Source organism: Pseudonaja textilis, chromosome 2, assembly GCF_049901715.1.
Source record: "Pseudonaja textilis isolate UNSWEBS1 chromosome 2, rPseTex1.2, whole genome shotgun sequence".
NCBI classification, from domain to species: domain Eukaryota; kingdom Metazoa; phylum Chordata; class Lepidosauria; order Squamata; family Elapidae; genus Pseudonaja; species Pseudonaja textilis.
In genome coordinates this window covers 22,924,481-23,034,029 of record NC_141991.1, presented here as the reverse complement: position 1 = coordinate 23,034,029, position 109,549 = coordinate 22,924,481, and the positions used below count along the sequence as shown (strand labels likewise).

At 40.3% G+C, this 109,549-nt stretch overlaps 5 protein-coding genes and 1 long non-coding RNA gene across 24 annotated transcripts in view; 2 read left to right on the top strand and 4 right to left on the bottom strand.

Annotated features, from left to right (window-relative positions):
• Positions 1–5,983, top strand: part of WDR6 (WD repeat domain 6) — a 9,462-nt gene extending 3,479 nt beyond the window's left edge. The window contains exons 3-6 of the mRNA XM_026717959.2: positions 1,059–1,154; positions 3,132–3,248; positions 3,382–3,500; positions 4,107–5,983. Coding sequence (XP_026573744.2) covers positions 1,059–1,154; positions 3,132–3,248; positions 3,382–3,500; positions 4,107–4,594 — 820 coding nt within the window. The 3' untranslated portion in view covers positions 4,595–5,983. The remainder of the gene's footprint in view (positions 1–1,058; positions 1,155–3,131; positions 3,249–3,381; positions 3,501–4,106) is intronic.
• DALRD3 (DALR anticodon binding domain containing 3) lies at positions 5,531–19,024 on the bottom strand. Of its 2 annotated transcripts, XM_026717922.2 has the most exons (13): positions 18,746–19,024; positions 15,103–15,401; positions 14,557–14,822; positions 13,749–13,807; positions 13,531–13,656; positions 12,916–12,986; positions 11,782–11,840; positions 10,840–10,922; positions 9,488–9,611; positions 9,013–9,071; positions 8,250–8,363; positions 7,803–7,871; positions 5,531–6,365 (listed from the first exon to the last, which is right to left on the bottom strand). In XM_026717922.2, exons 1-13 carry the CDS (start codon positions 18,932–18,934, stop codon positions 6,246–6,248), a joined length of 1,638 nt encoding a protein of 545 aa, XP_026573707.2. In that variant the 5' UTR covers positions 18,935–19,024; the 3' UTR covers positions 5,531–6,245. The 2 variants fall into 2 exon arrangements, 1 of the variants encoding a protein (XP_026573707.2); XR_015741584.1 differs by lacking the exon at positions 9,013–9,071.
• A 6,780-nt stretch (positions 19,025–25,804) lies between these two features.
• Positions 25,805–33,983, bottom strand: LOC113447629 (uncharacterized). The gene is made up of 2 exons (XR_003375639.2): positions 33,278–33,983; positions 25,805–26,515 (listed from the first exon to the last, which is right to left on the bottom strand). It is a non-coding gene; the product is annotated as an uncharacterized LOC113447629 (long non-coding RNA).
• A 12,498-nt stretch (positions 33,984–46,481) lies between these two features.
• On the top strand, positions 46,482–51,930 carry NDUFAF3 (NADH:ubiquinone oxidoreductase complex assembly factor 3). Its single transcript, XM_026717971.2, has 5 exons — positions 46,482–46,602; positions 48,529–48,727; positions 50,059–50,125; positions 50,243–50,343; positions 51,463–51,930. Exons 1-5 carry the CDS (start codon positions 46,538–46,540, stop codon positions 51,556–51,558), a joined length of 528 nt encoding a protein of 175 aa, XP_026573756.1. The 5' UTR covers positions 46,482–46,537; the 3' UTR covers positions 51,559–51,930.
• A 3,929-nt stretch (positions 51,931–55,859) lies between these two features.
• Positions 55,860–75,561, bottom strand: IMPDH2 (inosine monophosphate dehydrogenase 2). 2 transcript variants are annotated; one of them, XM_026717969.2, is made up of 15 exons: positions 75,382–75,561; positions 70,758–70,806; positions 70,424–70,525; positions 70,038–70,112; positions 68,927–69,133; positions 67,266–67,353; positions 66,101–66,300; positions 65,675–65,765; positions 64,367–64,462; positions 63,880–63,951; positions 59,035–59,178; positions 58,256–58,400; positions 57,826–57,969; positions 57,495–57,578; positions 55,860–56,166 (listed from the first exon to the last, which is right to left on the bottom strand). In XM_026717969.2, exons 1-15 carry the CDS (start codon positions 75,477–75,479, stop codon positions 56,145–56,147), a joined length of 1,617 nt encoding a protein of 538 aa, XP_026573754.1. In that variant the 5' UTR covers positions 75,480–75,561; the 3' UTR covers positions 55,860–56,144. The 2 variants fall into 2 exon arrangements, with proteins under 2 accessions (XP_026573754.1, XP_026573755.1); XM_026717970.2 differs by lacking the exon at positions 63,880–63,951.
• Positions 75,562–82,546: 6,985 nt separating this feature from the next.
• On the bottom strand, positions 82,547–107,828 carry QRICH1 (glutamine rich 1). 17 transcript variants are annotated; one of them, XM_087923527.1, is made up of 11 exons: positions 107,771–107,804; positions 102,050–102,162; positions 100,304–100,636; positions 97,130–98,161; positions 90,116–90,293; positions 89,047–89,201; positions 87,723–87,837; positions 87,412–87,520; positions 86,393–86,544; positions 85,853–85,943; positions 82,547–83,484 (listed from the first exon to the last, which is right to left on the bottom strand). In XM_087923527.1, the coding sequence occupies exons 3-11, from the start codon at positions 100,613–100,615 to the stop codon at positions 83,292–83,294; spliced, it is 2,337 nt and encodes a 778-aa protein (XP_087779653.1). In that variant the 5' UTR covers positions 100,616–100,636; positions 102,050–102,162; positions 107,771–107,804; the 3' UTR covers positions 82,547–83,291. The 17 variants fall into 17 exon arrangements, with proteins under 17 accessions (XP_087779653.1, XP_087779652.1, XP_087779655.1 ...); XM_087923526.1 differs by having other exon boundaries at positions 107,579–107,792; XM_087923529.1 differs by having other exon boundaries at positions 107,583–107,792.
• Between the last annotated feature and the right edge of the window lie 1,721 nt (positions 107,829–109,549).

Here is a 109,549-nt window from a genome sequence, read left to right as displayed (position 1 = left end):
TGACCCAATTTCAAAGTTCCAACAGCCACACACAGGCACACACACCCACACACATCCACATGATTTCATGTTGGGCGCTTGGAAACCGGCTTGCATTTTTTTGGCCATTTGCTGTTCACAGGATCACAATTTTTGGTGTTTTTGCCAATTTCGTCCAGTTTCTGGCATAAATTCAGTGGATAAAATGGACTGACTTAAATGACTGCCACAAAAAGGTTATAAAATGGAGCGTGGTCATGTAAACGACCTGCTTAATGACCGTAACAATTTAAGACTATAATCTAGACTCATTTACAGTCGTGAGTCAAGAACTACCTGTATTCATTTCCAGTTGCCCTCCAGTGTAATTTTTATGATATTTGGGTTCTTGCTTTTTTCACAACTCAATCAGGTATTGCCTATAGTAGTAGCTGGTCTATAGAAGCTTTACCACTAAACATCAAAACTACTGTGAGGTTTTCAATCTGCTTTGTGGTTTGGCTAAAATCTTGCACATTCCCAAACATTGATTAAATTGTCAGCAGAATTCTGCAAAGTTGGATTTTGTCAGCAAACTTCTGCAAGGTTGAAGGGGAGAGGTACCTGCAGAACACACACACACACACACACACACACACACACACACACACAAACACACAGATAATGAACATAGGGGAGACATGAGGCTTTCATGAATAATCTTAAAACTGGATTGAAAGGATATGAAAAGGGTCATTATATGATTTTTTTAACCAAAATATCTGAACATAAATCTCCAAATTTAAATCTTTGAAGGATGTAATATTCATGTATTCTGTGGAAGTAGTGATATTTAACAGAGAAATGTGTGCGTGCCTTCATTTTTCAGTTCCCTCCTAGAACTTTTATGGTTCCAATTATGGTGTAGTGTTTTTAGCATTTGTGTCCAGTAAAGAGAACTGGTGAATCTATGATAGATACCAGATAGCAAACCGCGTGCCATTTTTTTAGTTTGCCTATGGCTGCTTCTGTTCTGGAACGAAAAGATGGCAGCAAATGAAAACCCTCTCTGGAAGAAGTGACCGGCTTGTGTGTTCCAGGTACATGTCTGTGGTGGTGCTTGCCAGGATAGAAGAGGTGGAATTGCCCAGTCCCTTGTGCTTCCTAGCTGCTGCTTGTAGTGATGGATCTGTCCGGTAAGGAAAATAATTCTGCTCCTTTTGTTGGGGATTGGGATGGCTGGAATGGGCTTTGCTTGTCAGAGCAAATATATCTAGAGGTGGGAGAAGAAGGGCAAAAAAAGAGAAGGGTGGGCAGATGCTGTTTACTTCTGTGAAACATTTCCCCCACACTCAAGCAAGGAATAGGAACATCTTAGTTTTTAAAGAACTTATACAACAGCCCATGTCACAGCAATGATTCTAGGTCCGTGATGATGAACCTATGGCACGTGTGCTGGAAGTGGCACGCAGAGTCATTTCTCTGAGCACGCCAGCCACCGCCTGTTGTTTTTCTGGGTTCCGGCATGCGCATGCGCACCGGCCATCTGGCCTTCTGGTTTCCAACACGCATGCACGTGCGAAGACCAGCTGGCCGGCGTGCGCATGGGCATTAGAAACCGCCAGCCACCTGGTCTTATGATTTCTAAGGTGCATGCGTGTGCAAAGACCAGCTGGCTGGCATGCATGCATGCATGAAGACCAGCTGGCTGGCGTGTGCATGCACCTTAGAAACCGGATGGCCAGTTGGTCTTCATGTGCACATGTACGTTAGAAGTCGGAAGACCAGGTGGCTGGCATGCATGCGTATTCTGGGAGAAGCTCTTCCGTTTTCCACCATGTGTGCACACATGCATTTTGACACTTGGTGCCTTTTCGGGGGGGGGGGGCATGCTCCTGTTTTGGCACGCAATGCCCAAAAGATTAACTACCACTGCTCTAGGCAATGTGCAAAGATTAAGACATCATGATGGTATAAAGGCACGACACCTTAGGTAAATAGCAACCTCCCGAATAAAAACCACATCGCCAACCAAATTCATCTCTCTCTCCCAAAAGCCTGGACGAACAGCCACTCTTCACAGCTTTAGAAAACCTAACAGGAGCAAGGCCATCTGGATCTAAGATGGTTAAGGCTAAAATGCAACGAACGGTTGCAGGGACTGGGTATGTCTAGTTTAACAAAGAGAAAGACTAGGGGGCAGCATGACAGCAGTCTTCTAATATTTTGGGGGGGGGGCTGTCAGAAAGAAGGGGAGGAGAACCTATCCCCCAAAGCCCCTGAGGCCAAGACAAGAAGTAATGGATGGAAAATGATCAAAGAGAGATCCGATCTAGAACTAAGGAAATTTCCTGACAGAACCATTAATCAGTTGAAGGACTTGCCTTCAGGAGCTGTGGGTGCTTCATCACAAGTTTTTAGGAAAAGGTCAGACAGCCGTTTGTTTGGAATAGTATAGGGTTTCCTGCTTGGCTTGGGCCGGGGATTGGACTACAGCACCTCCAAGGTCCGTCCAAATTCTATTATTTTGTACTCTGTATCTCTCGGGGAGGGAGGTTGCTGTTCCAGATCTGTTGAGAAAGCCTGGCTCTGGAATCCCAACAAGATGGCGTCTTATAATGAAAGAGACCTGGGACATGCCCTTCCGGACAGACCTGGCGGAGCAGGCAGAAACAATGAGAGCCCACAAGTCGCCTGGTCCCATCCCATGTAAGGCTGTATAAATGGCAACCTTGAATTGGATTGGAGTCCATGTAGCTCACAGCAGCAGTCTTTGTATCAGCATATCAAAAAGTCTGTCGAGATTCTCAAGTCATCCAGGTCATCATTGTCCCAAAGGTGCTTTTTTTCAAGAGGCAACTGGACTTTCTTGTTTGTTCTTTGAAGACGTTTCACTTCTCATCCAAGAAGCTTCTCCAGCTCGGGCTGGATGGTGGGGAACGGAAGGATTCAAGGAATCAAGAATGCAAGGAATATAAATCCCACCATTCCCCATCATCCAGTCAGAGCTGGAGAAGTTTCTTGAACGAGGAGGGAAATGTCTTCAAAGAGAAAACAAGAAAGTCCAGCTGCCTCCTGAAAAAGCACCTTTGGGACAGCGTATCAAGAGAGGCCCTGAAGAAAATGTGAGCTCTGAATCCATTTAAGTGCCCCCTTTCTCTTTTTTGGGGTAGACTGTTCCTGCTGCTTGAGAACGCCAAGAAGTTCTGTCTTGTAGCAGAATCCTTTCACCATCAGCACTGTGTCCTGAAGGTCGAGGCGTTTGCCTACAAGGCGGCTGGTGGGAGAAGGTAGGAAGAGCGGAGCAACGGCGTGCGAGTGCCATCTCCCCGGGCCAGGAGATGCTTGAATGAGGTTTGGAGCAGAGACTCAGACTGGAGGACTGCCAAGAACTAATTTTAGAAATACCTCTTTCTTTTACAGGAGACACTTTATGGGCAGTGCGGCCACCGATGGGAGCATTGCATTTTGGGACGTTACTGCTGCCCTCGGCCATATTGCAGCAACTGTAAAGACAGGAGACATTCCGGTGAAGCCTCTAGGTAGGTGTTGGCTGTCCTGATGACACTGCCTAAAAAAAAAAGCCAGTGCGTCCCCTTTCTTGTAAAGCTGGAGTTTCTGTTCATCTGAAGGTACAGCTGAGCCTTTGCATTGGGTTCAACTATTACTCTCCAATCTTGGATCCTTTCAGTGTATCAACTGTTTCTCGTAGTTCTACCTATCAGGGAATTGCACAGCTGGCGTCCAAATGGAATCGGAGATGCTGGCACGAATTTGTAGTTTTATACACATAAATGTCTTTTACATTTAGTTTTACAGCAAGCAAGATAGTCAGGCACATCAGTACATCATCAGATAAATCACAGAATAGAATACAGAGCACACAGAAGAAAAAGGACCAGAAAAAGGGAAATTCCCATTTCTTACCTGGCAACCAATCATAACATAGATTGCCTCGTGCACGAGCCCACACTCTCCAACAATCAACTAAAAACTCTGCCTTCTGGCCCATTAAACACTTTACTGTTCCAGCTATTAACTTAAATATCTTAACACTACCCCATCTTTCCAATTAAAAAAAAAAAACTGCCCAAGGAGCCAGCAGTAAATTGCAGAAAAAAATAACCAGCACCTCTGTTCTTTTCCAGCCCTGGAATCTCCAGTCCTAACCATTCAGGCTCACAGCTGCGGTGTGAACAGCCTCCACATCCAGAAAACAGCCGAGAGGCACTTTGTAGTGGCCAGTGGCAGTGATGACGGGTCAATCTCTGTCCACATTATTGAGGCGAAGGCTGAAAGCGCTGTGGGCCAGGAGACCCCAGCCGGCGCTGGCATCCAAGTGATCAGAAAAGCATCGAGGCTTTGCGCTCATGCAGCTCACGTGACAGGAGTGAGGCTCCTCCAGCTGAACTTCCTCCTTTCCGTGTCGGTGGACCAACGCTTGACACTCTGGAGTCTCTGTGAGGACAGCTTGTCTTTCGTGTGGAGCAAATTCTGCCACGTGGCTGATGTGGCTGCTCTGGAGTGTTGGGAAACGGAAAGACACGGCTATCACGGTGTGATATGTGGGCAGGGGTTACAAGTCCTCTCCTGGGGACTGGCTGTGCAAGGCAGAGAAATAAATGAGGGGGTCTAAACAGCTTTATTCCATTGAAATTCAGAAGACAAAGGAGAACAGCAGCAGCTATCAAAAGGAATTTGTAGCAAAGTGAAAGGCGTTGGTATCCTAATTTCACAAACCAACTTAGAAGGCTTGGATCTCAGGTCCCACATCACGAGGTGGTGGTTGTCGGGAAAATAGGAGGAAGGTGTGTTGGATTTGTTCACTGCCTTGAGTAAAAATAATACAGGCGGAATATAGATGATAGATAGATAGATAGATGATAGATAGATGATAGAATAATAGATGATAGATGATAAAGATACAGATTGGATAGATATAGATAGATGGATATAAGATAGATGATGGGGAGAGAGAGAGAGAGAGAAATGGGATGATATATAGATGGAGATGAATGGATGGATGGATGGATGATAGGAGAGAAAGAGGGGGAGGAAGAGAGGGAGAGGGATAGATGATATCCATTCCAGGGCAGCAGGGCTTCCAGGGGCAGGAGAGATGAGTACCATGTGTGGGATGTACTCCCCCCCCAACTCCAGTTTAGAAAAAGTGGCTCCCAGTACTGAGAACCTTTGCCCTTCCCCATATATGCTAGCCTTTCTCCACTAAGCCCAGTACTCCGAGTTAGGATTCGTCTTTCAGCCGTTTCTTTAGACCCGATACTTGCTCCAAGAAGACCGTTGCAGGGTAGCGCCCTGTAATTGATAATCTTGCCCTTTAAGTTGCCACCCCATTGTGACCATCAAGATTGGCTACAATGTGAATCACTCATTGGTCTGATGAAACAGTGGCAATAATCACTGTCCATCATTGACCACATTTCCCCAAAGGAGATGCTGAACTCAACGCGCTGCGCAAAGAACTGTGATATCCATTACATCAACACTATCTGATGGGCACATAAAAATGCCATGTGACGGGCACATGAGGATAAAAAGTATGAAACAAAAGTGGACAGAGCACGTTTTATTGCATTACTTCGTTCTCCATACAATGTTACGGTTCATGAGAGCGGATGCTGAGCAGACTGCTGATATAATCTCAACCTTCTTTCCCTTGTCTTTTCATGAGCCACAGAGCAACAGTATGACTCTGCGCCTTTGTTCACCTTCTGTTTAGATAAAATTAGTACGACAGAGACAAGCTTGTACAGAGAGTTGCAGTCACAGGTCTCCATGTGTCTGCTTTATTTTATTTACACACTCTTGCCCTGCTACTGGTATCAACTTTTTTAAAAAAATGCATGAAAATAAATGTTTCCAACTTTAGAACAGAATTTAAAAACAAGTAAACAGTCATTTGCATCCACCAGCTTTATATTCATTTGGCTTCAGGAGTCTTAACACTGCTTATACCCAGTGCGATCTGAAACAAGGCAATTATAATACAGAATATGTGCCTCTTTCTCTGTTTCATGACTGGAATTTAATATCTCCAAGAATTTCAGAATCATTTCAGAAGAAATTTACATGTCCTGTTGTTCTTTTTATCAATTCAGGGCATTAGCAAAAGGTGTCCTGAAGGATATACTGAGTAGCTGTCCATTATTCAGTACAGTATAACATCCCACACTCCATTCTCCCTCTCAGAGGAATGAGTTCTCCATTTTTCCTTCACCAAAGGGAGGCGGAGGCGGCTCCCGAGCCCAGGTATGAGACCATTCTGATCAGATCTGACTCAGAGGAGGTAGGTGGAAGGTGGCCAGGGCGCTGTGGAACACTTCCCTCACAGCTCTCATCAGCTGCAGCCGGGCAAACATCTGGCTGAATAAATGGGGACGTGGTTCCTGTTGGGAGACAGAGGTAATGATCAAGATGGGATGGAGAGGAACAGAGAGGGCTTTCTTGTGGGTGAAGTTGGGTGGGGGAAGAAAAAGGGATCGAAATCCTTTCATGGTCTCCCTTTTTTGTGTGTGTGGCTGTGCTTAGAAAAGACGCATTCCACTGTCTAGATACGAGCTGGATTCACACAAAAAACAGCCATAATGTCAGAATTTTAATTTTAGTAACCAGTAAGAAGAAATTTTCTGTGCTGTGGGGTTTTCCCATGTTATGGCCCTCAGAGAGGGAAAACACGGAGTATAAAATTGGTACTGATATCATTATCACATGAAAGAAGAGGATTCCCACATGTAACAATTCCTTTGGAAAAGTGGTAAAGGCAGCCAAAATCTTACTATTGCTCTAAAAAAGCTGATAGTTTGCAAATGATGTGCGGACAATGTCAAGAAAAAAATCTAAGCCTTTTGTCCTCAAAATTCCTTCAGCTTCATTAGAACATTTGTAAAAAATCTATTAACATAGTTGTTAGTAAAATTGGCAGCTTAAATCCCCCCCAGACCAACTCTCACACTGGGTACTGGAGGGCTCTTCCTCATAACCATGTTAATATCTATTCCTTCAATCCTTGAATCAGCAAAAAAATGCAGTCATAATTTGCAGTGCCCCAATAACTGAGCTCTAATTGCCTCCAAAAAGTAGTAAAAACACATGGCCATACAATACTCCTTTTGACAAAAGAATAATGTTTAATACAGTAATCAGCAATAAATCTCTTTCCCGTGTTGTATTGGGTCAGCATTTCTCCTCTATTTTTTTAAAAATAAAGGTTTACTATTCTTTTGAAAATGCATTCTGTGCCTGTTGAAGAACAGGTTTAAGTCTTCCAAAAGATGGAATAACGCGACAATAAGGACTCACTAAGCCCACCAGAATATAGCTTTACAAAGAGCAGATGATGCATTTCGTGGGCAAATGCTTTCAGTTGTCTATTTTTTTTCCAGCAATGAAGTGAAAATCTCAATGAAGGATAACATCCAGGAGAGGATGTGTCCATAGTTTGTAGATGCTGAGGAGATGACATCACCCAGATTGTGCATGAGGTGTCATAAATCATTTGCACGCCAAGACATGTATTGGGGTGGGGGGGGGAACTCTACTTTAAATTGGAAGAGCTAAGGATGAATTCATCCTTCCTGGTGGGTTGGGAATGAAGTAAAAGGAGTTTATAGCATAAACAGTTTGTAGGAGGCTTCCAAGCTATAGTTAACAGGAGAGGCAGACAAGCCAGGTTAAATTATTCATAGTGCTTTAAGTCTCTCATTGGGGCAAAGTAAGCCCACCATTTTATTTTTCTATTTTCTATAATGAGAGACATTAAAGGATGCATTTTGAGCTGACATTCTGAATTTCATCTATCTTCATATCCTTTCCAGAGCACTTACCCCCAGAATGTGCACTCGGTTGTAGTAGGAACTGAAATCCATGCTTAGCTGAATCAGAAACTTACAAATCTATAAAATGACAAAAACAGTACAGTTTCATTTCTCTTAGTACAAATACCTTGGGAGCATGAGGGTTGCTGACAGTTGGTGTCTAGGAGTTGATGAAACATTTATTCAGAAACGTTATCTGAATGTCTTTTTTAACTGGAAATCACAGAGACTGAATCCGAAGCAATCGAATGCTTAAGAATGTATTAACTATCCCCGATCAAAGCAGCCTCGAGTGGAAAAAATTCTCCCTGATTTGGGGTTTGAACTTCAACAGGAATTAGTGTTTGGGTTTTGGAACGACATGCTAAAACCGATCTCCAATACATGATGAAAATCAGACAAGATGAGGGAAGGGAAAGGAGCCGTGACGTTCTGCCATGCAATATCCCAGCTTACCGCCTCCGTGCTGACTGTTATTCTGAGCCCACCAGTGGGGAGCAGGAGCTGCGTTACATGGGTCAAGACCTCCTGGAAAGGCAGGATGCTGTTGAATAACAAGAGCCATTCCCCCTAGAGAACACAAAGAGCGGAGGCCTGGGTTTGTCCAACAGAATCCACACTAATTGCTATTTCCTTATTGCACCTGGCAGGTAGAAGCATCAATCACAGCTTTATCAGGGTCGTTAGTGAATAGGATGGGGAAGAGGGGAAGCCATGATCCCCTCCCAAAACATTTGTTCTTCCCATTTCCATGCTATAAACACAGTACTGGATTAGCAATCTTTCCCTCGACACTCCGTTTAAGCAAAAGAATGGGGGGGGAAGAGTGGGGTGTCAGGAGGTGGTACTGTATATATGCTATGGAGAAGAAGGAAGGAAGGAAAGAAAGAAAAAGAAAAGTTTCTGTTCCAGACTACAAACCAGAAGGGAAATGTTCAACCAAGAAGATTCCTACTGCAACAAACACCAGACCACTTCAGCAGCCAATGTCTGTGCAATAGGTGTTCCCGCTTACTGTGTTATACACTGTATAACAAAGTGAAGTAGATGATATACACTGATTTGTGGAAGGCAGATTACTAAGAGCAATCTTTTATTGGGGAATTAGATAAAACAATCTTTTATCCAGAAAAATGAGGTTTTCATTTTCAATGCATTGGATTCTTCAGTTGAATCTAGAGAGGTCTCCAAGTTTGGGTCTTTGTAATCCTTTGCTCACCTCTTCCCTGAGAGAGGAGTAGTTCAGTTCAGAAGACGGGGGAAAGACTGGATACAGACCTGAATTGGATGGCAGATATTAGTTAACATGGTAAGCAAGAAGTGTAAGAGGATTAGTCAGAGTTGGAAACAAAATTAAGTTAATGCACTGTAGCGGCACAATGGAAGATTGGTGAGGACCTGGTATTGTGATCCACTATTTCCTTTTGTATCAATAAGATAAATACTCTTAACAAGCCAATGCAAACTGTGTGCAACTTAATAAGCTTTCTATTATACGTTCCTCTACTTACACACTTAAAATTACTTAACAAGCTTAGCAGTTTGCTTTACTGTATTGCAAACCACTGTATGTAAACCATTAAGATAAACAGGAGACGGGGGGGGGGGGGTCTTTCAAAATAATGCAAAGACTGCCAATTCAGCCAAGCAGAAACAGGGATGAATCCCAGCATACATGCCAAAAAGACTTTCACCTTGCTCTACTGATCTCTGGTATGTTTCAAAGAGCGTGGCAAGTCGAGCACAATTATACATCACAAAAGCTCCGCCTTTGGTCCCCTTCATTGAGATATTGCTTTCTTCTACATCCAAGAAAACCTGAGGGAGCAAAAATAAATTCTGTTGGCAAGAAAGTAAGTAAGGCTCTAGTCCTATTCCCAATGAGTTCCTGAACTCTGCCCCCGTAATCTTGCCCATAGATTAACCTAAGTCAAGGTGCCACTGTGAGAAATGAATTAAAACAGATAATCGGAGTTGGAAGGGACCTTGTAGTCCAACCCCCTGCCCAAGCAGGAGACCCTGCACCATTTCTGACGAACGACAGTCCAAAAGAAAATACCACAGCCATGGTTCTCAGTTGATGAAGATTATTACGTTCTCATCAGACTGAAGAAGTTTATCTTCTTTTGCTGAAGAAGATAAGCAGCGAAGGATTTCAAACTAACAAGAAAATAAGTCCAACTGTCACGGCTCAGCTTCCAGACGTGGTTTTCAGTATTTTCTATTTTAGGCCCAGATTGCCAGTGAATGTAGATCTCACTAAGGAAGACTTGAAGTTTCAGTGACTTAACATCAATCCCACCTTACGGTATGCAAACTACTAGTTGGATTCTGCTGCCTTAAGGCACCAATCAGTCTATATAAAAGGCTGTTTTTTTTCACTCTTTTCCCTTCTGGTGACTGAAACTCCCAGGTTTCAGGCCTAGTCAGGTTAGGGAAGGCCAATTCAGTGCCTAACACATTCCAGCAGCCTGAAGTAATTGCTAAAATTGCCCTTTGCCAAAAAGTGACATTGCCTTGATTCACTTGCTTTTTCCTCTCCCCAAATGCATCAACGTGATATCAATCTCTGTTCGGTGTCCTATATACCATTGCCTTCCTCCTTGTGGGTCTCCTAAATCAGGGGTGTCAAATTGGCAGCCTGTGAGCCGGATGCGTCACATGCAGACCACGTCCAGCTCCGTGAAGGGAAAAAATGTTGCAAAAGTAACGTAAGGCTATGAGTTTGAAAAAATTTACTAGAGTAGATATCATTCCTTTTCCTCATAATTCATGTTCAGCTTCACCTAGAATACAGGAGTAGGAACAAGTCCACTAATAATTCATTCCCATGCCAGCAAATTCTGTATTCAACATAATTATGCAAATTTAGCTAAGTTTATGGTCATATGTTGTGTTTATCATACAGCACTCTTTCCTTATGCTGGATTAGCATAAACTCTTGATACTAAATATAAATGTGTGTGTTTTCAAAATTATTCCACATTTCGGTTGCACAGAAGGCAGTCTTACTATTTCTACTCAGAGGCTGAACTTCACTGCTTACCTGATTTTGATGAACTATACTCAGCATTTCAAATCGGATAGCAGCTGATGTCAGTACGCTGATTACTTTCATCCACGAGGCATCTGATAAAAAGGACATCAGGGAAGAAAAGAGCTATTCATCACAAATGAAAAAAAATTTCTATAGAACTTATCCCTCAATAATCTATTTTACTAATTAATCAAAATTGATATACTACGCATCTCACCAAAGCCAACCGAGAATCCAGAAGGGGAAGCCTTTGATTTCCTTCTGAAGTTGAATGTAAAAACTAGAAAACTCAACAAGACTCATAAAGTATTTCAAGCAGTTGAACAATTAAACTGAAAGTATGACTGGCAAGGCAACATACAGTCATTGGAGAGTTAACAGAACTAAAATATTATAATGTAAAAACATAAAATATTGGACGTGGCAAACTGAACAGAATAATCAAAATTTAGAAAAAGAATGCATATGTGTAGAATTCAACAAGGTAAAAAGGCAGGGAAGTCAACCCTGAGACCAAAAGTTCACCAAATGTACCAACTGACCCAGCATCCTACCATGTTTCCCCGAAAATAAGACCCAGTGTTCTTTTCTTTTCAGCCCCCAAATAAGCATCAGGTCTTATTTTGGGGGGATGTCTTACCCGCTTACCTTAGGACCACTGCAACCACACCCCCTACGCCCTGACACCTGTGGCTCTGCTGCCCTAGATAGCTCTGGGCCCAAAAAACATTCTCTCAGAAAACAGCAATTCCTCATAGAATTGCTCTGAGAATAGTATACAAGTGTCAATTTTCTCCTGCAGAAAAGCTGAGACATAAAGCTAACATGTCAAATAAATAATATAATACACATTCACCATTATTCTCATGAGTGAAACATCTTGATTTCCAAAAAGGAGCACAACAAAATGAGAGGGAAATGATGATTAGATATAGCAGGATGGACAATTACCTTTAGAGAGATCTCCATATTTCAGCACTGAAGCTTTATACATCTGGGAGTGACGTAGTCTACAAGTTAGAAACAGCAAGATCTCAGCTAAAAAACATGTATGCTTGCGCATTTGGCTTATTGCCTACATTATCACTGCTGCTATTTTCAAAACAGTAAATTTATCATGAAATACCCTTCTGTTCATTGAAAGATGGAAAAGGTTAATTATTCTTCTTCTGTAATAGTTATAAAACAGAGCTTAAGAATCCTTCCAAGAAAAACCCCCCTTCCTTTAAGTATTCTTTTCATAATGGTCCAACTCTTCCTTTATTGTATATTCTACTGTAATAACCTATAGCTGTTTAGAGACATGGAAATGGAAAAACAGGTGCAATCACAGTAATGTAATGCACCTCAGTCCTGGACCAGCATGGGTGCGTCTGTTGGCCTATCTTCTGCTAGCCATGAAGCCCCCCCACCTACTTGTCTGATAGTGTTTTCCAGACCAGTGATCTCCAGCTGGCTCTGCCACAGGCAGGCTCAAAGCTGATGCTGCCATTCACTTTGTCTAAGTTCCGTGATCCAACAGGAGCCTTCCCAAGATGTCCCTACCACTGCCCCTTAAAATATTTTCTCAGAAGCCACATGCTTCTCTTTTACCAAAATACTGAACATTTATGTCAAGGGGAAAGAGTATTTTTCTTTTCTTTATTCTCTCTTTTTATTATTGGTTGCCAAAGTTGATCTGATGGAAAACCATTATTTCCTCAGGAAGAAGTCTGCCCTTTTTGTCAGCTCTGCCTCTAATACTGAAATTGAGAGTTTCCATGTGAAATGAGGAAAAGACAGAATTCTACCCACCAACAGGACTGTCCTGCTAGCTCAAGACTATTAAACCTGTCTTTCCATTTCTTGGAGCTTTCTCAGGGACTCTACAAGAATAATGATACAGATTTTCACAAATCAGACAAGTTCAACCGATAGTAAAACAGGGGTTGCTCTACTTGCTGAGCTGCCGTGCCATAACTTACTTTCTGGAGTATCCAAGTAAGAGTGTTATCAGCAACTTGTTCAAGAAGGAAGAGGGGTCTGCTGATATAAGTGGGATTCAATGATACTGTGCCAAAATCATGAGAGAGAATGGGGACTTACTGATAGTACTGAAAAGCATTCATGCAAGAATCAGTGCAGGTAATTTTTACAGGCCCACAGACAAGGTGTTTCTAAGAAATAAAAAAAATGCCAACCATTAATCACAAGCAATCATTAAGTTGCTTTTCACTTTTTATAAAATGATGTTAGCGTGTAACAGAGGAATAAGTGTTTTGGGGGTGGGTTTAACAAAAGTTCCAAAGCAGGGTTGCTGAAATGGGCTGAGCATGAGATATGAGACAGGCTAACTTTAGTGATGACACAAAGTATGTCATCCTTTCTTAAGACAATCCAACCGAGTAGGAAAAGTTCGATTGTATTGCATATAATATATCCTTCCCAGAAGCCAGTATGGGATAGTGGCTAAGGCAACAGGCCAGAAACAGGGAGACTTGAGAGTTCTAGTTCCACTTTAGGCACAATGCCAATTGATGACTGGTCACTCTCTATCAGCCATAGGAAAGAGAAAGCAAAGGGAAACTGAAGTCTTGCCAAGGTAACTACCAGAACTTGTACAGGGAGTCACCAGGGGTCAATATTGATTTGAAAGCACCAAAAATAAATAATAGTAATAATAAAAAAAAACTTCTTCCCAGAAGACAGACCACTCCATACCTGGTGATTTATGAAAGATTGCGGCTGTGCTAATAATCTCCACAGTAGATCCACCTTCTGCTGCTGGAATGCCTCTTCATTGTTCACAATATGCACAGTACTACAGCAAACCCCTGGCGCATCCTCCTGGAGAAAAAGAGCAGTTCCCAGGAGAGTCATAGACAGGTAAGACTGTTATTTCCACCCACCATGAGCCAAGCCTTTGTCAAGCTACTCACTGTGCACTGCTGGGCCACACGCTGGAGTTCAGCCACATGGTGCAACTTCTCTTCTGTTACTAAAACCCAAAAGGAGATAACCAAAAGGACCCTCAGGCTGAAATCACTATATGTATACCATGAGGTCTTACTTCATGGACCATTTATCCCTAATCATATGGAGTTGAACTGCTCTGTATCTCTACCTATAACTCTTTCCCTTGTGTAACATACATCTGACCAATAAATAGTAGAGCAGGACTGGGTTTAGCTCACAAATAAGAAAGTCAAAAATAGGGCTTTCTCAGCCACCATGTTCCAATTGTGGAACTCAGACCCCAAAGAGAAATAACTTTACAATTTAAAATCTTTCCAATCATTCAACGTTTGAAAAATAGTAATTACTGCAGGACCACACTGTCTTTCAGATTGCCAGTGTGTCCCCCCTTTTTTAAAAAAAAAAACATTGTTTTTCTTACATTGTTTATTGTTTCTGAGCATTATTTTTTGTGGTGGTTTAACATTGTATGTATTGTTGTTTTGTAAACCTTCTGGAAGGAAGTGCAGCATGCAACTAAAATCAAATTGAATCAGTAATAGGCTTCTAAATCCCACAAATTATCATCTGAGCCTGAATGTCCCATCCATAAAATTAAAGTATTCACAGCAACCTATTTTGCAGGATTACTGCATGAGAATGGATATAATAATGCTATCTGTCCATATTCACCATTTTTATGGTTGCTAGGAATTAAAAAAAACCATCTTGATGGCATATAATCAGTCAATCAATCTGTCCAATATTATTCAAAGGAATGTCAGCACTTACCAAGAAAGACATCCAAGTTGGGGTCATAGCCTTCCAGTTCCTCCTGTTTCTCCAAGAACTCTTTCAAGTGCAGCTTACATACAATTTCATCCTGGTCTGCCTGGATAAATGTAGTATACTGACACTGGCAAAGGGTTTCCTTCAAGGTCAGAATGTCCTCAGGAACTTGAAAGGCTTCTGACCTAGAAGGCCAATCAACTTGTATCTGATGCAAGAACTGATGGATTTCCTCATTGACAAAAGCTGGAACCAGCTGCACGTTTATTCTGTTTGTGCAAAACAAACAAAGGAATTCTACAGCAAACAAACTCACAAACATTCCATTCATGCCACTGCTAATATAAACTGCAGAAAATCATCTGAAAAATGGCCTAATAGAATAATAGATTAAAGGGCTGTGAGCCAATGGAAGTGCATCCAATTTGCATCTCGTATATATTTTGACAACCCAAAATGAAAGGACTTTAAGGAATAGGAAAGTCATACATGTTTTTAGAACCTGAGCTGTAAAGTGATTGACAATAAAGGCTCATCCCATGCACTAACCCTTGAGCTTGGAGCAGGCCCGCCAAGTGGTCAGTGATGAGGATGGCCCTCAGATGACCCAGACTGAGTGACTTCAGGTCTTTCCGCCCATGCAGGGGCACACAGTTGAGGATGATGCAGTGTCCCTGGGATGTCAAAGGAGGCTTTGTGTATACAGGAAGAGCTGTCAGAATCTGCTCAAAGACAGTTGGTCTGTCCAACTGCACAATCAATCCAGCTGGAACATTTTGACAGTTGTGAATGGGAGGCACTCCTGGGCACTTCAATGAAAGTACACTCTCAACAATGTCTTTGGGAACCTATCACAATATAAAACACAAAAGACAAGCAGATTTGATATCCTTCTGGTGCTAGTTGTTCCAGAACAGAAACCAATCATGCCACACATTAAAAATAAAGATATTCTCATTTTAAAGCTCCAGAATAAACCACAACAATGACATTGTAGATGATGGGGTACCAGTTTCTCTTACGAATGCAGAAGAAAACATTAATTCTATATTTATTATACAAGCTATAACATATGTTAAGAAATACACTTGAATTTTGGACTTCCATTGGTTGGAAGAATTAAACGTCCAAAAAATGTGTGGATGGGAGATTACCCACACGTATTCCAGGTGTCTGCTCCTCATGAGGAGACCATAGGACAGCAGTGTCTGACTGATTTGAGTGCCAGGAGACAAAGGGATCAAGACATCACAACCACAGCAGAGCTTTTAAAAAGGATATTGGGTTAGCTAATCTCGCTTTCTAATCACTTTGAGAAATTGCCTATTTAATTACCTTAAAGCTACCAGAGATTTTCAGAATGACAAGTTTGAAAAGCCACTTGATGAAATTACTGTCTTTCTTTAACCAAAATAAATTAACCACAAGTTTAAGAATATAAAGAATTGGAAATAAATGGCAAAAAGCTAAACAAGACTTTGATCCAAGAAAGTTATAAATGAATTAAGACTACAGACAAATCTGGAATATTGATAATTTTACCAGTTTGGAGATTTTGGAAATAAATAAATAGGTTTTCATGAGAACCAAATTGATTTATCTATATTAAGTCATAACAGAGATTTGAGATCTTATGATTTCAAACATTGGACACTAGAGGGGATTAAAAAGTCCAGGAAGAAAAGGAAAAGGGAGAGGAGGGGAAAGTTGCCTTTGGTTTTTGATCACAGGGATTTTCAAAATCACACCAATATTCCAGATTTTTTTTTAAAGAATGGGACCAGAAATTCTATATCTTCTATATTCTATATCAGAAACATCAGCAATGTTGTCTACTTCTACGGATAGACTATGTTCAAAAGATGTTAATGAAGGAGTGACAGATATAAAATAAACTTCCCTGATGCAGAAATATTAGGACATTGGGTAATAAAAAAGTGAACGATGAGATAGAGAAGGAAACGAAAATGGAAACACAAATGACAAGCCAAGAGAATGACCTGAATAAGGACTTTCTATTCGATATACAAAAAGGAGGTGGTTAAAGCTTTGAAAACACCTTTTCTTTACATTTTAATTCTCTAGTTTCTGAGTTTAGTTTGTATTTGCTTTTATTATTGCATTAAATTTTGTGTATATATACTGCTGAATTTCTGTTTTCGTTATGTGACTCCATTCCTTCCATGTTCTCAAAGCTTCTATTCTGTAAACTTTTGAGACTATTGTAGAATGGGCTATTTTCACACAATGCAGTATGTTCCATCCGATCACTGAATTAATCCACTGTCTGGATTAATATTACATTGAACCATAACCTAACAAATCGGTACTTGCTAAACCATAATCAGAATCAGACTAACACTAAGCTGAGTATGTCATGGAAATGCAGCCCATTTGGATGGAGGATATGATTCAGTGTACTGTACGAGCCAAGAAAATGCTTAACAATTAAACGCATGAAGATTGGTAGATATATAATCAACTTGGTTAAGAGTTTTAAGTTTCATTAATAGCATTTTAAAAATTGATATTAATACTTTTAACATGGAAGTCTAGGCCTCTTTTCTAACTTCGGAGGTGGGGGGAAATTCTTCTTAGCTAAGGCCATTTGTTTCGATATTATGAGAACTTCTCAACACTAAATGGTATAATATATTCTGAAAATCCTTGAATAAATTTGTACATTTTAGGAAAGACACAAACCCAGCTGGGAAAGAGTAACATAAACCATACATTTGGCACTTCTGGAATGTCATCTAGAATAATTGTTTTTCTATTGTTCACATCTCACAATGTATTTCATTATCTGCCCCTTGCTTTCTGACATATTACATATACCAAATTATCATTTGTATCATTTGTTTCTGTATCCTTTAAAAAGACTTGACCCTCCCTTTAATAAATGTGTAGGGTTTTTTCTGCTGTGCCTGAATTACTTGATGATTCGTATTTTCAGGTGGGCAAAGGAACCCCTTTGCAAAGGTCTCTCAAACTGAGGGATCCATTTCTCATCAGTTCCACATCAAACTCAGATTGCCTGAGTTTTGAAGCAATTACTTTACAATATTACAATATACTTTACAATATCAAAACAATATTACTTTACAATAATACAGAACTAATTTATTTCTGTGTTCCTCAGGGATGACTTGTTTCAATTCCCAATCTAGCCTACAGCCCAGAGGTTTCCTGATGGCCTCTCATCCATGCATTTGGTCGCTTTATTTAGCCTCTGGATGGACCCAGCAAGATCAGGAAGGTGCAACTACATAATTCATTCACACGTTAACTAATAGCCCAAAGGTGCTTTTTGAGGAGGCAACTGGACTTTGTTTTTTCTCTGAAGACGTTTTGCTTCTCATCCAAGAAGCTTCTTCAGCTCTGACTGGATGGTGGGGAATGGAAGGATTTGTATTCCTTGCAGACAGCTGGTCCTTTCTGAGAGACACTGAAGCACTTGGAGGTTTATCTGTATCCTCAGGATCACCTGAGTAGTGCTAATAGTTCCTTTAGTCTGCAAGTTTTTTGGAAATCCATTCATACTCCCATACCATTTGAAGAGTGTTCATCCTAAATTGCATAATTAAAAGTCTATGGAGATTCTCAATCATCCAGGTCATGGTAGTCCCAAAGTGCTTTTCAGGAGGCAACTGGACTTTGTTTTTTTCTTGGAAGACATTTTGCTTCTCATCCAAGAAGTAGCTCTCACTGGATGGTGGTAATGGAAGGATTTGATAACCATGATCTAGATGACAGAGAATCTCTAGACTATGCTATTTGGGATGGACCCCCTTCGAATGGTGTGGGAGTATGAACAGATTTCCAGAAAAATTGCAGACTACAGGAAACATTAGCACTAAATCTCCAAGTGCTTCAAGGACCCTCAAAGAAGGATGCAGATGACCAGCTGTCTGCAAGGAATATAAATCCTTCCATTTCCCACCATCCAGTCAGAGCTGAAGAAGCTTCTTGGATGAGAAGCGAAAGGACTTCAAAAGAAAGAAAAAAACAAGGAAGTCCAGCCGCCTCCTGAAAAAACAAGCACCTTTGGGGCAACCATGATCTGGATGACCGAGAATCTCTTCGTTAACAGACAGTTAACTAGTAACGTTGCAGCGTTTTTCTCCTCACGGTCAGTCAGCCCGCCCTTTTCGTCTCAATGCCCCGTTCCTATTTTAGCCCCGCCTCCCACCTGTCCGTTCGCGAAGATGGCCCTCAGAGCGGCCCTGGGGGCCAGGAAGTCCCGGCTCCGCAAATTTCGGGCGCTGCTCTCTTTGAACCAAAGGGAGGCACGAGCTCCATCTCCGGCCTTTCCTTTCAGAACGGCGTTGAACGCCGCCAGGGTCTCTGACACGCGCAGCCGGCTGTCGGTTGTCTCCATAGCGACAGAGGGAGGGGCGGAGGGAAACGCTCTACGGTGCTCTTCGCGAGGGCAGGAACCGAGGGGGGGGTTTCCTTGCACGAGCTTGACGGAAGTGACGTTGGGAAAGAAAAGTCCCGGGGAAAAAGAAAAAAAAAAGATCTGTATAGAACGGCGTGTTTTGCTACTTCTCACTGGTCCAAAGTAGAATGGGAGTTACTCCGTTTACTTCTGCATTTAATTTTTAAATAAATTAACAAGGCGCACTTTCGTGCTGTTCTTCTTTCTCCTTGGAAGATACGAAGTCTCGTTGGGTCTTAGACTAATGCAGGGATCCGCAAACTTGGCAACTTTAAGACTTGTGGACTTCCACTCTCAGAATTCTCCAGTTGAAGTCCACAAGTCTTAAAGTTGCCAAGTTTGGGAACCTCTGGACTAATGCAATGTTTCTCAACCTTGGCGGCTTTCAGATGTGTGGCTAGGGAATTCTGGGAGCTGAAGTCCAAACATCTGAAAGCAGCCTGAGAAATACTGGACTAACCTGTATCTGAAACTCGTATATTATAATTTTGAGATTTGAAAATACAGGGTGTGTGTGTGTAGGTGTATCCGTCTAGCAAACCCAGGCTTTTATGGGCTTTGCTGCATTAACTTCAGTGTTGACAACTTTATGATGCCACATGAAGATAAAGCTGTTATTTGGATTGTAAGCATCCACATCTCTCTTTCTTTTCCCAGCAGAAAAAGAAGATGCAGATTGCATTTAATTTTTTTCTTAGTTACAGCTTATCAGCCACACACAGGGAAGAAAAATTGTACTTGCTGAGCTTCCTTGGTCTCAACAGCAATCTTACTTTGCTTTGTCTCTTCATGGCCTTGGCCATTTCCTTTTTAAAACCGTATGTGCAAAATAAATGTTTATATATAGTTGGCATTTTAGGCTGTTTTTTTAGGATTCCTTTTTGATTAAAATGGTCCTCTAAAAGCACTTTTCAACTATTGAGCCAAATTAAGAAATTCTGGGTCTAAGGGATCTAACCCTCTTCTCTCATTTTTTTACTTTTCTCCAGTGGCCTCAAATCCAAAAGCATAGTTTCAAACCCAGATATCAAATAAACCTCAAACTATCCTTTCTTGCACACTTTTCAAATTTCACCAAGTGAATTGTTGCTTTAGTAGCTTGTTCCTGAAAGCTAGACTTCCTTCTTTCTGACACAAGGCTGAGAAAATAGTTTTTCTCCACATGATCAGCTCTTCCCTGCCAATCGAAAGGATGTTCTGTATGTATTGCTAGATAGTTTAAACACCAAATTCACTGAATGTGTAAAGGGTTTTTGCCACATTTGAGTCTTTCTTGGCATTCAACTCTTCAGAGTAGGCAGAATTAGAATGATTAAGATAACTACATTTGGCTATTTAATGTATCCCAGGAATGCACACATAAAAGTAGGTAGGCCAAAAACAGAACCAACATTTGAACCAATAGGATTGCTTCTTATGTATTTAATCATTTTTCTTTCTCTTTGGTGCCTTTTTGTTGACTTCTAGCGATTGTCTGAGTAAGTCCCTGCAGGTTTTTTTTTAGCAAGATTTTAGAAATGGCTTGCCAATGCTTTCTTCCTGGGACTATGACATTACAAATTAGCAGAAACATTTGATCCAGTTTGCAGTCTGTAAGTTCGGCATTCTTCATCCTTTTTGCATTTTTAACTTTTAGGAATGCAGATAAATTTAAATTTTATGAGTTAACACCAGTAGGGAGAGTGTGTGTATGTGTGTGCGCGCGCGTATGTGTACATGTATGTGCAGTGCTGGGGAATGCAAGTCAACGAGGATGATGATTTTCCATTGTGGAAAATTCTGCGTGCTATTTTCCCTCCATAAATAGCAGAGAATTGTTATTACAAACCAGGAAGCAGAGTTCTGATTCAGTTGAAAAGAGATAGATCACAAATTTCAGGGGTTTATTTTGAGCAGCAATACATATTTTATTTATGTTTTAGCAGCAAGTTCACAGATAACCGCATTCTAGTTTTTCATTTCTCATTTCACTATTTTTCTTTCGGTTGTCAGAAAAGGGGAAGAAATTCCCCTACACCATCCACAGTCAAGAGATGATCTGAGATTTCCTGCTTACCCCAGACCAACTACTGACTGTCAGCAGTGATGGAAGATGTTGGGTGTTCAGTTCTTCTCTGCATGCTCATAATTTGCATCCTTTGGTGGCGGGGGGGTGTGACATGAGGACAGTTGCAGTAATAAAAACTATTGTGGGTCTAGTAGAACCGTTAGTCTACTGATATAATGCTGCCATCTGAGGCCTAGTACAGATATATTTGCATTGTTGTCACCTTTTAAAAATGCCAACTTTTGTATTACATTTTTAAAATGGATAATTGTGCATCTAAGATGCAATTAACAAAAAACTTTATTATTGTATTAACAATATTGCACTATTAGTCTATTACTGATGGTTGCTGTTCAAATCCCATTGCTGCTACAATCCTGTGTGATTTGTAAACTTAGTGGGACATGTCTGCTGCTGAATATAAATGCACAAATGAAATTGGCTCATCTCAGTCCAGAAACAGTAAAAATTAGTACCATCTTGAGTTCCTTTTGCTTCAACTGGAGAGGCAACATGAGGTACAGAATGGCCTTTTCCCATATATTTCTTAACTCATACAATCTGAACCATTTAACCATTTATCTTTGGATAGATAAAAACCACCACTAATGGAAGAGGGCAGCAGACTGACAAGTCAAAACTCTTTCACCATGACCTTGCTTCTCTCACCTCAGGAGCCTTAGCTACAGTGGAAGAGCTGACCTAGCAAACTGTTAACACCCTGGGCAAAAATGCAATTTGTTCATAGCCAAATCTGACCCCATAAAAATGGATTCTAAATCAAGTGTTTAAGATTGGAGGTACTAGTATAAATAGCTATTATGGGAATGTGGCAGCCAATAAGCATGCATATTATTTTATCCACAAAACTCACTGCCAATTTGTCCAGTTCAAAGACACGGCTGTATAATGGCCTCAAATTGGAATCCTGCCTGGGAAACCATCAAAGCAAATAATTTGGGGGTTAATTTTACCAGTACTCTAATTGGGTGAAAGACAACATTGCATGGTTACTTACCATTTGTTTGGCATGGTCAAAATACAAAAATGATCGATTCTGACATTTAGTGCATCTTGATGATAGTAGGGCAGGAATTTCTGTTTATAATGTATCTTTGTGATTTCAAAAACATGGAGGATCTGGACCATTTTTTTATTTACAGGTGTCCATCATTTGCCATTTAGAAAAATGTTTGATTCCCTACTCCCATATGCTAACCTAAAAAAAATCAATGCTTACCCTTTAAAACAAATATTTTATTAGCAAACAATAATGTTACAAGATAATTCCCATTTTGGCAGGTATATAAACAAATCAGAATAAGTTGGAAAACTTGGATATATTTGATCAAATATTTAACCACTTTATTCCCCCAACCATTTAATTGTTTATAATATTCAATGAAATATTGGGTAGACTGCAATTATATTTTCTGATGAAAAGAGCTAGAAATTTGTGTTGGGCCTAATATTCAAAGTGGTAAAACTCCAATTTTTTTGCTTCTCTTTTTCTTATGGTGTAACATTATGCAATTTGAGGCTCTTTCAAAGTAGTGATTTATGCTACTTTATAGCATCATTTAGTGCTATGATGTTGTATCAATTATTAAAAAAACAAGCATTATAATATTATGGTCAATTGCTAAGCAAGTCATAATATTACTATGCCTGATTTTACAACCATGCTTTATGGTAGTCATTACACCAATCATGTGGTTAAGTAAATCATATGGTCAAGCTGGAAGCAAATCCAGCTTCCTCCATGATCTTATTGGAAGTTGGTTGGGAAGATCACCATAGTATGACCACTGGACGCTGCATTTATCATGAAGGCACAGTGGTTACCAAGCACCCAAATTGCAATTGTAACCACAGGGGTGATATGATGGTTGTAACTTTGAGGATGGATTCTAAGTTATTTTTTTTCAACACCGTTTTAATTTCAAATGAATGTTCAATGAACGGACATAAGTCAAGGACTACCTGTAACACCGTAAGATTCTAAAAATCACCCATATGGAAATGACTGTACGGAAAATTGTATCTAGATGGTTAATGACTCTGTTCACACATTAGGCTAAAATGCAATTTATTGGTGTATGGTTCAGGGTAGTATACAAACAAGCAACTGGATTAACTAACTGAATATTGTCTGAACACAATCTCTTTCTTCCCAGTTATTCTACTGTAAATGAGAGACCAGACACAAATAGCATCACACAACTGCAGATGCTTCCAGCCCCTTTCATGTGCTCATCCGGGATCTTGGAAATAGCTCAGGACAGACACGACAGCCCCGTGGCTCTGTGTCCACTCGCTCAGCGGGAGTGATCGTGTCATTCCTTGGCAATTTCTCCTCCCGAAATCTTCCTCCAGACCTGAGCATCTAGGAATCTGATCCACGATGGAGGTGTTCCCACATGCATGCATATCCCACTTCCTGCTTTTTGCCTTGTCTACCTATTCCTAAGAAAAGAAGCAACACTAGTGAAATATGTCAAATAAAGAGGCAGATACTGAAAATAACATTCTGGATCCATTGCAATGACGTCTCTTGTAAATTGACTTGACAAGCCCAACAAATCATCCACTCAAAAAAAAAAAAAAGTGGGCTTTGAGGCTACTTACCCCAACTTAATATCCTCCAGAGGTATCAGACCTTATTTTACAGTCAGGAAGATAGCATTCAATCCATTTGGAGAACACCAAACTCAACAAGGCTAATCTGAAGCATGTACCTTGTCATTAATGTGATTTAATGACAATAAGTGTCTTAAGTCTGAAAAAAAAAACTTCTTTTGGTAAGAAGTCTCAGCTGTTCTCCTGCTGACTCTGTAAAAGGAGTAGAAAGATGTCAATCCTCACAGCAGCCTTAGCCTGCCTTATCAACCCTATGGGGAAGTGTCATTCAGCAAAATCTAGAAGCACCATGATCTTTTTTATCCCAGAACAAGAACCCATAACTATTTATGATGCAAGCTAGAGGGAGGAAATACAGGTAGAAAGAGGTACAAGGTAGCCCTGGACTTATGATTGTAACTGAACCCAGAATTACGATCATAACTCATGCTGGTAGTGGAGTCACCATGTGACTACACCTGATATTTATGACCTCTTTCGTGACAGTTGTTAAGTGAACCTGGGATTCATTAAGCAAATCCATTGCACTCAATGGACTTTTTTTTTTTTGCTGGAAAGCAGAAATAAAACACTAGTTCTTGCAAAAACACTGTAAACCATGATTACATAACAGGGTGCTGCAAACAGCTCTAAATTTCGCCCAGTTACCAAGCACACAAAATGTGATCATATGACTAGAAGTCAAAATTTTGAAATTGGGCTGTAAATAGCCCTGTGGAGGGCTATCATAACTTTGAATGGTCACGTGATATGAAGGGAGGCTATAGAAATTGGGCAAATAAATAAATACATGTTGAAGGAACTCCTCTGACCTCACCATGAGCATAGGGCATGTTCTGAGGTATCCAAATGCAGACTGACCCCTCCTGATGCAGCAAAAACCACCTTTCAAGATTATTCTTGAGATTACCTAGAAATTATTAATCAACCCCCCCAATCCCTTAATTATGCGATCACATTCACATTGTTTTCCTGGTAGCAATGAGGAGGATTTTTTCCTTCTTTGGAGATTTTTTTCCCCCCACTAGCCTTGTCAGCTATTTTTTAGAGTAACCAGATCTGATCTGGCTTCGTTTCTAAGGCCAAGAAAAGACAAAATAAATACTATCCTCCCAGGCACTAGGGTCCACTCAGCCAGGCCATTTCCAAACTCATTATTTTGCATTGTCTGAATTTGGGGAAATTCGTGCCTACTTCGGTATACATCCTGCTCATTTTGCCTTACCGTTCTGTAAAGGGAAACTCTGGGCCTACTGCAACATTTTCAGGCCCAGCTCTACTGACTTCTGTCCAGGAAGCAGTTTTTTTATCACCACCGCACAGAAAAGTATGAGGAAACCCAAAGGAGTTCCTCCTCCACAAACACACACAATGCTATAGCTCAAGTTATCAACAGTACCATACTCAGCCTGTTCCCTTTCACAAGTTCCCACCTTCAACAGAAAGGACGTTCTTTCACTAATACTCCATTGGAAGTACAAGTAGTCCTCATTGAATTATCCTAACTGGGGCCAGGATTGTAGTTGCTAAAAAAAGCAATCTTTAGACTAAATGTCACATGACCACCACACTTAGCAACAGACTGTGGTGTGCTCTCTGGAAGCCCACAAGGCCCTGTGCAACAGGATAGCCAACCCCAATCAAGCAAGGCCTTGCCTTTTAAATAAGTTCTCCATCCTAGTTGTCCACTATTTGGTTATGTGACAAAGATCATCTTCTCTCCAAATAGCTAAGAATTGTGGTGCTAACACGTGTAGGGAAGGCCACCCTCAATAGCAACAGCTTTGAACTTAATTCCTTAAGTTGACTGCACAACTCATGAAGGAACAGCTGCAAAATTCACCTTTCAGATTGTTCCCAAGATTGAATCAACCAGGAGAAAAACTTATTATTATTATTATTATTATTATTTTTTCATGCTTCTACTCAACATTTACTTCCTCCTTGATATTTAGCTGATTTAAGAACTACCAGTCTCTTTAAATCAAGGTCTAATTTGTTACCACTGAAAAAATAATTCTATGGCATCTGTAACTCTTGGTGAATAGTCAGCTCAGACTTTTTTGGTGTATGTTGAATTTATTGCCTATCATTTAAAAATAAAAAGTTTTTAGTTCTCATTGTTGAACAGAATGGAGTCTTTGTGCTTTATTTATTTTTTAAATTGTTTCTTCCAGTGGCTCCCCAAATAGTTCACTACACCATAAGTTACAGGAGAGAATGAATGAAATCTTGGAGAAGTGGGCAAAAGAGCAAGGAACGGAATCCAAGTGCAGCTGGAAAATAGAGCAAAACAGCTGCTTTTGGGATTCCGTTGCCCATTCTTAAGCCTTTGCAGAAGCTGATAACTGATTGAAAGCAAAATAGGAGGTAAATTCTATGGCTGGAGAGACACAGCTGCACGCTGCTAACCCCACAGAGGGCAGCAACATGCATGACACAGCAAGGGTGGGAAGATCATTTCAGTGACAGTAACATTGCACACTTAAATCCTGCAAGTAGACAAACCCCAATGAAAGTCAATAAATCCACCTCAAAGTCTCAACAGCTTGTATTCGCGTCCTTCTGAAGACTCAAATCTTGCTTTTCAAGGTTCAGACTTTATCTTCACACAGTGTGTCATTAAGCGGCAGGATTCATTACCGCAGGATGTGATGATGACCGGCAAACATGGCCACATAGAAGGAGGACAAATTCATGACAGACACATTTCATAAAGTCTGTTAACCTTGAGGACTCCGTGTTACTTTCCGGTTGGGGGAAGCTTGCCTCTAAGCTCCAGTTGCCAAGAGCCTCCACCTTCTGGACGTGAGCCCGAGGCAGGTCGGTGGCCTCTGTAGGAAACAAAATGTTGGATTAAGATCTTGACTGCGGAGAAGAATTGAAAAACCTAATAGGGGAGCCACAACTACATGACGGAAGCTTTTCACATCGGCCATCCATCTCATCATTGTCAAAACAAGATGGCTGGGGCCATTTCCACTGTGACTGCTAGTTGATTTGGATTAAGTAAATTAGGAACAGTAGGTGTGCTCTGGTACCATCAAAAAGCATTATCTCTGGAAATCAAGGAACCAGAAAATGGGTTGAGAAAGCCAAAGACTTCTGCTGCTGCTATTTCAAAATTGATTATCTCTGAGCCACAGTGGCGCAGTGGTTAGAATGCAGTACTGCAGGCTACTTCTGCTGACTGACGGCTGACTGCAATTTGGCAGTTCAAATCTCACCAAGCTCAAGGTTGACTCAGCCTTCCATCCTTCCGAGGTCGGTAAAATGAGGACCCAGATTGTGGGGGGCAATAGGCTGACTCTGTAAACCACTTAAAGAGGGTTGTAAAGCACTGTGAAATGGTATATAAGTCTAAGTGCTATTGCTATCTCTGATCCAGAAAGTTATTAGGACAATGGCAAACAGGCTCTGGTAGATCTGAGCCATACATTGGTCAAATCTTCCAAAGCTATCCGAGCCAACTGACCATCACCACATCCTGTTGCAATGATTTTCAACAGCTAATTAAACAGTGTGGTGCAACATATTCCCTTTCAGGTGTCATTATAAGATGCCTAAGCCACCTGTAGATTGAAAGCACCAGGTGTACAGAAAGGTTTCTCCTGAAAGCGTACCAAGAACACCTTTCAGCCCACAAGACTTGTTTGGAAATGTTGCTTATGCAGTATTGAATGGCGGGAGAGAAATGTTTGCGAATCAGAGATCTATTCCAACATCACTTGCGCTGGAAGCTTGATAACTGCTCTGCAAGCGGAATAGGCCTTTTCCATGGCCACAACCTATTCCTGCTGCAAAACTTTTTTGGGGTGGATTATTTCTCCCCCTCTTCCCAATCCCCTTTTCAACTTATTGCTGCTGCATACAAGAAAAAAGATAGAATGTATGTTGTTAAAAATGAATGGGAAATTTTATTATGTGTAAACAACGAACATATTATTGCTAAGATCTATAAAATGTTACTGAAATTGAATCTGGAAAATGAACTTGTAGAACATTACATGATTCAGTGGGCAAGGAATTTTGGATATAATGTGAGGTTTGAACAATGGGAAAATACATGGGCGAAGGATTTAAAATTTACATTAAATTATAATCTAAAAGAAAATTTCTATAAGATGATGTATCGTTGGTATTTAACACCAGGTAAGTTATCTAAGATGTATAAAGGTATGTTGTATGAATGTTGGAAGTGTAAAAGTAAAGAAGAGACTATTTATCATCTATGGTGGACATGTGATAAAGGAAAAAAAAGGAGTATGATTCATATTTTAATACAGAAAATTTTCAAAATGGAGATAAAGATGAAACCAGAACTTTTCCTTTTGGGAACTTTGTTTCTATGTATGTTGACAGCAGCAAGACTATTCATTGTATGCACAAAAATGGAAGAATACTTCGATTCCTACTATGGACCAGTTGGCTGAAATGGCAAAATTGACTATTTTGAATTTTTGATTAAAGAAAAGAATATAAGTACTTTTGTTTCCACATGGAGACCACTTCTGAACTTTGTGCTTGAAGTGGAAAAGAATGAAACTTTGGTTTTACTGAGTAGATTGATACATCTTTATAGAAATGGCTTGTTCGTATTATTATAAAAAAGCAAGAAGTTGTGATTTGATGTTCATGTCTTATTTTACTGGAACAGAGAGAGTCAGAAGTCAATGTTGTCTTTCTTTTTTTCCTATCCTTCCTAACTTCTCTTCCCCCTCTTCCTCCCCACCGTTTTCCTATTTGCTATTGTATTTTGTATCATATTTTATTTTATAACCAAACAAAAAAGTTAAAAAGAAAAAAAGAAGAAAGCCTTTTATTTTATAACCAAATAAAAAATACAAAAAAGAAAAAAAGATAGAAATTGGGAGGGAAGAAGCCTTCCATGATCTTACTCCTGCCTGTTGCCACCAAGTTCCCCAGAGCTATTATATTCTCTGGGGTGCAGCCAAGTGGATTTACCAGGGTCATATTTCAAATCTTTTATTGCTATTCAACTTCCTTGTAACCCTTTCTCTTGCACAGCAGATGTACGCATTGTATTATTAGTAGCCAGGAAATAAGAGACGGAGAGAACCTACAGGGGAAGAGACTCTCGTGGGAACAATGAGAAGGGTTGACATGGAGGACCAGGGAGAAGGACCTCAAGGAAGGAGAAAATATTGGCTTTGGAAGAATGGACCACTAACAGCAGCCAAATCTTTGGCTCCAATAAATACACATATTCCACAAATTCCTCAAGCTCCAGTAACAAAAGGAGTCAGAGTTATTGCCACTTTTCTGTATTACTCTTGAAATCATAGCACCCTTGAAAGGGCCTAAGTACCACTAGGATTAGGGAAACTGAATATATTGCTGAATTACCAACCGCACGAGCCAGCAAGGGCCCAGTATTTCACTAATTTCATTATTTTTGTTATTTGTTTGGCAGCTGTATCAATGGCACAAGCAATGAGTGACATTCCTGACTGCTTTTGGTAGTAGAGTTGTTACAGGATTCTTAGGCCCCCTGTCTAATTTCAGAAGCATGATGGATAATACAACCCCTTCTACTACTTTGGAGCCCTTCTTTCTTAGTTGCCAGGCAACCCCCCTGGAAGGCCACAAGAACTTCTGTCACCAGATACAGAATGTCCTGGCAAATAAGCCTTATTGAATGCCATGGGGCACATAGATACAAAAAGATATTCCCATCCCATCTACCCCATTTACCCCTCTCCCCAAATCCACGAGCTTCTTACAGAAAGTGTCTATGAAGATTCTTAGTCATTCAGGTCATGGTTGATCCCAAGTTGTTTTTTCAAGAGGCAACTGGACTTTCTGGTTTTTCTTTGAAGATGTTTCGCTTCTCATCCAAGAAGCTTCTTCAGCTCTGGCTAAATCTGGCACCTTTTTCAGAGCTGGAGAAACTTCTTGGCTGAGAAGCGAAACGTCTTCAAAGAAAAAACCAGGAAGTCCAGTTGTCTCTTGAAAAAACACCTTTGGGACTACAGAAAAGCATTACCAAGGAAAAGCATGTTCAGTTTCTCACATTTTACAGGTAGTCCTCAACATATGATCACAATTGAGCTGTTGTTAAGCAAGATAATTATTAAGTGAGTTTGGCCCATTTTATGATCTTTCTTGCCACAGTTGTTAAGTGGATCGCTGCAATTGTTATGTTAGTAATATGGTTGTTAGGTGAATCTGGCTTCCACATTGACTTTGCTTCTCAGAAGGTTGCAAAAGGTGATCCCATGATCCCAGGATATTGCAGCCTTCATAAATACATAGCAGTTGCCAAGTGTCCTAATTTTGAGCACACGACCACAGGGATGCTGCAATGGTCATTAAGTGTGAAAAATGGTCATTTTTTTCAGTGCTGTTTAATTTTGAGCAGTTACTAAAAGAATGTAAGTCAAGGACTACCTGTATTGGGAGACCGAGACATCCAAATGTAGTGATCCTCCATTTATCAGCACCGCTTCCAGTATTAAACTGACCAAAGCAGTAGATCTCAATCTTAATAACTTTAAACTGCATGTATGTTGATGCCCAGAATTCCCCAGCCAGCATACTGGCTGGGGAATTCTGGGAGTTGAAGTTCATGCAGCTTAATAGTTACTGAGGTTAGAATAAATTGTCTTTGAAGATGTCCACTTTTTAAAAGAAGTCTGAAAAAGTATTGCAATTGCTATAAGGATAGCCTTTCATAGTACTCCATATTCATTTCAATTTTGTCTATTTTAGCATGTTAGGTAGATAATGGAGGCATGTGGGATTAAAAACACTGGAATAGCAGTGTTAATGATGTAAAGCACCAATACTGTAGTACTGCTTTGGAATGGCAATATAAGATTATATGGCAGAGATGGGAAGCAGTGACCCTACAGGTGTTCTAAGTGGTATGATCAAGAATGAGGCATGCTAGGAACTGTAGTTCAGTAACATTAAGTAGGAATGCTTCCAGTCACTGTTATAGAAGTTCAACCTTAAGTACTTTTTGCATACATTCCTTTGCTAATATGGGTGGAGATTTGCACATACTGTATTTATGCACATTTATCAGTTTTAAGAAGAAAACCAGAAAATGCTGTTCTCTCTTCTTAAAAGCCTGGTTGAGAAAACCAAAAAGGTTTTTAGTTTGAAAGTAACCCACTCAAAAGGATATGTTGAACATTTACTGAATTGATATGTACAGCTACTTAAAAAGCCACAACTTACATCAAAACCACATCCCTTTATAAAGAACAGAGCCCTGCATCACATATGCATCATGTTTCAATGAAGTCAAACCAACACCTATCTGAACAAGCCCAGTAGCCTTGCCTAATGCCCTTTATCACTATTCCCAACCTTAGATTATAGCCACAATCTTAGATTTTCTAAACTGCACTTTAAATCTTCACAAAGCCAACCCACGCCATTTAAGGAGGTGGTGCACAAAAGCATTTTTAAAAAAAGACACAAAGAGACAAGTATCAACAGAACATGCACATACACAATTCCTACCCACCTCTTCAATTTCCTCTTTTTAAAAAGAGGAACAGTCTTGTGCCAAATTCTCTCCAAGTTATTTCTGAACTCCTGAAAACAATCTGCACACAAATCATTCTGTATCATTATTCAGCCTGCAGTTGTTGAGCTGGATCCAGGCGTAATCATAACAAGAGTAAATCTATGGGATTTAAGTCATTCATGAGTAATTTACAAGCTGACGATTTCAATAGTCCCTTTGCAGGTTATGACTAAACCTGGAACTAATACCTTATTCTTAAACCTGTGAAATTTCAGTCCATTTGGACATTTTTTCTGCTTAACCTTAAACTGAGTATTTTTGTATTGAAAAGCTCTCTAATTCAGTGATGATGGCTACTTAAACCTACACACTGAACGCCTAGAATTGGCACTAGCTCTACAGAAGACTATTCCTTTTTCAATACGATCTACACATGGTTGGCCATATGCAAAAGAGAACACTGTTTGTTTAGTAGAGGAAAAATCATCCACTTGTATCTAATGAAATTCCTTTTCCTAGATAATGAAAAAAAAAAGCAGAAATCCAGTCTTTTGAATTCAGCTCATTTGACAACCTGAACCATCCATGTAATAGAACAACATTATTTAATGCAGATGGTGGCAATAATGCAGATTGCTGCCATTGACTCTGAAGACACCAGTGAATACCTTCAACCAACTAGATGCCACCAATCTGGCTCCCGATTTAAAAGACAGCAATTTCACACCTTTTTAAAATTGCTGTTTCTCCAGCAGAGATGCCGAAAATGAGGTTCCAACTAAGCCACTGGGTTTTTTTTCTTCTAAAAATCAAAATTCTCAATGTGAGATCAGGAAAGTTTACTACAAGAAGGGAAATCTGATCTACAGGAGTCTATTTCTGAAAGGAGCCATGTCTTTGAAAGTTGCATAATTTCAACAGATGAAACTAGCAGTAGCAACTTTTTCTGGACCGGAAATGCAAGAAGGGGGAAAACCTCAACTCTTGAAAGGCACGAACTTTCTTTCTATTCATTAAAAAAAAAAAGATAATTTCCCCCTAGTTTAGGGGGAAGTAATTTACATTAGCAGCAGAGGCATTGTCCCACTTCTATTTCCCCCCAAATACATTTTTCTTAAAAATAGATACATAAATAAGAGACAGGAAAGAGTCAAAATAACAGCTTCCTATTTTTTAATATGGAAAGCAACCGGCAGGAGTAAGGACTCTTAGAAGAACTTGTATATTCAGTTCCAATAAACTGAGTTGGATCAACATGTTTTCTTTTACTTCAAGAAGCAACCTCTATTTGTACCTTCGTTTTGGTAAGATTTGCTTTCCTGTACAATAACTATTAGTTATTGAAAAGCCCATCTGTATCTAGAATACTTTTGGCCCTGGAAATTAGGGGATGGTATGAGGTTCATTTTTGGGCAGTCAACCTCCCAAGGCCATTTTGCAGATTGGTCGCCTGAGGCCACCCTACTAATTTCTGGCAAGGCAAAGGGAACAGTGTACTTTTGGCGCGGTGGGATGAAGCCTGGCCGGTTCTCCCGAGGCGGGGAGTAAAGAAATAAATGACCCCCACACTTCTGTTCTTTTTCTCTCGTGGCCCTGCCCAGATGCACCAGGAAAGGCCATCTGCCCTCACAGCCCAGATGGATGTTTGCCTCGGCAGACCAAGATGCGGCCATCAGGTGCAAGCTCTCCTAGGCGCTGCACTTACTAAAGGGACCCCACGGCCGAAGGGAGAGAAGAGGTTACCCTGAAGAAGATGAGGGGGAGCAAACCAACCCTGGTGGCAAGGAAGGCGCTTGCATTGCTTCAAGGCCACGCTCCGCTTCCTTCACCCGGCCGCACCCTGGCCGCAGGGCCGGGGGAGAGCGGCAAATCCTTTCCGCCTCCCGGCTCAGCCGCGCCACCCTTGGAAACGCTTTTGAACTCCCGTAGTCAAAAGTCACGGGTGGAAACGCCTGCAGGGAGGAATCGGGGCTTTCGCGGGTCTTGCTTCTCCCGCGCCCGCCCACCTGCCTGCCAGGAGCACGTGCGGCTCTCCCGCTGCCCCGTTTGCAGACCCGTCTCTCCCTCCTTCCCTCCCTCCCTCTCCCTCTCTCACCTGGCCGGCTTCAGGAGGCAGGTGGTCTCGCTTGGCTCTGCTGGATGGTCCCAAAAGTCAGCAAAGGGCCGGGCGAGGCCTCGCTTTGCAGGGACCACACAGCCGTCTGACCCGCCCGCCGCCCCCCGCGCGCGCAAAAGCTGCGCTCCGGACCGTTCTGCTCCGCTCCTTCCCGGGTATTTTATGCGGAGAGGATCAACGCATTTTGCCCCCTCCTGGGAAGCCCATCTCGACCAATCAGGGCTGTTTGGGGCAGGCAGGAATCCCCCTTCCTATTGTGGGGTTTTTTTTCCTCCCCCCCCCCAAGTCCAAACTAACTTCTGCTTTTCGCTAGGCAGCTGCCGTCGGTGCTGTCGCGGCTGCCTTTGCAGCCAAGGCCGCCCGGCTACTTTCGCTTTTGCTATTACTTCTTGGCCAACAAGTCGCTCCCGGGCTGTGCCCGCCCTGCTCCTGGGCTCGGCAGTCACGGGCGCTTGTCTCCTATTACAAGCTCATCAACGGCCCCCGGCTTTTCCCTCTCTCCGCCCGAGCGTCTGATTGCCTCCGCTTCGGTGGAAGAGGCTCCGGGAACGGATCGCGGCTTTACTAGCTTCTTTGGACGGGCCGGTTGGCAAGAACAGGCCCGCTTGGAGTCGGCGGAGGTGACAGGTCTTTGGAGGGGAATTGCCCTGCTGGCAGCCGTGGGGTTGCGTGGCCTTCCCCTCTCTCTGTACACACAGTTTGTGCTCCGTTACGGCTCTAGGTAGCAGCTGCCATGCAACGCGCCAAACTCGCTTCGTTAAATACTGCTTTTTTTAAAAAAAAAATACTACACACTTTATTAAATACTCCCCCCCCCAAAAAAAAACTATAAGATTCTTGCTTTTTCAGACTTACTATTAAAGTATCGCCCTTTTTCAAACTTCCTACAACAGTTTTCCAAGCTTACTGCCTACTAACATTTCCCCACCGAATTTACTACTCACTTTATTAAATACTTGTTTTTCCAAAATATCAGTCTTGCTTTTTTAGACTTTTAAGTGTTGTTTTTTAAAAACTTCCTACAACATTCAAGACTGCGTTTTCCAAACTTATTACTAACTTCAATTAAATATTGCTTTTTTTCCTAGGGGTCATTTTTCTAGAATGGTGTGGAAACCCAGTTGCTTAGCTGTGATAGTTCAGGGCATCCTGTGAATTTGGAAAACTGGGTTAATTCAGTTACACCCGCCCCCACCTCCAAAAAGCCTTTTATGTAAACCCAGAGTATGTATTTACATAGAATATTCAACCATGAATTAGCCAATCATGTTTTAGCAAAGGGTGTCATGTGAACCCCACCCAAGGGGTTGGTATGTGGATCAGTTAATTCCATAAACTTATTTAAGTTAACGGTGACTGAATGGAGCATATTTGAATATAGCTTTGTGATGTCTTTTTCCAACTGAAAGGGCAAGTGAGGCTGGTGAATGAGAGATGAAGCAGATACTTGTGTGCCGGTCAAACTACTCACCCCTTACTCCAAGGTTAGACCACGTGAGGCCACCATACATAAGACATCTCCCTCGGTGCTTGCCAAATTCTCTGCCCCACCTTATTAGTTTTAACTTAGAAGAACAGAATGTGGACAAGGTGCAAACTCCAAACAGCTTCTGACATCATCCTTATTTTTGAGAAAGTACCTGGGATTTGTGCAGGCCCCCCAAAAAATCCTTAAAAAATAAAAAACAGGTGATTAAAGCCCATTCTTTTGTTTGGAAGCTGGTCTACCTGTACAGAGGGGAAAAGTCACAGGTATGATATGATGGGATGGAGCTATCTCAATCATTGGATTCCTGAGAAATGGGCATTTGGGCTCTGGATAAGCTCTTGCAGTGGCCATTTTATGAACGGGTAACCCCATTATTTGGTGAGAATACAGTCCAATGAGACCAAATAAAAACACCGGACTTCCAGGATGGCTGACTTAAATCGCTCCTAGAAGGAGAATCACTTGTGTTAGGCTTTGAAGATTTAATGAGTTCAACCAGTGGTTCTCAACCTTCTTTTCATCAAGACTGCCTTTAAATGACTTTTGTGGCCACAGATCATAGCCACTGACCCCAAAGACTTAACTCAAGATTTAAATCATAACATTTCTTCAAGCTTTCGTGGATCCCCCGTAACAACATAGAGATCCCCCCCAGGGATCCACAGACCACAGGTTTAAACAAACTATTTCAGCTGGTCAACTATCTACAGAGCCTTTTAGAGAGGGAAAACAATACCAATGCTTCCCAAAATCTTTTACATTTTAGACAAATCTGTTGTGTAATTCTTCAGGCTGGAGTTCTAAACATACAGGAAAATATACACTTCTCAAAAAAATAAAGGGAACACAAAAATAAGACATCCTAGATCTGAATGAATGAAATATTCTTATTAAATACTTTGTTCATTACATAGTTGAATGTGCTGACAACAAAATCACACAAAAATTATCAATGGAAATCAATTTTAGCAACCCGTGGAGGTCTGGATTTGGAGTGACACTCAAAATTAAAGTGGAAAACAACACTACGGGCTAATCCAACTTTGATGTAATGTCCTTAAAACAAGTCAAAATGAGGCTCAGTAGTATGTGTGGCCTCCATGTGCCTGTATGACCTCCCAACAATGCCTGGACATGCTCCTGAGGAGGTGGAGGATGGTCTCCTTAGGAAACTCCTCCCACACCTGGACTAAAGCATCCCCCAACTCCTGGACAGTCTGTGATGCAACGTGGCATTGATGGATGGAGCGAGACATTATGTCCCAAAAGTGTTCACTTGGATTCAGGTCTGGGGAACGGGTGGGCCAGTCCATAGCATCAATGCCTTCCTCTTGCAGGAACTGCTGACGCACTCCAGCCACATGAGGTCTAGCATTGTCGTGCATTAGGAGGAACCCAGGGCCAACCGCACCAGCATATGGTCTCACAAGGGGTCTGAGGATCTCATCTTGGTACCTAATGGCAGTCAGGCTACCTCTGGCGAGCACATGGAGGGCTGTGCGGCCCCTAAAGAAATGCCACCCCACACCATTACTGACCCACTGCCAAACTGGTCATACTGGAGGATGTTGCAGGCAGTAGAACGTTCTCCACGGCATCTCCAGACCCTGTCATGTCTGTCACATGTGCTCAGTGTGAACCTGCTTCCATTTGTGAAGAACACAGGGCGCCAGTGACAATTTGCCAATCTTGGTGTTCTCTGGCAAATGCCAAACGTCCTGCACGGTGTTGGGCTGTTAGCACAACCCCCACCTGGGGACGTCGGGCCCTCATACCACCCTTATAGAGTCTATTTCTTACCATTTGAGCAGCCACATGCACATTTGTGGCCTGCTGGAGGTCATTTTGCAGGGCTCTGGCAGTGTTCCTCCTGTCCCTCCTTGCACAAAGGCGGAGGTAGCGGTCCTGATGCTGGGTTGTTGCCCTCCTACAGCCTCCTCCACATCTCCTGATGTACTGGCCTGTCTCCTGGTAGTGCCTCCATGCTCTGGACACTACACTGACAGACACAGCAAACCTTCTTGCCACAGCTCGCATTGATGTGCCATCCTGGATGAGCTGCACTACCTGAGCCACTTGTGTGGGTTGTAGACTCCGTCTCATGCTACCACTAGAGTGAAAGCACCGGCAGCATTCAGATGTTGCAATATCATTCAGAAGTGACCAAACCATCAGCCAGAAAGCATAGGAACTGAGAAGTGGTCTGTGGTCACACCTGCAGAACCGCTCCTTTATTGGGGATGTCTTGCTAACTGCCTATGCTTTCTACCTGTTGTCTAATCCATTTGCACAATAGCATGTGAAATTGATTGACAATCAGTGTTGCTACCTAAGTGGACAGTTTGATTTCACAGAAGTGTGATTGACTTGGAGTTACATTGTTTTGTTTAAGTATTCCCTTTATTTTTTTGAGCAGTATATTATTGTCCTTTCCTTCAAAACAAGTTTTCTTTGTGTGTAATCCTGATGAATTTGTGCTGCTACACCAATTTGAAGACCAACCATTTTTCCTTTTTGGTGGGGTTTCCACAATGAGTTCTGTATTTTAGAACGATATTTCTGGTGCTGTTTGAAAAGCTTTCTTTTGAGAGAGATTATTTTCAGTTTTAAAGAATCTGTGTTAGTATGCGAGATCAAATTGACAACTTGCTGGTTCAAGTTCGGGTTTGAGGCTATTCTCAAAAGGCAACCCGGACTGAGGGTTGTTTTTTTTCTCTTTAATTTATATACACGGATTTTGTAGCAAATGAAGCAGGTGAACTTTGTCTCTGCCTGATGTTAGACTGGATTCTGTTGTAGGGAGCTGTGCTTGTCTCAGCTTTTGCCTTCTCCCTAAGTAGACCATCCATCACTCCTTCCTAGATTACATGTCATTTTTATTTCAAATAATAGGCTCCTTATTCTTCAAGCCCTTGTTGACGATCTTATTCCACACACCGCAGCTGCAGAAAATCCAAATAGGTACAATAAAGTCTCCCTTCTGCCTTACACATACACATGCCTCTCCCCAGCTGAATATATCACAACCCAAATAAAATTAACTGGGAGGAGAAAGGCTTTGTTTAATTACAGCTTTTGTCTTAAACCAAGGTGCATACGGGTGCATGTCTGAGAGAGAAAGAAGAAACAGAAATGCAAGGCGCCAAAGAGGCTTCAGCATCCAGATGATCGCAGATGGCTTCAAAGGATGCCAGTAGGAAGGAGGAGGCAACAGGGATCGGGTCTGCCTCCCAGCCTATTAATGCAGTGACTCAGGAAACACAAGACCCCCACCAAGCAGCTTAGGGGAATTGGGTTTCAGGCATGGCTCTGATCCAATGTACAGGTGTGCCGGGCATCAATCTCTCTCTAATCTCCTAAGCCTCCTAACTGAGACAGGACAGCAAACTCGAGAGAAATATTATCACAACAATGATTGCAGATCCTTATTGCCACTGTGCAAATTTTGAATTCCTTACCCTTGTCTTGTCAAAATATTCTTGGCTTCCCTGCTAAGAAACAAGTGGAATTCTGCAAGGTTTTAAAGGTGGCCACCAGGCTGGGTTGTTTTTCAAGAGAAGAGAATATTCGTAGCTTGGAGTAGAACTGTATAGTCTTTAGTACTCCCTGACCTTCAGATAATTTTCTTGCAGACATTTTATAACCCAAATTGTGCTTGATCAATTAGCAATTGTAACGAGTTAAAAACCCATTGTGTTTGTTGAGATCTTTTGAGATTATCAGAAATCTGTCGCTATGTATGAGTTCACCAGTGTCACGCTCAATTGTGCTGGTAAAATTTCCTTGCTCCTTGCGTACCCCTGCAAGGTTAAAAATACTGCCTTATTGGTGAGATGGGTGGCATATAAATATATAAACAAATAAATAACATCCAGATGGACATTGCCAGCAGACGATGGCTGATATTGAAGTAATCAGAGGTGTCAAACTTGCGGCTCGCGGGCCAGATGCGTCATGCGTTGGCCATGCCCACCCCGGTTTAGCAAAGGGGGGGAATTACTATACATCACGTGACGACGTGAGTCTGACACCCATGCACTGGATGAAAGTGTCTCTAACGTTGTGTGCATATTTGCTGGGGCCTATGTTGGTGCAAATGTGAGGGCAAAGTACACACTCAGCCTTGTTGTAAGATCTGTTTCCCATGCTAGCAGCGTTGTTCTATTAACTAGTGATGGATACAAAGTAGAATTCAAATAAATGATAAAAGAAACCTCCCAATCTATCCAATTCTGAATAGAAAGTCCCTCTGGGCTGTTGCTTGCGTAGTAGGGAGTTAGTTGTCTTCTCTGGTTGGAAACCATCCGGCACTGGTTTAACAGTCTCTCAGTAAACATCACACCCAACATTTGAATTATGGTTACGTATGAACTATTTTGCCAGAGTCTGCTTAGCTGTGAGCAGCTTCCAGATCTAGGCTGCAAAAGTCTGGATAACCAGTAAATGACATAAATTTGTTTAAGGCTGTTGTATTTCTTTGTTCTTACCCAGTGCTCATTCAGAATTTTGCAGCCCAAACTCAGCCTGGCAACCTTACTGTAATACCATACCATATTATGACATTTCATAAACATGCTTACCCATCTGTTGTTGGACAGAGTGAAATTTATTAGTATCTGTGTTCTCAATTAACATGCAGGTGCTGCCACCACTACTGCTGGTGGAAATACCCCAGCGTCCCCAAGGTTTGGTGTTTTCCACCCCTTCTGGTTTAGATTGATGGGGGATGCAGAGCAGGTGTGAAAAGTATAGGGAGGAAAGTTGCCAGGGCGCCAACTATCCGCAGGAGACATAAAGACTGAAATTCAAGTTGGCGTGTTTGCCTGATTCACCACATAAAAGAAAAATAGTTTTTAATGTGAATTTAACCCTTTACCTCCACTGATTCTGCAGCTGAGGAAGCCCCCACCTTAAGAGCAATCTAGGATCTTCCTCTGGAGTTTCACTAAGTCCTGGCATAGATTAGAGGCAAGGTTCCTTCTTCAACTCTTTCCATGGCAGGTGGCAACTTCCAGCCTTAAGGCTGCAAACTGTTGTTGTTGTAGGTCTCAGGGCTTCTTCTGACAGCATCACTGAATTTGAGCATGGCTGGACAGAGCCCCATTGCTGAGCAGGTTCTAGCAAGGAAAACCATTGCGTGCAATCTAAAATTGAGTCACAGAGTATAAACAAAGAAGCACCCAATTTCCCCTTGAAATTTGAATTAAAAATCCCCCGAATTACAATCCAGGTCACTGTAGCCTTCATCCAGTTCTGTGCCCTGCCAGTCATTATGTGCCATATCATTGGCCATATCATTGACTCTCAGTATTTTGGTCTGAAGGTGGTGGTTTCCACACGAGGAGCTGATTAGAAATCAGTCCAGTGCTGTTCTCCAGAGACCAAATTGAAATGAATATTCTAAAGAGCACTTAATACAATGCTATGTTATCCCGCTGTATCTGTCCCTATGCCTAGGACTTGTCTAATGTTTATTTGAAAATACATTCAGCAAAGGGCCTTTCCATCATTAAATCCAGCCCTTGGATTTCATCTCATTGTTTATAGCTGAAAGATTACTGATGTATAGCTTCTTAATTACCCCCAGGGGAGTACAGATACTTTAATTACTGGTTATCTTTCAGCTTTTTTCCTCGTTTATTTTTAAATAATAATATAGGACTGTTAAAAAAGAGAAGGGTAAAAAAAGGAAAGAATAAATTGCTCCCAATCCACCTTCTCAGGAATATATGTAATGTGACACTAGAACAATTAAGAGTCCGTTCTGGGGACAATTAACTAAACTCACCTAAAATTAGTTAAGGATTGAACTGGGCATGATGTACAAATGGGCAAACTTCATTTACAAGCAGGGTTGCCAATGTTTCAAATAAGGGTTGGACTTACATGAGACTTCATTAGTGATTGCAGCTTAGATTGAATGGGATTCATGAAAAAAAATATGTAAGTTGAGGGGTGCTTGGTGCTCTCTGAGTTTGGTTGTTTTCTTGCAGAGCTTTCTTTACACAAACTAGGTAAAATCACCAATGCATCATCATAATGTAAGTTGATCCATCAGACAGGCAGAACCTAAAACCCATTGGAGGAAAAATCCAACATTTTGAACTCAGACTGTAGTTTTATCGCAAGATAGGACCAGTGTTTTCCCAGTGTAGCTAGAGACAGTGGTGATGCTGAGACTAAATATTCAGTTTGTCAATGTCTCTTCCTCCCCCCAAAAAGGGGGGGGAAGAAGATTTTCAAGCTACAGTCTGAAAGTTTGTCTCATGAGGATTGAACAAAGCTTATAATTTGAAAAACGTTACATACAGGTAGTCCTTGACTTACGAACACAATTGAGCCCAGAATTTCCATTGCGCCCCATTTTATGATTTCTTTTTGCCACAGTTGTTAAACAAATCATTGCAGTTAACTGAATCATGCAGTCATTAAGGGAATTTGGTTTCCCCCATTGACTTGGCTTATCAGCAGCTGGCTGGGAAGGTCACAAACTATGATCACATGACCCCAGGACCGTGCTACTGTCGTAAATACATGCCAGTTGCCAAGTGCCCAAATTTTGATCATGTGACCATGTGAAACCTGCAATGTTCGTAATTGCGAAAAAACTGTCGTAAGTCAATTTTTTTTCAGTGCTGTTGTAACTTTGAACGGTCCCTAATTAAATGGGTTGTAAGTTGAGGACTACCTGTAATGAATGACACAAATTCTGGAACTGGAAAAGCAAAAGGAGCATCAATATAAGAGTATAGCATAAGTCATGCATTCACCATCTGTGTAGAGTTAGTGTCTATACCAAAATAAAACAGGCAGACATTTGGCAATAGGCAATATAAGTAGACCTTTAATGGCATGGTATCTTAGTTAAAACAGCCTTTTCCAAGCCGGTGCCTCTAAGATTTAGGAAAATTCTGGATGCCACTTATCCAGGGGACCCCAGTTTGGAGGAAAATTGGGCTAGAACAATGGAAAAAGGAAACTTGCCAATTACTATTTCTCAACCTAACAGTTTTTTGAGGTCTTCTGTAATGATTACACAGCAGAGCAGCAAGCTACAGTATGCATATATCTCAATTTCTTAGTGCAAAACAATATGTTTCATAAATAAATAAATAAAACAATAGTATGATGAAACACGGTGAATATTTTAGATTTTTATCCTGCCTTTGTTACTTTATAAGGAACTCAAGGCAGGAAATATATAAAATATTCCTCCCTCCTCCTATTTTCCACACAACCACCATGTGAGGTGAATAGGATTGAGAGTGAGTGGCCCAAAGTCAGCCAGATGGCTTGCATGCTTCAGGCAGGACTAGAACTCACCGCCTCCTGGTTTGTAGGCCATCACCTGAACCACTACACCAAACTGACTTCTACTTATACTGAAAAAAAACCCTGCTTCTCTTTTGTTTTTCATTTGGCCACAGATTTCCCTTTGGTTTATTGTTTTTCCTCAGGTAGAACCAGTCTAACAGGGCAACCTGGTCTACCCAATTATTGGGATGGAGTATAGTGCTTCCGTTTTCGCCTTTCAGCCCCAATCCAAGTAAAAACATAAATGTAACTTTGGTTGATTGGATTTTTTTTTTCTTGGTTGGTTGGTATTTGAATTTATATTTGAATTTATTCTATTGCTGTATTTAAAAGCATATCTTTTGTGCTTTCACCCTATTCTGAAAGCACTGGAAAACGCCTTGGCATATTTTTAAAATAAATTCATATATGCCATGTATACATATAGGTAGCTGGCAAAGCCCTTGTGTTTAATTAATTGGCATGATGGGGAAGGGTTTGAGGGATTAAAAGGCAAATTATACTACTATATTACTTAGCCTCTTCTTGCTATAAATAAAGAGATCCAACTAAGTGAAAGTTTTTACAATGGCTGTCATTTGGGAGAAGTGCATTGTCTATGTTTTCAAGACATTGAAGTGGTACCATTAGTTGTGAAGTCCCCAGCACTTCAATAGCCATAAAACCAGTTCAAACACATCTAAAATTACTCTTTTGTTTTCCTTCATTTTAAATGCACGGCTATTAACATTCAATGTTTCCTTATCCATAAAACTCAGCTCCATCTGGTGGTAGCACAAGAAAGAAACCTTGGGTGAGGATTATTTTAGATGCTTGAGAGAGACATTTCTGCCTTAGTATACAAGTAGCCCTTGATTTATAACCATTCATTTAGTGGCTGTTAACAATGGCACTAAAAAAAGTGACTTATGATCAGTCGTTGGCCTTATGACTGTCACAGCATCTCCACAGTCATGGTGATCAAAATTTGGGTGCTTGTCAATCAACATGTATTTACAATGATCACAGCCATCCCTAGATCATGTGATTGCCATTTTACGACTTTCCCAGCTGGTTTCCGACAAGCAAAGTCAATGGGGATTCATTTAAAGACCACATTATTCACTTAACAACTGATATGATTTGCCTTAACAGTTGTGGCAAAAAAAATATATAAAAAAATGGCTGCCACTCATTTAACAACCACCCTTGCTTAGCAACAGAAATTCTGATCCCAGTGGTAGCCGTACGTTGAGGACTACCTATATTAGGAATCAAGACACTGAAAAGATGACTTTAGGTGAAAATTAGTTTTACTTTTCAGCCTCTAGACAATAACATAAAAACTTGTTTTTTTATTATTAAGTGTTGTACCTTATGATTCTTGACTCTTGATGAATGTATCTTTTCTTTCATGTACACTGAGAGCATTTGCACCAAGACAAATCCCTTGTGTGTCCAATCACACTTGGCCAATAAAGAATTATTAAAGAATTATTACAAGGACAAATAGGCTGAAAAACACTTCTATCCCAGGACAGTAGCGCTCTTGAATTCTACTATATAGTGCAGTGTTGGAGCAGTGTCATGGGGGGGGTTTCGGTTCAATGTGTGGAGGGTGAAGGATGTGTGTTTGTGTTTATTTTCATGGTCATGGTCATGATGTGCACTGAAGATGGTGTTTGATTTCATTGTATGAGGTACAATGACAATAAAAAAGGTAAAAAAGTAATTCTAATCTAAAAACTTGTTGAAAAATAGATGATTACTCCACATTCAAGTACCACATTCTAAAGAAGTAACTGGGACCCACTTAAGGTATATTCTAAAGACTAATTTCTAATCCTAGCCTGTCTCTCTAAAGATCCTATCTGAACATTTGAAGGTTCACTTTCTTTTTAGCTACTTAGGATCCTGTGGATGAGTGATAATCATGACCAATATCTCCAATTGCGCTTGGCTGGAGAAAGCTGCCTCTTGTATCTTAGAAACAAAAAACTATTAAGATAAGTAAAAATTACTGTATTGGAGAAGATTCCTGAGAGTATTGTCCCCATTTATCTGTATTTACTTCTTTTGTTCTTGTTTATGTTCATACTTATACTTGTTATCTTGTACATGTTTGACAAATCAATTAAATTAAAATAAGTATCCTGGATGCTGGATAGCCAAGAAAACAAGCTGATGGATCATCAAACAAATCAATCCAGTTTTCATTCAAGCCACAAATGACCAGGTTCACATTGTCCTACTTCAGACACATGCAAGGACCCAGCACTCTGGAAAAGACTCTAATACTGGGAAAGGTGGAAAGAAAGAAGAGGACAAGATGGATGGATGCCATCACAGTGTTTGGTGGTGGATGCACCTTTGGGATTGCTGAAGGATCAGCTTAGGGACAGATCATCACAGAGAAAACCCACGTGGTCGCTAGGTGTAATTGTATGTGAGAAAGACCTTGGGAGACAGAAGGAAGAACCCCAGACCAGGCAAGATCAGATAAAAGGCAGCTGAGCTTCCAGAAGGAACAGGACATGGCAAATATCTTAGAAAGCACCCTTTCTTCTTCCTTGGAGTATAAAGGCGATGAGAGAGAGATGTTATTTCAGACCTGCATGATTCTGTTAATGTAACCTTACAGCAAAGATAGGGCTAGTATTCCTGGGTGAGCTTAACTGGACTTCCTCATATGGTTCCCACTAAGAGTGGAAAATGACTGGTACATAATCAGCATTAACAAAACTACTATGAGGTGGGCAGTATTAGAACCTGCTTCAAATCTGAATACCAAAGTTGCTAGATACTATTCTGAACAAAATCCAGAGTGAAAGGCCTACAGGGCCTAGAGTGCCCTTTTCCAACTCAGTGCCCTCTGTTACATACATTTACCGGTGGTCCTTGAGTTACGAGTTACAATTGAACCCAACATTTATGTTGCTAAGTGAAACATTTGTTAAGTTGCTTTTGTTAGTTAAGTTCACTAACAGAAGTGAAACATTTATATTGCTAAGTGAAACATTTGTTTGCCCCATTTTACAACTTTTCTTGACATAGTTCTTATGTGAATTGTTGTAATGATGAGGCAGTCGTTTGATCATGAACAACTGAATTATGATCATCTTTATTGGAGTGTAGTCTTGTATTTATATACATTTTTAGTTATCCTCCATCATTGGTTAACTTTGGTTACCGTTTAACTTTCGTTACTGTTTAGTACAGTAATCCATACAATTAATTATCTCTAGTTAAAGTCTAACATATGTCTACTTCCCCTCTCTAATCCTCCTTTATCCATAGATTAGTGACTTTGTTTGCCTGAGTTGTATTTGCTTGGAAACATTCTCTATCTGAGGTTTGCCATCTGAGATTGGAACATTCCTGCAATTACAACTCTACAGTGAATCACTGCAGTTATTAAGTTAGTAATGGTTGTTAATTGAAACTGGATTTCCCATTGACTTTGCTTGTCAGTAGGTCGCAAAGGCTAATCACATGAGTCCAGGACATGGCAACCGTCATAAATATGAACCAGTTGCCAAGCAGCTGAACGTTGATCATTTGATTATGGGGATGCTGCGATGGTTGTAAATGTGAAAAAACGACCACAAGTCAGTTTTTTCAGTGCCATTGTAAGTTTGAACAGTCACTAAATGAAGTTTTGTAAGTTTAGGACTTACCTTTAGTAGATATGCGTCTTCTGCAGTGGGAATAAGAATGTATCCAATATCTCATGGGCTGCCATAAAGAAGAGGGAGTCAAGTTATTCTCCAAAGCACCAGAGGGCAGGACAAGAAACAATGGATGGAAACTAATCAAGGAGAGAAGCAATCTGGAATTAAGGAGAAATTTACTAACAGTGAGGACAATTAACCAGTGGAGCAGCTTGCCTCCAGAAATTGTGGGTGCTTCATTTATTTTATTTATTTTTATTTAGTTAGTTTGTCAAGCATGTATGAGAAAAGTGTAAGTATGAACATAACACATAAACGTATCAGTATAAACAGGTATAACTATATAGATAATAAATGAGCATGAATTAAATGGGAACAGTAGGACAGGGATGGTAGGCACGCTGGGGCGCTTATGCGGGCCCCCTTACAGGCCTCTTAGGAATGGGGGCGAGGTCCACGGTAGACAGTTTAAAGTTAGAAAGTTTTTAAAGAAGAGGCTGAAATAGTATAGGGCCTCCCGCTTGAGCAGGGGGTTGGACTAGTCCAGGGGTCTCCAACACCTTCGCAACTTTAAGCCTGGAGGACTTCAACGCCCAGAACTTCGCCAGGCTTAAAGTTGCTAAGGTGTTGGAGGCCCCTGGATTAGAAGGGCTCCAAAGTCCCTTCCAGCTCTAAGCGGGTCGATTGATTGGACAAGGCGGCATGTGGACAGCTGCGCGTCCTCGCTCCGACGACCGCTAGAGGGCGGTCGTCGGCCAGGCCCCGCCCGCTCTACCCGCCGCTCTCATGGCTGCCCTCCGGTCGCTGGGCTCGACTCTCGTCTGGAGAGCAAGGCCGGCTTTCACTCGCAGGTCAGTGTGTAGCTAACGGGGCTGCGGTCGAAAAGCGCCCGTCGCCCCTTTGCTGCAGCAGCTGCGTTTCGGCTCGCGCTGGGGAGGCTCCGCCGCTCCGCTCCTCGCCTCCCGCCGTGCCCGCGAAAGAAATGCCCGGGGGCTGCTCGGCTCCCAACTGACCTTGGCTGAAGCTCAGCAAGCCGGATTTCGACAGGGGCGCTCGGAGAAACGCCGTTTCGATCCTGGGGAAGGGCGGAAGGAGCCTGTCCAGAGAAGGCGGGAGTGCAAACTCTTTACACGTGTGGCTGTTAGCTTGCATGCAGGGGGAATTAAATCTATCTCTCTCTCTCATTTTTCCTGCGAAGGAAGGAAAAAAAAAAACTGGCTTGGTTTAGTTGTGACGTAGAAAGTTGTCCGGCAACTGTTCTGGCGTGGATTTGTAAACCATGTTGGAGTCTGAGTTTAAATCGGATTTGATGTTGCAGATCTGCTTGTCAGGATGCAGAGGAATCCTCTGGGAAGGGAAGGGAAGGGAAAGGCGCTTTCCTCACCCAGTGCACGACTCATTTGGAAGGGAGTTTGGGAGTGGGGGAGTGTACACTGTTTTGCATGCACACACTTTTCAAAGCCATTTGTAATTGCAGGTAGTCCTCAACTTAAGAGCACAATTGAGCCCCAAATTTCTGTTGCTAAGCTGAACCATTGGTTAAATGAGTTTTGCCTCATATTTTATGACTTCTCTTGCCACACCTGTTCAGTGAATCCCTGCTGCTGGTAAATATAAACAACATGGTTGTTAAATGAATCTGGCTTCCTGCCTGACTTTGCTTATCAGAAGGTCGCAAAGGGGAATGATCACATGCCCCACCTACCCCCGGGGCACTGCAATTGTCATAAATATGAACCGACTGCCGGGCATCTGAATTTTGATCACATGATCTTGGGGATTCTGTGATGGCTGCAAGTGTGAAAAAATGGTCCTGTCACATAGGTCGCTTTTTTCAGTGATGTAACTTTGAAACTAACTGTTGTAAGTCAAGGATTACCTATACCTTGTTTCAAGAGCTTTAAAACCATTGAGAAACCAGTAGTATCAACAATAATGGGGCAGTTGAATGTTACAGAAGGGAGAGTGCCAAAATTATTTAATTATGCCATTCCATCCAGAGCACTTACCTCATAAAAATTGTATTGCTGGCTGGAGTATTCTGGCAGTTGAAGTCCACACATCTTAAAATAGCTTAAGGAAGGGGAAAACTGCAATAAAGGGATGTAAATTATTCTGCATTAAAATAAGAGGACAAAGGCAAATAACCTTCTGCCTACTATAATTTAAATGCTGTTTCCTTTTCCACATTGTAGCTAGAAATACAGATAGTCCTCAACTTACAGCAGTCACTGCAAAATGTGACTTTTCACACTTATGACCATTGCAGCCTCCCCATGGTCACATGATGAAAATTCAGATGCTTAGCAACTGACTCAAATTTATGATGCTTACACTGTCCTAGAATCATGTGGTCCTCTTTTTGCAAGCAAAGTTAATGGGGAAGCCAGATACACTTAACTATGTTACTAATTTAACAGCTGCAGTGGTTCACGTAACAACCATGGTAAGAAAGGTCATAAAATGGTGCAAAGTTCAGTGACATTCACACTTAGCAACAGAAACTTTGCATTCAGTTGTATGGTAAGTTGAGGACTACTTGTAACTAGACCACAATTTTATTTCCCCATCACGCACAGATTTTTAACCAACATTCAAGGTTACTGTTCTGTCTGTCCTTTTTGGATATGGGTCAACCCCAGATGGCAGCCCCTCGGGTTTCCATTTAGTTAGTGATTCATGTAATTATCCAGTAAAAGTATAGTTGGTTAACTGGCATTTTGACTTACTGGTCAGGCCTATTGCCATTATGTCACATTCTCTCTCTCTCTTTTCAGTTTCAGGCAACCTCAGCGAAATCATCGCCTCACGCCTTCCGATGATGAGCTTCTCCAGAAAACAACGCTCCATCATTTGGAAAGAGAATCACCAAACATCATATTTATTGAAAATTACACTAATTATGGTTTCTTCATCAATGGGAACACAGTGGTAGGCCCTTGCGCTATTTTGCCACAAGCAATCCTGCAGTGGAATGTGAGTAATTTTTTTCAGTTCCTTGATAGAGATACATGAATCTCTTCAGTTCAGGATATATATTTTCTAATTTTAATACATTTTTCCTTAAATCCATTAGCAGTGAGTCCTTGCTTAATGATGGGAACTTCCATTACTAAAGCAATATTTTTGTAAAGTGCAATGACACCGCTTAGCAATGGCAGTTCCGGCAGTTCCTGCTGGCTTCCCAAATGGCTTTGCTTGTGGGAAACTGCCAAGTATGTTCGCATGATAATGGGACACTGTGATAGTCAGAAATCAGGGCTGGTTGCTGAACAGTTGGGTTGTGATCATGTGACTACAAGGTCACTGCAACAGTGAGATTTTCTAAGATCAGTCATAACTACTACTCATTTAGTGCCATCACAAGTTTGAATGGTTGCTGAGTGAGCATCATTCAGTAAGGACCCCTGTACATGCCAGTTTACGATTCACGTAGAATAATGTTTTTAGTGGAAACTTGGATGTGTTTTAATGCATAAAACTCCTGCTCACCTTCAGAGATCATATAGTCCTGTAATGACAAACCTATGGCACGCGTGCCACAGGTGGCACACAGAGCCATTTGTGCGGGCATGCGAGCTCCAGCCAAACTTACCTGCACTGTACATGCACGTGCCTCCCAGCTGATTTTTGCCCCATTTGAGGCTGTTTTCGCCCTCGCTCAAGGGAAGCCTCTGCAGCCTCGGGAGGCCGAAAAATGGGCCTACTGGAAATACCGGAAGTGACGAAACAGGCCCCTTTTCAGCCTCCCGAGACTCCTGAGACTTTCCTTGTGTGGCGAGGGCGAAAACGGCCTCCCCCAGGCTCCAGAGGCCCTCTTGGGGCTGAAAACATGCCCTTCCGGTATTTCTTGAAGGCCCATTTTTCGACCTGCAGAGGCTTCCCTCGAGCCTCCAGGAGGGCGAAAACAGCCTCTAACAGGCCGAAAATCAGCTGGCAAGCAAAATCAGCTGGCATGCTCGCGAGCAAAATGCAGGTAAGGGGGCAGGGCGGGGGTGTTGCGCGTGCATGCACAGGGGGGCAGGCTGCATTGCATTGTGGGTGCCGGCACATGCACGCTATCGCATGCGCATTTTTGGCACACCACAACAAAAAGGTTTCCCATCACTGATACAGTCTAGATAAAGCAGTGTTTCTCAACCTTTGCCAACTTGAGATGTGTGGACTTCAACATGCCTGCTGGAGAATTCTGGTAATTGAAGTCCATACATCTTCAAGTGGTCAAGGATGAGAAACAGTGATTTTTGTTACGCTGCGCATTCACTAATGGAAGAGTTTGTTTTTTATAATTTTGTTTTAAATTCCAGGTTGGCACATATAAAGATATTATTCCAGAGAGTCTTACTCTGTTCTATATGCTGGAGCCCAAAATAGGTACAAAATAACTGTGAATCTTGGGCTGGGCTTTAAGAGGGCTTTTGTTAGTTTCAGTCTTAAGAAGGAAATGTCATCTCACCATCCTTCTCTGCCTTCCCCTGTTGGTTGTCCTAGAAATTGTGGTCCTGGGAACGGGAGCTAAAGTAGAGAGGCTGGATCCCGATATCCTGAAGTGTTTGCAGCAACGTGGGATTGCTGTGGAAATACAAAGCACGGTAAGAGATGGTGTGGTAAGGACAGGAAGAAGCAGATAGCAAGAAAGATCAGGGGAGAAAGCAATGCAGTAGTGTTTTCTTCTTCTGGTCTAGGATTTCAAGAAGCCTCAAAATATAAAAAGCTGGGTGGCACAGGCAGCATGGAACCTCACTACCTGCTGCAGTATTCAGCCTTCTTAGCATTCTTATTTAGGTTGCATACTTAAAGTCCTCATTTGTGTCTTTAAAGTACAGAGAAAAGCACACGGAGCTTATTTTTATCTCCAGAAGTCTTTCCTTGGATCATATGTGCCAGGAAATTCAGCAGTGATGCCTTTGGCATTTTGCAAATGGAATTTGTATTGCTCTTTTCTTTCCTGACAGTTAGAACAATTAATCAGTGGAACAACTTGCCTCCAGAAGTTGTAAATGCTCCAACACTGGAAGTTTTTAAGAAGAGATTGGACAACCATTTGTCTGAAATGGTAGAAGGTTTCCTGCTTAAGCAAGGGGTTGGACTAGAAGACCTCCAAGGTCCCTTCCAACTCTGTTATTCTATTCTATTCTATTCTATTCTATTCTATTCTATTCTATTCTATTCTTCTCCATATGCATTGGTATAGTGATTCACTAAACCAGGGGTCTTCAAACTTGACAGCTTTAAGACTTGACTTCAACTCTTAGAATTCCTCTTCCAGTCATGTTAGCTCAGGAATTCTGGGAGTTGAAGTCCACAAGTCTTAAACTTGCCATGTTTGAAGAGCCTTGCGCTAAACTATGAACTAGCAATACAAATAGACTCTCATCTTTTTCTCCATACGGATTCCTTTGGTTGGGGTGCATTTTTCCTTACTGGCTTTGAACTTGGACCCAGGTGCCCAGTGTACATAGCTTCTTATAGATGGAAACTAATCAAGGAAAGAACCAACCTAGAACTAAGGAGAAATTTCCTGACGAAACAAATCAGTGGAAGGACCTGCCTTCAGAAGTTCTAGGTGCTCCAACACTGGAGGTTGCGAAGAAGAGATTGGACAACCATATAGGGTTTCCAGCTTGAGTGGTGGGTTGGAGTAGAAGACCTCCAAAGTTCTTTCCAACTGTGCTATTCTTTGATTCTTTCTCATCTCTTTGGCTCCACAGCCTAATGCTTGTGCCACTTTCAACTTCCTGGTAAGCGAACGACGTGTGACAGCTGCTGGACTCATACCTCCTCCTCCTGCTGCCATGTTTGAATAAGCCTTTAAGGGTAAGATGAGACGAGAGGCGTTCTAAGCAGGCTAGAGAAAGAGACTCTACTGTCATGGTTGCCTGGCCCTTCAGGGATCCATCAGCTGCTTCTCCCAGTCAACAGACAAGCATCAGCTGTAAGACGGTTGCCAAAAGAGCTGTAATCCCCCCAGGATTACAGCTAGATCTGAGGCGAGCTGCTCTTCCTTGCAGTGCAGCATGAGCCCAGCGTGGAAGAGAAGGCCTGAAAGGGATTGTCACCACTGTTTGTGTCTTGTATCTAGTTGTTATCTGAAACGACTGCAGGCTGCTAGCGAATTTCTGTCCTCAAGAGGAAATCTGCCAGATAAGACTGAAATAAAATTATTTGTCCAAAATTGATTTATAGTCTTTGAGATGAAGTTTTAATGTGGAGTTTTCTACCCACACGGTGATCTAATTTATTGTGTGTGTGTTTTCTATGTATACAACCCTGTGCTTGACCCTGCTTAGGATATCATACATTATCAGTGACCTGCAATTTAAGTTTTTCATAAAGCAGCACAGCGAACAAATCATAAAAAGAACATGTGAAAACATATAGGGAAGATATCTAATCTCCTCACCCTATTGGCAACATTCATAGCCCATTCCAGAGAGCATGTCAACAAGTTTTTCTGTGTTCTGCAGGTGGTATGTGCCTGCACATGGTAGTTGCAGTGGAAGGGAGTAGGTCCTGGGGGCTCATGGTTTAGGAAGCAAGAGGGATGTGCCTCATGGTTAGCTTGTAGCTTGTAGCTTGGCATTGATGTGAGGCTTGTTGTCTACCATTGAGCTGTAAGCTGTCTTTTGAGTGAAATGTCATTTAAAAGGCCTATCTGGCAGACCATGTGCGAATCTGCTTAAAAAGTAGCCCTCAGGAACAAGTGTAGCAGCATGTTTTGGTATCCGGTTTCCAGTTGTATGCCTGGGTGGGCGGTTCAATAGCAAAAGCAATTAGACTTATATGCCACTTGATGGTCCTTTACAGCAGGGGTCCCCAACCACCGGTCCGGGGACCGGGACCGGTCCGGGGAACAATTTCTACCGGGCCGCCGGTTTGCTGGGCGCCGCCATCTTGTTTTGATGAAAAAGTGCTTCCGGTGAGCTTTTCCGGGTAGAAAGCGGCATTTGGGTGCTGAAAGAATCCTCGTGCCTTAGTTTCATCGAGGGGGGGGGGCGGCTTCGAACAAAACTAAGGCGCGAGGATTCTTTCAGCACGCATGGCAAGGTGAGCTGAGCGACCGTCCCGAAGCCGTCGTGAAGCCCATCGACACAGGTACAAAGGAGGAGTTGAAGGTGGTGGGGAGAAGCGGGGGTCGGCTGGCTGGCCGGTCGCTCGGCTCGCCTTGCCATGTGTGCTGTACCGGGCTGCGGATGATTTTGTGATGCCGGTACTGGGCCGCGGTACAAAAAAGGTTGGCGACCACTGCTTTACAGCCCCCTCTAAGTAGCTTACAGAGTCAGCATATTGTCCCCAACAATCTGGGTCCTCATTTTACCAACCTCAGAAAGGTAGAAGTTAACCTTGAGCCAGTCAGCATCGAACTCCAGCCTGTGGGCAGAGTTAATCTGCAATACTGTAGTCTAACCACTGTGCCATCACTGCGACTGAAAGTCTGTGTCCTGTCAATGAAAGCTCAGACTATACTCCAAGCCCTCTTGAACTTGGGATAGTTTGCTTGGGAAACGTGCATTCTGTCATAAGGCCATAGCCTCTCCTGCCATCCTGCAGAACAAAGCGCTGGTGTACCATATTGCTTAGCTTAAGCATAGTTTTAAGGAGCACGTTATACAGGTAGCCGTTGACTTACAATTCATTTAGTGACCGCTCGAAGTTACAGTGGCACTGAAATAAGTGACTTATGACAGTTTTTCACATCTCCATGGTCACAGAGTCAAAATTCAGATGCTTGACAACTGATTCATATTTATGACGGTTGCAGTATCCCAGGGTATGTGATCAGCTTTTGCGACCTTCTGACATCCAGATCCACTTAACAACTGTGTTACTAACTCAATAAGTGCAGTGATTCACTTAACCACTGTGGCAAGAAAGCTTGTAAAATGGGGAAAAATTCATTTGTTTCAGTTAGCAGCAGAAATTGTGGGCTCAATTGTGGTCGTAAGTCAAGGACTATCTGTATTGTACACGTGTGCCTCTGGCAAAGCTAAGTGAACTCTGAACTTTGGGGTGGTGGTAGCATTTAAACAAATACACCAAGGACAGGGCTGCCCTTTGCCAAGACTTGTGGAAGAGTCAATAGATATGTCACGATATATCTAAGTGGATCCCAAATCTTTTACAGTAACGGAAAGCCATTTTAGTTCTCAGATTTAAGTCCTCCAGGAAAGCTAACATATTTCATACCCCCATTACCATGAATCTGTGTTTTATTTCCCCTGAGAAAAGATAGGAAATGAGCTTTTACTGGAACAGTTTAGTAGTTTGATTCAAGACAAAAAATGGCTGAACTTAGACGCACAAACTGCAAACTGTTTAAACCAGGGGACTCCAACCTTGACCACTTTAAGACTTGTGGACTTCAACTCCCAGAATTCCTCAGCCAGCTTTGCCACAAGTCTTAAAAGTGGCCAAGGTTGGTTGGAGACCCCTGGTTTAAACCAAATGCGTATTTTTATAGGAACACCCAGCAGAGGGCAGTCATGTGATACCAGAATACCTACTTTAGGGAGTTGGGGGACAGGTGCTGTTGCCGCACAAGGGCTCTTGCAAGTGATTAGGCAGCTAATTGCCTTTGAATTTAAGGTAACTTAAGTCCTGTTGATAGGCATTTGTGTATCAAATCAAGGAATCTGGACAAGTAACTAATGCATCTTTCCCTAAAATATGTTTACAGAACGCTTCACTAAGATACGGCATAAACCATTGACATGCATACCTTAAAAATTGAAGGTTTGATTGATTGATTGTTTGAGTGGTCTCTGAGACTACAGAGATATATGTCCACATAGTTGGGTTGACATTTTTGGGGGAAGTGATTTAGAAAGGCTGACTTGGGTCCTGGCTTGCCTTGTGCCTAACACAGGACTAGAACTCCAGGTTCCCAGTTTTCAGTCCAGTGCTTTTAAACGTTACGCCAAACTGGCTCTTCAATTTGCACAAGCAACAGATGTTCCAAAGGCCATCAAATAAACATTTGTCCATTCTCCCATAGGATCCTCTAAAACAAAGCTGTCAAACTCGTGGCCCACAGGCCAGCTGCGTCACACACTTGCCACCCCCACCCCGGGTTTAGCGAAGGGGGGGAAAAAGGTCGTGACACGTCACGTGATGCTGCGAGTTTGACACCCCTGCGCTAGAAACATTTCACTGTTAGCTTTTCCAGGCCAATCAAAACAAGAACAGACTGAATTTGAGAAACTTGTGATTTTTAACAAAGAAAGTTCCTAAAGTTAGTTTACAAGAGTTATAGGCTACTGTGACAGTAGCAAGTTGTCTGTGCATATCTTGCTTTACTGTTTTGTTAAACCATTAAAAAAATAACAGCCCTAACTGTGAAGAACACAGGACCTAGGTAATGGACCAGAGAAGAAAAACATCATTCCAAGATTTTGAGACTTGAACCTGATTAGTTCATATTTGATAATAAATATGTAAAAATGTTAAGGAATACTCTTCTGTGTAACAGCAATGATCTGCTTAAAAAACATGTTTAAAGTGTAAATACCATCTTTCCCTACAGCGGATTCATGCACCTTTATTTCACTTTATTTCCCAGTTAAGTAAATCTGTAATTTTGCTAATGCTGCCTTGTTTATTTATACCCACCAGTATACATGTTTGTTAAGTTATATAAAAGTGTCAGATCTTACCCACACAAGCAGATAACTAGGCCTATGAATGTAGCATAACCAACAATCCTCCCACTAACATTGATCTTGGATGATGGTAAATATATCTGTTTTGAAACTAGAAGAGAATGTGTTCTTCAAACCTGAACATTGGGCTGGAGCACCAACAGATGCCTTTTTTCATGCAATTCTAAGAGTAAATTCTTTTAGATATAGTTTGGGGTGGATAAAACAATCTCTGGAAGCTGGAAACTCTTGCTTCCCAAAAATAATCTCTCCTATGGAGCAGAGCAACAGCTGGAAATGACTTTAAGAAGACTGTGACAGGGAATGTGCAACATTTGCACTGGGGATGGATGAAAATCATTTTTAGGAAGTAAAATGGATGGCTGTACGCATATATGAAAGGTTTTGTTAACGTACGTTGGAAAGTATCTGATCAAATCCTTTAGAAGCTGCCAACAGAAAAGACAGGCTGAACTGATCCCCAGATGCACTGGAGAAAGTGAAGAGTCGTTCCTCACATTTTATTGTAAAAATAGTGCAAGAACACACATCTGCAAGGCTTCTGTCAGCATACAGCACCATCTCTGGAATAAGTTCTCTTCAGCCTTGGTCAGAGCAGCTGATGATTTGGGAAATGGCACGTTGCTCTGCGTCTTCAGCAAAATGGCACTTCTGTGAAGGGAGCAGTTCATGATCGTGGCTGTATGAGCCCCACGTGACAAAAGAGGCTCTGGAAATGCATAAGGGACCCATCATCAGAAAAGACGCTTCTCATATCTAGGAAATGAAAAGAATTGTGTTAAGCAACAGCAAAATGTGGCTGAGGAAGGAGAGGGGAGAGGAGAGGAGAGGAGAGGAGAGGAGAGGAAAGGAAAGGAAAGGAAAGGAAAGGAAAGGAAAGGAAAGGAAAGGAAAGGAAAGGAAAGGAAAGGAAAGGAAAGGAAAGGAAAGGAAAGGAAAAAGTGAAGTGACAGCTGGCTACTTGGAAATCATCTATCTCTTGACTTTTTATTTCACATCCAGTTTGTATCAACCTTTCTAACTGAGCATCAGGAGGACCATATTCTGGCCCCAGTAAAAATCCAATTCACCTCAACCATGAAGGCTGACTTCAGATAGTGATGGTGCCTGGCTGGCTAATGGCAAATTCTTTCTTGACAGAGAATCCCCCTTTCCTGATACTTGTGTGGTAGGAGATACAGTGATCAAGAATGCAATTTTCCACACCAGAAACTCTAAAGCTAATTTGCAACCAGAGTTCAAACAAAACTTGGGTTAGGACTTACCTCTCCCATGATGGAGAGTGGATATTCTTAGTAGGGAGCCACCTCCTTTTGGGAGGGGAGGGTGGCTGGTAAGACCGAGGAGAGTGCTGTAGAAGGTGACTACTAGTAATGGATGCAGTTAGGGTTGCCTCATAATGGTGGTTGCAGCACTTTCGTCCCCTTGTGGGCTGGGTGTTCACTAATCTTGGGCCTGAATCCAAACAAGGTGTGGGCTGACTGGGATTCCTGTGGATTTCCCTGGAGATCTCTGAGGAGTGGAAGGCCGGAGGGAGGGGGGGGAGAGATGGTAAGGGATTCCCTGTGGAGCCAGTCAAGGAGATTGTAGTGAATAAGAAAGCTGGCTTCCATTGCCTGCAATTCTCGTGCCTACTACATGCCCCAGAGAAACAGCAATGGCTCTGTCACAATGTGGGGGAGGGCAAAAACGCCCAGACATGAGAGAAGGCTTCTGACTCATTTGTAGCAGTGCATTGCGGCTGTCAGCTTGAAAGTCAGGCAAGAAAACCCACTGAACTTATATAACACAAAGAAGTAGCAAACAAACAGCAACAAAAAGGAAACTCGGGGATCTGCCATAATTAAGAGAGAGTCCTTGGCAGAGTGGATGGGCAGGCTTGCTTGCTCTCGGGAAGAAGACAAGAGCCAGAATAGGGAAATGTGCATCTTCTGCCACAGAAAGCAAGGCAAGAACCTTTCTAAGTGCTGCTTCAGAACAACTGGAAGGGAGAGAAGAGAGCTGGTGTGGAAAGCCCAGCCTCCACTGTAGGACATTTGGATTCCCCACTTATTCAGAACAAAAGGTGGACAAAACGAGCTTACGAGTGAAGGCCGTGAACTCCTCCTTCCACTTGAGCAGACGTCGTTCTCTTCTCGAATTTCAGCTCTCCGGAATACATCATGGCCCTAGAGGTTAAAGGGAAGAAAAAGCGGCGTTCCCAACCTGCACAAAAACCTGCACAGCACAGGCACTACAAGCCTGGAGTTTGTACGACCGACCCAAGTCGATCTTTATCAGGAAGCGAAGTCTTGCCTCACAGATTTCCAAACACCCCGGTTCCATCACAGGCGTGCAGCCAATGCCAACAACTGCTCTGAAATGGTACTGAGCTACAGATCAGGGTAACAGCAGGGAAACTCTTCCTGCTCTCACCTCAGCTGTGTTAAACTCTTTGAACCGATATCTTGGCAGGAATGCTGGATGCCAGCAATCAGGTATGGCACGAACTTGTGGATGGAGCCCTTGTCCTGCACAGCTCCAGAGACCCCCTGGGCCACTTTAATTTTATCCGTCTCACTGAGAAGAACAAACAACAGAAAAGCCTGTGAGGACTGCAGAACTGCGACAGTTCAATCCACCAATTATCTTGAAAAAGGGGAGAAAAGAAATATTTTAAAGAAGAAAAAATATTAAATACCTGTCCAAAGGTATTAATCTATTCAGAAATGCATTCTGGCAACCTTCTAGAGGAAAGCAATCCTATTGGGGTGAAACAGTCCTTTAACTTCTTCAGCTTTACACATACCTTCCCTTTTCTGCATGGATTTGTTTGTTTACACGCTATTCTAACTCTTCCTCTTACCTGAAATATCTGTTCTGGCTGCCCAGGTTCTTGTCCATTGCATCAAGAGATCCCATGCCACGGTATTTCTTCAGCCTGATCCCATCGGAGAAAAAATACTCCCCGGGGGCTTCTGAGGTAGCAGCTAGAAGGGACCCCATCATCACTAGAACCAGGGAAAACAAATGCAAGCAACAGTGTGTGAGGGAATGTGGAAAGAAACCGACAGGAAGTGGGTTAACTCTGATATCAGCTATCAACTGGATGAAGCTAAGGGCATCCATGTGTTGTATATGCACATCAACCAATCAAGGAGAGAAGCAATCTAGGACTAAGGAGGAATTTCCTGAGTAGAGCAGCTTGCCTGCGGAAGTTGTGGGTGTTCCATCACTGGAGGTTTTTAAGAGAGTGGACAGCCATTAGTATGAAATGGTATACGGTTTCTTACCTCAGCAGGGGGTTGGACTAGAAGATTTCCAAGGAGGGAAGCTATAATTACACACAAGTGCTTTCTATCTATTATCTATCTATCTATCTATCTATCTATCTATCTATCTATCTATCTATCTATCTATCTAATCTATCTGTATCTTAACTTACTGACAAGTCCCCCAATATAGGCATGGTTCCTAGCCATACATTTGAGCCATAAACATGATATATAGTACAATACAAGAGCTATCTTATGGGCTTATGTTCGCAAACAACTCCATTCCCTTCTAAAGGCTGTGCCTGGAAACGATCACAATCCCATGAGCCGAAAGTACATGCTAGTGAGTCATCTGTAGTTCCAATCTCACCCGTAGAAGCGCCCAGGGCAAGGGCCTTGGCAATGTGTCCAACCGTCTGGATGCCTCCATCTGCAATCACCGGCACACCAAATCTTCGCGCATACTCAGACACTTTGTAAACTGCTGTGGCTTGGGGCCTGCCACATGCTAAGACTAAACGGGACAGATGAAGATAACAAGAAGCAAAAGAAGTAGTCAATTTTATTCTACAGCAGAACACCTAACATATAAGGGTCCTCAAAGTGCATGGCATTTTTGGCATGAGCCAAAAACAGAAACAAAAAAAAAAGCAAATCAATTTTCAGAAAAGGCATCCTTTTCAGCTATTTCTTCCCCGAGTGTATCAAGGGAGTTGTGTGTCTTTCCAATTCTGGCAAACCTCCGAGGGTATCTTCCCAGAGGCAGATATAAATCCATGCACGTCTGAGGATTAGTGGTTGGTTCCAGTCAACCTACTTGCAGCTAGCATTCTCTAGCCACAGTAATAGTCAATATCTGTAATAAAAGACTTGGTTTTTATTGGATGATCAGAATCCAGTATCTTGCACTGAACTTTTAATCAATCTACTGTATTTCCCCAAAAATAAGACCCGGTCTTTTTTTTTTTTTTTTTTTGGCCTCCAAAGAGGCATTAGATCTTATTTTCAGGGATGTCTTTTCCACTGTCTCACCTCACGACAGTGGCACTGACAGCACTGCCCAGCAGGAACCTGTGTGGCTGTTGCCGGCCCACTTCTTCTGTGGCCGCTTGCACAAGGCATCCCCAGCCTCCGTTTCATCATCAGAGGCCTTTCCTGAGGCCGAGAAACAAGCTCCAGATTGACCTGTGTGGCACCTCCTGGCCTCCATTTTGTTGTCAGAGGCCTTCAGAGGCAGGGGTCGGGGTGTAAGAGGCCCGGCTGCAACTGTCCTAAGGCAAGTGAGTGCAGGGCATACGGAGCAGCTCAACCCCCCCACCATCCCTGCCCTAGCTTGATTTTTACCTGTGCACCTAGCCCCATCTTGTGCAACCAGGTGCAATGGAGTGGGTGGGATTTTAACGGCATATTTTGCGGCATAGGGCTTATATGTAAAAATCAAGCTAGGGCCTATTTTCAGGATAGGTTTTATTTTGGGGGAAACACGGTAGCCACCTCTGGAACAAGGATGATTGAAACCAAAGCAAACTGTCATCTGCTTAGAGCTCACAATGAGTGAGGAACAAAAAAAAAAAAGATCTTCAAAATATATCAGCAAGGGCCCTTTTATGCTTTGCATCAAATTGTGTGGCCTAGATTTTCCATTGTGCCCAGATTGTAATTGATACATCATGGATAGCCATGGCCATGCACAGAGATTGACATCAATAACACCCCTCCCTCCCACCAAATAGGACAATCACCCCAGTGGACGTTTAATTCAAACATCTTTTTCGCCATTAGTGAGAATAGTGATTCAGATTCGTTCAGAACCGTGCAAAATTAGAGTAGAAACTTCCCGTTAAATGCAGAGTTTCAGTACTGTCTGCACTGCCAAAGTCAACTCAGTGCTTCTCCAAGAAACTGGTTCCCACACAAATCACTTTTATACCAACTCAGCTGTTGTGTTTCCTTTCAATTTCTAGGGTCAAGTACAGGCAACCCAAACAGTTTGAATTTAAACTAACAGCAACTGCATTGAACTGGAATTCAAATCAACCATGAAATGGGCTGCCAGCAAAATCAAAACAGTGTTAGTCCTAAAGAGGTGGTCTCACGTCTGCAAAGAAAAATATCAAAGATAAAAAAAATGTTAAAAAAGGAATTTTCTATGTTAAGAACTCTAAAACCTATCAAGCGATGTACACAAACTCACACTTCAAAAATGGTTTGGAAAAATTGCTTTGGACCTTGCTTGAATTCAGCACACTTCTGCTATTCTTTAAAGGAGCCCAGACTTCGCTCAAACTTCCACAAGAGCATGAAAAATGATCCAGCTGCTTGAATAAACTAGCAGAGAGACATCCAGTCATGCAAGGCTCAAAACACTTTTTTTCCCAAATAATTTTTAAAGCATGCAGTTATACTCTAAAATAGAAAAGCAAAAATCCCTGAGTAGCTGAGTTTTGCAAGCTGATGACTATACCGATTGTATATTGAGACCAACCCTTTAAAAATGAGCATTTGGTACCATGGAGTGAGAGAATTCAGTTCTCAGCTTCATGATCCACACAGGTGGCACTGGGTTCAAAGCAGGGTTTGAAATTTGCTAGAGTAATTTGACATGAAACTGTTTTAACCATTTACATTTTCAAAAATAAGAGATACAAAATAGGTAGATGTAGCCTTTTATTGAATATAATTGTCTAAAAGGAGATACAACAATCTCCTTTAATGGTGAGGTACAGCAACGTGTAAATAGAACTTTGCTTAATTGGGAAAAGAATGGTTTAAGCACATTATTGTGTTCTTGCGTCTACACTCAAGCCCTCGCTAGACATTTAGCCACTTTAATCATGGGTGTGCAGGTGCTCCATCATGTAACATTCCAATCTTGTAATAGGGTTGCTCCAACTGTTCTGGAACTAGGCCAATTGTAATGGCCTGTTTTAATTTTGATCCTCTCCAAAATACTGGTACCAACCATGCCAAGACGGTAATAGTTTATTTGGGGTCAGAATTTTTAATAATATCTGAGGATGGAAGCACTTTCTGACACCAAGCAATGTATAGTTCCATGTGATCTCCTTGGTTGTCCAATAGAGACTGGCAGTGATTTGCCAGGAATTCAGGAAAAAAAATTTTTTTTCCAGCCCAGAGTCTCATAACATTTAGGCCTATCCACAGCTCACGCTGAACCATAAAATAAATTAAGTGGCAAACATGTTGTGCATGTGTCATTCACATGGCCTCCAGCTTCTCCTGCACAAGTTTTTGCACATCCCAGTTTGTGATTTGGCAATGATTAAATGTGTAATCTGTACCCAAGATGATATTACATTACATAACGTAAAACAAAGCTGTTCCAAACCAGAAGAACTTATGATTTGTGGCATGAGTCTTCTATTCACATTTAACCATTGTCAAAGCATGGCTAAAAGTTTGGAAACTCTCTCTTCACCCATTCGGAGGATGATCCAATGGCCCTTTACATACAGAACACATTCACTCCGTTTAAATCAGCAGTTTTGTAAATAAGTGTAATATGTGTGCATAATTCAATGTGACATAGTTGAGTCATACTTTGAATTTGTGGGATCTTTAAATCAGAGGTCTCCAAACTTGGCAACTTTAAGATTTGTGGACTTCAACTCCTAGAATTCTTCAGCCAGCTATGCTCGCTGGAGAATTCTGGGAATTGAAGTCCACAAGTTTTGAAGTTGCCAAGTTTGGGGACCCCTGCTTTAGATATTAAGCAGAGCTTTGAAATATGAGTAGGAGGAAAAAAAATGTAGTACCTGCTTGCAATTTCTAACTATCTCAATTGGCTTAATATACACCTGATGTTAAACTCCAAACTAAAAAATACAGTATCAAGTTAAAAAAAAAATACTGCACCTATTTTATATCACAAGAATCCGCAACATTAAAAACAATTAAACAAGGGGAAAGATACATAATTCAGTTATTTGAGAGCTCTTTGAATTAATTCCACAGTACTAGCATTCTTCAGGGTAGATTTCCAAAACCGGAAGAAAATATGATGCCAGGGTTTAAGAGAACCCATAACATCCCAAACTTTCTACATGTTTTTTTTTAAAAAAATCTAAAACAAGCTGGGGAATTCTGGGACTTGAAATCCACACATGTTCAAGTGGCCTGGGTTGAGAAACACTGGACTAGATTTTTGTTTAGAAAAATTATATGAGTTACTAGATTCAGTCAAGTTTGTCAATCAGAAGAAAAATGCCATGCTTATCTGGGGAACATCTAGCAAACAGCTATCTCAGACAAAGGGAAGGTTCAGGAAGTCTTTGAGAAACAAGTGCTTCCTTCCTTCAAGAGGTCTCTTATTGATCAATAAGAAACATCTATGAGGTGATACATGTCCACAGCAAAATATGCTGAAACCTTCTTTCATACATGAAAATAATTTCTAAGAGGAAAAAGTATACTGATTGGGCAACACAAATTATGTTTATAGCATTTCAAACACTGAAGACACTGCCTACAAAGGATTACTTAACTGAATAAAGGTTCATTTTAAATTATAGAGGTAGAGATTTAATTAAAACATTTAAATGACTGCCTAGAGCAATCATTCATCAGAGTACAAATACTCTTCCTGGCAGGCATAAAACACCACCTGTGTAGCCCTAAAAGAAAACCTCACGATGGGGTCACTTTTCCCCTTTGGAACTGTCCTGCATAACATAATACGTATCCAATAATCCTATGTCCAGAAATCACATTTTATACATGAACCTTAATAGCTGGAGAATTTAGACCAACTCATACTATAGCCAATTTAACATCTGAAAGGGAAAGCACATTACCTATTTTGCATTTCATACAATGAAAATTTAACCAATTTAACTTTTGGTGTTAATGAGATTCAAATTATAACTTAACGTGTGGCAAGTAATTATAGATTTTGGGTCTATAAAGACAAGGAAGAGAACAAAGGAGCCTTTTCAAATTTCAGTTACGGATTTGAGGCAGGAAACCTTCATTTGATAGCAACAACATTTAGAACCCTGCTTTTGGAAAAAAAACTCAGGAAAAAACAACCACTCAGCTTTAACAAACCAGTGTCCAAAGCCATAAGACCTTGAGCGTGTCTCTAACCAGATTATTCTCAAAACAAGCAGAAAGGTAGGAGGAGATAATGGGCAGCCAATCAGAGCCGTCCTCCAAGCCACAAAAATTACGGGGCAGGGAAGGGGCAATGACTTACTATAGGTGCCAGTGACCGCGGAAGGGCATTTGGGGCTGTGGGACTTTAGGTCTGGAGGGACCTTTGGAGCAGCTGAACAAGACAAAAACACACACAAGTTTAGAGATAAAGAGGGAGGAACAAGCAATATTCTCCTGAACTGGGACACTGTGCAGCCAGGCCACACTCCAATCCCTGCAGGAAGCGGGGGGCGGAGAAGGAAACACCTCCAGCTATGAAACTGCCCTGACTTTAGGAACCCACAAGCGCTCTCTTCGTTGTGTTGATGCTGATTTGATACACAATTCACCTGCAACATGTTCACGGGCTCTTCTAGTCTCGAGAGTAATATCTCGGGCCACTACCCTCAGAATTTGGACAGAACAAAAGGGATCTAATCACCCATTTGACCACATACCCCGCTCCCTTCCCAAAATGCTGTATGCATTTTTGTCCAGCAATCCACAGGGTCGAATTTGCATGGAGGGCCTGCAACACTACCCTTTACCTTCTTGTGTGATGCAGATAGAACCGCTGCCCATGCCAACCCTCAGAGCGTCAGCCCCTGCGTCAATCAAGTTCTTTGCCTGGGCCGCTGTCACCACTGAGAAAAGGGAGAAAAAACGTATAAGGAAATTGGACTCCATTGACGTAGCGGTTATCGCCGCTCCACCGCAAGACATGGCTCCTCCTTCCAAGCAAGCAGGACAGTTTTGTACAGGACCGTTTTTCAGATTACAGGTGGTTCCTTGACTTATGACTGCTCATTTAACAAACCTTCAAAGTTACGACAGCTTCAGGAATCGTGATTCACAACCTGTGCGCTTTCAGTTACAACTTTGGCAGCTCCTCAGCGGTTACAAGATTACAAATTAGGTGCCTGGCAACCGGCTTACATCTACGACTAGCTGCCACACCCTGCGGTCACACTATTTGCAACCTTTTTTTTGCCGACTTCCAGCAAAAAACACCCACTGGGATAGCTGGATTCACTTAACAATGATGGTGATTTGCTTAACAACTGGCATAAATTTGTCCTAGAAGCCAGCCTGGCTCAACTTACAACAGCAGTGACTTACATGGAAATTCTGGCCTCAATTGTGGTCATAAGGTAAGGCCTACGGAGGAAGCCATTATATATCATCAGCGGGAAATGTAGGCTCAAATTCCAATTCTTGCAGGACTGTGTTGGACAAATCTGCTTTAACCATCGAAAATTGGGATGATTGTTACTAGGGCAGAGAACTACAACAGAGCCAAGAATTTTGGTCATCAGTCACTGGGGTCGCAATTTGAGGTACCATGTGTCCTAACTTGATTTTACAATGGTCATAAAGCAACCTGCCTGTCATTAAGTAAATCCATTCTTCTAGAAACTGGCAAAAAAACCATCCCATTGCAAACCATGGTCACATGACTGTGGGATCCTGCAACCATTTATAAATGAAGCCAGTAATCAAGGACCTGAGGTGCAATCACATGACCTTGGAGTGGGTAGCAGTTGTAATTTCGAGAACGGGTCGTAAGTAGCTTTTTAAAAATCTGTTGTTGCTTTGAATGGTCATTAAACAACTGATTGTAATTGGAGGACTGCATGTTCAGTAATGCAGAAGAAATACTTGATCTTTATTAGTTTCCCCTTCAAGATACTGCTAATTTCTATCTTTCATTTATCACATTTCAGTCATTTTAGGATATAAAGATATCAATGCACCTGTCTCCTCACCCATAGCGCATTTTATGAACTCAGCATAATCGGCAAAAATGTTCATCAGACAAATACCGGCTTCATTACAAACCAAAGCTTAATAGTTACCATTGCCTCCAATGACTTGCAGATGAGGATATTTCTCTTTGATGTATTTGATCATGTTGATTTGAAAAATGGAGTTCCCCTGAGATGAATCCTAAGAAGAAAAGGTAGAAAAAGATTCCTGTACTGCTCCTTCAAAAAAAAAAAAAAAAAACTAAAGCCATTTGAGTTGGAATCTAACATTCTGTACCAATGCTTGCCAAGTTCTTCTTTCCAGTTACTCGTTAGTACTGAATTTAAACTGAAGCAGCTCAGCATAAGATCTAATTGAATCAAGCAGCAACTTTCCACAATACAAGTCCTAATCCCTCAGAACACCTACAACAATTGCAATAATTTCACCTAGTTTTCAAAGCGTGTCTAGCACGAAGTTCAGCCATTATCTCCCTTGCTACTCTTCATGGGACTCCCGTTGTCTCTAACACTTACCAACACAACGACATCAACTCCAGCTTGTGCCAGCAGATCAAGGCGGTACCTATCGTCTTCATGAGTCCCAATGGCTGCTCCACAGAGCAACTGTTTCTTGGCATCCTTTGAAGCCAGGGGGTAGTCCCGATTCTTCTTCAGATCTGTGCGAGCAATTATGGCCACCAACTCTCCCTTTTCATTAACAATTGGCAATTTTCCTTGACATTAAAAAAATAACAACGATCAACCCTGCTGTTATTTCCGAGGAACAATTTTGGGTTTTTTTCATGAGGGCTTATTCAAATCTGGCTTAGCCAAACCTACTAAAAGTGAGCACAGAAGCTCAATAGTTTTTTTCCCCTGAATAGATAATGGGATTATTTATTTATTGTAGCTATTTGTATGTCACCGAACAATATATCTGAATTGCCTCACTTTAAACAATATGGTCCTATTCTAACAAACTAGAACTACACTGGAAAATGCTGAGACTGCACAATGTAGCATATTTACTTCAGAGGTTAGGATTCGTGATTATTAGTGACATCGCAGCAACAAATCCATAAAGCTAACAAAACCCTAAAGTTAAGTACAGGATGAAAAATGTAATACTGTGTTTCCCCTAAAATAAGACCTGTCTCATTTTTTATTTTTTTTGCCACCAAAAAAGGCGCCAGGTCTTAATTTTCGTGGGATGTCATCCACTGACTAACCTCATTTGCGTGCATCGCCCCCCGGCCTCCTTTTTGCTGTCAGAGGCCTTCAGGAACTTCTTCTCTGGTCGGCAAGGCTTTCCTGAAGGCCTCTGCAGCCGATAACAGAGCTTCAGGTCAATCTGGGGTCTGTTATCAGCTACAGAGGCCTTTAGGAAAGCTTGCTGGCTACAGAAGAAATGGGTCAGCAAGTCAGGTGTCGGGGTGTGCAAGGCCTGGCTACAGCTGTCCAAAGGTAAGTAGTAGGGCAGCTCCACCACCACATCCCCACGCTAGCTTAATTTTTACCCGTGTACTCTGGAGTAAGTAGGATCTTAATTACGGCTTCTTTTGGGGGGTAGGGTTTATATTGGGAGCATGTGTAAAAATCAAGCTAGGGCTTATTTTTAGAGTAGGTTGCATTTTGGGGGAAACGGGTTAGTGTCATATAACACACATATATAAACTATTTTATAGCTATTCTCACATACCTTTTTTACTCCTCTGCAAGATTTCATTCGCTTCTTTTAATGTAACTCCTGCAGGAGCTACAACAAGATCTTCCCGTTTGGTCATGATCTTTGAAAAATAAATAACTGAAGTAAGACAAATGTCCTTTTCAATTTGGCTGAGAAAAGCAGCACTGTCTAAGGGAAATATTTGTCAGTCCGGAGTAATCTAATGTATTTATTATTATGGAAGAAGGAAGACATTTCAGAGTCAGACTTGATACGATTAGCTTAATGCGGAAAAGAGCAAATTAACATAATGGAAGGAAAGTAACTTAGAGCCAGACATTATTACTAGCCTCAAATCAGGAATTACACAACTCAAATTAATTGTCTCTATTTGGCTTCTCAGCTAATGTTAATTATCAGTTTTTAAAGATCTTTTTCAGACAAAACTTCAGATTTAAAGTTCAGTTTCAAAACCACATGTGAAATAATTCTTAAAAATAAAAGAAAATCCATCAGTAATATTTTTCACCTCCAATGTCCCTCCCTACCTTATGATTCTATATAATATCAACAACATTAGGAAAACTGAAACTAATGCTATTCTGTATTAATCACTTACAGATCTTATAGCTAGGAACACTGCAGAGAAAGTGCTAGAATTGGTTTTCCCTGCTGGAATCTAATTATTTTAGATGGGCTGTATGTATTAGTGCAGAGGTCTCATTCTCGCGGCCCATGGGCCAATTGCAGCCCGCAGGACGATATCCTATGGCCCCCACCGTGATATGAAAGTATAATATTAGTGTATAATATAAATATAAAGTATAATATTATGCGGCCCAGCCTCACCCAGACTCTGCCTCCAGCGGCCCCCAGGTAAATTGTGTTTGAGACCCTTGTATTAGTGTGTTAAATGGCAAACGTTTCATCACAAGTGCCTCCAGCTACAAACTGAAGCAGCGTAGCTTAGACACAGGTACACATTCTTATTTGCCTACAGATAGACTGTAGATGTCGGAAGACTGAAGGATTAAGATGTCTGTCCTCACAGAAATTCTATTTGGAGCTTTTCAGGGTAACCAAATGTAGCTTTTCTTTTTCCCGTTTCCAGCGTTATCAGACATCCTTTAGAAATGTGTTACAATTTCTCTCTGAACTTTAAATCATGCTATTAGCTGATTTTGTCAGTACAAAGCCAAAAAATAGCACAGGGAATCAGAGCCAAGGGTAAGACAGGTTGGAATGCTGCAGTGCTATCCCTCCACATCCAGTTACAGTAGTTACATGAATGCTAATTCCAGAAGGCTTTTTCATTGGGCAATGGAAAGTAAGTTGGCTGGCTGAACAGGGAAATATTAGCTTGCAAAAACAAACGCTATGCTACATGCTCTCTGGAAAACAGGAGCAAGCCTCACAATATATTTTTAGAAAGCAGTTGTTGAGGGGGGGGGGGAAAGACTGCAAAACTAAAAAAATACGTAATATTTAATTGTAAATCCTAGGTGACTTGGCTCAAATGCAAGCCTTCCCCAAAAGCAACTATCACAAAACATGGCATGGTATCAACAAAGGCAACAGAATAAAGCCTATCTTTCTTATCAATACATTATTAACCAAATTTCTTTATGATTGGTCGGCATACAACAATGAGGACTGAAGTCCTTTCTTTTCTTTCAGGGAATTCCTTCACCAACCTCACTAAGAGGCAGATCATGCTCTTCCTCTTTCAGGAAATCAATGTCTCGTGATGAGATAATCCCCATGAGCCGGCTACCCATCTTCCCATTGTCTGTTATGGGGATGCCACAGAATCCATGACGGGCTTTCGCTTCAAACACATCTCGGACGCGATCATTAGGGCTCAGCACCACCGGATCTGTGATAAATCCTTGTTCATATTTCTGGAATAGGACACATTAAAATAGAAGACTGAAACATGAAAAGAAGAGTCATATCACTCCTAGTAGGGTGTTCTCTATCTATGCCAGATCTTCTGATATTATTTATTTATTAGATGCTTATCCTGCCTTTATTACTTCACAAGTAACTCAAGGAGGTAGACATATCTAATACTCCTTCCTCCTCTTTTTTCCCCCACAGCAACAACCCTATGAGGTAGGTTTGGTTGAGAGAGTGTGACTGGCCCAAATTCACCTAGCCAGCTTTCATGCCTAAGACAGGACTAGAATTCACAATCTCCTGGTTTACTAGGCAGCACCTTAACCAATACACCAAACTGGCTCTCCAGTTTGAATAATGAACAATTATTACTGTAGCATGTAATGCTATGGCTCTGAAGAACAACTGAGGATTCTCCAAAGTACCGAACACAGATGTGCATTTAGGTGAAGTTAACCAGCATGCAAATAACAGTGCATACTACAATTTTAGCTATACAGAATGGGAAACTCATATCCCAGTGCATCAAAGGAACTATAGTCTATCTATCTATTAAATTTAGATTCCAATGCATCTTACTCTGAAATTGATTCTGGGCAGTTTACAGCTAAAAACTTACTGTAGAATGATAGTAGTGTACTGTACTGTATAAATTAGTAATGCCAACATAATTAGAATCAGCTAAATATATCCTGCTTTAGGGCCCACCAATTGCTGATCTTAACTCTGATCAGAAGACTTTAATTAGCTTTAATTAAATGCAAGTACTAACTATTATAAGACATTAACTGTCACAAGACAGGGGATTTGGGAAGAAGAGGAAGCATGCAGTCACTTATCAATTCAGCTTGTCACCTGATCTTTCATTCCAGCTATAATAACTTGCACAGATATTTGTGATTTTACCTTAACTTTCCGTACTTCGTTGGCCTGGAATTCTGGGGTACAGTTATGATGGATGAATCCTATTCCTCCTGTGAGCTGAACAAAAACAGGGGGAAAAACATGCTAAAACTGCAATAAGTTCTTTCACTGCCACCTGCCAAGAGGCAACAATTTCAGCAGGAATGCTTCCCAGACTGATGCAGTTATTTAAGGAGAAGATTCCATCTTGGAAGGACATAGTGTTAGAAAAGACTGATATCACAGAAATACATACTTTGAAGAATATGTGTAAAACTCAGCCTTTTAGTTTTATAAGCCATCATGATACCCCGCTGCATTTCTCAAATATAAACAACCCCGCTTCAGATTATGTCAATCCTTCCCTCTCTCCACTTCTATTTACTTACTGCCATTGCAATAGCCATGCTGGCCTCTGTTACGGTGTCCATAGGGGAGGATACCAAGGGGGTTTTCAAGCTTATCTTCTTGGTTAGAGCAGAAGTCAAGTCCTTAAAATAAACAGAATAACAGAACAGTAACAAAATGTTGCATCATTTCAAAATATTTCAAGATTGCTAACATGAGTACTAACTATTTAAAAATATTTAATTTATAAAGAATTTAAAAATATGTTTTTTAAAAAACATCTATGGCAATAAAACATTAGTATTATTAAAGAAGAAAGCAGTTAATTCAGAACATTCTTTTTATATGCTACACAAACACCAATCCCATACTCACCACTTGGTCTGAAGTAAAATCTATGTAGCCAGGGAGAATAAGGAAGTCACTGAATAATGAATAAGGAAGAAACATGTTATTGAGCTTGTTTTTGATATAAATACACAATTCTTAACATGTAAATATAGCTTCGATTTTATGAATTTTTGTAACATGTTTCAGAAATTGCTTGCCATAATTCATATCCCAGAAACTCTGATACTAAGGTCCAGACTCAAAATGCTGCAACTAGAAAGGTTATTACTTAATAAGAATAATCTAACCCTCTTAATAATTACAGAACTTAATTCCATCCCCTCAAAAATTATTTCCTGATGACTTGTGTAGCTTATTTTCCTCTTCAATCCAAAGAAGGTTTTTTTTTGCTGATTTTCAAAGAAGATAATTATGTCACTAATTGTAGTCACAGAACTTCAACATAATATATCCTAAGAAATTCGCATGTGCATGCAAGGCCAAAACTGCAGATCCAAAACAATGGTCAAACTAGCAGGCTTCATCAAATCTCACACACACCTATGCAGCCATAACACTTGAGCCATAGTCCTATTTTGACACTGGTCCCAAAAGGGAAGAGAATATAAAATTGAAAAATTTTTAAGAATTAAAGATAATTAGCAAAAGCAAAAGTTTACCCCTAACATTACATAAGCCATAGATTCGAGTTTAGTTTAGTTTACTTTATTGTCATTGCACCTCGTACAACGAAATTAAATGCCATCTTCAGTGTAAATCATACATAAGAAAACTATAAAAATAAAACAAAAACACACATCCTTTACATTTTTTACAATTGAATTGAAAACCCCTGATACTGCATTAATATTGCACCATACAGTAGAATTCAACAGAGTTACTGGTCTGGGATAGAAGCTGCTTTTCAGCCTATTTTTCCTTGTTTTTATTGGCCTGTACCGTCTGCCAGATGGTAATAGTTCAAAAAAAGGGTGCCCAGGATGAGATGGATCTTTGAGAATGTTTTGAACCTTTTTAAGGCAGCGGGAGCTATAAAGCTCTTCCAAAGAGGGGAGAGGGCAACCAGTGATCCTCTAGGCAATGACGTTAACCCTCTGGAGCGCTGTCCTATCTGCCACTGTGCAATTGGCAAACCATACAGAAGTGCAGTAAGTTGAAAAGCTCTCTATAGTAGAAAGTCACCAGCAGCAATTTTTCATTTGATTTTAACACTGGTCTCAAAAGGGAAGATAAAATGCAAGAACAAAAAATTGAACAATTTTGAAGGATTCAATATAATTAGCAAAAGCAAATATTTACCCTTAACATAACATAAGCCACAGATTTTAAGGAAATCAGGAGCAATATATTTTCCAAGAAAATCTCTCAGAAATAGTATTGAGTTTTTTTTAGCACTTATTTTCAACAGTAACAGCCCACTTAATTGTTATATAACTAAAATCTATTTTAAAATACACATGTCCAATTTATATAGTCTTGGGATGGCTTCAAGCTTGTTAAGACACAATAGGCTACCTTAATTAACTCCAATTGCTATTTCCAGAACTTTGTTTTTGTTTTTGCCTTTTCAAAGGAGAGAGTCTGTAATTATAGCTAGGGCATATACATGGATGTCACTCCTTGCTTTCTGGAGGAGCTGTGCTGACCAAGATTTCATCTCGAGACCCTGAAAATTACAACAGTTATTTATAAAATTTATTGGCTGTCCATCTTACCACAGGATAACCTGGGGCAATTTATAATCTTAAAAAGGTAAAAACTCTGCAAAGCTAGAAGACATAAATTAAAATACTATGAAGAACCAAATGCTGCGGCCCAATTAAAAGATGGAGAAAGTGGGAGCAGGATAGGCAGGAGGTGGGATCTGTTGTTAGTCTATCAATCACCTCCCCCATGATGCTCCCCCATTGGAACTCCAAGCTAACTGGTAAAGCCAGGTTTTTAGGCTCTCCCAGAAGGTCAAGAGAGTTGGAGCTGACCTCACTCACTATTACCAATTAGAGTGAAAGTCCTAAACTAGAGATACCAGTTGTGATAGGAAATATGATCAAGATTTTTTAGTTATAGGGAAACACTTTCAGAAAAGTATGGGCATCAGGCAATTGCATTTTGTAAACACCCTGTAATACATTTATCTATTGGGGTTTCCATCTAATCCTTCTATTCCCCACTATTCAGTCAGAACTGAAGAAGCTTCTTGGATGAGAAACAAAACATTTTCAGGGAAAAAAAGCGAGAAAGTCCAATTGCCTTTTGAAAAGTACCGTGGGGACATCCATAAACTGGATGATTGAAAATCTCCATAGACATTCAAGAGGAAATGTTAGCTAAAGTTTAACCAAACTATGACTCAAACTTGAAAATCTCCCAGTCTGAAAAAAACTTTCCATTGATTGAACTTCTTATATACACAGATATCTAGGGTTATGCTGAAAACACACAATAAATACTGAGATGTTTAACCTCTGCACACGTTTGTAATCCCAATCTACCTTCTGCACTATTAATGCTTACAAATAACAGTTTTATAATGTTGCCATTTTTACATACAACATTTGTATGAATTTTTAAATCTGCCCAGAACCTGCCTTAACAATCTCAGTGCAAACTTTGTGATGATTCTGATACTAAAATGTGTAATATGCAATTCACTTTCTGCATTACAATGCAATACAATGAGTAGTGCTAACAAGGATATGGATGCTTGATGAGAAAAATTGCTTGCTATCAGGATTTACTGCATTTATCAGTAGATAGCAGCTCACGCCTATTGCTTATAAAGAATCCGATGTTTCAACTGCAAAGCATATTGCACATAGATAACAATTATTTATAGTTAGCAGTTTTTGTAAGGCAGGTTGTTATGGGAGTATTGTTGGTAAGACAAGACAATCAACTTACAGGATAGGAGTTGTTTTCAAAGCACTTTCTCAAATGACTTCCTAGACAGAGAAACTTACAAAGTACTTATGTAAACATGCTCTTCCGCCAAGATAATTGGAATCACATGAAACTCCATTTGCTAATGAAGGGGTGAGTGTAGAAGAAGAGGGTGAATTGAAAACAAATCTAGCAGTTGGAGTTTCTGCCATATAAGTGATGTACAGTCATTTTTTGTTTTTGGAAAAGTAATCTCAAACTTTCTGATAACCATGCCTTATCATGTGAACTTCCTTAATAATGATTTTGACTATTCTCATGAATTTTAAGAACTGACTATCGATTTTTTTACTGGTAACTTCCCTGAGTGTGAAAGGTAAAACATAAACTATATAAATAAATTGGGCTGTAATAGAGAGGCTTGTAAACCATTAGCACAAAATGCTCAGAACATGGTTGGAGTACATTCACTGTCCCTTGCAGTTTCTTATATAAAGATTATGACCTAAGGACTAAAATTGGTCACATGAAGCAACAGGTGGCATATGCTGTGTCCAAACTTGTAACCTGAGAAACTATATAAAACGATTCCCTAGGAGGAACTACCCTCTCCCCAAAATGGACAGCAATCAGTCCAGTGGCATAGATAGTTCATAGAGACATGTTTTCTTTCACATTTGTGATCACAACATTTAAGAGACACCATTACCTTATAAGCCTGCAAAGTGTAGAATTTTGAGGTATGCAGAATAAATGTCAAAATTTAAACATTATGAATGTCAGGAAATAGAAAGAATAGCTAAAAATGACCAGAAAGGAACTCCTCCTTGACCACCAATATGCAATGTAAAGAATGATTCCACAAATGTTCATTTTATTCTGAAACAAGTTCTAACCACCCAATGAAAGTAGATCAATTAGGAAGGAAGCAAAACTTATGTTCTCAGGTAGGTCACAGTAGTGAAATTATTATTACTAGATTATTAGATTTATTACGTCAGGAACCTTTTGAGTTTAAAGGCTCCTTATTTCCTACCATCATCCATAAACATTGTTCCAATCGTTTTTCATTCTATGCAACAATTGCACTTATAAAAATCCTCCACCTGGGGAAGCTTGGGGCACCTCTCTTCCTTTACAGACGGCTATTAAGAAATCAGAATAACCGAGAGGGGACCGGGCTACATTATAATCACGCACGCCGGTGAACTTTTAAGGGGGGAAAAGCTCACTTTTATCTCCAGCGGATTTGGCATTACAAGACTCCGAGGGGATCCTAAGCTTCCTTTTCGGTCCGTCCGTCCCCGTTCCCCCCCGTCCCCCGCCAAAGCTGGCATCATCCCCGTTCTTTCCATGCTCGACAACTGGAACAGAGATTGCCCCAGACGTTGGTCCTGCCCGAGGATCGCACTTTCGGAGCAGCTGTCCTCAGAGACCCCCCACCCACCCCCGCCAACAACCCGCCCCGCCAAAACGACCAGAACCGCGTCGCCCTCTTTGGACGCCCGCCCGGTCCATCATCACCTTCAACTTTCAAAAACGGTGCGACGGCTACGCTACCTCCGAACGAGTGGCGTGAGTGGTGATCGCCGCCGAGCCGGTTGGAGAAACTCAGGCTCGGGATGCCCCCACCCCACCCCACCCCTTCTAAGCCCCGTTCCGTCACCCTCACCTCTCCCCCGCCCCGCCTGACCGAGCACCGCATGGCAGATCAGCTGCCCCGCTCGTCCGCCTTCCCTTCCCTTCCCCTCTTTCTCCTCCTGCTCACTTGTAAGTCAGCCCGTCGCCACAGTTGAGCATCTGCTGCGCCGTTAGCCCGTCGTCCGGCACGTAGCCGGTGCCGCCGCTGATCAGGTAATCTGCCATAGCCGGGCGGTCGAGGGGGGGGAAGTCGACTGCTGAGCGCGCGCGCGCTGGATAGTTTCCCGCGCCTCCCGGCCTCAGAAAGACCGGGACGTCACCGCCGCGAGACAGAAAAGAAAGGAGCGCGCGAAGAGCCCCGCCCCTCCGCCGCGACGTAGGCCCGGTGACGTCAGTGGAAAGCGGCTTTCTCCAAGCTCCTTGGAGGCGGGGCTGCTCTTTTCCTCCGCTCCCCTTGGAAGCCGAGCTGAAAAGTGAGGAAGGGGGCGTGTCCTCGCTCGCTCGCCGAAATAAGCTCGGACCGTTCTGGCGCTCTTCTCTCGATCTTCAAATGTCTCGGGAGTTTCTCAGTCATCCAGGTCATGGTTGTCCCAAAGGTGGTTTTTTTTTTTTTTTTTTTCCTTCCCAACAGGCAACTGGATGTTTTGGTTTTTTTTCTTTGAAGACGTTTCGCTTCTCATCCAAGAAGCTTCTTCAGCTCTGACTGAATTCTCAGAATCCTTCCGTTCCCCACCACCATCCAGTCAGAACTGAAGCAGCTTCTTGGGATGAGAAGCTTTTTCGTCTTCAAAGAAAAACCGGAAAGTCCAGTTGCCTCATGAACAAAGCACTCTCGTTCTTTAGTTTCAGCTGCAGGGCACCCATTGACGTGACTCTCCAAAGCAAGTGAATCCTCTGGGCTTAAAAAGTAGAAAGTCTCCCGAGAATCAAACTCGTGGACTAGTTCTGTTTCTTTGATTTATCCTATGGCACGTTCACATCACATTTCAGTAAACGGGTAAAATACAAAACCAGAATATAAAATCTGAAATCGTAACGGGAAGGCTTTATCTGTTGCAAATGTAATTTAATTTGTGGCAGCCAGGAAATCAGCGAAATCTCCATTATAAGGCTGTGTTTTGACACACTCACTGGGTTGGAGTTTACTTTTCAGCCCTACAGTCACAATTGTGTGATGACTGCACGACTGCATTCCCACTCACGCTAGTAATACTATTGCCCAAATTTGCAGATGATACAACAGTGGTGGGACTCATCTGCAAGGGGGATGGGTCTGCCTACCGAGATGACAATAACTTGGTCCTCAACACCAATAAGACCAAGGAGCTTATAGTTGACCATAGAAGGAACAGATCAGACATCCAGCCCTTGCTTATCAATGAACACAGAGAAGAGCAAGTGGCCAGTTTTAAGTTTCTGGGTGTTACCCTAAAAGAGGACCTGACTTGGGGTGCTCACATTGCAGCCCTTGTCAAAAGGGCCCAGCAGAGATACTACCTGAGACTTCTCAGAAAACAACTGAATGAAAAACTGCTGGTGACAGTTCTGTGGCTGCATCATAGAGTACCTGAACTTACTGCATCTCTGTATGGTTTGCCAATTGCAGTGGCAGATAGGAAAGCACTCCAGAGGGTTCTTCATTGGTCTCTCCCCTCTTTGGAAGAGCTTTATTAAGCTCCCGCTGCCTTAAGAAAGTTCAAAACATCCTCAAAGATCCATCTCATCCTGGGCACCCTTTTTTTGAACTATTACCACCTGGCAGACGGTACAGGAGAATAAAAACAAGGACAAGTAGGCTGAAAAACAGCTTCTATCCCAAGGCAGCAGCTCTTTTGAATTCTGCTGTATAGTGCAGCATTGGTGCGGTGTCAGGGGTTTTCGGTTCAATGTGTGGAGAGTAAAGGATGTGTGCTTGTGTTTATGGTCATGATGTGCACTGAAGATGGTGTTTGATTTCGTTGTATGAGATGCAATGACAATAAACCAACAATTCGTTGGTAGTACTTTGCCCACTTAGAGGTGCCAAGGAAGCAAGGCTCAGAGAAAGGCTTCCGAGGCTTGGGGGCTGCGCAGAAATAGCAACAAGGTAATATGCATGAAATTGCCGGTACCAGTCTTGGGCTCTCCTCAGCTTTTCCTTAGGATGATTAGCAAGATAGTACTGTATGGGATTCACTCCTCCACCCTCCGTCAATGGTATTGTCTCCAAAACTTTACAGTCCCATTCAACCGGTACCGTTTAAGGCTAGTTTACTGTGTAGCTTGTCTCCCTCATTTACAGCCAGAAGGTGGCCTCCAAGTCAAACCTACTAAGAAGGGAATGTTTTATTATTGTAACTTTACTGCATCCTTTTAAAAAGATCATAACTCTGGACTACTTTCAGTTGACAGGAGAAATAAAGCCACCACTTCAGCTTTATAGCCAATGTGCCAGTGCTTATCCTTATCAACGTTTTGATAAACAGCCTCGATTCAAACTTGAGATACCGTATATATAGGCAATGCAATCTCTTTCAAGATTTCAAATTGTTTCAAAAGTGGTTTCCTAAGCAAATTAATTATTTATTTTGGAAAATAAATTGTTCATGTTTTGCTTTTAATTCTCCAACCTGTTAATGTATTGCCAATTGAACACAGGATGCAAAGTATTAGGGCTGTATAGTCTTCCAGATTCAAACATTTGCATCTTAAAAACAGCTACATATTTTCCTCAACTTATTGAAATGCAAACCGATACATCTGTACCCGAGTGTGGTCTAAAATTGGATTTGTATTTCATTCCATAAATGGAGAGAATCTACTCTTCATGTGATACTTTCCTATGTCACAAAATTTATTCATTTTGAAAATTTTTGCACAAGAAATGCTGGAATACATGAAATTCTCTTAAATATGTAAGTAGTCTGTGTTGGAAGATCAATTTGCCTTTCAAAATGCAACGGTTCTGGCCAGTAATATTTGTGGGAGAGAAACATGAATACTTTAGGGCCTTAGAACAGTGGTTGTTAAACTAAAAAGAGCCATTTGTAATTTTGTGTATGTGAGTTAAAGATCCCATTTGGGATGGCTACTGCCAATAAACTTGAGAAAAACAATTTTTGTGGAGATAATGACATTATTCCAGACTAGGAAAAAGAGAAATCAGGTCAAACAGTTTAATAACCATTGTCTTAGAAGTGAGGGATATTCTGTGTTTGACTCAAAAGTACTTGGGTCCCTTGTATTTTGAATCTTAAAGAAAATGTAGACAAACATGTTTCATAAATAATTTACAAAAGAGCTGAGAGGACATTTATGAGTAACTTAAAATATTAATCTATTTAAACATAGAAATGGCATTGATACCAAGATTGACCATGTAGGATACATATATATTCCCTATATTTCTATGCTAAGATGCATGTATGGATATGTGAAAAAGTACACACCTGTTGAAATGTTTTTCAATATATTTCAACATGTAGCTATCTGGTCTTCATTTCAACAATATTGTTAAAGAGGATATGTTAACATAACTATTTACATTTTGTGTAATTTAAATATAAGTAGTGCCCAACTATTGATTATTCAAAGTTACAATGGCACTGAAAAGTGACTTGTAACTAGCCCTCACACAACCACTGCAGCATTCCTATGGTCACATGATCATAATTCACGTGCCTGGCAAGTACAAGTAATCCTTGAGTTATGACAGTTCAATTAGTGACCGAAGTTACATGATAATCCCAAGTATTTACAACAAAGTCCCGAAATTACGAATGTTGCAGCACCACAGCAGTCATTCGTCCTTACAAAGGACCACAGAGGCACTGCAACGTTCACCCTGTTCCCTTCCCCGTTCCCCACAGCTGCTTCCCCCCTCCCATCCTGCCACACCAGACTCACCTTGCAAAGATCTCTCTCTTCTCTGCCATTTCTTTGCCTCTGAGGAAGAGGAGAGCAGGACTACTTTCCTTCTAGCGTCCAATCCGCTTATAAATGCTTTTGCATGTACCTGAATTTGCATGAGATCACGGCATCCAGAACACTTCATTCTTCAGTGCAAAAAGCATTTGCAAGCGGATGGGATACTGGAAGGGAAATTGTCCTGCTCTCCTCTCCATCAAAGGCAAAGGAACCGCAACAGAGGTGGCGGCGAGTCCAGCAGAGCAGGATGGGTGGGCGGAAGCATGAGGTGTCTCAGTGGGTCAGGGAGGCCTTGAGTGGCCTGTTCCATCACTAGACACCCCCGCAATGGCCTTCCCCACCCTGAGATACCTCATGCACTTAATCACCCACGCATTCAAGTAGCAAATTTGTGGGTGAAAGCAGGGGGTGATCATGTTCAAGTTATGTGATTCACTCCTATGAATCCTTCAGTTAAGAATGTAATGGGCAGTCTCCATTACATTCATAACTCAAGGATTACCAGCATTTATGATGGTTGTAGCTTCCCAGGTTCATTTGATCACCATTTGCAACCTTCCCAACTTGCTTCCAATAAGCAAAGTCAATGGGGGAAGCTGGGTTCATCTATACTATGTGATTCACTTAACTGTCACAAAAAAGGTATTAAAATCAGGTGCAACTCTTTTAGCAACTGCCTTGCTTAGTAATAAATTCTGGTTCCAATTGCAATCACAAGTCAAGACTACTTGTAAACAAATTCAAACTTCATATATAGAAAAGCAAACGCACCCCTACATTTATCACTATTCAAAGCTAAAGCTAAAATCAGGTGCACTAAATCAGGTGCAAATGATTAGAATATCATTAAGAGAGAAACTGGTTGGAACCTTCCTTATTGGAAGTATCGAACTATATTTACTTCAGAGATGGTTCGCTCTTTGTTGTTGGAAGTGTATACTGCCACCATGCCTAAATTGAAAAAGTTCTCTGAGGCCTTCAGAAAAGTGCCTTAGAGAATGGGAAGAGATTTTTTAAAATTTGCCGAACAATTAGACACCAATTATTCCACTGCTTGTAACATCATCTACAATAGAGATTTCAAACAACTGCTAACTTGCTCAGGCCAGGCTATCCCATTAAATTCAGCACAAGAGCAGAATGCAAATTATTGAAAGATGTCTCTAGGGACTCCAGAATTTCACAACCATCAAGTCGCTCTTACCACTACTGATGTTGAAGTGTGTGAGCCTACTGTTACAAAACAGTTGCACAAATTAGATCTACATGGGAGGTGTAGCAAGATGAAACAGTTAAGTACCTAGATAAAATCTAAGACTTCTCATACAATATGCTTTGGACAGATGAGGCAATGATAGGATCATTTGGCAACAGGATCAGAAAACACATTTTATAAAACTCAAAAGAACCTGATGCCAACTATAAACCAGGTTGGTGGAAATGTTATGGTTTGGGCTGCCTTGCTGCGTAACAGCCTGGACAGCTCATCATCACAGAAGCTACTATGGGTTCTTCATTGTATTAGACAGTGCCTGAGGATAATGTGAGGCTATCTGTCAGAAAATTGAAGCTCAACAGAAAGTGGACCTCACAACACGAAGACTCTAAACATTCCAGGAAGTTAACCAAAGAATGGCTGAAAAAAATAAATTAATGGAGTGTTCTAGAATGGCCAACTCAAATTTGGGGTCTAAATCCAATGAATATATTGTCAAGTGATTTTAGAACAGGCTATGTATGCAAAAAACTCAAGCATTACACCTAAGCAAAGTCTGAACAGCTTTAAAAATTATCCGTGAAAGAGTGGGAAAAATTACTCTCAGCAGATGTCAGAAGAAAGTGGGAAATGGTTATAAGAAACACTTCAGATTGTTTCTGCCAAAGGAGGCAATATCTGGGATAAGATCCAAGGCTGTTGGTTGTTTTTCCCAAGAAATAAATGGCATGTCTTATTTATTTAAATGATTGCCAAGTTTTACCATCCTTGTTTTATTGGATAGTTGTACGCTTTCCAGATACTGCCCGTGAGATAGGCTGCTATATAAATTTGATTAATAAAAATAAACTCATTTTTTTGTGTTTTTGTTCAACTACATCACCATTGTCTTTACGTATTGTTTAAAGATAAAACACTGGTATATCCACAAATCTTAAAAAAGAAAAAAATCTTTATATGGGATGTACTTTTTTTTTCACATGATTGTATAATATGTAGGCATGTCTGTGCATACACACACTTATGTAAGGAATACCGAAGTACCTATTTGGACCACAGTTGCAGATCGTTATCAGGAACAGTGTTACGTTTCCTTGCCTGAGGGAGAACACAACTTTTCCTGCAATTCTGCTCCTTTCTTTCTGTGCAGAACTACTCTTCTTCCTGAATAGGGATGTGTACTGATTGTACCTTTTTAAAAAAACAAAACCAAAACCAAATAGCACTATTTTCTCATGCAGTTTTCAGGAAAGCAGCAGGTAAATTTTCATAGATGTCTGTTACTTGCCCTCTTCTATAATGTATCTGTAACAGTAGGCTTAAATGCAGAAAAATGTGTTTTTCAGAAAACCAATCAGAATTACACAGACTTTAATTCCAATCTCAGTCAAGTTGCTTTATGAGAAAGGGGAAAAAACTGTAACATTAATGGTGAACTGAACAATCACACCGGTATTAAGTTCTAACTGGTAAAAATATGGCGGAAAATCTGAAGTCGTCATCATAATATCTTTAAGTAGACAACGGCCGAAATTTTATAATGCAGAAATTTTAAAAAAACCAAAATACTGGGCTTGGTCCCAGAAAAACATAGTTCCTATGGTTCAGTTTTTCAATTAAAAAAAATTGTCAGTTCAAATAAAACAGATGTCAAATGGATGCAAAAATACAACTTTATAAGGACTGCATGTTTTGGCTTTTCCTCTTTCTACATCCAATATTACACACAACTGCTACCAGCTGAGATAATGATGAGGGAATGTTCTTAAATTTTGATGGATTAAAATCAGTTGTCATAGAGTTATGATAATACTATGTTCAAGAAGAAAGGGATTCTATGCTCTAAATCCCAGCACTAATCTGCAGTAAATCTTAGACTTTCAGGTAAGTAGGTTACCTGAAAAAATTAAAAAGAAAAGTCCTGGCCTCAAATACCTGCTATCCCAATTCCAGATTCATTTAATTAAAAATTACAACAAAAGCAACAAGTTAGTATGCTAATAAACAATTTCTTGCACGAATCCCATAGAATCGGGTAACCAGGAAAAAAAATAACCCTTGTTTAAATAGGCTAGCAAATTTGTAGAGGAATATAGTATAGTAAGACATTCTGTATGTTACTAATTATATCTTTTGCTCCCCCAATAAAGACACATTGTTCAACAGCATGTTCAAAAGACGTGCTTGTCATTCTTAATAAACAACTAGCATAAGAATACATAAGAGAAACAGGGTGGTATCTTTATATGATACACAAGTGTATGTTACAAGAATTCCATTAGGCACAGGAGCCTCAAGGATTTAAGGCCTCAACATCAGGCCAAATGAGAGAGAAAGAAAGACAGAAAGAAATAAAAAGAGAGAAGGAAGTGTGGTAGTTTGTACTTAACATCTAAAAATGTCACTTTTAAGGTCTTAATAGAAATTGATTTTTTTCTCCTTATAAATCATAATTGCAGGACATCCCCCTCTAGGACATGTTAGTGTCCAAGCACAAGGAAACTGCAAACCATCTTTTTTTTTAATAAGTCAAGCAGATATCCACCGTTTTCTGCTTCCAAGTTCATGAGCTTGAATGTAGTGGCCCACCCAGGCCAAGTCCACCAATTAAATTTGTTTTCTTCACATCATAAAAAACCCCAAAGTCAACCTACGGAACCTCAGAGCTCCTAAAGAAAGAATGCAGCCTTCAATGTGTCCAGAAAGCTGATGCAAAAGGGTCAGATACACAATGGAAAGGGTCTCTTATTAACCAAAAGAAGCCTAAAAGGGCTTCTTAGCTACACCAATTAAAAAAAAAAAAACTTAGGCATCTCCTTTAGTGTAAAAGGCTGTACAATTGATCCTGGCCTCGCTGCCACTCCACCCAGCCCAGTTCCACCCTGCACCCTTTTTCTGAACTGGGAGGGACGCCTTTAGTGCATGGTGCTGACATTGGCCACCGCAATAGCTTCTTGAATTTCTCGTATCACCAGAATCCGGGTAAGCATTTGCTCCATTTGCTCTCGACTGATCGGCTGGATGGAATACCAGATAGGACTATTGGGAGCCACCACTGGTTCAGGAGTCAAATAGAATGTATCATTTCTGCCTTTCACAGTTTGCGGGCTACAAAGAGAGAAGAAACATTAGTGTTTGCTTTGGAAATGCTATTAACGCTATCTTAGGAACAAGGGCTGTTTCCTCTTCCTCTCCATGAAATTCAAACGCAAAACGAAATCCAAAAAGCGCACATTAATCTGGTTTGTTGTAGATTATGAAATCAGATTAAGATAATGTGTAATTAGAATAAAATAAGAATAATTCTTATCAATAGAAATTTTAAGTATATGCTATACCTTTATTAGTTTTTCTCTCCCCCACCACCTCTTTGGTGACTCACTTAAAAGAATTTGAAAACATATGGATATAGAGTATGTGCACCATATTTGATACAGTCAATTGCCTGTTTCCTTTGTATCATGGTACCAAAAAATCCAGTTTTAGTAACTGGAAGACTGCCAGTTAGCTTGGTGATTTCACAGGTCTTTCAAATGAAGCTTCCTTAAGAAACCTTCCCCACTATAAATAACTGCTTAAAGATAATCAGCAACTTTGTTCAGCAACAGCTCAGAGCCAGTAAGAGTGCAAGTCAAAGAAAGTCTTTTCCCTGCTGAAATTATATTCTTGAGCTGCAACAGGATAATAGACTATCTGGATACAATACCAAACAAGTAAAAACATATAAAAATCTATAGTATATATTGTTCAATTCTCCCAATTAGTTGATTAACAAAAGATCTATATAAACCAGGATGCTTCCCACACATGGTTTAGTATTAAATTAAGCCTTGACTAACTAGTTCAGAATATAAATTAAACCAAGAAAATCATTTGGATTACAGGCTTGAGATTCCTATTTACAAGCCTTTAATGCAGTGGTGGGATTCAAATATTGTTGCCACTGGTTTGGTGGGCATGGCTTGGTGGGCCCAACAGCAGAGCAGCGGAGAGAACGGGTTCGGTCTTCGCTGCTCATCACTCCTACCGACTCTCCAGAACAAGGCAGAACCGGTCAAATACCACCACTGCTTTAATGTATATGAAGCTTGTTCAAAGACTGTTTATTTGATTTGTTCATTACATTTAGAAAATGCTCTTCTTCACAGAGGGACTCTGGGTGGTATACAATTAAAATAGACCTTCAGGGCACTAACCAGCTGCACAGTTGCATGCTCCTGTAAGAGACTCAAGCAAGATGGCAGACGCAGATGTTTAGCATTTTCCAAAGGCCAGGAGACGTGGAGCCCATCCAGTGGTGGGATTCAAAAAAAATTTACAACCAGTTCTGTGGGCATGGCTGGGGAAGAATACTGCAAAATCTCCAGTCAGAGGTGGTATTTGCCGAATCTCCGAACTACTCAAAATTTCCGCTACCGGTTCTCCAGAACTGGTCAGAACCTGCTGAATACCACCTCTGGGTCCATCTCACCTAGCTGGAGAGTGTTCCAAAGGGCGATGGCAACAGCAGAGAAGTTTCTCTTCCTTCTGCAAGTTGGAATTCTTTAACTGACAGGGGCTGCAACATACCGTATTTTTCGGAGTATAAGATGCACTCCCCCCTCCCCCCCAAAAGTGGGTGGAAATGTCTTTGCATCTTATACATTAAATATGGGTCCATTTTTGGCCTCCCAAAGCCTCCATGTATCCTGTTCTTGCCCTCCCTGGTGTCCAGAGGCACTTGCAGGCCAAAAACATGTCCGCACAGATGCCCATGGAGGCCAAAAACAGTGTGGTTTTCTCCTGCAGAGTGCCTTTGGGTGCCGGGAAGGCCAAAAATGGGACACACAGAGGCCTCTGGATGCCAAAAATTGGCATGTTGTTGGCCTACAGAGTGCCTCTGGACGCCAGGCAGGGCAAAAACGGGACGCACTGAGGCCTCCGGAGGCCAAAAACAGACACATTTTTGGTCTGCAGAATGCCTTTGGACATCGGGGAGGGCAAAACAGGACACACAGGAGCAAAGTATTTTTTTTCTTATTTTCCTCTTCTAAACCAAGGTGTGTCTTATAATTCGGTGCATCTTATGTTCCAAAAAATACGTTACTTTCCTTGCCTGGCTTTTCTTCAGCCACATAATAAAATGTATGAATCAAGCATTTCTGCAGGTTGTTTTCACTTAATGACAAGTGGGACTGGAATTTTTGCAACGAAATGATGTCAAGTGACCACACTGCTTAGCAATGGAAATTCTGACCTTCCCAATTGCCATCCTTAAGTGAATAGCTATGCGTCATCAAGCAGGGCTATCAGGTGTCACTACTTGTGACTTTCTGCCAACTTCCCCACTTACTTTTCTTGTAAGGAGCCGGCAAAAATAATCATAAATGATAGCCACATTTATTTGGATGCTGCAGAACAACCTGTACCAAACTACCTAGAGACTGAAAGCCCTTGAAGATTATGTTTAATGGACAATTGTGATGGGAAAACTTACCATTTGAAGAGGTAGAAGTCATAGAGTTTTATAGGACACCTCAATGGGTTTTCAGGATTCTCTGTCTGTTCTGCATACATGTCATCTGTAACTGCAAATCAACCCCAAGAGATACAGAACCATGAAATACTTTCTTATTGCGGATGAACAAATTAATGTCAATGTTACTAATGGAACAAAGAACACATCTTTTGTAATCTCTGCTATCTTCGTTGTTGCATATACTACCAAATACTATCTTCCAAATAGTTCTTGCAAATACTATCTTGCAAATAAATAGGAGCCTTCTTAATAAGGCATTGCATGTAGGAGAAATGTAACTTATGACTACCAGAAACATTGACAGTGAAAGCAGCAACTTTACACACAGCAAGGGGGATATTCATATTTCCAACAGATCATATTCATGTGGTCTTTACCAGACAACTTATGTTCTATTTATTATACAAAGTATTTGCAATAAACCTGACAAAAGTTCTGAAAAATGAACATAGCTAAATATTAGAAATTTTCATTTCCCCTCCCCACCAGAAATTCTACCTTTCTGGCCTGCCTGATGGATGCCAAGAGCCTTCAGATACCGGATGCTTGTACTCTTATCTTTAGGATTAGAAGGGTTCTTCTTAGTCTGCCTCAAGACTTTTGAAAAGGCCAGTTTCATATGTTGATCTACTGTTTTCAATAGGAAATATCTGTAGACACAGGAAAAGTGCCCATTGAATTATATTCTCTGTCCCAAATCTGGAAAAAAAAACCAATGTCCCTGACATCCATCAATGGTCAACCATTTATGGACCTAGGCATGAAGTATCTAGATTTCAACAAGACAGAAAGACAGACACAATAGTAAGGCAGCAATCTTTTAAGTTTAACCACATTTTAGGTGAATATGTGTGTGTACGTGTGTGTGTGTGTGTGTGTGTGTGTGTGTGTGTAAAACATGGTTAAACTTAAATAAAAGATTGCTGCCTTACTACTGTATCTAAATAAAATCATTTTCAGAGAGAAATATTCATTTATCAGAGCAATTTGCTTCAACAACTAGGGGAAGCCCCATGTTCAAAATAAAGAATAAAGTGCCCTCCAAATGATATAGAAACACTATAGTAAAAATGTATTCTTAAAGGATTAGGATGGCCTTTTCAGAAAACAGAAGGCTGGACTGCAGCCAACATTTCTGAAACTGTAAAGCCAGTTGCCATAAAGAGCAAACTTCCATTTCTAATATCTGACTACAAGCTGATCATCCTGCAGAAAGAGGATTGACTTAAAATCACATAGGTTAATGATGAAAGCAGAATTTGAAAACTAGAAAATTATTGGTCCCTAATTTCTTCGTAATTATACTATAACCAGCTGTGGATTTAAGTTTAGTCAGCTTGCTTGTTTACTTATTAAAATTTTATGCCACCCATCTCCCCTACAAGATGACTCTTCCACATTTTTCTGGAAGTTTGATTTGCTCTTATTAATTCAAAATTCTTGGAAAAAATAGGATTCCACCTATTTTAAAATAATTGGAATGATTTTATTTAGGTAATGCTTCCATTGGTACATACTTTGTATTAAAAAACATGAGAGTGGTTAACAAGGTAGCAGGAGAGTGAGCTCCCAGCTGTTTACACTCCCATAACATCTCTTCTGTCACATGGCTGGGAAGAACATATCCTGTGCAGATAAAAAGAAAGCATCAATACAGAGATACCAAACTGATGCTCCTCCTAAGAAAAGATACAAACATTTCATTTCTCAACAAATAATCTTTCAAAATAAAAACCATTTGATTTGTGACAGCAAATTCAACCAATTGTTTAGTTACTGTTAAATATTTACATGTTTCTCTCAACTGCCTGTTTGAAGATTCTCTTACCCAAAGAAGTGATCCTAGGCTGCACATCCTTGAGAACTTCGTGTAACCATTCAGTGAACCGTATGTAATAGAGATCTGAGAAAATGTCATCAACTCGTCCATTTTCAAATAAGTACTGCAAGAAACAATAACACAGTGGAGGTGGGAAAAAAAACCTTACAATGGCGTTCATTAATGAAATGAAATGACACCCTGTATGTTTAATGTTATATTCAAAATCCCTCCCAGTCTGAAGTAAAAAGTGCTTTTAAATGAAAGCATTTCAGTTCAGATTCAAATAAGTTAATTTCAGAAAATTGCAATCAATAAATAGATGCCCTTTACTTTCCTCAGATATCCAAAGATTTATTTTAACCAGGGCTTTAAAAATCTAAAAAAAAGTATTTTTATCACATGAAATCAAGAGCATTATCCTCACATTCGTTCAAGCAGCCTGCAAGTCTCATACATTACTTGTCTCAACCTTGAATTAAACAGAGCTAATACTTATTCAGGTAAATTTCCAAAATTACTTTCAGCTATTAAAGCCAGCAGTTATGGTGATAGAAATTGCCAACATTTGGTATTCACTCAAATATACAGGGAGTCCTCAATTTACAACCACAACTGGGAATGAAATGTTCATCAAAAATCAGTAACGCGAGTCAACATGTTAACAGACCTGACTTACGACCATTTTTACCATGATCATTAAATGAATTGTGTGGTTAAGTAAATAATATATGGGTAGCAATTTTGCAATATTTTAGGGGCTTCTCTGAACATTGTTTGAAATATCAGTATCCTCTTAACTATAAAAGTACAGAAGAACAAATTGTAAAATACTGACATAAAATTTCAGCAAAACTAAATTCTGGTATAACAAATACTATTTCGCTTCTCAAACTGAGGTATTTTTAAATATCAGAGTATATCAGTAAAATGCTTCTTTATCAGGCATACATCTACCTATTCACTTTCACTTTCTTGCTTATCTCATTTGCATGCATTTTAAAACCTGGATTATGGAATTCTTTCTCTCCCCCCACTCCTCCCATTCAGCACCATGCAATCATTGGAGTAATTAGAAAGATTTGAAGTCTTCAACTTATTAAAAATGGTATTAAGGGAGTTTTTTTCTGTAAACTTACTAGCAAAGTTAGATGTTAGGTAAGGATTTTGTAACTTATTATTTTTTTAGAAAATATAGTAAATACATGGTATATATTGGTTTTATTGCTTTGGTGTAATTTTTGTGTAAGTCTTAGTTTTCCCACTCCAAATATGTCCAAAACTATTAGTAGTAATAAAACTATTTATAGCAAGACTTTCCATGATGGCACACCTTTTGAATGCACAGAAATATATAATAAAGAACATCTGGATCATAGGGTTCGCCTTCATTATTGCGAGCTTCACGAGTCATTAAGCACAATCCGTAATTTAATTCTGCTACAGCTGAAGATATGAGATCTTCTTGGAATCTCAATAACTGGCGTCCTGCAAACAAGAAGATAAGATCATCAAATGGCATTTCAAATCCCCATTTAAATCTCATTTTTCTTGACCCATTCTGCTACAAAATCACCTCTTCCTCCTTCAGCATACTGGTGAATAAGTAACCAATATTTTAAATCTTGATATTGAATATACAGCCTGTGCTCATCAAACCTTTTGGGGAGTCATCCAGAACCCTTCCAAAATTTGTTGCTAATTGTAACTTTTAGTCTGACAGAATAAAAAACTACATGATATCATCAGTAACACTGTTAGCTACAGTTAATAATTCATTACCAAATTTAGTTTTTATCTTGCCCCCATCAAGGGAGGTAATCCTTTACTTACAATCACAACTAGAACCAGAACACCTATTACTAAACAATGCAGTTGTTGAGTTGCATCCAATTTTACAAACTTTTTTGATGTGGTCGAATCACATCATGTTAAGTGAACTCAGCTTCCTCCATTGACTTTGCTTGTTGAAACCCCATGGGAAAGTTGCAAATAGTAACATGATTCCACAAAGCTGCAACAGCTGTAATACATGGCAGTTGCCAAGCACCTGAATTTTGATCACGTAACCGTGGGGAAAATGCAATAGTTTTAAGTGGTAGGATTGGCTGTTAATTACTTTTTGCACTGCTGCTGTTAACTTCAACGGGTCCTAAAATGAATAGTTGTAAGTCAAGGACTACCTGTATCTTACCTAAAACACCCAGTATGGCCCTCATCCCAAAATACACCCATAATATGTAGTTTTTTTGAAACAGCATTTAGGTGTTTTTTTAAGGTGGTATAATGCAAGTCTAACAAATATAATGAAGGTTTATCATGCTATTAAAAAATAACTAAATTCCCAAAATCATTGCAATGCAACTGAGGACATGGTCAACTGGAAAGCCTAAGGCACTTACTACCAATGGGTGCAAGCCGGTTCTGTGATTCTTTTTCCATCTCTGCATTTTTAGTCTGTGCCCAGCTCTTCCATACTTCTAGTCCTTCCTCTGGCTTGAGAGACTGCGGAAGGAGAAGTTCGGGGGAAGGCTGAGGCTGTGGTTGCTGTTCCACTTCAGCTACCTGAACAGTTTGTGCCTGTGGAAGAAAATCATTTTAGCAACTCCTGCTGGAGTTTCTTTAAAGCAAAAAAAAATTATTTGCAAGTTTGGTGCCTTTTTATATAGTTATGCTTATGAACCCATTTGTAATTTATACAAAGAATTTCTTATTTCCATAAATTATTAGGCAGATTTCACTGACAAACTCTTATTTGCTCTATAATTAAAAAACAAAAAATGCAGTAAATTTCACTTTATTGTAAGAGGTATTCAGCTGACAATATGATAAATAATATAATAAACAATAAAAACAAAGCATGACATGCAAAGAAAAGCAACAAAGATGATTAGGGGACTAGAGGTTAAAACATATAAAGAATGCTTGCTGGAACTGGGTATGACTAGTCTAATGAAAAGAAGGAATAGGGGAGACATGATAGCAGTGTTCCAATATCTCAGGGACTGCCACAAAGAAGAGGGAGTCCAGCTATTCTCCAAAGCACCTGAGGGCAGGACAAGAAGCAATGGGTGGAAACTAATCAAGGAGAGAAGCAACCTAGAACTAAGGAGAAATTTCCTGACAGTTAGAACAATTAATCAGTGGAATTAATCAGACTTGCCTCCAGAAATTGTGAATGCTCCAACACTGGAAGTTTTTAAAAAAAGATTGGAAAACCATTTGTCTGAAATGCTATAGGGCTTCCTGCTTGAATAGCGGGTTGGACTAGAATGGCTTCAAGGCCCCTTCCATCTGTGTTATTCTGTTGCATGCACTCACTCTATGCAAAGGCATAGGGAAAAAAAGCACATTCACAAAGGGCTCTATCCATCTTAACCCAAGACTTAGGAAAACAACCATGTTTTCAGAACCCTAACCATGTAGGTGCCACAAATTTCAGGAAGGTTTTTATTCTAGAGAATAGGCACAACAGAGAAAGTCATGTTTCCTGACTTCCACATGCCACCATTTAATCGAAGGAGCCTGGACGGCACCAACTCTGGTTTCTGTATCAGGCAGACAGAAACCACTGAAGATAGGCAGTATCTCTGACAATTTGGCCTTAGGACACACAGGGCTTTAGCAAGCAATGACCAATATCATAAATCACACTTGCAGGCATACTGCATAATTCATGAAGCAGAGGTGTCACATAAACATACAAGGAATGCCCGCTATTGCCAATGTTAACTGCATTTTCAACCAGTTGAAGCTTCCAAGTGTCTTTCAAGGGCAGTCCCATTTAGAACACATTGCTATAGTCAAGCCATAAAATAGCTACTCCAGGAAGGAATCCAACTAGTAGGTATATCAGGTAGAACTGTGTGTGCAAAGGTTCCCTTGGCCATAGCTGCTTTTTTAAGCTTTAAGCAGGAGCTGGGATTACGCAAGGACTCCCAGATTGTGTATGGTTTTTAATGGGGAAGCACTACTCCATCCAAGTGTATGGGTGAAAAATATTTGGCTCCAGGAGGCACTAATATTCAGACATTTAGTCCTGATAGGATTGAGTGGAATTGGTTACACACCACCCAGGCCTACACAGCGTCCAGACACTAGGGTAGATTCTTAGTAGCCTCATCTGGCCAGCCTAGGGATGAAATATATAATTCATCAGCAACAACATACCGATATCAAACCCTAAACAGATTATCAGATTCACCAGAACAAGTTCATGTACATTTCTTGCCATAATTGTTAAGTGAATCACTACAGTTGATAAGTTGGCAACCTGGTTGCTAAGTAAGTTCCTTGGACTTTGTTTGTCAGAAGGTTGCAAAGGGGGATCACATGTCTCTGAGATGCTACAACAGTCATAAGTATGAACCAGTTGCCCAAGATCTTTATTTTGATTACATAATCATGTGGATGCTGCAAAGATTGTAACGGTGAAAAACAATCATAGGTCACTTTTTTTCACAGTGACATTGTAACGTTGAATGGTCATTAAATGAACTGTAGTAAGTCGATGATGACCTGTACTGTGAACAATGGTACTGCAATGGTACTGCAATATTAAAGCCCATGCACCATCTCCAGACCAATTTTACATAGGTCATCAGTAAACACTACTAAAGCTGAAACCCAACTGAAATGGGTCTTGATCATCTGCTTCCTCCAGTTTCTCTGCAAGCTGACTGTAATCTTAATTAATAACCTTCCTTGAAAAGAGATTGCAGGTAGGACCATAGTTGTCTAAAACCATTGGGTCCAAGACTAGTCCTCTTGATGACTTCCTACAAGACCAAAACCATGTCCCCCTCCAAGGCCAATTAGTTAGCTTCCTGACCATCTTAAGAAGCCAAGAGGGATTTGGGCCCAGTAAAGAAGTGGCTGAACTAACAGTGTACAGAAATCTATCCATCTCCTCAGGAATCACTGGTTCAAACTTAGCCTAAATCATACCACAACACTGAGTCTCAGGTATCTTGGTCAAGCCTCCCACACAACTAGAGTTAGGAGTGGATTTGAGTGACCCAGTTGCCATAATATTCTTCACAGTGGCCCTGCCTAAAAAGGGCTGCTGAGTGTTATTAGTGGATACAGTAAGCATGACTTCTTCTTCTTCTGATAATACTATCTGTAGTTTCCCAGAGCAGATATCACCAAAAGCAAGGCTTAAGTTTCAGCAAGAATTTAGCTTATTATTTGTATAAATGTGTCTAGACTACTACTTTGATTATGTGCCATCATATTGGTATTGACTCTTGGTGACTATGGAGATTTTTCTCTAGGAAAGTTATTGTGTAAGGCCTTAGCAATCGACTTTTTCATTGTACTGTATTGTTTTTTTTAACAGATCTATCTATTCCTCAATTGGATGGATGCTCTGGATGGAATGACTCAAAATTGAGGACTGGAAGCTTTTACACACAGCATTTCCCCCTCTTTCCTGCATATGAATTAACTTTCAGCAAAAATGCTTTTAAAATTCTATCAGATGGAAAGCAATTCAAAGCAAATTCCATTTTCCATTAACCTTCTTTCACTGTAAAAGTTTAGATGTATAAAGGATTTGGCCTGGAAAAATTCACTGTCCCTTTCGGCTCTTAAAATTTTAATTCCAGAAATAATGGTGTTTGTGGTGGCAGGTTAGTGGGAAGGGGTAGCCATTCAACTAAAGTGACAAATGTTTTTCAAGCCACAATGACCTTTGTATTGTCACTTCCTCCTAAATTATCTGTTCATCTTTTGTCAAAAGGGTAATATCTCAAACTTGGGATACAGGCCTTTTTTAAAACGATTAAAAAAAGGTCTGTATCTATTCCTCTACAATTTACATTTTTAATTCATTTTAAGTAGCTACTTCTTTTAGATCAAAGGACAGGAAAAGCTGTTAATTTTAAATCCAACAAACTAGGGAATTTAAGGATTCCTCACTGCCAAAAGTACACCTCAGTTCTAACAATAAGACAAAGCATACCACTAGAATATAAACTGAGAGCAACCCTCCCTCCCCCATTCCTCCTAGCACTGATGATGTCACTTAGTTTTGGTAATGAAACATCTGCAAGAAAACATCAAGCTCAAAGAGTACCAAGGCCCCTCACAAATAAGTTTGCCTTTTTATAACGCCTATTTATGAAAAACTTTCTAAGGTTCTTACCAGGATATATTGTAAACAAAAACTTATGTAACAAGTAGAAAGAACCTTGTTGCCTGGCTGAATACTAATGTATTAAAAGGCACATACTACTGTATTAAAAGTATCTATATACGGCCCCAAAACAAGAGGAATGGTTTCCTTCCACAAATCATAACAGAATAATAGAATTGGAAGGGACCTTAGAGGTCTACTAGTCCAATCCCCTGCCCATCCTATGCTATTTCATAACACTCATGCTTCAAATTAAAATTCTCTGTAAATTTATTTAACTTCACATTAACATTAATTAACATTTTCTATCAGCATCATAATCTACCACTCCAGGCTGTCAAATAAGATTACCTGCACAGGTTATCAAACTATAGGAATTTTCTATTAATGATGATACGTGCATTCATAATTAGGAAAAAAAATCTATAGGATCCTTGCCTGCCTTTTACTTACCTACCCTTTACTAAACAGACCTACTCAGAATTAAGAGTACAGTAAACACTATGGTGAAAAAACCTACTAAATCAGAATGAATCTAAATTATGAAAACTGCATAAAATGTAAAAGACTATATAGCCCAGCAGTATGTGGGAGGCCACAAGTTCTCAACCGTTATTGTAATATAGAAACTTTTCAAATGTTACCAGTAAATATTAGCAAGAAGGGCAGACAGCATATAGAATGTGGTCTTCTAAAAGTCAGAAACATAGAAAAAATCAAATGGTAGTTCAAAAAAACTTTGAGATTATTCTGCTCAAGCCCAGAAGCTTTTCTAAATCTAAAACAAAGCGCAGGCGTGTAATTTTTCTGCATAAGGATTCTATGATTTTGCTTATAGTCATCGTACAAACATTCTGAAGGTAAATAAGGTAATAAGTTTACATAAATTAACACTAGCCAGAATTTTAACTAAGTTTCCTTCAACAAATTATAGTTAGCACAATGGTTTAGTGTGTTATCAATGGCTTAGTGTAGTATATGTACCTGCCATGGTTGTTCAAGAAAACTTGGTTTAAAACTTTTAGCTAATGTAATTTATGAAATATGTCATCAGAATGTTTCTACAATACTGTAGATCGGTAATAGTTCTACTTAGGAAAGCCATATAAGCCATATTAAGCTTTTCTTTTTAGCAAAGGTAAAATATTTATCACTGCATTTAAAAAGCCGGTAAAATCCAACTACTTTGAAGTATATTTGCCAAATGTATTTTAAATGTATCATAAAAACATGAACTGTACTTAAGATTGGACATGTCTGTCAACAGTGGATAACTTCAATTATAGCCACACCTATTAGATAAAAATTAGCTCAAATGGAATATGAACCATTAAGTAGAATTCAATTTGGACCTAGTTTCAGGTTTCTTACACACTATGCCATGAAAGAGGGAGGTTCAAACATATTTTTAAAGCCTCAATATATATTTGTTTTCTCCACATGAGAAATAAGCAAATCAGCTATTTCCAGATGTTTAAAACTCAAGTGCATTGCTGAGGAGATGGAACTGTAGTTGGAAATATTTAGACAGCACCAAGTTTTCATTGTGCCAAAGGAGTAATTTACCATTAGTATACATGAGCTTTGTATTCAACCTATGGTTCAGAATTAGAAGGGGTCATTTAAGCAACCAAATCCAAATCTGAGATAGGAGTAAGACTCCAAATTAAAGCATCTGTAAAAAATGGCAGTCCATTCTCTAAATATATTGAGTAAAGAGCAGGCTACCACCAGTCTTGATAATTGAGTCTATTGTCAAATTTTCCTTACTATTATTTTTATAAAGCTTCTATTTTCCAAACCATTAACATAACTCTTTAAAAAAACCTTTAATTTACCCTTTTCACTGAATAAGCTAGCAGTATGATACCATAGATAACTTTCATTCATGTATTCATTATTTTGCATGCTTTTTAACATTTCAACAGTGCAGTTATAAACAGCATATAAACAGCAGGTACTTCCCATGGTAACATAGAACATGCATAGAAAAAAGTAGCGTTTCCTATGTTTATAAAAACCATGAAACAAACAAAAACCAAAGAATGAATATTGTGTCCCAGCCTCTTATGCAGCATTTTGTTATTTTCTGTATCTAAAAAAGTAGATGTTTAACCTGAAAATTAAACCATACTTTATGTCTAACACAAAATTTCTACTTGACAGTAATAAAAAAACAAGAACTAATGAATTGTTTAACTTCTGCAATTATACAGAATTGGATCTAATCATCTAGATCACAAAAATCTTTGTATAGTAATGATAAGACAGCTTATTTTAGTATGTCTAATATTTCTGCAGAATTCATTGTCAAAAAAAAGAACCTGGCAATTGTATCATCTTTAGCTAACTGATTTTATGTTGTTGACATTATCATCTTATGCTGGACTTTTCCATTCAAGGAAACCAAACTATCTGAGAACACAGCAGTACTTGATTCAGAACAAAGTGTGCAATCCAGAGAAATTCATAAGCCATGCTGACTCATATCAGACAGATCATTCAAATTCCCCAAACACACTTAGTCTAAAAAGAAAACTCACCACAAAGCAGATGGTGTAAATGGGTACTATCAGTTTACTCCTTTTCTAACTTTCTTAGGTCCTTTAGAGTTGGAAAACTTGAAAGACCAGGCTTGTGACGGATAGTTATAGAGAAAATCTATTATGTAGTCACTAAGAGTTGACAATGACCTGATAGCACATAATCAATCAATCAATCAATCAATCAAGGGTATCTAAATTGGCTATCTAAAGCTTGTGACCCTGAATGTACAGGATAGATGTATGTGGTATGGAATGGCACTTCCATCTATCTGCCCTAAATCTCCCACCGTTCAGCTTCACAGGATGATCAAGCATTATAATGGGACAATTCCACCCCCCCATCCATTTCCTTCAAATTGTGTAAAATGGTATATGCTTCAGAAATTTTCCCTCATTTTCCCAAGGCAACGATTCTCAATTATTGCAAACTTTCCAATGGCCTCCATTTCCTTATTAATTTTGATGTTATTTTCTTCCTGTAGTATTCCAAGCATGATGCACTAACAATTTGCACAGAAGCATTTCAGTAATTATATTCCCATTGATGTTCTTGAAGAACAGCATTTAAAGCTTAGATAAAAATATATTAAAAAGCAAATATAAGTATTCAGAACACAGTGAGTAGACAAGTCTTCCCTTTAAAACTGTTATCTTTTACAGAGATGACAATCCTGACTGTATTCAATTATGCAACCCTGCAGATGCTCGCCTCATAAAGATAGCTTACTTACAGAGCAAGTAACTTGCAACTGTTGTTGCTGCTGCTGCTGCTGCTGCTGCTGTACTTGCTCTTGTGATGTGGACTGCTGCTGTTGTGGGTCCCATATATGAACCGTCTGTGCTGTATTCTGGTAGGTCCCTGCCACTGCTTGCACTGCCACTGGAATGTGGATATTGCCATTCATAAACTGTGCTGGGAAAAGGGAATTGGCAAGAGTTTGCACTACTTCCTCATGAGAGTTTTTCACTACCGATGCACCTCCCACCATCTTATCCTTGTCGTCTTCTAGCTTCACGGTGGCCAAAGTTGTTGGGGAGCCACTAACATGGACGGCATTGTAGGCCTCCTGAGGAATGGCAATATGGGTAATGTTTTGCTGCTGTAGATCACCACGTGGTTGGGCAGAATAAACAGGGATTGTCCAAGTCTCCCCAGTGGGACTAGTTATGGTCCCGGTGGCACTGTACAGGTGGGCACTATCCACCGTTAACAAGTCCGGCCTTAAGGACACATAACTCTGCTGCTGGCCCTGGGGGATGGTCAGAACTGTAGCTACCGGCTGCCCTGAAATAGCATAGGACACAGTAATAGGCATATCCACTTTGCGCTTCTTTACTGGCTGAAGGACGCTGGCGGTGCTGATCCTTCGCTCGCCTTCCCGTGGTGAGCCTTGCTGAGATGGAGGAGGGGAAAGTGCTCCAACTGTCTGAATTTGGATTTGCTGTCCTCCAGCAATCGCCTGCCCTGCCACCAGCTGGGCCTGGATCTGCTGGTGCTGTATGTGTTCCTCCTGTATTTCTGCACCCTGGATTTGCTGAGCAGTCTGCACATGCTGCACCTGGATCTGAGCCGCCTGTAACTGAGAAGGGCTGGGGCTCTGAAGGGCCTGACCCTGTATTGTCTGGGGTGCTTGCTGCTGTGTTTGGCCTTGGATCTGCACCTGGACCTGTATTGGCTGCTCTGAAGCTTGATGAACAGTGAGCTGAGGAGAGAGCTGCTGGGTGGACACTGGTTGAGGGGACTGCTGAACCTGAACCTGCACCTGCAAAAGCAACAACATGAGCAGTTAGTGTATCAACTCCAAAATCCCCAAGACATTTTGGGGACTGGAAGCACATCCAGTTAAATAAATGAATAAACCGGGATTAGGACTTAAATATCACAGGAACCCAATCTGCTGAGCAACTACAGGAGAATATCCGTAAAGGAAAAAAAAATGGTTAATACATCTTGGTAGAATCACAATATGCACTACATGTTTACCACCACCACTGAAACCTCAGTACAAGATCAGCATCTCATTGACTAAGAATCACAATTCAAAAACAGTCAATCTGATCCTTAACATTTAAGGAATCACCAAAAAATATTTTTTTTCTTCAGTCATCTGAAGACCTTAAAAACAGTAAGCATTGTGGAGCGGAAAACTTCTGTTTCGAAATACACCAAAAACACCTGATTGGATGTGCATAAACATAATAATATTAGAATTGTTTTTGGCAATGTAAAAATTTTGGAGGATTACTGATTTGATCAGTACTACTAGCAATTTTGAATAATATTTTAATGTAGACTTATAGAGATTTTTTAAAAAGATGTTATGTTCAAAAACTTGGAAAGTAACTATCTTTGAGGGGTTACAGTTAAATCATGCATGTGGTGTTGCTAAGAGAAACTGGAAAAAACAGTAATATTCTTATTCTTGAATTTATATATCCAAGGATGGATAACTAGCTTATTTGTATTTTATAAAGGTAATTTTATTACTAATTGAAAAAAACACCATAACATTTTGTAATGTTAGAAAATCATACTTTAAAAAAAAATGTAATTTAGGAACATACTGACATTTGATGAATATGTCATATATATCATTTTCCCCTTTGGCTTTTTGGGGGGCAGGGAATTAAGTTCATTGTTTTAATTTTTATTTTTCATATTTGATTTTATTTTTTGTAAAGCATGTTAGGATAAACACACATGCACACTCTTATATAAACTCTTAAGTTGTTCTTGCTCAATTAGCTTTCAGCCACTTCAGTGTTCAAGCAAAAACAATTTAGCAACAATTAAGCTCTCTCTCTCACATGAAATAATGTTATCCTGCTGTACATGATAGAACAAAAGGAAAGACTGATGGCACAAGAAGCCTCCAACGTATAATTCAAAGCTAAATGTAAGGAGACGCTAGTGATACGAATTGTTCATATTTAAATTCTTACTCCTTGATGGCAATATTAAGAAAGTTGGCATTCACAAATGCATGTTACAGAACACTGACAGTTTTGTGTAAATTCAAATATTTTTTCTTTTGCATTAATTCAGTCTGTGCTTAATAATCAAACAAGGGCAGGATGCTATTTATTTGTTCATATAGACTATTTTATGTGCTAGTTAAAATGTTTTCCACAAGTCTCTACCATAAGGGAAAAACATTATATCAGCTTCTCTTTTACTTTAATTGTGAATGGTAGTGGACTGCAGCCCAGGGGTTAGGGACCCCTGACAACTAAAGCCAGCTGGCCACAATAAATCTATCTTTATATCCAGTTTGCCACTGCCTGCAAATATAATCTTTACTATTCTTTTCTTTGTACTGTATTATACAGTATTGTACAACAAAAAATTTGTATTACTATTATAAATGCTACACAGTAGCTACTTTTCTGGTAATTAAGTAGTATCCAAACAAGGCAGCACTACTAAAATCAGAATTCCCTGTAGTATTGCAGGAATACACAGTATTATGCCTAGGTATTGTTGATTTTAAGTAAATGTCAAGGGCACCTACATATTCTGTGATTTCTGTTTCTATTGTAAATGCCCTTTGAAGCAAATTAAATGAAAGAAGTTCTAGAAGAACTCTATATGGGCAGAAGAACGTATTTTCTAATTACAATTCTTATCACTAGCAAACAGAATATTGTCCAACATATTCATATGTTCTATACACAATGCAACTGGAATCTTATCATTTAAAAGCCATCAGAGTTTAGATCACAAAATATTGGCTTGTATTTCTGTACTTCTCTTTCTCTCTGAAGAACTAAAGAAGCTTCTTGGGTGAGAAGTGAAATGTTAAGGAAAAAACGAAGGAAGTCCAGTTGCCTTTTGAAAAGCATCTTTGGGACAACCATGACTCGGATGACTGCGAATCTCCATAGCCATGCAAGGTTAACATTACCTGGACTTGTTGGGGTTGTTGCACTTGTATTTGTTGCTCTTGTTGGGTTTGTTGCTGGACACTAGTTGTAACAGGACAGGCAAGTTCAAGCAAAGATCCAGCCACTTCCGTGCTATCTGTATAAATGCAGTTGCCTCCTTGCTGATATACCATGGTTGTGGTAGCAGCTGTCTGTTGAAATTCCTGTAGGGCTTCAGGGCCCTTGGAGGCTAGGGAGTCCAGGAATTCCTTCATCCTATGTTGGGGGATTGTTCGTGCTTTCACACGGATGTATTCTTCAAAGGAAATTGTGTTCTCCAAAGAATTATTCATATTGCAAAGTCCTCAGGGTTCCTTAGAAGAAAAAGCCAATAATTTATTAATTTTTGAGTTTAAACTCTAGATCACTGGCTTCACATCTGTTGTCTTTATAAACCAGTTGAATCTTTCTTCAGATCAGCCCCATACAGCTATTCACTATTAACTACCAAGAAACCTATTGAAATAATTATGCATAATATACGAAGTTAACCATTACCTGAAATCTGTCATCACTCTATTGCCTCTTTTCAAAACTGGATGAATAAAATTAAAGCAAATCAAATCAAGCAATTTAAAAAATGCAACTATTTGAGGTCTCTTTGAAACTTCAAAAAAGCTGCACAAGTAATTAGCCAATTTTAATAACTATAGCAAAATAGCACCTCAGTGTTAAATGGAAAACAATGGTAAATTGATGTAAAAGGAACTTGCTACATTTTTTTCATATTTTAAATTTCCAAATTCAAAAAGTTAAATGTTCTTGACTGTCAATGCAATTCTGATTCAGAAAACTAAGTGTAAAACATTACTTAAATCAAGGGATTTTATTCATGGGAATTTTTTTATTTATTACTCAAATTTATACATCGCCCATCACACTAAATGACTGAGTGATTTACAAATATATTCATACAAAAACAGTTAAATGGACAAACTTAAAAAAAATGAAGGGAACACCCTCAACCAATCAATCTGCACTGCAATGGATACTGATGTGTTTTTAGATGCAATTCAACGTGCTGGTCGTTACTACAAGCCTGATATGGCTTGAGACTGGAGTACATAAGGGATTCCCTCATTTTTCCCAAGTCTCTACTTGTCTAAATAGTCAAACAGATGGACATGCTGCAGATCTCATCAGCCAAAGAATGCTGGTTGATGGGGATCGGAAGGTGAGCTTTTTTCTGCAGTAGCCCTGTTGTATAGAACATCCTCCCTTTGGAGATCAGAATGGCCCCAACGTAAGGCCCTAAAAACCTGGCTATGTATCCGAGTCTGGAGCACAAATTGTGCCAAAGGCCCCGCTTCCTGTTTATATTGTTAACTGGTCAAATATCTTGCTCTTGTATATGTTGAATTGGATGTTTTTTTAATGCTTTCCCTGGTTTTATTGTTTTTGTTTTAAAATGTTTTAATTATATTTTCTGAATTGTAAACCACCCAGAGTCATTGACGGAGATGGGTAGCCATAGAAATTGAACAAATAAATAAACCACTCCCAGGATCACATACCACCAATGGATCTCCAGGCCATTTGACAGAGTCAGAAGTCCCCAAGAAGAATAAGGGTTTGCCTCACCCCAGGGGATAAGACTAACCATACATTTATACATACTTAAATATATCTGACATAATTAAAAATATCTGACAAACATTTATGTGACTTCTGTGCAAGAATTCATTTTTCTGATGTTTAAGTTTCTATTAAAATATATACGAACACACCATTTAATCCTTTGAAAGAACAGGAAAGGGAGCACCCAGAAAAGCTCCTTTAGGGGATGAGTAGGACTTCACTGTTCTATCTAGTTTCGTCTTCCTCATTACGACTAGTAGAACTGCAGAAAGTTAAATTAAGGCAAATTAATTAACCTACACTGTTTAAAGCCATTTAATATTCTTCAATGTGGATTACATCCAGGCCTTAAAATTGCAATTAAATTGCAATTAAAGAAGTTACTTGGCCACTGTCAATCAAAACAAAGTTATAGTAATTATAGCTGATTCTGAAAATTCTAATGCATATAATATTAAGTTTCTTCTCTGACTTTGACAATAACCAGGTAATAAAGGACAGAAAGGTTACAACCCTTAGTGTGCAGAAGTGATCACGAAGCATGTACACATACACATCTGGATCTAACTCATTATATTAAATTTAGTAATCCGCTATTACAGCCTATTCCTGCATTAACAATTTACTATAATACTTAACATGGTTTGATTTGTTTCTGATACCATTTTAATGTATTGAGGCATTACGGAATATTGCTATATTTCATATGGAGAGAAACCATGAGTCATATTAACCAGTTTAACTTTTTAAATAATGTCACCCTTTTCATTTTAGGTTTGTATCAGGAACTGAATAGTAAGGGAATCAATGAATCATCAGATTAAAATGTTACTTTATATAGGTAATTCATATCTTATTCACTTTATAAAGCAGTAAATCAAATACCAGTTCTATATTTCAGCTGCACATAATAAAATTAAAATGCTTAATTTTTGATAAAGCTTTCTTTTGCAAGTCAAAACTAATGATTCTATTCCCCTAGCTGCTGACCCAGTAAGCACAATTTCCCAAGAGGAATGAAGATTAAATGTATCATCTACACTTTTGCTTAGAAAAAAACAGTGTGTCAAAGGGAAGAGTTGGCAACCCTAACTAAAAATCAACCAACTAATAGTTTTTTAAATATATTTTGACAACTGTATGATGGTTCTTCCAAATAAAAAATTACGTTTAGAAGAAAGCTGTAATATTCTGAATTGGAATAGTTATGAATATGGATAATTATATGCCATCCAGAGTTACTTTTTTGTGAAATAGGTGGCTATATAAATTTGAATAAAATAAAAGTTTAGTAGGATTTACACAGATGCTCACAGCAAACTGACTGTCTTAAAATAATATGGATAAAGTTGTGTCATGATGTTAATTCCACCCTTTATATATGGAATCCCTCTTACAAATATGTATGCCTTAGTATTTTATTCACAATATGTTTCAAATCTCCAAATGCCTCCAAGGCAAATCATAAAAGATATGGCTAGGTAGAAAAGTCTGGGTTGGGTTAAAACTGTTTGCCATTAAGTTATTTAACACATTTATTCCTAGAGCCTCTTAAGACTGGAATCAAAAGTACTATTACAGCAATAGATGTCCCTCTATAAATACAGAATCTGAATGTAATTGTGTAAACTCTCCTGCTTGGGGGGAGGTGTGTGTGAAGTAGATGACCTACAAGGCCCCTTAATCAGTTAATTCATTTAGTCACTCTAACATTAAAATCAATTTTAGTTTAAAAAAACAGAAGCAAACAGAGTAAATAAATATTACCAATACATATTTCAAACATAGGTATAGTTTTGGAGAAATGTAACATTTATCCATCTTCCCTTAATATGTATGAGTTATAAGGGTCATGCCTACAAATCTATTTACTAATTATTTTAAAATCAGGTAAATTTCATATAATAGATATGAGTTTTGAGAAAAAGGAAAAGTTTGTTTTTTGTAAGTTTGCTTGAACTGCAAATTGAAGAAATAAGGAGCATATGATTATCCAAAAGATTGTGAATATTTCTCAATACACATGCTGTAAGGACTTGTATACAGCCTTCAAATAATTGCCATGAGGATTTTTAATATACCTTACTTGTGCGAATAAACAAATAACTGAGAAACTGAGAAATAGTAGTAAATATTGGGACAGTATTCTGTCCTTGAAAACTGTGCCACTTAATTCTGAAAAATGAAATGAAGAATACACTGCAAAATTGGGAGAAAATAAAACATTGTGCTGTATTTCTAGGGAATAAACTTAATGGTTACTTCAAAGGTTATATGAGAACATAACAAATCCAAATAAAATTATTGTACTAGGATCGCTTGTAAATAAAAACATTATCCAAGAAAAGAACTTTCAACATTTCATGTGTTCCCTTTACAATACAAAGGAAGTAAAACAAAGACAAGTCATATACAATGAAACACACACTACACAAAAGTACAACTCTTAAGTTCTCTCTTCCCTCATACAAATCTCCCCACATTGTAAGGAACCTATTTAGGCAGATTCTGAAAACTAAATCAAACCATAGCCAGAAATAAAATAGCACTTTTTATCTCAATAAGGGAGAGTAAGGAAATAACTAAAAACAAATCTAGGCTAGCATCATATTACTACTCTCTTTTTCTCCCTCCAATCAAAAAAATCTATATTTTAGTTAACAAAACTATTAATATGGTTTAATGCAGGTTTAAACTATCAATAACCAATTTATAACCAAGATATAGAATTTTTGGACTTAACTGAATTCTAGGTATTGCAGTTAGCCTTGCTTATATTCCTTAGAAGTACTAGGATTTGTGATTCAGGAGTATTAGGAGAGCCACTGCATCTCCAATCACTAGTTTATGATCCATCATAGTAAAGATTTAGACCATGTATCATGGCTTGAACTATCACATAACAATATTAAATTGGGAGCATTTTGACAATTTTATATTTTTTCAAGTTATCTGCTAATAACTAACGCTCATGTTTACCATATATTCTCTTTTTCTATAATCCTGTACAGTTTGTTTGCACATGCAATTATACTTTCTTACATTAAGAATAGAAATTTTAAAAATAAATTACTTTGAAGGAAATTATTGCAGTGCTGAAACAATAAGCAGAAGAGCAGCTTAGGTTAGCATTAAACTTTATGATCAAGTTCTGCTAGGACAGTTTTTTAGAAACATACCCATCTAAAATTCAAGATTATCTAACCTAAGCAATTTTATCTTCTTGAAATCTTCCATTGATCTTTAATTTATTAAAGCCCCCAGATAATAGAAAGTGAAAGCAGCCTATTTCACCCTATCCCAATCTGGTACTATTATCTAGATATATGTTACTACAGGTAGTCCTCAACTTAGGACAATTGAGCCCAAAATTTATGTTGTTGAGAATTTGTTCCATGAGTTTTGCCCCATTTTATTACATTTCTTGCCACAGTTAAGTGAATCATTGCAGCTGTTAAGTTAGTAATCTGGTTGTTAAATGAATCTGGCTTCCCCATTGACTTTGCTAATCAGGCTACAAAAAGTGATCACATGATCGTGGGATGCAGCAACAGTCATAAATATGAACCAGTTGCCAAGCAACTGAATTTTGATCACATGATCATGGGGATGGTGCAAAGATTATAACTATGAAAAATGGTCATAAGTCATTATTTCCAGTGTCATTGTAATGGTCACTAAATCATTTGTTCTTAGTCAAGGACTACCTCTATTTGTATCTAGATAAATGTTACATTTATCAGCATCTCTGTCAGAGATAAAAATGAAAACCACAACATATCTGGAGATCTGTTCAGCAGACTCCAAACTTGGTAATTTTAAGACATGTGGACTTCAACTCCCAGAATTCCCCAGTCAAGATGGCTGGTTGAGGAACTAGATAGATAACATTAGGGTCAGTAGAAAAAGTAGATTAGCAAGCAGTTAAATCAGAAAATTTTAGACATTAATAAAGTCAGACACACACGAAGTATATAGGCAATGTAGTCTAACCAGACAGCATACTGTACATATTTCTGATATTCATGTTCTAAACTCTTTATGACATTATGGAGAAGACAGAACAAAGAAATACACCTACATCTGTAATATTAAAAATACATAGTTATGTTACAAAATACATTATTTAAATAGACAGGGGTTCTAAAAATTCTCATTTTTCCCCCAGCAATAAGTTTTTGAGTAGTAAAATTTCTACTGTAATAAAATGAACTAAATATATCCAAAGTCATGATCTTTGTGAGGGAATATAGTAAAATATAGTAAAATCATTCTGTAGAAATAAATGGATCCACTCAAGTTCTGGATGAGTTCCAAAGCTTGAGAAACCTATGCAATATGATTTTACTTCAATAATAGAAAATATTACACGGCTATATTACTTTATACATTTATATACTAAATTGCAAGATTCCTGGAACTTTGAATAAGCCAACAATATACCATAGCACTCTCTACAGTACTGCTACTACAGATCCATCTGAGCCAATTTCTTATCTAATTCATTTATCAAGACATTTTGTGAAACAAAGCACAAGGCAAGCTGGTACAGTGTTTGTGTACTATAGTGCATTGTGCATCATATTATATCTTACTCTCTAACCAAAGGGCTGACAGGATAAAAGTCAATTAAGCTAGCACCAGTTTATAAAACTGAGCACCAACGCGTCTATTTCTTCTTCAAAGTTAAACAAGGAACAATGCCAAAGATACAAGCTCAGAGACTGAAAGCAAGCCAAAAACCATCTTTCACTTTTATTATCATTGCCCATAATAAACATGTTTAAGTATGTCCTATTTTGGAGGAATTGGCCACCACTCTCAGCGACTTTATATATATCCTCTCCAGGACCGAAATAGTTAAGTTACTGAAAATACTGTAACTAGTAGATTATAGTGAATTAAAGGAGACAATACTTGAAACCTGGAACAAATGTTTTTTGGGTAGAAATAAAAGTTAATTAGGTGTTGAGAATCCCACTTGCTTATCTGAAGTTTTCTTCCCTCATATAAATTAGCTCATTGTATAATATTTAATACAGCAGTTTAAAGCTCCTGACAAATACTACTGGTTCTTGAACAAGGCCCGGACCTCAAGGGCCCCACCTCGCCTTCGTTATTGCAGCCTCCAGGCCGAGGGCGGAGGTGAGCATTCTGCGCTCCGCAGCCAGCGCGATGACCGGCGGCATGGAAATTTGGCTTTTGCAACCGGCAAAGGACCATGAGGGCTCACCCCCGCCTCCACCCGGGGTTCTGCGGCACCGGGGCCTACCGGCCTCATCCTGGAACTTCGCCGCTCCGGAGTCGGCGGCCGGGCGAGACAAATCGCGCCCACTCACACGTCGGTAAATTCTCCACCTCGGCTTCCCCGGCGCGTTACAGGCGACGAGAAGGCCCTCCTCCCCACCTTAGGTGCCAGTGGGCGGGGGCGCGAAGGAAGGCTTGGGAACGCAAGGCGGGGCCCTGCCCGGGGAAACGGCGCAGGCCTCGAGTGGATCCCGCCCTGTCAGCCGCCAATCTCCTCCACGCGTGCACGCGCTGGCGGCGCCGCCACACAACAGCCAGGGCCGGGAGCGCGCTCCCCTGCCCGCTCCCCCCCCCCACTTCTATGCCGCTACCGCCGCCACCTCCTCCTCCCGTCGCCGTCCTCCCTCCTTCCCTCCCCCCCACACACATACACACTTCACCAAACCAAATGTTGCGCCTCCCTCCGGAATTCCGCGCCTCACGCTCCCGTTTAAAGAACGCTCGGCATCCCCCGCAACTGAGTTCAGCTCCGCCTCACCCCGGCCCCTCTTGTCGCCTCGCGCCGTCACCACCTCAGGCCCCGCGTCTTTTTTCCCCTTACAGATCCCTGGGCGCCATCTTACATTCAACCCGCCGCAACCAATCGGCGCCCGCCTTGAAGCTCGCGACAGCACCGCCTTCCAAGCCGCGCGAGACCTACATACCTACGCCCCTTGCCTTAAAGTGGACGAGCGCCTGCGGAGGGATAGGTGGGGGGGGGGGAGTTTGAGGGACGCGCAACGAGGAGCGGTGGGAGTAAGTTTAAAGAACAAAAAGAGCTCGCGGGAAGGTGATTGTAGTCCCTCTCTCGTTAGGGTTACTGGTTCCTCTCGCTTCCTCCTCCGTCCTCGTAAGCCCTGGTTTTGCGAGTATTTTACTTCTCAATGGGGTCATTCTATTCTGCCCTAGACAGGTTGTTCTCTTCGCCCACTGATTACTCTATATATTACAACATTTTCTTGTATACGTTGTAACGCTTCTAAAAATAAAATACTACCTCTCGCACAAAAAACTCCACCAGTATTATAAGGGACAGCCTCTGTCGGTAAAGAGTCTTGTCGGTAAAGATAATATAAAGCGCCCTGGGAACTAAATTGGGGATAGTTCACACTCTTGAGTTTTTGCTTTTTCCAATCCATGGAACATCAAATTGAAATACTAAGAATTTTGCAGAAAGTTTCTGCAAAACGCTCTCAAAATACATACTTGCCACAATAGAAATTAATAATAAAAGTTCTATAACATGTTTAAAGTCGGGTGATTAGAAGAATCCTAGAAAGAACTGTTCCTCTAGGGAGGGGCTAAACACTATACACTGCAGTAATCATGGAATTGGATTTATTTCTTATGAAAGAGTGCTCAGTCTCTGCATCCTGTTCTAGCAACCTACAACTTCTGGAGTTAAGTTCTAATGCCTCTACTAAAGGCTAACAGAGCTCATACATTTTATCTGCGTGGTACTTGATACTTAAACTTTCTACTCATTTGCCATCCAAGAAAAGTTCCACAATTTGTAATCAGTGAGCAACATACTATATGCATGTTAATATTTATAATGCAACGGCAGAGCAGTGATGCTTTCTTAGTGCCCTCTTAAGATGAATTCCAATTTGGAGTGAAGAAGTCTGAAGGAATTAGTCTGTTTCCACTCTGTCAAATTTCCTTCCAATCAGCAATTTTCACTCAAGTTGGATCTGTTTTGAAGCATTATACTGAAGGTAATGGATTTCAGCAGCATTAAGAAAATAATATTCTACAGTTCAAAGAATTTTATTTAAAAACATTTACACATTGTCAAAAGTTCTTATTCCTTTTTTTCCCAACTAGTGCTAAAATCTAACCCAAAGGTTTGTGCTTGCTTCAGACATAATCAATTAATGTGATATCTTTTGATGTGGGTACCTAAATTCACAGGAGTAACTGTTGGGCCTAACCCATTTATCAAGAAGAAAATAGTGAGACAGCCAGAATAAATGGACATCATTGATAGGTGCATGAAACTCACTGGGAGAGGGAGCCAAAACTTTCTAGTAGATAAAAAAAAGGAACAGTCTTGTCGAAAGGTTTAGAAATATAGTTCTCATGTTTGAGAAATAGTCCATTAATTATTACCATAATTGGAGCAACATATAGAAGCATCTTAGAAGGGCTATCTCACTAGGCCACATTGCAACTGACTCATAAATTAAAGGGCACCTGTACCCAGCTCAACAAAATATATCAAATAATTGGTTAAAAGTGTGTTCATCTTTGTTTACATTCAATTTGAAATGTTCACTTTTTCCAATATTAGCAATTAGAGGAAACCTGCTTGCTCATTTGAAATGCATGTAAATAAAAAACATCCAGATGAGGATACATGT

What these genes read in the sequence shown, in the direction of transcription:
- IMPDH2 (XM_026717969.2), bottom strand. Translation starts at nt 75,479, where the DNA reads ATGGCAGATTACCTGATCAGCGGCGGCACCGGCTACGTGCCGGACGAC. An exon ending in GCATGGCTATTGCAATGGCA is followed by an intron (nt 70,113 to 70,423) that starts GTAAGTAAATAG and finishes GTTTTTGTTCAG; the next exon opens with CTCACAGGAGGAATAGGATT. An exon ending in GCAAGTCATTGGAGGCAATG is followed by an intron (nt 64,463 to 65,674) that starts GTAACTATTAAG and finishes CCCTTTTCTCAG; the next exon opens with TGGTGACAGCGGCCCAGGCA.
- DALRD3 (XM_026717922.2), bottom strand. Translation starts at nt 18,934, where the DNA reads ATGGAGACAACCGACAGCCGGCTGCGCGTGTCAGAGACCCTGGCGGCG. An exon ending in GTATAGTTCATCAAAATCAG is followed by an intron (nt 9,612 to 10,839) that starts GTAAGCAGTGAA and finishes TTGCTCCCTCAG; the next exon opens with GTTTTCTTGGATGTAGAAGA. An exon ending in ACTCCTCTCTCAGGGAAGAG is followed by an intron (nt 8,364 to 9,012) that starts GTGAGCAAAGGA and finishes TGTGTTCTCTAG; the next exon opens with GGGGAATGGCTCTTGTTATT.
- QRICH1 (XM_026717858.2), bottom strand. Translation starts at nt 100,615, where the DNA reads ATGAATAATTCTTTGGAGAACACAATTTCCTTTGAAGAATACATCCGT. An exon ending in CCGGCTTGCACCCATTGGTA is followed by an intron (nt 89,202 to 90,115) that starts GTAAGTGCCTTA and finishes TCTTGTTTGCAG; the next exon opens with GACGCCAGTTATTGAGATTC. An exon ending in GCCTAGGATCACTTCTTTGG is followed by an intron (nt 87,521 to 87,722) that starts GTAAGAGAATCT and finishes TTATCTGCACAG; the next exon opens with GATATGTTCTTCCCAGCCAT.
- NDUFAF3 (XM_026717971.2), top strand. Translation starts at nt 46,538, where the DNA reads ATGGCTGCCCTCCGGTCGCTGGGCTCGACTCTCGTCTGGAGAGCAAGG. An exon ending in AGGCCGGCTTTCACTCGCAG is followed by an intron (nt 46,603 to 48,528) that starts GTCAGTGTGTAG and finishes CTCTCTTTTCAG; the next exon opens with TTTCAGGCAACCTCAGCGAA. An exon ending in TATGCTGGAGCCCAAAATAG is followed by an intron (nt 50,126 to 50,242) that starts GTACAAAATAAC and finishes TGGTTGTCCTAG; the next exon opens with AAATTGTGGTCCTGGGAACG.